The 141,803-nt window shown below is 45.5% G+C and overlaps 5 protein-coding genes across 11 annotated transcripts; 3 read left to right on the top strand and 2 right to left on the bottom strand.

Annotated features, from left to right (window-relative positions):
* The first annotated feature begins 20,448 nt into the window (after positions 1–20,448).
* On the top strand, positions 20,449–36,904 carry spint2 (serine peptidase inhibitor, Kunitz type 2). 2 transcript variants are annotated; one of them, XM_062962231.1, is made up of 7 exons: positions 20,451–20,714; positions 26,910–27,074; positions 28,975–29,043; positions 33,606–33,662; positions 33,958–34,128; positions 34,554–34,628; positions 35,568–36,904. In XM_062962231.1, the coding sequence occupies exons 1-7, from the start codon at positions 20,627–20,629 to the stop codon at positions 35,732–35,734; spliced, it is 792 nt and encodes a 263-aa protein (XP_062818301.1). In that variant the 5' UTR covers positions 20,451–20,626; the 3' UTR covers positions 35,735–36,904. The 2 variants fall into 2 exon arrangements, with proteins under 2 accessions (XP_062818302.1, XP_062818301.1); XM_062962232.1 differs by lacking the exon at positions 34,554–34,628 and having other exon boundaries at positions 20,449–20,714.
* A 1,134-nt stretch (positions 36,905–38,038) lies between these two features.
* Positions 38,039–41,696, top strand: LOC100555080 (uncharacterized). Of its 2 annotated transcripts, none has more exons than XM_003222832.4 (4): positions 38,039–38,450; positions 38,970–39,106; positions 39,274–39,351; positions 40,825–41,696. In XM_003222832.4, the coding sequence occupies exons 1-4, from the start codon at positions 38,054–38,056 to the stop codon at positions 40,906–40,908; spliced, it is 696 nt and encodes a 231-aa protein (XP_003222880.2). In that variant the 5' UTR covers positions 38,039–38,053; the 3' UTR covers positions 40,909–41,696. The 2 variants fall into 2 exon arrangements, with proteins under 2 accessions (XP_003222880.2, XP_062818303.1); XM_062962233.1 differs by having other exon boundaries at positions 39,228–39,351.
* A 537-nt stretch (positions 41,697–42,233) lies between these two features.
* yif1b (Yip1 interacting factor homolog B, membrane trafficking protein) lies at positions 42,234–48,962 on the bottom strand. Of its 2 annotated transcripts, none has more exons than XM_016994797.2 (8): positions 48,860–48,962; positions 47,083–47,309; positions 45,697–45,801; positions 44,450–44,528; positions 44,228–44,285; positions 43,420–43,575; positions 43,143–43,236; positions 42,234–43,001 (listed from the first exon to the last, which is right to left on the bottom strand). In XM_016994797.2, the coding sequence occupies exons 1-8, from the start codon at positions 48,945–48,947 to the stop codon at positions 42,846–42,848; spliced, it is 963 nt and encodes a 320-aa protein (XP_016850286.1). In that variant the 5' UTR covers positions 48,948–48,962; the 3' UTR covers positions 42,234–42,845. The 2 variants fall into 2 exon arrangements, with proteins under 2 accessions (XP_016850286.1, XP_008112011.1); XM_008113804.3 differs by lacking the exon at positions 48,860–48,962 and adding an exon at positions 47,425–47,574.
* Positions 48,963–52,891: 3,929 nt separating this feature from the next.
* Positions 52,892–71,682, top strand: kcnk6 (potassium two pore domain channel subfamily K member 6). Its single transcript, XM_008113803.3, has 3 exons — positions 52,892–53,275; positions 68,495–68,890; positions 70,158–71,682. Exons 1-3 carry the CDS (start codon positions 52,966–52,968, stop codon positions 70,388–70,390), a joined length of 939 nt encoding a protein of 312 aa, XP_008112010.3. The 5' UTR covers positions 52,892–52,965; the 3' UTR covers positions 70,391–71,682.
* Positions 71,683–73,351: 1,669 nt separating this feature from the next.
* Positions 73,352–138,282, bottom strand: ltbp4 (latent transforming growth factor beta binding protein 4). Of its 4 annotated transcripts, none has more exons than XM_062962229.1 (33): positions 137,400–138,282; positions 128,012–128,082; positions 126,540–126,714; positions 123,409–123,563; positions 106,416–106,643; positions 104,729–104,958; positions 103,158–103,263; positions 101,862–101,936; positions 101,059–101,181; positions 97,102–97,266; positions 96,666–96,839; positions 96,093–96,188; positions 95,808–95,939; positions 95,367–95,492; positions 95,112–95,237; positions 93,610–93,735; positions 93,258–93,383; positions 92,841–92,966; positions 92,622–92,747; positions 92,202–92,327; positions 91,663–91,785; positions 90,853–90,984; positions 89,667–89,798; positions 88,584–88,709; positions 88,241–88,384; positions 87,723–87,947; positions 87,044–87,112; positions 86,748–86,876; positions 86,057–86,206; positions 85,130–85,282; positions 84,058–84,438; positions 83,228–83,377; positions 73,352–75,708 (listed from the first exon to the last, which is right to left on the bottom strand). In XM_062962229.1, the coding sequence occupies exons 3-33, from the start codon at positions 126,602–126,604 to the stop codon at positions 75,560–75,562; spliced, it is 4,494 nt and encodes a 1,497-aa protein (XP_062818299.1). In that variant the 5' UTR covers positions 126,605–126,714; positions 128,012–128,082; positions 137,400–138,282; the 3' UTR covers positions 73,352–75,559. The 4 variants fall into 4 exon arrangements, with proteins under 4 accessions (XP_062818299.1, XP_062818297.1, XP_062818298.1 ...); XM_062962227.1 differs by lacking the exon at positions 137,400–138,282 and adding an exon at positions 134,915–135,303; XM_062962228.1 differs by lacking the exons at positions 123,409–123,563; positions 126,540–126,714; positions 128,012–128,082; positions 137,400–138,282 and adding an exon at positions 116,965–118,416.
* Positions 138,283–141,803: the final 3,521 nt, after the last annotated feature.

Here is a 141,803-nt window from a genome sequence, read left to right as displayed (position 1 = left end):
ATCCACAGGAAGGTGGTAGGTCAGTGATGAAATCCGCGGAAATTATTTCCCATGGGCGAGATGGGGTAGGAAGGGGGTGTAAAAGTCCTGAGGGCTTCTCCCTTCGTATCTTGGAGCGCTGGCATACTGGGCAGGTGTTGACATATTTTTCCACATCCTTGCGGATCTTGGGCCACCAAAAATCCCTTAGGATCAAATGCATAGTTTTAAATAGTCCGAAGTGTCCTGCTGGTTTGCAGTCATGACACAGACGAAGCGCCTTTTCCCTGCCCGGTCCGGGTGGGATATAAACATGATTTCTATAGCAGAGCAGCCCATCTTTAAGCGAAAAGGGAAAATGCAGACCTTGGCGAAGTTGGTCCTGCGCCCAGGCATCTGCTTGCTGACTAGCCCTGATTTCTTGAGCACAGATGGGTCCTGGAGTAGGGGAAGTTGAACCAATGGGAATGGATTTGGTGTTCCCCACCGTGAGCGTGGCAAAGTTCTCGGGTTGTAGCAGTTGGGATTCAAAGGTCTCCTTGCGTCCTGCAGCGTATTCCGGTTTACGTGACAGGGCGTCTGCTTGTTTGGTTTGGGCTGGGGTCACATAATGGATCTGGAAGTTGAAACGTTCAAAGAATAAAGCCCAACGTTGCTGCCTCTGATTTAGTTTGCGGGCAGTTCTAAGATGTTCTAGATTACGATGATCAGTGTGGACTTCAATGGGAAATTTGGCCCCTTCTAGCCAATGTCTCCAAGTTTCAAAAGCTGCCTTTATGGCCAGTAGTTCTTTTTCCCAAATGGTGTAATTCCTCTCTGGTGTGGTTAGTTGACGAGAGTAAAAGGCACAGGGATGGAGGTGATCTCCCACCGGTTGTAAGAGTACAGCCCCAATTGCCACATCGGAAGCGTCCGCTTGCACCACAAAAGGAGTTCCAGGATTTGGGTGCTGTAGAATTGGCTGGGAGGTGAATAGTTTCTTTAGTTGCTGGAACCCTTTCTCTGCTTGATCAGTCCAGCGGAAAGACTGCTTTCCACGGATGCAGCTAGTGATGGGGTCGGACCAGCGGGCAAAATCTGGAATGAACTTGCGGTAATAGTTCGCGAACCCCAAGAAACGCTGCACCTCTTTCTTGTTTGTTGGCGCCCGCCATTCCAATACTGCTGAAACCTTGGCTGGATCCATGGAAAGCCCTAGAGGCGAGATGCGGTAACCAAGGAAATCTACCTCTTGTAGATCAAAGGCGCATTTTTCCAGCTTGGCATAAAGTCCATGATCCCGCAATCGTTGTAACACCATTTTGACGTGGTTCTCATGTTCTGATTGTGATCTAGAAAACACCAAAAAATCGTCCAGGTAGATTATCAAGAACCTGTCTAGATAGTCCTGAAAAATGTCATTGACAAAATGCTGGAACGTTGCGGGGGCTCCGGATAAACCGAAATTCATAACTCGGGACTCGAATAATCCGAATTTGGTCTGGAATGCGGTCTTCCACTCGTCCCCTTCCCTGATGCGAACTAAGTTGTAAGCCCCCCGAAGATCCAGCTTGGTGTAAACCTTGGCTCCTCGAAGCCGATCCAGTAGATCCGAGATTAAGGGCAGGGGATAGCTGTTCCGCTTGGTGATATTGTTCAATGCTCTGTAGTCCACCACCAAGCGTAGTTCCCCTGACTTCTTCTTCACAAACATCACTGGGGAGGCGGCTGGGGATTGAGAGGGTCTGATGAATCCCTTGCGAAGGTTTGTCTCTAGGAATTCCCTGAGAGCTTCTTGCTCTGGTTCAGTCAGGGAGTAGAGATGCCCTCGCGGGATCGGGGCCCCCTCCACCAAGTCAATGGCACAGTCATAAGGTCTATGTGGGGGTAATTTTTCGGCCTCTTTCTCATTGAATACATCCCAATACTCGGAATACTTCTTTGGCAAGGTGATGATGGGCTCGGTGTCTGTGGCATGGCATACCTTGGCTACGAGGCAATGGTTTTGGCAGTACGGTGAAGCAAACTGCAGTTCTCTGTTGGACCAGGAGATGTTAGGGTCGTGGAGAGTCAGCCATGGAATTCCCAAAATCACAGGGAAATGGGGAACCTCGGTAACAAAGAAGGAAATCTCTTCCATATGTTCCCTTATCCACATCCTGGTGGGTTCCGACCACTGACTTACGGGACCCGTCTTGAGGGGGCGGCCGTCTATGGCTTGCACCACACGGGCATTCTTGAAATCATGATATTGTAATCCCAGAGAGTCGGCATACTCTCTATCAATGAAATTGTTGGTAGCTCCAGAGTCTATCATGGCGTGGATCATGACGGGTCCCCTTTTTGCTGACCATAATGTGACCACGAGAAGGAACAGGACCCCGGTTGGCGGCTCTTGGATGGATTTTTTGACCGGGTTGGCGAGCCTCTCTACACCCGGTCGTTGGCTTCCCCCGCCGGCTGTGTGCCAGTCGGCTCAGACGCCTTCGTCTCCGTGGAGGACGCCGCCGCAAGACGGGCGGCGGGCTTCCCTTTGGCTGGGCACTCTCTGGCGAAGTGGCCCCCGTTCCCGCAGTACCAGCAGAGGTTTAAGCGTTGACGACGGGCCTTCTCGGCGGCATCTAGTCTGGGACGCACATTGCCCAACTGCATCGGCACCTCCTCGCCTCCTCTGGGGTATGGGGTTGGCGGTGGGGGTCTCCACACCGGGCGTGGCTGAACGCTGGCGGGAGCGGGGGGTTTTGCCCCGGCTCTACTGCCCTGGCCTCGAACCCACTGTTTCCTGTTGGCAATCATGACTTCAGCCCGTAAACATTGATCAATGAGGGCCTCGAGGGTCTGGGGAGGATCCACCTTGGAGATTTCTTCCAGCATTTCAATGTTAAGACCCTCCCGGAATTGTCCCCTGAGGGCTACATCGTTCCAGCCGGTGTTGTGGGCCAGCACTCGGAACTTGGCTATATACTGAGACATAGGTCTGTCTCCTTGGAAAAGGCGACGGAGTTTGTGACCGGCTGCCTCCAAATTGTCCTCGATTCCCCAAGTCTCCTTGAGGTGGTCCAAGAAGTGTTGCGCTGATCTTAGGTGTGGAGAGGTTTGGTCGAACAGCGCCGTCGCCCAGCTGGCCGCTGGCCCGTCTAGAAGACTGTAAACCCATGCCACTTTGATGTCTTCTTGGGGAAACTCGGCAGCACGGGCCTCTAGATAAGCTTGGCATTGGCGACGGAAGACATGAACCTTAGAAGCTTCTCCAGTAAACTTGGTTGGCAACGCCATGGCCGGGAGACGAATTCCGCGTTCCTTCAAACCCCTTATTTCTCCATCCTGTGCATTGAGCTTATCACGGATTCGGTCCACCTCATCCTTGTCGATGGTGTAGGTAATCGGCTGGCCGCTCGGCCCAGGTACGACTCCGGTAGACATTCTGGCCGAGGTTAATTGGTGCTTAGTGTGGCGGAGTCAAACTGTCACGACCCAGGCTACAGAGCACCAATAACCATACGCAGAGGCCAGATTCTATCTAATATCTTTATTAAGGAAATATATAAAGTTAGTAAAAGCAAATGTAAAAGATAGTCCAGAAGCAGACCTTTCAGGAAAGGTCAAAATTAGTCCAAGGAAATAATGTCCAATATGAAATATTAAGGTCCAAAGTTGTAATCCAATAACCGAAACACTCACTTTGCCAAGCAAAGTGAGGGGAGATGACAAGGTCCTTTAGTCCATAAATTGAGCAAGGCTAGGAAATAACTTGATACTTGAAACAAGGCTTAAAACGTGGAACAAGGTAACTAGGAACAAGAACAAGGTCCGTGGAATAACTTGGTAAAATCCGTGGTACAAGGCAAGGATTGGTCCTGGGAAACAAGGCAAAGTCCGTAGGTAAACAAAGGCTGGGAAGCAAGGCGAAGGCTGGATAGCAAGGCAAGGCTTGAGCGGGAGCGAGGCTCGAATCGGAGCGCGCTGTCCAGACACGACCTGCTCCGTAGGCTGACGAATTGACTCCGCGAAGTTACTACGCGGGTAAAACACCTAAATAGAGACTAACTTTCCCGCCGAAGCAGTTCTCTGGGAATCAGAACCGAAAGCTAAACTCTGAGACCAGATGTGAGACTCCCCAAAGATTCTCACGAGAAGCAGACTTAATTGGCCACATTCTTAGCTGCTATCCTCGCACTCCTGCGCGAAGCTGATTCCAAACTTCTCTGTTGTTTACAAAACTCCCGGCGCAAGAACACGGGAGAAGTAGACTCTGGGGTTGTTTGACATACTTCTGGGAGACAACTTTCTTGCAGGTGCAAGGTTCCCAGATCGGCCTGGGAAAGATCTGGCTGAGAGGAATCCAGTTCAGACTGGGAAGGTAAAAAACCCAAGTTTTCATCTTCATCAGGAATTACAGTGTCCTGAGCAGGACTACAAGGCCCATGGGTCATCACAAACGTGGAGGAGGGCTCCCAGCCCCCTCCCCTCTCACCCCGAAACACACCTGATCCAAAACACTGTTCCTCTTCTCAAGTCACACTCTCTCAGCCATTCTTCTCGAAATCCTTCCACCCCCCCCAACCAAATCCCTCTAAGCCTTCTCCCATTCCACCCCAAAACTCCCCCCCCTTGCGGCCCCCCTCCCTTAATCTCTCTCTCTTCCTCTTGCTCGTCCTTTTGTCAAGAGGAACAGGGGGAAAGGAGGGGCCGTGGGGAGATGAGGACCATCAGGGGAAGGAGGGGGGAACGGTGGAAAAGGGGTAACTGGCTGTTCAGAGACCATAAAACATCCATTTCCATCCTCTGTTTTATCTGAAGCCTGCATATTGAGTCAATAGTTTTCCAAAGAATTATTTTCCCCTCTCTCCCTCCTTTTAAAAGCTATCTGTTTTTGAATTTTTGAGTCACAGTTCAATCCCCTTTTTCCCTCTTCTTTTCTGTTTGTTTTCAAAACATTACCCATAGCTCCAGAAACTCCCCAACCTTCTACTCTCTCTCAGCCTCATCCCCCCTCCACTCTCCAGCCTTCTATTCTCTCTCAGCCCCCATCCCAGCCGTTCCTTTGAAGCCTGATGCCCCCCCCCCCCCCAAAATTGTATCTGCCCCTGCCACTCAACTCCTGCCACATTTAGAGTTTTCCTCAGATGGGAAGAATCACCCCACCATCCCCCCTCCTTCTCTTGCCCCCACCAGGCTCTCTCTCTCTCTGCGCTCATTCCTCTCTTGGAGAGAGAGGAGAAGGAGGGGCCGCGGGGAGATTGTGCAAAGAGGACACTTTTTTTCTCTTCCTGTTTTTGGAGGGGCAAAGGGGGGAGAAGATTCAGTCCTGAAGCCTGCCACCAAGATCTATAGTTCTCCAAGGATCCCTTCCTTCTTTCAAATCAAACCTTCTCCAACTTGATATTCTGCCTTGCCTACCCTCAAATTGTACCCTTTTTTTCCCCCCCTCTCTCTCTCTCTTCCCCGGCCTGAGTGAAAATCTCTCTCTCTCAAATCTCAAATCCATTTCTCCTCTCCTTCCTCTCTTCTCACCTTTTAAAATCCCTTATTTCCCTTTGTTCCCATTTTCTAGACACTATCCCTAAGATTTTACTTCAGTGTTGTCTTATATTTCCTTTGGTCCTTACAAATGGGGGGGGGGGCATTCCTTTAGCCTGGTACCCTAGTAGTATGGTACCCTAGTAGACCGAATGATCGCTACTAGAGTCCTCTTCAGCTGAATTGCTCAATAAAGACTCCTTGGCGGATTTTCCTTCAACTTTGGCGGACCTTCTTCATTTCGGCTTCAGGTTGTATTGCGGCTCATATTTTCCTATTGGCTCCGCCAAGGTCCGTTCTCTCAGGACCGGATCGGGTCTCTCCTCAAGGGCCCCGATCCCCTAAAACGCAGTCGACAACACCAGTGGTTTTATTCTTATCTTTTTCTCACCCCAAGTTTTAACTGAGTCTTCATGCGGCCCGCCCTGTTATATTGCTTTTTTGCTTTTGTGTTGTACTGTACATGATTATTTATTGTATTGTTTAATTGTATTATGATATGTTGTTTTTATATTTTGCTATATTGTATTGTCCTGGGCATGGCCCCATGTAAGCCGCCCCGAGTCCCCGTTGGGGAGATGGTGGCGGGGTATAAATAAAGTTTTGTTATTATTATTATTATTATTATTATTATTATTATTATTATTTGGGAGATGGTGATCAGGCATTCGGACAACGTGGCCAGTCTAGTAGAGTTGATGGCGTAGGAGCATGGCTTCAGTCTTTTCTTCTTCCAGCACGCTCCATCATCATTTCCAACTGGTTTGCCCCATTTCATCCTCTCTTTGCTCTGATTGCATCTACACTGTAGAGGTAATGCAATTTGATACCACTTTAACTGCCATGACTCAATGCTATGGAATCAATAGGAGTTGTAGCTTTACAAGGAACTTAGCCTTCTCTGATAGATAAACAGGCAAGTAGATAGACAGCATCTTTTATCTGGAATTATACGGGAGGAGGAGGAGACAAAAACAGATGATGATGTTAGAATCAAAGGTCTACATATTGTCCAGATGTTATTGTTTTTGTTGTTGCCAGTAAAGAAGTGAGAAAGAAGATTGGAACAGGGATGGAAAAAAACGCTGTTGTTTTGAGCTTACGAGAAACAGATTCCCCTTCCTTCCTTTCTGTGCACAGAAACGGGTGCCACAAGATTCTTTGGGCCTTTTCCTGGAAGAGATAAGCCTGGTCCTTGCTCTCAAAAAGGGTTAAAGGTTGCTACTGAGAGAGAGGCAAAGCCAGGCTCCTCCCATCAGCTTCCACCATTCTTTCTGGAGGAAAGAAACAGAGGTCATTTCTTGACCCAATGCCCTGCCCTTGATGTAAAGGGGGGGGGGGCTCAGCATTTTTCCTTATCTTCTATGAGAAAGGATGTTGCAGATCTTAAGACATCCTGCTCTGATACATAGTCAATATGGAGAGATTTTAATATAATGACACTACTTTAGCAGTCCCTGATGGCTCAGTGTGTTAAACCGCTGAGCTGCTGAACTTGCGGACCAAAAAGTCACAGGTTCGAATCTGGGGAGCAGGGTGAGCGCCCACTGTTAGCCCCAGCGTCTTCCAACCTAGCAGTTCCAAAACATGCAAATGTAAGTAGATCAATAGGTACTGCTCTGGCGGGAAGGTAATGGCACTCCATGCAGTCATGCTGGCCACATGACCTTGGAGGTGTCTATGGACAATGCTAGCTCTTCGTCTTAGAAATGCACCAATCCCCAGAGTCAGATACGACTGGATTTAATGTCACGGGAAACCTTTACCTTTATCTTTTACCTAATTTAGTTGCCATGGCTCAATGCTAAGGGATGCTGTTGAAATAGAGTAATTTAAAGCAGCTGCAGATATAAGATCAGGGCCACAGATAGCGAATCCTGAAGCACGGATACTGAGTCCTGTTAAGCCGATACCGATACCAGCAGCAGGCCCCCTGTGGATCCATGCACCTGGCGAGACGAAGAAGCTAACCCAATGTTCCCAAATAAAGAAATCTCGCCAAGTTGAAGAAGCCACCAAGGTATTTTATTCAAGTCAGCTGAAGTGATGCCAAAGGAAGCTGAGATCCCATACAGTACAAAACATGCAATTTAACAGAGATCCTTTGAATTTCCCGCTTCCACTCCATAGAATCATAGAGTTGGAAGAGACCTCATGGGCCATCCAGTCCAACCCCCTGCCAAGAAGCAGGAAATCGCATTCAAAGCACCCCCAGCTGGGCCTGGCATCACCATGATTGGCTAAGCTCTGTTGGTCAGAGAGGATTCCTTACAGAGACAGGACAGTGATACCTGAAAGCAAATAGGAAAACATTCCCCACTTCCAAAGCAGATTCCTGCTAACGGGTGGAGGGGGTAGGCTGGTCTGGGAGACAAAAGATTGCAAACTACAATTGGATGAATAACTTTTGTCCTGTCGAGGGCCATCAGGTCCCGTGCATTTTATGATTGTCTTTTTTATATGTGAGTGGGTCCAGCACCTGTGGTGCACATGTCTGTTGTGTTTTCTGCAGAGTATTGCCCAGAATGGCAGGATTAAGAAAAGGAGAAATGTCAATGTGGGAAACAGGACATGGCCTTCTCATTGTTAGGAACTGTCATGCCAGATGATGAGTGTCTTTATGTGTTCAAGTAGCTGCACAAAGGACAGGTGGCCCGAGCCCCATATTCATGTTGTCCTCTGCACAACTGGAGTTATGGGACCAGTAGAGATGGACTGGCCCAGAGATGATGGGTGGTTGAATCCTTTATGATTTAGATGATGCCCAGAAAAACAGATGGAAGGAATTTCCTGCATCATGAGGTGCTGGTAAAATGTGGTTAGTGAGGGGGAGAGGGAGAGAGGGAGAGAATAAGTTCCATTCTGAAGGCCGTGGAGGGCTGTGAGGCCGTGAGGGCCATGTAGTCTCCTGTTTTTAACACTGTATCCTGCTTGTTGATTTTAATAATTGTTTTTATTGATGTTGATGTTTTTTACTGGGATAATTGTTTTATTGCTTTGTTACTGTTTTGTTTGTTTTATCGGGCCTGGCCCCATGTAAGCTGCCCCGAGTCTCTTTGGGGAGATGGGGCGGGGTATAAAAATAAAGTTGTTGTTATTATTATTATTATTATTATTATTATTATTATTATTATTATTATGTGGCTCAGTGGCCACTGGGGCCAGCTGCAGGAGGCGAGTGCGGGAGGAAAAGTCTCAAGAGACAGAAAGAGATGCAAAGAAGAAGAAATAGAAGATAATAACACACCAAGATGCACGTTTATTTAGGATTAGGAAACAAAATAATTATAAAAATGGAAAGATTGTCTCAAAAAGGTATCCTGAGCGCTGTCTTTTGGTGAGGCACCAGCACTCTTTGGCATAGAAGGCTAAAAAAAAACCCTTGTAAAACTGTTGTCGACCGCGTTTTAGGGGATCGGGCCCTTAAGGAGGGACCCGATCCGGTCCTGAGAGAACGGACCTTGGCGGAGCCAATAGGAAAATATGAGCCGCAATACAACCTGAAGCCGAAATGAAGAAGGTCCGCCAAAGTTGAAGGAAAATCCGCCAAGGAGTCTTTATTGAGCAATTCAGCTGAAGAGGACTCTAGTAGCGATCATTCAGTCTACTAGGGTACCACATAATCAAAATAAAGCCATATTTATACAAAATTTCAGTCTGACAGCCCTTTGAATTTCCCGCCCTGCTCCCCCGCCCATCTGATCGTTGATAGGCTAGAAGGTTGAACGAGGCGGGCTTTCGTTTCCCGCCTTGCTCCGTTGGCCCAATAGGAAGCTGCCTTTTGTCTCTACTCGGGCCAATCAGGAAAGAGAAGGCGGGAGTTATTGAAACAATGAAGTGACAGGGCAGGAAATATCGGATTAATTCCTGCTAGACCGATTTCTAAAGGGATTAATGGCAGCAATCAAGGGTGTCCGGGTTTCTGTCACGTATACAGATTTTAGATATGCCTTGGGGTGTCAGAGGTGGAAGCAAAGATGGTGATGAGCCATATTGACAGGCTCTGCAGGGCGCCTTCCTGAGGTGTCCTGGTTTTTCCTTTGGGTGAGATATGACAATGTTTGCCTTGGGGCGAATCACCTTTAGGTCAACACTCCGAATTCGGCGACTCAAGCCCTATATTGTCCATGCAATCTGAATTTGATTGGGTTTAGCGGGGGCAGATTATCCTTTTGTTTTTGGGAAGGGAAGCCTGGGTCATAGGAAATGGGATAGGTTCTGGGGTTCAGGTTGAGTTCAAAATATTTCCTATTTGATTTCATGACTTGACAATTATATGAAATAAAATGAAAAATAAAATAAAGTTGGAATATAAACCATGCTGGGAAAAATACATATTTTCCGGGGATCCCAAAGAGTACAAATACATATAGGCAGATAGATAGATTTCATGGAAATAAGGGAGAATCCATAAAAGTGAGTTACATTGCCTAAAGGGGAATCATGAATGATATAAACAATTGAAAATATTTGATAAGAACGAAGTTCATAACATCTGGAGAACCCAGCATGGAAATTCATAAAAGTGGAGTTTTAGCAGCATGATTTTACAATTCATGAAGTTGTTATCTCTTGCCTCAGAGTGCAGGGATAATCCACAGTAAACTCCAGTAAAAAGTCTCAATCACCTTCTACTATAAATATATGGAATATAGAACATAAAGTCTTGATTTTTGAACTATCTTTTACAAAGTCCTGGGGGGGAGGGTGGTCACCTCGATCACATTTTCCCCCCTTCGGGGCTTGGAAATGGCTATGAACATTTCCCAAAGCCCCGACATTTTACTGCATGCAGGGCCTCTGCCTTGGTAGATCAGATTGTGACTTTTGTTGGAGGGCAGGAGCTTGAAGAGGTGAAAGCTGAGGCTCAGTCAGTGGTGGGTGATCCCATGGTGTTGAAGCAGATGTCCCTTGGTCTGGAGTCATGGGAAATGGAGCATGAAGGTGGAGGTGGTGAGGGCTGGGGATGATGGAGGCTGTGATGCAGTACTCCCATTTGGCTGCCTTTTCTTGGCTGCAGCTTGGGCCCCCCTTTGTAGTTGGCAGCTGGGGGCAACTGGGCACAGCTTCTGCGCCTCACAGCACGGCGCCTCCTGGTGACTGCAGGCAGGTCCAGCACTCCAACAGAGGAGACGGAAAGGAGAGAGTGCCTAGGGAAACTAAGGACAGATTATAAGCCCCCCTCCCTCCCGTGGTGGGGTTAGTCAGGGAAGTCACTCATACCTTGTGAGGGCTCCAGCAGTCCTGGGGTCCTTCTTTGGCACAGCTCTGGTGAGGGCGGAACATCCTTCCCTCATGGTGGTCACTGGTAGAATCCTGTTCACTTCTTCTGGGACATCTCCTGCCATGGCGGCCAATTCTGTCCCCTGGTGATGTCATGAGGGCCTCCTTGGCAGCGTCAAAGGCAGACCTGCACTCAGTAGCCCTTTGCCAGGGCAGAACCAGGCCAGCTGGAGGGCACCATACGGTGGTCTGGCCATAAAAGCCTGCCATGTGCAAGAATCCTTTCAGCAGTGTCTTAGTCTCTAGCCCCTGAGCCAGGCAGATGGGGCTGCTTCCCCCGTGGGGGTCTCAGATCAGCCACAGGTGGGGCTGTCTCTTCTGGGTGACTAGGGGTCCAGGCTTACCCTCACAGGACCATCTCCAATGGCCTCCGGGTTCTAGCTGCTGCATGAAATCCACAGCGCACTCCGAGAGCCCCTACCCAGGTCTTAGAACTGTTCATGGTGGCAGGTATGGATTATGGGTCTTGCAGTCTGGTCTGATGTCCTCAGTCAGGTGGTTGGGTCCGGTCCTCTGGATCTCTTCAGCTGTGCCTGGAAGGTCCCCTGGACTATGTAGTTCCCTCCTCATATTTAAAGGCAGTTAGAGGGATTTTTAAAACATTCACACGCATGCACTCAGGGAAAGGGAGGGAGAAGGACCCGAAAGGAAGAAAGGAGATTGTTGGGGAACTGTGGAGAGTGAAAGAGTGCCTTTACTATAAAAGTAAACCAGGATTTTGACTGTATGTTTATAAGGAAAAATGGGGATGCTGGGAGTCCCCTTCACAGGGGAAGGAAGGGGAGGGGGGAGAAAGCTTTGAAAAAGGAGAATGTTGAAGTGCATTTTGGCCTAGGAAAACATGAAGTGGAAGAGAGAGAGAGAAAAAAAAACTCACATATAGAAAAATACATCCATTCTTCCACCCCCCACCCCTTTCTCCCTAAGATAAGGGAGGTTTGAGGAGAGAGAGAGAAGAAAAAGTTAAAACCACAGAAGCAGCAGGATTTCTCTGGGGGGGGGGGCACAAAATATTAGGGCTTGAACCTTTGAAAATAGGGAGGTGAGATGGCACAGAAGAAAAGGGAGAGAGAGAGAGAGCATAGCACTAAGCTAGTCCATTCCAGCCCTCCTTCCCAGAAAACTATATATCACTGGTGGCTTTTAAGGCAAAGGGATGAGTAGAGAAGAGTTTACAGCCCACACATTACATAAACACACAAAATTTAATCAACACTTTTCTGGGAGTCCCCCTCCCCCACCCAAATCCTTTGCCATGCTTCCCAGATGGGAGAGAAAGAAAAGGGGAAATTAAGAAACAGAAGCGGCTAAAGGAATGGCCCCCCTCCCCATTTGTAAGGACCAAAGGAAATATAAGACAACACTGAGGTAAAATCTTAGGGATAGTGTCTAGAAAATGGGAACAAAGGGAAATAAGGGATTTTAAAAGGTGAGAAGAGAGGAAGGAGAGGAGAAATGGATTTGAGATTTGAGAGAGAGAGATTTTCACTCAGGCCGGGGAAGAGAGAGAGAGAGAGAAAAGAACAAAAGGGTACAATTTGAGGGTAGGCAAGGCAGAATATCAAGTTGGAGAAGGTTTGATTTGAAAGAAGGAAGGGATCCTTGGAGAACTATAGATCTTGGTGGGAGGCTTCAGGACTGAATCTTCTCCCCCCTTTGCCCCTCCAAAAACATGAAGAGAAAAAAAGTGTCCTCTTTGCACAGTCTCCCCGTGGCCCCTCCTTCTCCTCTCTCTCCAAGAGAGGAATGAGCGCAGAGAGAGAGAGAGCCTGGTGGGGGCAAGAGAAGGAGGGGGGATGGTGGGGTGATTCTTCCACGCTGATCTGGTTTATTGACAAAGGGAGAGCTGTTTCCTGAATAATTGTGTGGATGAAGGGTGAGCTATTCTTCCTTCTGATGGCCTGCTCCGAACTCAGAAGGAGGAACAGCCTGAATAATTGTCCATGCAAGAGTAGGTGATAATCTCCTCTGGGTAGGGTACTCCAGCCCATCGGAGGGGGGGGGGCTGTCTGCACGTAGCTGAGTCAAACCTCAGTCACTCTATTTTTCATATATGAGGCATTTTGGGAAGGGAGACATATAGGAATACATTCATAGAATCAGAAATCATATTGCCCACTCCCAGCCGCCCAAAGTTCGAGAGTTCATAAAGTTTCATAAGAAAATCCAGGATCCAAGGGAAAAGATTGTAAAGCATGTGGTTTAAAACTGGCTTTTTCCCTTTGCTAACTCCTTTGTCTGGGTAAACAAAAGGAAGTGCTTCTGTCACTGGTTAAAGAAAAGATTAAGGAGGAATGGGAAAAGTCTTAGAGGGATTCGGTTGGGGGGGGTGGAGAGGTGAAGAATGGCTGAGAGAGTGTGTCTTGAGAAGAGGAACTGTGTTTTGGATCGAGTGTGTTTTTGGGATGAGAGGGGAGGGGGCTGGGAGCCCTCCTCCACGTTAGACTGGGCTGAACTCTCTGGAGGGAGGGGAATTTCTTGGGGGGGGGGAATCCCTGAAGTAAGGGTTCCCTTGGAAGGCCAATTTGGGAGTCCAGGATCAGTGTAGGACTCAGGGTGAGGAGAAAAAGTAGGGATAGGGATGGGGCAGAGGGCCTGGGCTGATGGGGTGGGGGAGAAGGCAAGCAAATGTGTCCAGAAAATCCTCTGGAGGAGGGGGTAAGGGGAAAGGGTCTAGAGAGGAATCTTTGGGGGGGGGGGTTGTTTTTGGAGCCCAAATCTCTGCATGGGAAGACGTGGACCCCCTCCCCCCTCCAATTCTCTCCCTGGCTTAGGGCCATGAACATCGCGGCATAAGCAAGCTGGAACCACCTGCCCTCCCCATGGCAATGGCTCTGGAGTCTCAAGATGAGACTCTCATCCACACTGCCATGTGGGGGGGGGGGCAAGCTGTTCCCCCTTCAAGGGCCACAAGGGGCCACTTATGCGCGCTGAGTTAGCCCAACCTGGCCTGCACCATGTTTTTCGATGCAAGCCCACCCCAATTGGCCAGGATCTTACCCAATGGAGAATCCCTGGGGATGTCTGCTGGGGTGGGACACCCTAGACATGCTGAACAAACACCCATCCTTAGCTCAGCCCCTGCCTACACCGACAGTTAATGGAGTAACGACTCACCCAACCGGTAGGATGCAGCTCGTCCTTTCAATAGTCCCCTCCACTAAGGCTGGATGGCTAGCGTCCGTAGAATCCGTAGGTGACCCGGGAGCACAACCGTTCCCCTACCCTACGATCCTTGAACCTGCAATCTGCAAGCTAGACTGCTCTCACATGCCAGATGTTCCCGCATTTCACCAGGATTTGTTACCGAGCCCTGATCCGAAGTGCAATACCTCCAGAGCTCCTCCCACCTGGGTCTTAACAACGGAACCGGTTCCTTTTCAGGGCGTCCCCTGTTTCACCTTGGCGCCTTTCCTTCGAGGAGCTAAAAATCTGCTTCCTCCTATCTGGCTCCTTTGTTCAGTACCCTGAATCAGATCTAGAGAGAGAAAGGGACTGCCAGAGAAATTTGGATGTGAAATGAGGTCAAATTGTTGGTCGGAGGGCCCTCCTTGCAGCCGTTTCTCTCCCCAACCTGTTCCAGAATATCTGGACCAAGGTCGCCGCTTGGAATTTTAGCCTAAAAATTAATTTTTTGGAACTTCCAAGCAAGTCCCTTCGTGGTAAAGCCAAATTATGTTGTCGACCGCGTTTTAGGGGATCGGGCCCTTAAGGAGGGACCCGATCCGGTCCTGAGAGAACGGACCTTGGCGGAGCCAATAGGAAAATATGAGCCGCAATACAACCTGAAGCCGAAATGAAGAAGGTCCGCCAAAGTTGAAGGAAAATCCGCTGGGAAAAATACATATTTTCCTATTGGCTCCGCCAAGGTCCGTTCTCTCAGGACCGGATCGGGTCCCTCCTTAAGGGCCCGATCCCCTAAAACGCGGTCGACAACAAAACTACAACTCTTATGATTCCATGGCATTGTGCATGGCAATTAAAGTGGTGTGAAACCGTATTAGTTCCAATTGGAAGAGACCCCCAGAGGGCATCTAGCCCAACCCACAAGAAGCATAGATTATTTGATATATATCATATAATCTACTGCACAGAGAAGCCATTGAAATCCACAAGAAGCGTGTGGACAATTTCAACAGAAAGGAGGAAACCATGAAAATGAAAAAAATCTGGCTATGAGTATTAAAAAAAACACTCTAAAATCAGGACAGTAAATAAAGAACAACAATCAGAAAACAGAGGAATTCCAGACATGAAACAATCAGAGCCAGCTAACACCTCCCAACAAAGGAGTCCCCCAGGAAGAAAGCAGCCAGGCTTTGAAGCTGCAAGGCCATTTAATGCTAATCAAGATGACCAATTGCAACATTCACACTTGCCTCAAACAGACAAGTTTTTTCTCTCACCCTGGACATTCCACAGATATATAAACCCCACTTGCCTAGTTTTCAACAGACGTTGCAACCTCTGAGGATGCCTGCCATAGATGTGGGTGAAAAGTCAGGAGATGATGCTTTTGCAACATGGCCATACAGCCCAGAAAACTCACAGCAACCCATATTCTATCAGCTTCAAATACAAGCCACCTTATAGCAATCCTTGCAAGAAAACTCTATCATAGTTTCACCTTGGAATCACCATAAGTCAGAAATGATTTGAATGCACACAATAACATGTTAGGTGTAGTTCACAACGGAAGGAAGGCCTATCTGAAAGGAGGCTCCGTCAGACCATGACACCCAAGGCTTGAAATTATCAAGTTGAACCAGCACAGCAAAAACTACTGTGAAGGATATGAAGGATCATTCTGCATTTCCTGCTGATTTGGGCATCTGTCCCAATTCCCACCTCTTTTAGAATAAGAATAAAAGGAAAGCAAAAGGGAGGGAATTTCCTTTATTACAAGCCCGCAGGTGTGGAATAGAGTGTCATCTTTTTAATTAGTCACATCCTTGTCCCACTGAACTATTAATTTGCTTGAAATTTCCTTTGTTACAGAGTGAGAAATGAATCCTTCTGCCCAGAAGTTCCCAGATTGCCCTCTCCATCTGCTAAAGTTGTCCATCTCTCCTTTAGATCCACCTGCCTTCTTGGGAGTGTATAGGAATTTCCGCAAAGAGTTCTTGCAATATACATTTTTAAAATTGATCTTGTTAAACTATTCTTCTTCTTCTTCAATTAAACAGTCGTTTCCAACTCTTCGTGACCTCACGGACCAGTCTACGTCAGAGCTCTCTGTCGGCCATCGCCGCCCCCAGTTCCTTCAAGGTCAAGCCAGTCACTTCAAGGATGTCGTCCATCAGGGCCGTAGCCAGAAAAAAAATTGGGAGGGGTTTTGAAAATTTCGGGGGGGGGGGGGGTTGAACCCCTGACCTACCCGCCCTCCCGGGTTCAGACCTGTCAATATCTGCTTGAGATAGTCCCTGGAGGAACTCTTAATGTTTTACGTCTCAAAGACTTAGCATGGGGATTTGGTTAACCAGTTAAAATTCATGAGTAAACCAGTTTTTTTTAACCTGAAAATTTTCAGGGGGGGGGGGGGGTTGAACCGCTAAAACGCCCCCCTCGCTACATACAGGCCTGTCATCCATCCATCTTGCCCTTGGTTGGCCTCTCTTCCTTTTTCCTTCCATTTTCCCCAGCATCATGATCTTTTCCAAGCTTTCCTGTCTCCTCATGATGTGGCCAAAATACTTCATCTTTGCCTCTAATATCCTTCTCTCCAGTAGGCAGCCAGTCATTATTTCCTGGAGGATGGACTGGTTGGATCTTCTTGCGGTCCAAGGCACTCTCGGGATTTTCTCCAGCACTAAAGTTCAAGAGTATCTATCTTCCTTCGCTCAGCCTTCCTTATGGTCCAGCTCTCACATCCATAGGTTACTATGGAGAATACCATTGCTGTTAAACTATAAAAACTTTCATATTGCCCTCTGTCCAATGATCACAGGACAGTGACCAAAATAGACACATACAACTGAGATAAGACTTTTCAAGACTTTGCAATGTCAAAGTAATGCAGCGTGATATCTTTTTCATAGCCTCACTTCATTTTAAAGAAACCCCTTTTTTCATGACCTTGGATACAAGAAAAAGAAAGGATAAATGTAATAAAGTAAATAGAATAAGGAGATTTCCAGCCGTTTTCATTTTTATTCATTTGGCTTAACAATCTGTGGTTTCTCTAAGATTCCTAGGGGCAGAAACCAGTTGCATGACTCTAGGGCTAGCCATATCCACAGACAAAGGTAGCGGCAACCCCTCTCTAAAAAATAATGTTTATTTCACCACCCATCCAGGGCCAGCTAACACCTCCCAACAAAGTATTCCCCCATGCAGGAAGCATTGAAGCTGCAAGGCTAATTCAATATTAATTAAGGTAGTCAATTGCAACATTCACATTTGCCTCAGGCAGACAAAAATTCTTTCTCCCACCCTGGACCGTTCACAGCCTGGCTAGTATCCAACACACCTCACAAGCTCTGAAGATACCTGCCATAGATGTGAGCAAAAAATCAGGAGAAAATGCTCTGGAACATGGCTATGCAATCAGAAAAACTCACAGCAACCCATTTTATTTATATTTGAAAAGTCTTTTTTTTCTAATGTCCCCACCTCAAGCTGTTAGTAAAGGCCAGTAAAAAATTGTTGTTGTTGTTGCTGTTGCTATTCTGGAAGCCCCTTTTGTGACGCAATAACGATCAAATAATAATAATAATGGTTTATTATTATTATTATTAAACTAATAATATAGAATTTATTTTAATCACCATTACTATACTATTGTGGATTATTATTATTATTATTATTGTGAAAACCCCTTTTGTGATGCAAGGAGAATAAAATAATAATAATAAAAGTGGTTCATTATTTATTATTATTATTAAAATAATAATATACTATTCATCTTCATCACCATTATTATATTATTATTCCTTATTATTGTGAAAGCCCCTTTTGTGATGCAAGGAGAGGCAAGTAATAACAAAAGAATAGTAAGTCCAAAACACCTGGAGGGCCGAAGTTAGCCCAGGCTTGTATTGGAATAGTAATGCTGATCTATAATAATAATCGTTCAGCATTACCATAATATACTGAACTATTGATACAGATCACATGAGAGATAACACCAAGAGAGATCCTTTTGTTGAGGCTGAAAAGGATTTTATTTTATTCAGCTGAAGACTCTGGAAGTGGAATCTCTTCCGAAAGAAAAACCAGAGCCCTGATCAAGGCGTTGACATTGCCTTTTATACATTTTCAGACAAAGAACATGCTTCTACATACATCTCGTCATTAGTACATCACTTCACATGCTTACATACATGGGCATAAATATGCACGATCAGCATTTTCCTATCTTAAGCACTCTAAAAGCCTGTAGCAAGTCACAGACAGCACAGCTCAGCTATAGTACATTAATCAGGGGCCTACTTTTGTCTTGTCAAAAGGGAGGGGGAGAAGTCAACTCTTCCTCCATTCACATACCTGGCACCATCTCGTACTGGAATTTATAGATAACAGGCCTCCCAGCTTGTACATTTACACAGAATCTAACACAGAGAGAGTCTGATTTTCTACATTTCAGTGCTTCTAATGTGCATACAATATACTGTATGTCTAAAAATCCATATTTTTAAGTGCCTCATCACTATAATAATAATAATAATAATAATAATAATAATAATAATAATTGTGCGGTTTTCTGGCATTGTATATTTTTGCCGCTTCTGTGACTGTTCATTTGTATTTTGATTCCGTAGCTCACTTGTCAATGGATGTCCAGAATCAGCAGCATCCACCGTGGTCCTTTTTATCCTGGGCGACGACCGAGCCAGTATAGACTTCGTTTTGGTTTGATTCTCCATAATGCTAATGGGTTAGGTGCTCTTGGTTCCACTCCTCAGCATGGAGTTTGGTTTGGACAAATGTTCGACAGTGGCAATGAAGGGAAAAATCATTGAAAGTGAGGACATAAATATGCCTAATGGCTAAACAATAAAGTGTCACCAGCCAGAGGCCTATAAGTATCTGGGCATACTACAGCTGGACAACATCAAGCATGAACATGTGAAAACTGTGGTCAGCAAAGAATACACACAAAGGGTCAGAAAAATTCTCAAAAGCAAGCTCAATGGAGGCAACACCATCAAGGCCATAAACACCTGGGCCATACCTGTCATAAGATATATTGCTGGCATTATAAATTGGACACAGGTGGAACTGGACAATTTGGACAGAAAAACAAGAAAACTCATGACCATTCATCATTCACTGCACCCCCGCAGTGATGCTGACCGGCTATATCTGCCTAGAAGATCAGGGGGCAGAGGACTCTTACAAGTAAAACAAGCAGTCAAAGAAGCCCTGGCAGAATATGTAAAGCAAAGTGAAGAACCTGCTTTGATTGAAGTCAAAAATCAGAAACTCCTCAAAGCACAGCAGACAAAAAATCAGTACAAGAAAACCGCACTACAAACTAGAGCTGACAGCTGGCACAACAAAACATTGCATGGAAAGTTCCTTGACAAAATTGAAGGAAAAGCTGATAAGGAGAAGACCTGGCTATGGCTCACGAATGGGACCCTGAAGAAGGAGACAGAAGGCCTGATCCTTGCAGCCCAGGAGCAAGCCATCAGAACAAATGCAATTAAGGCCAAGATCGAAAAATCAGCTGATGACCCAAAATGCAGACTGTGCAAGGAAACTGACGAAACCATTGATCACATCCTCAGCTGCTGTAAGAAAATCGCACAGATAGACTACAAACAGAGGCACAACTATGTGGCCCAAATGAGCCATTGGAACTTATGCCTCAAGTACCACCTCCCAGCAGCAAAGAACTGGTGGGATCACAAACCTGGAAAAGTATTGGAAAATGAGCACACAAAGATACTGTGGGACTTCCGAATCCAGACTGACAAAGTTCTGGAACACAACACACCAGACATCACAGTTGTGGAAAAGAAAAAGGTTTGGATCATTGATGTTGCCATCCCAGGTGACAGTCGCATTGACGAAAAACAACAGGAAAAACTCAGCCGCTATCAGGACCTCAAGATTGAACTTCAAAGACTCTGGCAGAAACCAGTGCAGGTGATGGGCACATTGGGTGCCGTGCCAAAAGATCTCAGCCGGCATTTGGAAACAATAGGCTTTGACAAAATCACGATCTGCCAGCTGCAAAAGGCCACCCTACTGGGATCTGCGCGCATCATCCGAAAATACATCACACAGTCCTAGACACTTGGGAAGTGTTCGACTTGTGATTTTGTGAAACAAAATCCAGCATATCTATCTTGTTTGCTGTGTCATAAAATAATAATAATAATAATAATAATAATAATAATAATTATAGTTCAGTATATTATGTTAATGCTGAACTATTATTATGATGGTTTCATCATCATCACCATCATCATTATAATCATCATTATTCTAATACAAGCCTGGGCAAACTTCGGCCCTCCAGGTACTTTGGTTCAGCAGGCCCATTGACACGGGAAATTTTGTATTCCAGGGGTTTTGGACTCCATCTCCCAGAATCCCTGATCACTGTCTAAGTTAGTCGATGCTTCTGAGAGTTGAAATTCAAAACACCTGGAAGAAAAGTCCCACGCGCGGGAATCTGCGCATGTTCCTCCTTCTTAGCCCCTCCCTCTCTAGAGCGCTATGCAAATGAGGTGGGCGTGGTCTTTCCACTCGCATCACAACAGGTGCTGCGCGGGCGAGGCTCTGTCTGTGACGTCGCGTCCCCCGATTGGGCGCCGGGGACCCGGGGGGCGTGGCTCACCTGCAGGGTTCGGCAGCCACTGCCCTTCTCCGCCCAGTTGCCATCCTGGAAGCAGCGCTGTCGGGAGATCAGAGGATGCGGGCGGCGAGGGAAAGCGGGGGAGTCCTGTCGTGGGCCTTGGTGGCCCTGTTGATTCTGTTGGCCGGGGCGGAGTCCGTGCCAGGTGAGAGGGGACCCCTTTGCTTCCAATATGGCGAAGGGAGGCCGTTGGGCGTTGGATCTTCGTTGGCAATTTGTCATTCCTTCTGAGGGGACCTTTGAAACACACTAGTGATGTCAAGCTGAGCCTCTGAATCTCCCATTCAGCTGTTTCCTTTTTGGAAACACCCCCCTTTATTGAAATGGACCGGTCCTTGGGCGCTTGGGAAACGGGTTGGAAGCACCCATTTAGAGGCCTTTGGAGGGGGGAAGTTGACTTTCTTTGGAAACACCCCTCTTTATTGAAATGGGCCAGTCCACAGGCGCTTTGAAAAGGGAGTGGAAGCACCCATTTGGAGGCCTTGTTTGGGGGGGGGGGGGGATTTGGATTTGTTCAGATTTGGAAGAAAAATGGCCCCTAAAGATAGGATTGTGGGCTTAGTGCAAGCATGGGCAAACTTGGGCCCTCCAGGTGTTTTGGACTTCAACTCCCACCATTCCGCACAGCCTCCTGAAAAGGAAAAGGCCTGAGGGCTGTGAGGAATGGTGGGAGTTGAAGTCCAAAACACCTGGAGGGCCCAAGTTTGCCCATGCCTGGCTTAGTGGGTATGCTGGTTGTTGTTTGCCCTGAACCCATTTGTGTTTAGAAACCTGACTGAACCAGTTTGGGGCTGGAAGAGGAGAAAGAGACACCCCCCCCCCCAAAAAAAAAGGAGTGGAGGAGAGTTCAAACTAGCCATAGTGTGATGTCATTGCATTGTGCTTTGGGCAACAATATGTGGAGCGGCTGATCAGAGAAATTGGGAGGGGGGACACTCTTCATTGAGTTGGGAGGAACCACCAAGGCCATCCAATCCAACCACTATTTCATCACAATCTAAGGACTGTTGTCGAAGGCTTTCATGGCCAGAATGATTCACTGGATTGCTGTGAGTTTTCCGGGCTGTATGGCCATGTTCCAGAAGCATTCTGTCCCGACATTCGCCTACATCTATGGCAGGCATTCTCAGAGGTTGTGAGGTCTGATGGAACCTAGACAAGGGAGGTTTATATATCTGTGAGATAATGTCCAGGGTGGGAGAAAGAACTCTTGTATGTTTGAGGGAAGTGTGCATGACCACCTTAAATAGCATTGGAATAGCTGTGCAGCTTCAAAGCCTGGCTGCTTCCTGCCTGGGGGGAATCATAGAGTTGGAAGAGACCTTATGGGCCATCCAATCCAACCCCCTGCCAAGAAGCAGAAAATCACATTCCAAGCACCCCCGACACAATTCTTTGTTGGGAGGTGTTAGCTGGCCCTGATTGTTTCTTGTCTGGCATTCCCGTCTTCTGAGTGTTGTTCTTTATTTACTTTCATGATTATGTGCAGAGTGCAGTCTACTAAGACTCCTAAATCTTAGTATTTAGGGAGTTTTTGGTGTGTTGCTCCCAAGAGCAGAAGGGTGGGCAGGCCCACATTTGGACTCCTGCGTTGCCCAGAAAGCCTCTGTAGAAGGGGAGGTATTGCTGTCGAGTACATGTTGTCCTTCCTGGTTTCTCAAAACTGCGTGCCAACCCTTGTGTCAGCTTGTCCCAATTTTAGTGCCAGTATTACTGGAAGGGGAAGGGCAAGCTGCTCCTCTTAGCACCCCCCATTGCAGTGTTTTGGCCCATTATGCCACAGGTTAGAAAAGGCTTATTCTAAGAGGGAGTGCCACTCAATCAGCCTCAGGCAGTGGCTTGAGTTGAGAAGCTGAAATTGCCTTTAACAATGGAAGCAGAGGAGGAAATAGTGCATGTTTACTCATGGCTAAAGGTGTGTGGGTGGGGAGAGCTGCAAATCAAGGCCCAGAGTGTAGGAGTGAAATCGGAGTTACTAAAGGAATTCTTCCTGTCCAGAATGGAGCGGGGAGATCCCTCTCAGGCCTGAAGGTCTCACTGAAGTACCAAGTTGGCAATTTCAGGTGGCAAACCAAGCTGTTTTCATTTAATTCCCTCTACCAAGTTGCTAGTTAAGGTAAAGGTTTTCCCCTGACGTTAAGTCCAGTCGTGACCGACTCTGGGGGTTGGTGCTCATCTCCATTTCCAAGCTGAAGAGCCGGCGTTGTCCATAGACACCTCCAAGGTCATGTGGCCGGCATGACTGCATGGAGCGCCATTACCTTCCTGCCAGAGCAGTACCTATTGATATACTCACATTTGCATGTTTTCGAACTGCTAGGTTGGCAGGAGCTGGGGCTAACAGCGGGCACTCATTCCACTCCAGGGATTTGAACCTGGGGCCTTTAGGTCTGCAAGTTCAGCAGCTCAGCGCTTTAACACACTGCGCCACCACCATGTTCCAGCATGTATCTGACCTGAAGGGAGGTAATCTGCATTGCCTATGGATGGTGAATGGTGGACGATTATGCCAGGTTTAGTGAGTCATAAAGTCATAGAGTTGGAAGAGACCCCAAGGGCCATCTAGACCAACTCCCAGCCATGTGGGAAAAGCACAATTAAAGTATCCCCGACAATTGGCCAGCCAGCCTTTGTTTAAAAGCCTCCAAGGAAGGAGCTTCCACCACACCCTTCCACTGTTTAAACAGCTCTTACAGTTAGAAAGTTACTCTTAATGATCAGCGGAATCTCCTTTCCTATCATTTGAACCCATTTCTCCATTGAGTCCTAGTTTCCAGGGCAGCAGAAAACAAGTCTGCTCCCTCTTCCTTATGGCAGCCTTTTCAGATATTTAAACATGGCAATCATGTCTCCTCTCAACCTTTTCTTCTGCAAGCTGAACAGACCAGCTCTTTAAGCCACTCCTCAGAGAGATTCACAGTCTCCAGACCTTTGTCATGTATCCCTTGTTTTGGTGGACTTTCATAGAGGTTGAGATGGCATGGCTTTTTCTGGGATGAGGAGGATGCTGCTCTCCCACTGAACCAACACAGTGCTTTAGATGCGGAGTGAAACCTGCTTGAACTGGGTTGGGCCACCTTCCCCAAACTGGTTCTACCTGTTTGCCCTGATGGCTGCCTCCGGCTGAGTCAACAACAAGCACAACAAGCGACAGCAGTGCTAGAAAGGGATTAGGCACATAGGGATGGCCAAGACCCAGACATCCTTGTGGGGAGTCGGTTTGTCTGACACTAGCATGACCTCTTTTGCTTTCTTTCACATCCCTTTATCCTTCCCAAATGTGCAAAGAGACATAACTGGGACCCAATAATAGGGCTTCCCTGGTAAGATTTGTTCAGAAAGCCTCTGGGTTGAGAGAGTATGACTTGCTCAAAGTCATCCAGTTAGCTTCCATGGCTGAGCAGGGATTTGAACCCTGAGCTCCAAAGTCGTAGCCCAATGCTCAAGCCACTGCAAAATTCTTTCTCATTTGTTTCATTACGTTAGATTTGATTAGTGTTATTTTAAGCCATACCACTCTGGATGAACATATATGTTACATTTTAGTCCTTGCTCAATTTTTATGTGTTTCTGTTATTTTATTACAATTGCAAACTTTTTTGGGAGATACATTTGTTACTTTATGCTACTTAGTATATTTGAAAGTTGCTTATTAAATGTTCACTATCATTTCCTAACATATGGAAGGTAGATTTTGCCTAAGGGAGGGAATAGGATGAGGTGGAATTTACCTGTTACCAAAAATGATGACAAAATGGTTGATGACCAATAGACAGGAAATGGGTCTTCTTTGGGCAGCTTTACCATGTATGAGTCTGGCTTTATGACGCATGTAAAAACGTTGGGAGTGAGAAGGTATTTTTGCTGTGTTAATCAAACAGTCCTCAGGCACCTTAAAAGGTTAAATGTTTCCATTCACCTACAGTTTAGATGTACTGTATATCTAATGAAATGGGATGTACGTAGTCCTCAAAGACTTGTGCTAAATGAAACCTGCTAGCCTTTAAGGTGCCACAAGGCTCCTTTTTCCTTTTTGTTATATATGTAAAAAACAAAACAAAAACCCTTAAGCCGCAGTGACTATACTATGTTTCCCAAGGATGGGCACCTACTCTCTTTAAGTGAGTCAAAATCCAGTTCGGTAGGTCACAATTGCTTCAGGAAACAACCTGGAGGCAGTGAGAGTTTTGTGACCTTTCCACAAATCCTTTAGTTAAGCAGCTGCCTCCACAAAGCAATAACAGCCCAGCCACACCTAAAAGACAGACACTGGGTAATATATGATAGCACGGCTTTTCTGGGCTAGAGTCCAATTCATCACAAAAGAGCCTGGGAGAGCACTCTGCCACAATGAATCCCTTATTTCAGCTTTCCAAACGTTGCATGTTGGTGACATGCTTTTTAGACCTGCATCCTTTTGCGACACAGTCATTCTGTTTAGCAAGCTGGCGGTTAAACCAACTTTTAATAAGCTTTTTATACAATATATAATATAAATTTCATATAGTGTTTAAATGAGATTTGGAATTTTCTCCTTTATACTTCTTATGTACTACAATTGATTCTTGCATAGTTCCCTCTATAGCCCCTCCATGGGGTTCCTCACAAACATCATTGTCAACAGATGATATGATTGATTGATTGAGAGATAGAGAGAGTAGATAGATAGATGTGGTTGAGAGAGAGAAAGAGAGTAGATAGATGTGGTTGAGAGAGAGAGATGACTGATATATTGTAGAGTAAAAACAGAGTGAAGTGCATCAAAATACATATTTTTCCTTGATTCAACATCTCCCATTATCCCAGATCAAATATACTCTCTCAAGACCTGGTTTATCTACCTTCTCATTTTTCTCCTCACTCATCCTCCTTTTTTCCTCTTCTCCCTCAAACAAATTATCTGTTTTTCAAATTGAGCCTTATATGCCCCAAACCTAAATACCTTGAAGATAGCAGATCCCATCTAATTTTGAAAGCAGAACCAGGCAGGGTTGGTACTTGGATGAGAGACCTTTAAGGAACGGCAGGTATTGTAGAATATATTTCAAAGGACGATGAGCTACTTCTGAGTATTTCTGAATAAATAAAAGCCTTTGAAATTAATGGGGTTACCATAAATCAGTAAATGCCTTGGCAGCACATAGGCCTTGGCCATATCCTAGTAGGTCAGATTGGTAAAGCGCAGCCCTAGGGCCACAAGGATTGAGGAGGAGGGGGTCAAAATAAGGACATTGCCCCTTCAAATAAGAGTTCTGTCTGCCAATGAAATTTTATTTCAGTCCCCAAGTATCTAGCATTGCAAAATGTGAGACGGTGAGAGTTGACATCTACAACTCTTACATGTGCTGTGTTTGCTTTCCCTCTGTGACTTTGCAAGATCCTTTATAGTTATTTTGGTTGCCTAAATTTATATTTCTCAGTGGAAGGAATTTTTTCCCTGGGTGGCATTTTGGAGAGATACAATAGACTCAGTTTGGCCCTATCCTTAGTTATACTTTTAAAGAAATCAGAAGTCTCCCTATCACCTTAGGCCTGGAAGATGTATTTCCCTTTTACAAAGGGCATGGGAATTGTCCTACATTTCTTTTGTCCTTCTCTGCTACATGAAGCAAGGTACTTCTTCACAAAAGTAGGCAAAGGGGGTGGTTGTGATGTGGAGGGAACATGTTTTTCTGTTGGAATAGTCCTAAGCATTTCCAGAGGAAGTTTGTTTGTGTCCCAACTCCTGGCCCAGCCTCCAGCTTCCCTTTGACCTAGGTGAAGAGGCTTCGCCCCACATTGCTATGCAGTCTGAAATGTTGTCACTTGCTGCAAGACATCCCACTTGGCTGTTGCGCTCAGGGAAAACCTCCCCTGTCCTCTTTAAGGGAATCTTTCTGTCCGGCTGAACAAACAGAGTTAACTGGCTTGATGGTTAGGATTACAGTGTAGATCAGGCATGGACAAATTTTGGCTTTCCAGGAGTTTTGGACTTCCAACTCCCACAATTCCTAAACCTAGTAAGATATCTGGGACTTCTGAGAGTTAAAGTCCAAAACACCTGGAGGGCCAAAGTTTGCCCATGCCTGGTGGATCGGTCCCTCATTTTCCTAAGTGACCCTTGGGTGGGTTGGTCATCTAGGAGCTAAATAGTCATATTAGGATTCATTAGTTTTATGCAGGCAAAAGCATGTGAAGGGAATTCCCCAATTATTACTTTTATTATCTTTTAAAAGATGAACATCTAAAACTATGTGCTCTGACCTGAATTACCAGTTGCTTCTCCCCAGTGTCTACATGTGGTTCTATTTGTGGCTCAACTACTCAGCCTCCTTCTCATAGGCTCCCTCCTTGCTTTCAGAGAATTGCCACTTGCCTAAAGTTGTGGGCCGATGCCGGGCTTCCTTCCCAAGGTGGTGGTACAATGCCACCAGCCAGACGTGCCAGAGATTCATCTTTGGAGGTTGTAGAGGCAATTCCAACAACTTTCTGTCTGAAGAAGAGTGCAAGAAGGGTTGTGCCACAGGTGAGTAGGTTGATTGGGGAGACAGGACCAAAATATACTAATAGTGATCATGTGTATCTAGTACACCTGAAATTCTGCCTTTGTCAAGAACCTATTCCTTGTAACCAAACAATAATTGCTGCCACCTTTGAAACCTCTCATATTTACACATTCTTGTGGTGGTTTTACAATGATGGAGTATTTCAGAGAGGTTTCAATAGTAGAATTGTCATATCATGGAGTTGAAAGAGACCCCCAAGGGCCATCTAATCCAACCCTCTGCCATGTAGGAATACACAAAACATTCCTGAAGGATGCCCATCCAGGCACTGTTTAAAAACCTCAAAATGACATTCTGCCACACTTCAATGTTAAAGGAAGCACATTTCAATGTCAAACAGCTCTCTTATCATCAGGAAGTTGTTCATAAAGTTTCCTTGAAATTCCCACTCCCCCTGCTATTTGAATCCATTGCTCCATCTTCCTGGTCTCTAGAACAACAGAAAACAAGCTTGCCTCCACCTCATTTCTATACATAACTATCATATCCCCTCTCAACTGTCTCTTCTCCAAATTAAACTTCCCCAGCTCCCTAAGCCGCTCCTTGTAGGGATTGACTTCCAGACCTTTGACCATTTTAGTTGCCTTTCTTTGGATACATTTCAGCTTGTCAATATCCAATTAGAGAGGGGAGGGACAGCTTTGGCTTCCCCATGCTGAGGTTCTGCTTACTGCTATGTACTCATATATGAGTCAAGGGAAGGTTTGGGGGCCAAAATTATGGATTTTGATAGGACCCATGAGTAAGTTAAGAGATGCAGGGTGTCAGCACTACCTCAAGGGGTCAGTTTTAACTAAAATTGCTAGATTTATGAATGAATATATATATCTAGTAACTTCTGGGATCTGATCCTACATGCAGCGTCTCCTCCCTCCGTTCAAGAAATTAAACATGCAAAAGTCATGCAGCCGAAATGAGGCATTTATTTCCTCCAACCCACTTTCTCTTTTATATTCAGTGTCCAAAAGCCTGCTGTTTGTAGCATTGGATGCTTAAAGTATTTGGAACAGTGGGAAGCAAAATGAGGAAACTGTTTCTTTTTTGTTTGCGGAATCTTGGGTTTATGTTCAACTACAAACCCACTTTCACTTCCATGGCTGACTCTTTTGCCTCTGCAGAGAAACAAAGTTGAGCTGGTTTTTATTGCTTGGGGTCCTTTTGTAATGTGCAAGTGGCAGTCTTACGTTTCCCCATGCAGTTCTGGGATTTGCAGTGCCAGGAGTGGTATTTAGAAATCTCAGGCAGGGAATTCTAGTGCCTCACCAAGCTGCAACTCTCAGGATTCCACAGGATGCAACCATGGAATGATAACACTATAACTCTGCAGTGTGAAAGGCTCCCCTGATGATCACAGGTCTGTTTTGCAGAGCAATTTTCTGACTCGGGTTTGGGCACTTTTCTCTTTTTGTATGCATGCCTTTGATGCATTCTTTTTAGTTTATTAACTTTTAAAAAAGGAATGTCAGTGCTGATGAAATGTACTGGTGTCTTTGACATTAATAACAGCCCTATCAACCAAAAATATATTCTTAGTGCCTTGGTTTTTAAATCTGTCCCTGGGGTTATTTTGGCCACTGATTCAGAAAATTGCATTGGATGCCTTAGATACAGTTATCATGGTTTTCTATGGGTGAACAGGTGGCAACTGGTAGACTGCATATACTTTGTATCTCAAAAACTACTGATAGGGAAGAATTGGTGCCATTTTTGGAATCCGCTGATCAAACACACCCAGAAATAAGTCTGATACTTGAGGCACCAAAATGTGTGTTGGCCAATATAATCTAATCAGGCTAAGGGACATCTGACCTTGGACGTCTTCATCTGTGCTTGTCTCATATAGAATTTTTTGGCTTTCAGATGGAGATATCGAGGCACCTGTCACCCATGACGGACCAGCAGAAGAGATCATGACGTCCACCACTAAAGGTAGGCCCTCTCCATTGAGATGTTTGGAGGATGAAGGATGGAGAATCTAGAGAGGTTATGGGCTGATCATCCTGGAAGCTGAAAATTGCCTTCCTTTATGGGAATCCTGTTTACAGCCAACAGTGCCACTGGTTAACAAGAACAGCTGTCTGCTGTTATGGCTGTGATTCAGGGAAGGCAAAACCAAGTTTGGTAACTTGGAAGGATTTCCATTTAAGCCCCCCCGCCCCGCCCTGCCCCAAAAGTCGTGGGCTTGTTCACTGCAGTGATCAGGTTTTCCAGGGATGCTTAGTAGATTTTATCTCAGGCTTTGGGTGAGCTTAGAATATTACTTTTTAAAAGTTAAGGTGTTAGTTGTTTTTAAAGTTAAAAGTTACTTGCTCTTATTTTATTTAAGAAACTCCAAGAAACAGCCTTGGAAGTGTAGCCAACATCCTTTATGATGGTCTGTGTTATGTAACTATATACATATTATTTTGCTGAACAGCAGAGTGGCTGGGAAACACTGTTAGTGCATTGTAACAAGACTTTAGCAGGCATGTCACAAAGTGCCGAAGTCACTTTCAACACAAAGGATGAATATCTCTCCAGTTAGGGCCACTACTAATACAAACAGGGAAGATAGGGCCACAGAAAAGGGTCATTCCAAAAACCCAGCGGTTGGGGGCTCATTCCCTCGGTGCAATGGAACACCTGCACGTCCTAAACGATGTTTAGGAGACTTCGCATTTACTCCAACTCCGCTGTGCCCACAGGTTGGTGCTCAAAATCATACTCCCTCGGGCCTTGCGTCATTCCCTTTTCTGGAGGTGGTTCGAACATCGGGTACCTAACTGACACTACAGACGAACCCAGAACTGGGAGGACGATCCCAGTAATCATCGGGAGAGGGATATATGAGAATGATAACATGCTGGTCTCTAAAAAGAGACAAAGTCAGTGACAGATTCGGCCTTCATCTGTCCTACGTGATATTTCCAAGTGTGATAACAGTGGTCCTAAGTCAAGTGCCAGAGTGAGGTCGAGTCGATTGGAAACTCGTTCTTTTTCCAACTTGCGTTCCATCCCTAGGCATACGGCCGAGAAGGTGCTACCAACGCCCCTCCTGTCCCTGCTACTATTCAATGCTAGGTCTATTGTCAACAAAACTGCTACCCTCTCTGACTTTATTCTCGATCAAGCAGCGGACCTGGTTTGTATTACAGAGACCTGGATCCGTGAGGGTGATAACATTCCCTCACATGAACTGACACTTCCAGATATTTCAACAGCCACGGAGTGGGGGTCGGGGTGGAGGGGTAGCAATACTCTCCTGTGATTATTTTAACATCAAAGCTATTCCAACTCCAAAGATAGCTGGTATTGAGTGTGTTGGTGTGGTCCTGGCTAGCAGGGAATCCCTAGCCATTCTTGTAGTTTACCACACGCCTGGGTCTCCGGGAGAGAGTCTGCTGAATTTATTAGATCTTGTGGCGGACTGGGTCCTCAAGACTTATTGTTCTGGGTGACTTTAATGTACATGTCGAGGCACTGCCATCTTCATCTGTGACTAAGGACCTAGTACCAACCTTTGAAGCTCTGGGGCTCTCACTACTCAAGACTCGCCCTACTCATCGGGCCGGCCACACTCTGGACCTGATTTTTAATATCGGAGTACGAACATCTCTATCTGCGGTAATTGATGTTCCCTGGTCTGATCACGCTGTCCTGAAGGCCCGGATTGAGATTCCATCTCCTCCTCCCCATCCTGCCACACCAATCTTTGCTCGGTCTAGGAGACTCATGGAACCTGCTAGGTTCTTGAATGCCCTTGAGGGCCTGGGAACTGTGTGCATCACTCTCAATGAGCTAGTCAACACCTGGAATGTCAGTTTGTTGGCTGCCTTGGATGAGATTGCCCCCAGACGCCTCCTTCGCCCTCACCTGAATCGCTCCCCCTGGTACACTAATGAGCTACGGACGATGAAGCAAGCACGAAAGCGGCTGGAACATCGGTGGCGACGGAAACCCGACGAGGTGTCACTGTCAGCTTTCAAGGCTTTTCACAGGTCCTACGAATCAGCCGTCAAGGATGCTAAAAAATCTTACAATTCCTCCTTAATAGCCTCTGCTAGATCGCGCCCAGCTCAAGTATTCAAAATTGTTCGTGCTTTGACCAGTCCGGCTTCCTTAGTCCAAAACTCAGCAACCACGGCTCTTACAGCAGAGGCATTCCAGAAGTTTTTCACTGATAAAATCACTGTGCTTCGGCAGGAACTGCCCCCTACAGTTGATACCTTGAGTGAGCTTGAGACTTTGTGGCCGCTTAGTGGGCCTATCTTTGACCGATTTACTCCGCTTGACAGGGAAGATGTCACCTGTTCCCTTGATCCGTGTCCCTCTTGGTTGGTGAAGAGCTGCCTGGAAGGTCTACTCGATCCGTTGAGTAATATAGTCAATGGCTCTCTTGAACAGGGGGTCTTCCCAGACAACCTAAAAGAGGCAAGGGTTCGTCCCTTGCTAAAGAAGCCTAGCTTGGATCCCATGACCCTTGCTAACTATCGTCCTGTCTCCAACCTACCTTTCTTGGGTAAGATGATAGAGCGAGCTGTACTAGGACAATTGCAACAATTTCTGGATGATACAGCCGGCCTGGACCCTTTCCATTCAGGCTTCCGCCCTGGCCATGGGACGGAGACAGTCCTGGTTGCCATTACAGATGAACTTTGTCGCCAGTCTGATAGCGGCGGATCAGCACTACTGGTACTTCTCGACCTTACTGCAGTGTTTGAAACCGTTGATTACGATCTAATGATTCACCGTCTCGCCATGTCTGGTGTTCGCGGTCAGGCCCTCAATTGGTTCAACTCATTTCTGCGAAACCGGAGCCAATGCGTGGAGTATATGGATAAAGTCTCTGACAGATCTCCCCTCCTATGTGGGGTACCCCAAGGTGCAATTCTCTCCCCTCTTCTCTTCAACATCTACGTTAGACCCCTTGCTAGTTTGGTTCGGAGTTTCAGCCTAGACTGCTATCAATATGCGGACGACACCCAACTCCTTCTGCGCTTGGAGCCTGGGGCAACGTCAATACCAGACAATTTCACCTTATGTCTGGAGGCTCTGTCGAACTGGCTACGTGCTAGTAGACTGAAGGTGAACTCGGCGAAGACCGAGATTCTCTGGCATGGCCGTTCGACTGGTCTGACCCACTTGCTACCCACCTTCGATGGTGCTGCCCTAGCTCCTTCGCCTACCATTAAGAGCCTGGGTGTCGTTTTAGATTCACAGCTGACAATGGAAGCTCAGGTCGCTGCTGCCAGCAAACAGGCCTTTTTCCACCTATGACAAGCGAGGCAACTGGCACCCTATCTATCTGATGAGGCGCTGGCAACAGTCATCCATGCTACGGTCACGTCTAGGCTGGACTATTGCAACGCCCTATATGTTGGCCTTCTGATGTCCATGACCCGAAAGCTCCATATTGTTCAGAATGCGGCAGCCAGGCTACTCACAAGAACACCCATGAAATGCCACATAACACCAGTGCTGCAGCATCTGCATTGGCTCCCAACTGATTACCATGGTCTATATAAGATGCTAGTTCTGACCTTTAAAACTCTTTACAGCCAGGGCCCATCGTACCTTAGGGATCGTCTCTCCTTCTCCCATCATTGGAGGTCGCAACGACCATCCCAACGCGACTTACTTTATATACTGGGTCCTAGAGAAGTGTACTTGGAAAGGACCAGACACAGAGCTTTTTCTGTTTCTGCCCCTGCCTTATGGAATGCCTTGCCGCCCTATATGAGAGCCATGCGTGAGTTAGGGCCTTTTACCCTAGCACTCAAGACCTGGCTCTTTACTAGAGCTTTTAATCTATGTTAATTTTATTAATATTTTTATGTATGTATTTTTATCCTTTACAATTTTATCTTGTAAATCGCCTAGAGCATCGTGGATGGAGGGCGATTAATAAGTAATTAAATGATGATGATGATGATCTCACCGTGCCTTTTTCATTTCTCTGGCTTCTCTATGGAGTAACATAACATTCTTTATGGAACGGCGGAGTTGTGATTGAGTCACAGATTCAATCAACCACAGCTTGAGAATATTTTTTAAAAACAAAATACAAATTTTAAAAAACAAAACTTAATTTTGCCATTTTATATAAGGGATGTCATTTTGCTACACCATTGTACGCAATGGGGCTTCAGCATCCATGGATTTTGGTATCCACAGAGTGTCCTGGAACCAAACCCCATCTGATACTAAGGGTCTATTATACTTGTTGCAGCAATGAATAGCCACATTGCCAGTGAGTGTGTTATAAACAGCATGCAATTATATCCCTATTTTCCCCAACATCAGAACTCTCTGAAGGGTAACAGTTATTTGTAGAACATTATTTTCAAGCCCTAGTCTTTTTTTAAAGGTCATTTTGAATTTTACCTATTTGCAAGTGTGCTCTTACAAAACAGCAAACACACAGAATACAATGCAGTCTTTTCGATGGTGGTTGTTCACCCATATCTTTGCCAAAATGGGTTCCAGACAGTTCTGCCTTCTCTCCCTAACAGCTATATCCAGATCTGGTCGCCGTCACGAACCGGGAGACGACAGAGTTGGCTTTGAAGGTAATTTGCCCTGTTTCTCTCTAAGATTAGTGGACAATGGACCATTGATGGGATAGTGGGAATATCTGTGTGAGGAAAAGGGGATTCGCATACTGCTCAGACACCCAAATCCATGGAGAATACATTCCTGAACTTACTGTAGAAACATGGGTAATATCTAACCTTATTGAGGACCTAGCAAATCCCTACATATGAAGACTCAGGTTTTACAGGGCCACTGAATGGTAACCTCTGGCCCCATTGATATAGCTAGTGAAGGCGATAGCTAATGTCTGATGGCTTCCTGCTCTTTCAGAGTTTTGTGCTGCACCCAAGGAGGTTGGTCACTGCCGTGCTTCCTTCCCACGATGGTACTTTGACACTGAGACACGGACATGCAAGATGTTCATCTATGGTGGCTGCGGAGGCAACAAGAACAACTACATTTTTGAGGAGCATTGCCTGAACCAGTGCTCTGGGAATGGAGGTAAGAGGAGGGAGATGCTAAGACCCAAGGAGAATATTGGCAAATTGGAAGGCAGCTAGATGTGTAAGCGGGAATGCTTTTCTTCAGGAAAGCTCTGCCCCTATTCCATGAAACAAAGGAAGATTGGTGTAGTTACTGGCTTTTCTCCTTCAAAGAGTGGGCCAACTTCGGGCCTCCAGGCATGGAGGCCAACTTCGGGCCTCCAGGTGTTTTGGACTTCAACTCCTCCCCTCCCCCTATTCCTAACAACCTCAGGCCCTTTTCTTTCCCCCCTCAGCCTCTTAAACCCACGCCTGGTCTATGCACACCATTCGTCTTTGTCAGTATTTGTTTGGGGCTCTAGTTTCTTCTTTTGAGCTCTTGAGAAAAGCAGTCTGGTAAACTCTACATTTGCACCCCTCAAAAATTCTTCCTTGCATTTTTAGATATCATTAATGAACCCCTGGGTCCAGACTCATCGTCCCACTACTTCCCAGGTCCCTTGATTCACTCCACCAGAGGTAGGTGGCATTTCCAAAGGAAAAAAAGAGCTGCAGGGTGGAATGGGGAGCAGAAAGGTTGGAATATGGAGGGAAGGCATAAATATTCCAGCATAATTTCAATGGAAAATAAGACTTAGGCTTATGGTCCCTTTTCCCTCTTTATGAAGGCAGAGTTGGCCCTCCGCATTCATGGGCTTAATTTTAGGGATTTGATTATTCACAAATTTGATTAATATGTTTTCATCTGGGGATTTCTATGTTCTCCAGCATGGCTCCCTGGACAACATCTGTTGGGCATTGACCATGTAGTCCAGGCATGGGCAAACTTCAGCCATAGAGAATATTGTCCAACACACTTGCAGGTGTTTTGGACTTTCCTACTGGCTATTAGGAATTGTGGGAGTTGAAATCCAAAACACCTGGAGGGCCGAAGTTTGCCCATGCCTGATATAGTAACATAGTCATGCCTGATATAGTCCTAGACATACTCAGGACTCAAGATTAGGAGAGAAATGTTCTCTTGGGTTAAAAAACATGAAACAAACATATTTTTGGGGTTTTTGTTTTTGTTTTTTGACTTTCATGAGGGTCCAATGCCCGTAACCCCCAGTAAAAATTGAGAGCCAACTGTGTGACACATCTTAACTGTCAGAGTTCTGTGTTGTTGAATCTTGCAACTCTCTGTTTAAAGGAGGCAATTAGAATTCCCAGCCAAAGAGCCCCACTGCCTCAGCAGATTAAAAATCCCTGCATTTCACAGGATGGAACCATGATAGATGAAGTGAAATAATACTGCTATAACCCTGTTGTGTGAATAAGGCTGTAGCTATCTGTGAGGAAGTTGGGAAATTTTCCAAACATAAACTAAAATAGTTCACCGAGAATGATTGGCCATGAAATGGACCTCACCATTAGGGCCATCCTTGTTCTGATGCCTGGATTCTCTCCCCTCTGCAGCAGTGGTTCTCGCAATTCTTCTGGCTGTCATGGCCGCCATTCTTCTGGGCTCCATGGTGTTCTTCTTCATCAAGCTCTGCCGGAGGAACCAGGACGGCACGCTGGAGAGGGTATGGAGCACCATGGATGACAAGGAGTCCTTGATGAACAACGCCTACACACTCTGAGCTCACACTCCTTGAGGACGCAGCTGGGGCTCCGGCTGCCTGTAAATAATACACAAGTGGGGGGAGGGACCCTCCTCACCACCTTGACTCATTCCTCTGTAGATCCATCTTTGTAGGAACACACTTAGATCATAAATCTATCCTAGGAGGGGCTCCTTCTTTCATAGCAATGACGACACTGCTCTTGTCTATCTAAGGGCTTGTTTGGTTTTCAGTAGAGTTTATGGTACATCCATCCCCAGAAGGATGCAGAGGTGGGGGGGGGGGCAGTCTTGTCTTCAGAGATTATTCACTTTAATCCCCTGTGGTTGTTTGGCTCCTTGTGGGAGGAAAGGACACACAATGGCTACAGCTGTAAAGCAGGTGGGATTTAATAGATGGCTGTGCCACTTTTCAACCCTTTTGTGATTTTGCTGCAGCCAGTCTTTGTAGCACACTCTTATTGAGACTGTATTTTCCCCACCCTGATAAGCAGAAAGAGTCTCCAGTTTTCCTCAACACTCCTTCCTTCCCTGTCTCCTTGGCTAGTATTTTGGTTGAACCTCTTGTGAACTTCCAGCTTCTCAGTCCACAGGACAGGGATTTGGATGCACAGGGAAATACAAATAGTACTTGGTGGATGTTTCTCCTTGTTTGCAACCATCTCTTCTGTCTTCCTCCACCCCTTGGCTTATACCTCTTGGGTGTTTTTTTGGGATCTGAAGCAGGCCTTCTCCTCAGGCTGAGTCTTGCTTGGAAAATCAAATGCATTTCAGTTTTGGAGCTCTTCTGCTGCTCTCTGATGACTATTTCAGTTGTTGGGGCAGCGGGGAGCTTTTTACTTCTGCCTTTAAGTCAAATCTCCATTGGCACAGTAGGCCTCTCCTGTCATGCCTCCGTCTCTGTCTGCACCGTTGTGCCTGCCTTGAGCGATACCCCTTTGCCTTCAAGGGAGAGAGAAGTTTTGATCTCCACCAAACATCCCTTCCTTGGGGCAGGGCCAGCAGAGGAGTTTCTGTGTGAGCAAGATAGAACTTGTGTAGCATTTAGTGGGTTTTTATACTTTTTAACAAAAATTGAAACTTGATTACGTTCAGTCTCTTTGGGAATTGTTCTCTTAATAATTGTAATTTTTTTTTTAAAAAAAGAAAAGATTGGAAGGACTGTCAATAAAACAGAATAAAAATGAAAGTTTTGTTGTGGTTTGAATTATTGAGTCAAGTGGTATGTTCAGCTGCAGCAGCCAAACACTTAAAGAAGACCACTTAAAAGAAATGATTGTGGCATAATGGATTGAGCATTGCAATTCGAAATGAGGGATCAACTCCCCACTCAGCCATGAAGACGGGAAACAGGTCACACTCTCTGTCCCCAACAACCCTGGGGCAGGGTCACCATTAGTCAGAAACAATGTGAAGGCACCTAACTTTCCACCTTGATACTTTCAAAGTTCATCCTCTAACTTTATCAAAGAGAGTAAGAGCCGCTGTAGCCGAATGAGTTAAACCCTTGTGCAGGCTGAACTGCTGACCTGAAGGTTGAGTTGCCAGCTAATCACCTCCCAACAAAGGATTCCCCCAGGCTTTGAAGCTGAAAGGCCATTCAATGCTAATCAAGGTGGCCTATTACAACCTTCAGACTTGCCTCAATCAGACAAGAGTTCTTTCTCCCACCCTGGATATATCAACCTCACTTACCTAGTTTACAACAGATGTCACAACCTCTGAGGATGCCTGCCATAGATGTGAGTGAAAAGTCAGAAGAGAATGCTTCTGGAACATGGCCATACAGCCCAGAAAACTCACAGCAGCCCAATTTATTCACATAGTCGCTCTGCCTCTTCAAGGTAGGAAAGAGCTTGGCAGGGGCAGTTGGTAAAACAAACAGCTTTTCAAGAGACGGGCAGAGCTACAGTTCCTGGATTAGTGTTTTTTTGTTTGTTTTTTTTTACATTGGGGAGAGAGGGCTGAGCTCTATCTGGCTCTTTCATATCCCCAGTAAAGAACAACAACAGCCCCTCAGCCTGATAGGATAGGTTTTGGAAAGCCAAAGGAATAAAGTTCAGCCATGCCCCTGGCTGTTGTGGAAAGCGTTAAGAGCTAGCTGTCCTTGTCCTCTCCTTGTTTGGCAAAGGCTTTGGGGTCCAGGGTACAAGCAGCACTGTGCATTCCTTGAGATCCCAAGGCTATTCAATGCTTATCAAGGTGGCCAATTGAAACACTCATTCCTGCCTCAAACAGACAAGAGTTCTTTCTCCCACCCTGAAAATGCCACAGATAAATAAACCTCACTTGCCTAGTCGCCAACCCACCTCATTACCTCTGAGGATGCCTGCCACAGATGCTGGTGAAACGTCAGGAGAGAATGCTTCTGGAACATGGCCATACAGCCCAGAAAACTCACAGCAACCCAGCTGCTGAAAGGGTTGTGCCCTTTCAGGGACTGCGACTGCGGTTGGCCACAGAATCCGAGGGACAAGACTCCCTCAAGAGCCACACAGTCCAACCCCAGGAAGACACAATCCAAGCCCTCCCGACAGATGGCAATCCAGTCTCGGCTTTAAAGAGGAGATTCCATATAGCAGCAGGTGCCACTGTCGACCAGCTCTTCCCAGACTCTGAGGAGCTCCGCCCCGGAGGGAGGACTAACTTCCTCCGGATAAAAGGCCGTCTCCGCCCAGTTTGCCGCAGCAGGAGACATTCAGGCGTCGCCATGGGGGACTTCGATCTGGCTGCAGGTGAGTGCGGCTGTTGGCAAACACGGGCAGAGGGAAACTTACCTGGAAGGGCACCTGGGTCTCTTTTCTGGCGGAAGAGTTAAAGCTCCCCCATTCATCTTGGGCTTTAACCCGCCTAGGGTGGTGGCTTCCAGCTGTGACTCTGTAGACTAGAGTTCGAATCCTGCAGCCTCAGAGAAGGGACAAGGCAGACCACCTCTGAACAAACCTGGCCAAGAAAACCCCTTGATAGGATGATCTAAAGTCGGAAATTGCATGAAGAGATATAGCAACAACCGATCTTGGCAGGAGACAACTTCTGACTTCCTAAGGAGTCTAGTGCAGTTATCTGCTCCCCACTCTTTTCAAGATGGCAGGATTTGGAAGTTTCCAACCTATCTGCAAACTCCAGAAATGAGGGGTGCGGTCAGGCCTCTCTTTATCAGTTGGATCCTTGCTGGTCTTGCATTTTTCATGGTTGCGGAAACTCTTTCCTCCTTCTCCCTCTACTTGTGTGTCTATGGGGGTATAATCTTACAGCGCTGGGGCCAGAGCCTGTGGCACCGCATCCTGCTCCTGCCCACCAGGAAGTGAAGATTGGGGAGCACAAGGCTGACACCCCAGTCCCGCTGCCACACCATCCTACAGAACCCAGAGGCCCAGGACAGAGCCATAAGGTAAGAGCCATCGGGATGAGAAAGGGAAGAATTGGTGGCTTTGAGCTAACCTCTCCAATAGGTCTAAGAGCCCAGTAGCTTTGGCAAAGTGACACAGCCCCAGCACTCTCCCCTCTCCCAGGAGCAGACCAGTGGGAAATGCACAAATCCCCTCTCTCCGTTTGCAGGATGGGACCAGTGCACACTCCTCTTCTTCCTCTTCGAGCAGCAGCTCCTCCTCCAGTGACAGTGAACAGGGGGATAAGGTAAGAGGCCTCAGTGCCTGGCTGAGCCCTGGGGATGGACTGGCAGCACTTAGCCCCCATCTTAGAATCACAGAGTTAGAAAATACCTCATGTGCCATCCAGTCCACCCCCCTGCCAAGAAGTAGGAAGTTTGCATTCAAAGCACCCCTGACAGATGACCATCCAGTCTCTGCTTAAAAACATCCCAAGGAGGAGCCTCCACCGCACTCCAAGGCAGAGAGTTCCACTGCTCTCACAGTGAGGAAGTTCTTCCTAATGTTAAAGTGGAATCTCCTTTCCCATAGTTTAAAGCCATTGAAGTCCCTTCGAGTGAGAAGGGCAAGAAATAAATTCTGCTTCCTAGTCTACAGGGAGGCAGAAAACAAGCTTGTTCCCTCCTCCCTATGGCTTCCCCTTACATATTTATACATGGCTATCATGTCTCCTCTCAGCCCTCTCTTTTGTAGGCTAAACATGCCCATTTCTTTAAGCCACTCCTCATAGGGCTTGTTCTCCAAACTCTTGATCTTTTTAGTCATCCTCTCTGGACACATTCCAGCTTGTCAACATCTTTTAACTGCAGCGCCCAGAATTGGACATAGTATTCTAAGCTTGGTCTGACCAAGGCAGAACAACTGACTCCTGGTAAAGGATTTCTTTCAAGCTTTCAGCCCATGGAAGGAAAATAAAGCTGTTTCCAGGGGGACCCTCAAGCTGTAGAGTTTAGGGAGTAGATAATCTGACTACAGGCAGTCCCCAGGTTACATAAAAGATTTGATCATACATTGAATTTGTATGTAAATCAGAACAGGTAACTTTAAAGTGTAACTCCAGTCAAATGTAGATGTTTTGGACAAGCATGAACTATGCTGTCTGTTTAGCCATCTGTGCCCCTACTCAGATTACACCTCACTTTCTGTCCCTATGGTAATCAGATTTTGAAAAAAAAAATGGCTTGTGCAAACAAGGATTGCTGATAGACATCCTTTTCTCATGATAACTTTCAGGAGTGAATTTTCCTTCTGAGGAGTAATATCCTCTCACTTCCTATTGCCTCACCCACATTCCTTATTATGAATCATATGTAGGTTGGATGTCTGTAACTCAGGGACTGTCTGTATTGCTGTTGCTTGAATTTAGCTCACATTATCCCCAGGTATCTAGAGAAAGGACAATAGTTGTCCATAGTTGTTTTTAAGAGCCTCTTGCTTGACATATGAATGGAATGGGGGGGAATAAATGGTTAATACCCCAGCACCAGAGAGATCGTCTTGGCAAGCCTTTTCAAGGAAGGAACCACACCCCTCTTAATGTCTCATTTATAATGCTCTGTTGGGGCCCATCCCTCCTCACTGAAGAATGGGCACAGAGCAACTGTTCTACTGTAGTAATGGCTTCTCAAAAAAATTTCTCAAAGCTGGAATAGAGGAAGGGAACATCAACTCTTTGGGAGTTGATGGGTAACATAGCTGTGTGTGCTCCTTGCCTCCACAGGACCTTGGTACTGACCAGAAGAAAAAACAGAAGAAGCTCAAAAAGGAGAAGAAACAGAAAGTAGCCAAGAAGAAAAAACACTGACTTGCACATCTCTCACTTCACCCCCACCCCATTCCACTCCTCTCGTGGCAGCAAGGGAAGAGAGGCTGAGCTGTCCGATGGTGGCCAAGTGCACCCTTCTGCTTTACTGGACTTTGCCATGCTGTAACTAGTAATAAAAGGCCTGCATCAAAGCTGTGGTGAAATGCTCAGCAATTTGTGAAGCTGGGCCTCAAAAAGGGAGCCAGAGAGGTGCTGCTTTCAGGCTGGTAAAGTGTAAATGTGTGTGTCTGAGCATGCTTCTTCCCACAAATTCTGCTCTATTTAGCAACTTCAGAGAGGAAATATGGATCAGGGCTCCAGAGCAAACATCATCACAGAGACACCAAGGAGACATGTCTCAGGGCTAATCTCCTTTCCAGCCTGCTCTTGCAACAAGTACAGTAGAGTCTCACTTATCCAACATAAACGGGCCGGCAGAATGTTGGATAAGCGAATATGTTGGATAATGAGGGATTAAGGAAAAGCCTATTAAACATCAATTAGGTTATGATTTTACAAATTAAGCATCAAAACATCATGTTATGCAACAAATTTGACAGAAAAAGTAGTTCAATACGCAGTAATGCTATGTCGTAATTACTGTATTTACGAATTTAGCACCAAAATATCATGATGTATTGAAAACATTGACTACAAAAATGCATTGGAAAATCCAGAACATTGGATAAGCGAGTCTTGGATAAGTGAGTCTCTACTGTAGTGAGTTTTAGAGAGGATAATGTTGGTCTGGTTTGTGACTGAAATAAACTGATTTGATACTTTTTAAAGGCATCTCCTTGGCTTTACTTCAGTGGTTCCCAAACTGTGACCGGTGGACCACCAATGGTCCACAATAACTAAAATATGGTCTGCGGCCTCACTGTTACCATTGCAACAAGAGTGACTGGTCTCACGAAACCCTCTTATAGTGCCAAGGCTTATTAAATATGGTTTTCTATGGGCAAGCAGATGGCTATTACTGGATGGCATATGTTCAGTAGAGCTGATGTAATCTATCCAATGCAATTTTCTGAATAAGCACCCCAAATAACCAAATTGAATCTAAAGTTGACCAAAAAGGGATTCATAACCCTTTTTTTACTAATGTTGGAGTGGTACCTGGTCAAAATAAGGTTGGGAACCACTGCTTTACATGGGCAATCAATAACTGTAGAGAGCTGAAAAATGAGTGGCAAGCAGCTCTGAAGATGAGCTAATTCGAGCAGCGGTCTTACTCCAGCAAGCAAGTCCCAAGTGAGTGTGGAGAAAGGGTTTTTACCTCCTACATGTAGTTCATTTCAGCCTGGCAAGAGAACACCCCAGAGCAGAGTTTTTGCTTTTTATTTTGCTTGTTGTGGGTACAGCACAGGCCTTAACCGTAAACAGAGAAGCAAGCACCTTTTTCAGATTGGGAGAGGCTCCCTTCTATCTGCTTCCAAAGTCTTCCCAGTAATAATAATTATAATAATACTGACTTACTCACAGACAGATTGAAGAGCTGTCCAAACAGCTGCCAGGCAGACACTTTTGACCTAAACCAGAGGTGTACCCAAAGAGCAAGCACGGGATCATGGCATGCATGCAGAGGCAAGTGGGGCAACTGGGAAGGGTGGCAATTCAGCCAGAGCCAAAAAGGGCTGTGCAGGTGCCTAACTCCCCTTCCAAAATAGGCAGTTGGGAGACCACATGTGGGGTGTTGTATGCTTTCCTATACACACACACGCACACACTCACTCATCTCCACAGACTCACACTCCTGCTATCCCTCAGCCCCCATCACATATAAACACACACACAGATCACTTGCAGTTTTCTCAGGAGCAGCAGTTGCTCACAACTGTCTCTATTCCCAGTGTGTTTGGTACAGTGACCAGTGAGTGGGCCACTCAGCTGGCTACTTGTAGAGGAAGACTTGGCCAGCTGTAGCCTGGGAGCCATCAGTGAACAAGGTGGAAGGTCAGCCAGTACATGAGAAGAGGCTGCAGGCCAGCCACCGCCATGGTCAGGTACATGCGCAGCTGGTTTTTGGCGCCCCGCACTAAGACCCCTTCTGCAGCTGCTTCAGACAATATCTTCAGCCGCAGGGTCCGGATCTGGAGGGCAGGAGGAGAAAGAAAGGAAGTGCCAGGAAAAGAAAAAGAATGAATGCACTAAGCAAGAGACAATAATGGAATAGGCAATCCCCTCATGATAGGTATTCAGTAGATAAAAGGCAAGCATTCCCTCTCTCTTACCATAAAGACAACAATCGTGATGCAGCACCAGCTCAGCAGCAGGTAGTAACCCATCTTCCCAAAAAGCAGTCCGGCTAAAAGGCCCACAATCATCCTGGGATATGAAGAGGAGGAAACAGGGTCAAAGGAAGAGATGGGCCCACCTCCCCTACTCCGTTGTAACCTAGCATGCTGCAGATAACCTCTATAGCTCTCTGCTTTTTACAAGTGGCATTTGCTGTCTTTTCTTCTGGCCACAATCAAGTGATAGAAACAGTGACTTAACTAAGGTACTTACCCAACATACTTGTAACCCGAGAAGGCGACCAAGTCGACTGTAGACAAATCTGTGTTGACCGTCACGAGGTAGAGGCTGAGGAGGATGGCCAGCACCTCAACAATGAGCCAAGCCAGGGCTGAGCTTGCCTGCAAGCCCAGCAAGTCAGGGGAGAATCTGTAAGGTTATACGATAGTAGTGGTGAGAAGGAGTATGAAGGAGAGGTCCTCCAGGGAAGCAACACAAGCCACCTCAACAGCCACCCAGTGTTGCAAAGTATCTCCTATCTTATAGAAGTAAAATTTTTGTGACCATGACTCTGCAGATCCAGGTCCTTTTCACACAGCTGAATAAAATCCCACATTATCTGCTTTGAACTGGAATATATGGCAGTGTGGACTCAGATAACCCAGTACAAAGCAGATATTATGGGATTTTCTGCCTTGATATTCTGGGTTATATGGCTGCATGGCCTCCCAGTTCCCAAAAGGCCTGGGAACGAGCTCCAAACTTTTGATCATTAGTAGAAGTTTGAGGAGCTGCATCTTCTCTACTCCACACTTAGGGCATTTGTATTTTACATAAAAATAACAGAGGAAAATAAGCTAATCTTTCCACTTTTTGGCCTGCGGCAAAATAAACCAAAGATCTTGCAGTGGTTGCTAATATTATAAACCTGCCAAGTCAACTTTTATCACTGAAGATGGGTAAAAAGGAGTATTTATATATATATATATCCTACCTGCGATAATCTGTGGTCCCTGCAGAAAAGTAACAGCATTTCAGAAGCAATGAAACAACAAAGACAGATACTCAAGCGAGTTCTCACCTATTCTGTGTTCCCAATGCCAGGCCTGCCACCAGAATGTAGGTGATGAACGCCATGACTGTAGAGAAGAAAGAGCATTAGCTGCATCAGAGTCTACAAGTTAAATTTCCAAAATTTAATCGTAATGATCAAGTCAAGCTTCTTTTGAAATGGGGTAGAACATAGGCAAAAAACTGATAATCCAGGTACCCTTGCCTTTTACCCCAAAGGAATGTGTCATACCTGGAATGTAGAGGTCCGGGGCATTGATGTCAAAGCGTGGGGCCACAGGGGTGTCCTGCTGGTACTGAACCTGCCAGTCCTGCCAAAAAGAGCCAGATACATCTGCACTGTCCTACCCTGTTTCCCCGAAAATAAGACAGCCCCAGAAAATAAGACCTAGTAGAGGTTTTGCTGAATTGCTAAATATAAGACCTCCCTTGAAAGTAAAACCTAGCAAAGTTTTTGTTTGGAAGCATGCCCGCCAAACAGAACACCAGAGCATGCAGGAGTGGTAAATGTACGTAACATAGATTGTTGTACATGTAAATAATGGTAGTAACAAGAAATTCTTGGTAAGATTCACAGTTTGTTTGGTTATGCTGGTTTGTGATGACAACTACTGTACAGTATATAATAAATGTTCTTTTTTTGTTCAACAATAAATGTGAATTCTTCTTCATGGAAAAATAAGACATCCCCTGAAAATAAGACCTAGTGCATCTTTGGGAGCAAAAATTAATATAAGACACTGTCTTATTTTCAGGGAAACACGGTATGTGCCAACCTCTAAAGAGCATGAGGACATCTGGCAGCCAGGTCCCCAACACGTAGGCCATGGGCAGCAGTGTTGTTACCACTATTGTTTTATTATGCATATCGTAATGGTATTGTATTTTATCTGGGTGTTTTAACTGTGTTGTGCCCTGCCTTGCATGGGGTAAATAACAGCAACAATAACAACAAAGACACCTGGAATTGATGCAATGGCTTAAATATTTTATGTTGTGTTTGCTATCACAATTTTATAGTTTTAATGGTTTTTATTCTATTGTTATATGTTGTTTTGATATTTGATGTTTACATATGTGAGGCATTGAATTTTGCCATTTATTATTCTGTGAAAAAGCTTTGAGTCCCCCCAGCAGGGGTGAGGAAAGAGGTATATAAATACAATAAATAAACGAACAAACAACAAGAACATGTTCCACACTACAAGTATCGTCCTATCTCCTAGAGAGAGAATGGATGAGACTTTGGAAACAAAAAAGAGATTGGCACAGAGAGGTGTATGCAGCCAAGCATTAAGCAGTGGAGATAGTTTTTTCCCCCTCCCTCACAAGATATGCAATGTTATGACAACATTATATAGCCCTCCAGCCAGGTTCACCCCCAAAAGGATTTGCAACTATAGAACAGGGCAGCCCCAGTCATGCTCCAGTCTCTTGCACTGTGAAGGGCCCCTTCCTGCTGTTCATGGCTCAGCTTACCTGGTGCAGGAACGGAAAGAGAAGCAGTCCCAGTTTCTTGCCCACATAGACAGTGTCCACAGCAAAGTAATACTTCAGTTTGGTCACAGGGATGAAGCGATCGATCTGGGGGGGAAACAGAGACAGGGAGAGGAGATATAAGCAGCTTTGTCACAGAGAAAGACCACTCCTTAGCATTTTTAATCTTCCTGCCCAGTGATGCACTTTGTACATGCTCTGGGGCTATGATACTCAAAGGACCAGTGAAGGTCTCTGAACCATTGCAGCTGCCAGTCACTGGCAATTTTTGGAAGGAGAAGAAAGATGAAACAATCATACCCAACGGGAACAAATGTATTGCCATGTCCTGAGAAAACTAGAATATTCACAAAATTACATTTTAATTATGAATTTAAAAATTGCACCTTGTGTTTAATCTTTGTTTTGTGTATTTTAATATGTATTTTGTGGAAATATGTTTTAATATGCGTATTTTAAAGAATGTTTTTAGTTGAATGTGTGTTTTACAATGCTGTAACCTGCGCCGAGCGGGGAGGAGATGTGGGGAGGAAATAAAAATAATTATTATATTAAGCGGCTGGAGGGGGAAAGGAAGGGCCCTGAGGCTGTTAGGAATTGTGGGAGTTGAAGTCCAAAACACCCAGAGGGTCAAAATTAGCCCATGCCTGGGCTAGTTATATTTTTAAAATATACCTATTTATTTATTTCCATTATTTCTATCCCACCCTTCTCATCCGAAGGGACTCAGGGCGGCTTACAAAACTGGCAGAATTCAATGCCAATACACACATTCTGACTTACATAAAAATCCAACTTAAGAACAACCAAAGGTAAAGGTTTTCCCTTGACACAAAGTCCAGTCGTATTCAACTCTGGGGGTTGGTGCTCATCTCCATTTCTAAGCCGAAGAGCCGGCGTTGTCCGTAGACACCTCCAAGGTCATGTGGCCGGCATGACTGCATGGAGCACCGTTACTTTCCCGCCGAAGCGGTACCTATTGACCTACTCACATTTGCATGTTTTTGAACTGCTAGGTTGGCAGAAGCTAGGGCGAACAGTGGTCGCTCATTCTGCTCCCCAAATTCAAACCTTTCAGTCCGCAAGTTCAGCAGCTCAGCGCTTTAACACACTGCGCCACCGGGGCTCCAAGAGCAATCTATAGAAGCTGTATTGTTTGTAACTTGGGGACTGCCTGTATTGGTCTCCATGGCAACACCCAGCTCAGTGACCCCCTAACCTTTGCTCCTCAAGGACTTCAGCTCCCAGAAGCCTTTGCTAGCTTGTCCAATGGTGAGGAATTCTGGGATTGGAAGTCCAAAAAGAATGGCAGCACTGACTGATCCCCATGATCCCTAGAGAGCATGACTGAGACTAGCGGGGACTCACGTTCCGGTCCACCAGCTCCTTGCCCTGCGAGGCGAGGCTGCTCCCGTAGGCCGCGGCGAAACTGGAGACCGGGTCAGGCAAGAAGGGCCCCTGAGGAGCCAGAGAAGAGGAGGGAGCGCCGCCGGTGCTGTTGCTTCCAGGAGGGAGGGTCCCGGAGGAGGAGGCGGCGCTGGTGTCCTCGAAAAGCCGGTGCGGGTCTGAGGCGGCGGGGAGGCGGCGTTTGGTGGCTGTGGAAAGAAGGGACGGTTCAGTCAGGGTGGAGAAAGGGACACACTTCAGCCCTCCAGTTGTTTTGGACTTCAACTCCCACAATTCCTAACAGCCCCTTTTCCCCAGACTCACGCATTCGGCCCATCCCTCCCCCGGCCAGGCCTGGGCCGCCCGCCACATTCATGGCGCCGGAAATGGAGCTCCGCTAAGACACAAGGCCCCGGCTTTCCTCCGCGACCAATCAGCGCCTTCCTTCACTTAGCTGGCCAATCACGAGCCACGTCGCCGACGTCCTCGAGGCGTCGCCCAGGAGACAATGGATCATGTGACCTCGATTGTCCATTTCGGCCTAGTTAACCACAGGGCGACATTAAGATTTTGAAAATGGCGTCATGGGGGAGAGCGCTGATTGGTCCCCTGTTGTTTTGGACTCCAGCTCCCAGAAGACCATGCCACCACTGCCAATGGCCAGGAATCCTGGGAGTTGGAGTTGGAAACAGCTGGAAGACCAAAGTTTGAGAAATGCTGGTCTAGAGAAAACGTCGTTTACTATTCTCATAGTCTTTGTGTGTTTGCATAGTGAAAACACTGCGCTAACTAAATCATTGACAGAAATGATTTATCCATGCCTCACACATCTGAGGATGCCTGCCATAGATGTGGGCGAAACGTCAGGAGATAATACTTCTGGAACATGGCCACACAGCCCGAAAGACATACAGCAACCCAGAAATGCTTAAATATTGCTTAGCAGAGGCCCCTTCTACATTGCCATATAATCCAGATTATCAAAGCAGATAATCCATATGATCTGCTTTGAACTTTATTATTTGAGTCTACACTGCAATATAATCCAGATCAATGCAGATAATGTGGACTTTATAAGTAGAAGGGGTCTATAGGCCCTTCCAGACAGACCCTATATTCCAGGATCTGATCCCAGTTTTTTTTAATCCCAGATTATCTGGCAGTGGGGACTCATATAATCTGGTTTAATGCAGAAAACCTTGGATCAGATCCTGGGATATAGGACCTGTCTGGAAGGGCCCTACGTCTTCAATCTGACCCAGAAGGGGTTATGCTGTGATCAGCACTGAACAGCACTTTTTGGCAAGTACTGTAAAGTCAGCTCTACAAATGCTGATCTGCCACAGATCCCGATCAAATTCTGGAAGAAGTATATAACCAGCTTGAGTTTCCATTGCAGGGCATAAAAGGAACCATGCTGCTTGAGGCAAATGAGTATATCTGTGTAAATATACTCAAATCACTAACTTTTGCTGGGTCCGTGCAGCTGATGACTCAATGCTTACAATGATGTTTTTGATCCTTCCCACTCCTCCCTCATTCCTGTCTGCCTGCTATTTCTGGATGATTTCTTCCTTGGCTGATGATACAAGGACAGTTGCAACCCAAACACCCTTGTCCAACTTCTCTTCCAGAGCAGCCCAGTTTTGCAGCCTTTACCCTGCCTCAGCCTCACTAGCCTTTCCAAAGAGCAGCTTCGATGAACAAGTGAGTCACCTCTTCCCCAGATCCCGTTGTTTACCCAGAAACTGTTTCTTACCAGGAAAGGAACTCTCTTGCGCCTTGAACCACCAAAGGGGACAAGCACATGGCAATTCTCGGTGCCAAGGGCATTTGTGACATCCCATCCTTCTACTTGATGTGCAGTTCAAGGAAAAGATGATAAAAAAGGTAGGAAAGACTTTAGGGCACAGATCCTGGTGGTATTTGCATGACACCCCAGCCCCGAAAATGCCCTAGACTACTGCATTATCTCAGATCAGCCATGTGTGCACCCCTTTCACAATTGCCCAAGATTGTTCCCAAGTCAGAAGATTTAAAAATATAGTACTCCAGGTGAGAAGTTGTGCTTGGCTACATCAATCACATCTTACTAACCTCATTTTGGCTGCCTTTGAAAAGGTGACAGATTCAGTAATACAAAATACTGCCACCAGTTTGTCATCTGGAGAAATCTAATCAGTGCATATTTTTCCTCTTGCCTTGGTCAAATGCCGTACTGGTTGCCTTCAATTCAGATTTTTATTTCTCAAACTTTAGACCTGTGCACCTTAAGAAATGCCAGCTTCTGTACTTCCCCTCCTTCTCATATGCTCTAGAGAACTAGCACCATTTCACCAGTAAATTAAAAATCCAACTGTTAGCTATTTAGAACAGGGCCTTCCCAGGTGTGGCACCATCCCTGTGTAAAGACCTCCTAAAGCAGTGGTTCTCAAACTGGGGTCCCCAGATGTTTTTGGCCTTCAACACCCAGAAATCCTAACAGCTGGTAAACTGGCTGTGATTTCTGGGAGTTGTAGGCCAAAACATCTGGGGACCCCAGGTTGAGAACCACTGTCCTCATCTAAGGGCATCTAAGGCCCCTTCTACACTGCCATATAAAATCTAGATTATCTGCTTTGAACTGGGCTATATGGCAGTGTAGACTCATGTAATCCAGTTCAAAGCAGGTAATGTGGATTTTATATGGCAGTTTAGAAAGGGTCATAGTACACCCCTTCAGAGAGGGGTACAGAACTGACTGGTATTTTACCTCTTTTATTTCCTGCATAGCTTTGTTTCTATTTGCTCACTTTGTTTGTGTGCTTTTTCTGCAACAGTATTTCATGTATTTGTTTTTCAGACACGTTAACCTTTTCTCATCTTTCTATTTTGCTTGGATACATTATACCGTAGTTTTCATTATTTAGATAACATGTCTTAAAATGTGGCATGTACATTTTCAAAAGCAAAGCAAACAAATACTAGACTGAAGTTTTCCTGGATTGCGCCACAGTGTTATAACCCTTCTTCCTCAGTACTGCAACAGAATTACATTGAGAATGTTATGCCAGCAGCAACAATATAAACAAGAGGCATTTGAAGCTCATTTTATTTAAAATGGCCTTTCTCAGGTCCCTTCTACACTGTTATATAATCCAGATTATAATCCAGATTATTATGAACTGGATTATATGAGTCTATACTATCAGGTAATCCAGTTCAGAGCAGATAATCTGGATTGTATATGGCAGTGTAGAAGTGGCCAGGGCAGACAAGTAACTGGAAATTGGGCAGATGTTCATCTGCACATGCATATCCCTGATATGAGGTGAGGACATGAGAGGATGTGTATTATTATTATTATTATTATTATTATTATTATTCCACTTTCCTCTTCTAAAGGACACCCAAAGCTTGGTAATGGCTGTATTTTTTATCCCCATAATCTTTGAAGGAATTGTATGTAGGTCTTTGTCTCCCACCTGATTCTTCACAACATTCTTGTGAGATGGTATTAAGAGACAGTTACTTCGAACATTAAATTATATAAAGAAGTTCAATAACAGCTTTGAGACTAAGCAGTCAGAGAAATCTGTAGCCTGGCTTTCATAGATTCAATCCACACAAAAAATTTACATGCTTTCAAGTTGTTTCCAACATATGGTGCCTCTAAGCAAGATTTGTTTAGAGGGGGTTTGTCCTTGACTTCCTATGAAGATGAGAAAGCGTGACTTGTCCAAAGTCACCCAGTGGGTTTCCATGGCTGAGTGGGGATTCAAATGATTTTGGGGTTTCCTTGGCAATATTAGTTTAGATGCTGTTGCCATTGCCTTCCTCTAAGGTTGAGAAAAGGTGACTTGCCTAAGGTCAGCCAGATGTTTTGCAGGGCTAAGCAAGGATTCAAACTCTGGCCCCACGGACTCCTAGCCCTACATGCAAACTACTACACCATTCCATCTCTCTCCCTACCCTCAACCCACACATTCTATAATTAGTACAAGTTTCCACTAAGAATTAGATGTCATCTTTCTTTTCCTTGAACTTAATCCAGACTCCGAGAAGGGGCTGGATGGAGGGTAAACTGGTCCCTATCTGTGCTGTCCTCTGACGTGGCCGGTGCAGCCTTGTGCCATAGTCCAAATGGGACCCAGTTTGGGGAGCTGTGGGCCACTGCAGGAACATTTTGTGCTCCTATGTACTCTGTTTCCCTGCTTTCCATGCCCCCTCCTTTTAGCCCCCAGTCTCCTCCGTTAATGCCCTTCTGTCAATAGAGCGTGGACTGTCGGACCCATCCGGCCTGGCCGGGACTGGCTTTGGGGGCCTGGAAATCCTCCTTGCTCTGCTGTTCCAGCAAAAGAGGACCCTGGCCATGTCTGGCGGCCCCTTAGCAGAATTATCTGTTCCCTCTCAACTCCCTGGTCTGGCCATGGGGCCAGTCACCCTGCTGGGGAAGCTTATCTCATGCCTCTTCCCTCCTGAGCTTTGTTGCTCAGATAGTTTATTGACTCCCTTTGAAGAAAGATAGGCCCGCTCCAAAGTGTGCACGTGAACTCAGGTATGTACTGTTGCTGAGCCCAGCATTATGAGAGTCCGCATCCTTTACAGCCTCAAAGAGCATCCATAGAAGCTCCTTAGCAGGACACCTTAGCTCAAGCATCTCATACCGGCCTTAGCTCAAATCTGCCTTGTTATTGAAAATGACACATAATTAGTCCTTGGTATCAGTAAGAGTTTAGTTCCAGGACCCCCCATGGATTCCAAAATCCGTGGATGCTCATGCCTTATTATATACAGTGGCCTAGTAGCTGAGGTGGACAATGGTCACCGAGGCTTGTAAGGCAGGCAAGTAAGGAGAAATGGTTTGCCAGGAGGCAAGCCACCCTAATCCTGCAAGAACCTGTTTCCATATTTCATGTGGCCTGATGGCCATCACTCAAACTAAGATCATATGCAAAGATTTCCCCTTTCTGAAGCCATAACTCCACTGGCTGTTCAAATGCTTTTTGGTGATGATAGCTGAGAATGTACCTCTGGCATCAATAGGACTATGTGATACCACCTTTAAATATCCGGTGGAATCCTAGTTCCATTATGAACTTAGACTTCCCTGCTAGCTCAGTCCACTCCTATGAATTCTCAGTAGCTCTCCAACTACAAATAAATCTGGGTTGCTGTGAGTATGGCCATGTTTTAGTAGCATTATCTCCTGACATTTCATCTGCATCTCTGGCTGGCATCTTCAGAAGATCTGTTGGACAATGAAGCAAGTGGAGTGTATATACATCTGTGGAATGTCCAGGGTGGAAGAAAGAACCCTTGTCTGTTCGAATCTGGGGAGTGGAGTGAACGCCCGCTGTCAGCTCCAGCTTCTGCCAACCTACGTAGCAGTTCAAAAACATGCAAATGTGAGTAGATTAATAGGTACCGCTCTGGCGGGAAGGTAAGGGCGCTCCATGCAGTGATGCCAGCCACATGACCTTGGAGGTGTCTTAGAAATGGAGATGCGCACCAACCCCCAGAGTGGACACGACTGGACCTAATGTCAGAGGAAAACCAACCAACCAACAGAGTTTGAAAGAACCTACCCCAATGGCCATCCAGTCCAACCCCCTGCTGCTGGTCAGAAGGATAAGACGACAACGCTCCCGGCAGATGGCCATGCAGCTATACTGCTTAAGAACCTTGGAACAAGGACTCGGAGACAACAGGTTTCCCCGATGGGAAGTTCTTCCCAGTGTTTGTAGGCGGCGCCTTCTTTGGGCCGCCAGGTGCCGGGGGAGGAAGGCGGAGAGTCGGGTCCCGGCTCCGCCCGACGGGAGGGGCTTGGCGGCGGCTGCCTAAGAGGGACGGACGGGAGGGCTGCGAGGCTCTGCTCGAGGGGCGATGCGGGGCTGCGCGGTGCTGGCCTGCCTGGGCCTGGGCTACGCGGGCTACCTGCTCCTGGGCGCGCTAGTCATCTCGGCCGTCGAGCGGCCCGTGGAGAGCCGGCTGCGGGCCGAGCTGCGGGCGCAGAAGGCCGCCTTCCTGGCGCAGAGCCCCTGCCTGGGCGAGGAGGCTCTGGAGCGCTTCCTCGCCGCCGTCCTCACCGCCAATCGGCACGGGGTGGCCCTGCCCCGCAACGGCTCGGCCGCCGCCTCCAACTGGGACTTCGCCTCCGCCTTTTTCTTCTCCAGCACCTTGATCACTACCGTCGGTGAGTCCCGGGGAACTCCTGGCCACTGCCTTCTGCCGCAGCAGGAAACCCCACGCCTGGGCTGGTTTGGCACCCTGTCGATTACCCTCTCGCCCCTCCCAAAGTATCAATCTTAGTTGATCCTAGAATTATAAAAGTTTAAAGAGAGTCTCGAGGGTTATCCAGGCCAACTCCAATCTGCCAGGCAGGAAGAACACAACCAAAGGAGATTCCACCTGAAAAGTAGGAAGAACTTCCTAACTGTGAGAGCTGTTCAGCAGTGGAACTCTCTGCCTCTGTTCAGCAGTGGAACTCTCTGCCCTCCTTCTTTGGAGGCCTTTAAGCAGAGGCTGGATGGCCATCTGTTGGGGGTGCTTTGAATGCAAAAATCGCATTCTAGACTATTATATTCAACTAGAGTTGGAAGCGATTCCCCATGTACACATGTAGGATAGCCAGTCCAAACCCAGTCTGTCGGAGGGGGGGACACAATCAAAGCTCTCCCAACAGATGGCCATCAGGCTTCTGCATGAAAACCAAGAGAAAGAGATTTCATGACATTTCTAAACTATTATATTCTATAAGAGTTGGAAGAGACCCCACACATAGGACATCCAGTTCAACCGCCTTCTGCTGGGCAGGAAGACACAACCAAAGCATTCCCAACAGATGACCATCCAGATTGCCTTAAAACCCTAAGAGAAAGAGACTTCCACTAGAGTTAAAAGAGACCATCCCCTCCCAGATGACCTGGCCCAAACTCAGTCTGCTAGGCGGGAAGACACGATCAAAGCACTCCCGACAGATGGCTATTAGGCCTCTGCATGAAAACCCAAAGAGAAAGAGACTTCAAGACACTCCTAAACTATTATACTCCACCAGAGTTAGAAGCCCTCTTTCCCAAAGGCCATCCAGTCTTTCCTGCTCAGCAGGTTTGCATCCTATTACAACACCCCCCTCCCCGTCTCTTTTGGTTGATCTTAGAATGATAAAAGTTGGAAGAACCCCCAAGGGTAATCTAGTCCAATCCCCCTTCTGTCAGGCAGGAAGACACAATCAAAGCCCCTCCCAACAGTTGGCCATCAAGCTTTTGCCTCAAAACCTCCAGAGAAGGAAACTCCACAGACTATGAGACAGCTTATAGTCAGGAAGTTCTTCCTCAGGTGGAATCTTTTTTCCTGCAATTTCCTGACTAATCTGCAGAATAGCAGAAAACAAGCTTGCCCTGTCCTCAATGTGACATCCTTTCAGATCTTGAAACATGGATATCAGTTCCCCTCACAACTTTCTCTTCCCAAAGGTTTTTTTTTTTTTTTTTTGCGTGTCAGGAGCAACTGGAATTGCTTCTGGAGTGAGAGAATTGTCTGTCTGCAAGGACGGTGCCCAGGGGACGCTCGGATGTTTTTGATGTTTTACCATCCTTGTGGGAGGCTTCTCTCATGTCCCCGCATGGAGCTGGAGCTGATAGAGGGAGCTCATCCACGCTTTCCCCGGGTGGGATTCGAACCTGGCAGCCTTCAGGTCAGCAACCCAACCTTCAAGTCACAAGGCTTTAATCCCCTAGGCCACCGGAGGCTCCTTCTTCCCAAAGTGAAACATGTTTAGCTCCCCAGAACTTTGATCATTTTGGTTGCCCTTCTCCTGATCTAATCCTGGTTTGTTAACCCTGAACCGTTTTCCTCCTGCTCTCAGTGAGGCCATCCTCACTTATCTGGACCCCTATATCAACTGAGCATCCCTGAGCATACACAAAGGGCTGGCCATTTCCTGCCTCTTCCTTCTTGGATTGTTGGAAGGGTGTTGACTCCAAAAGCCACCTTGCAGCGTGCGTCAGACTAACAGAAAAAAACACAGCCCCACGTCAGCTCTTAGGGTGGATTCTGAGTCTTCCATCTTTCCTGCCTCTCCTTGCCCCGTAACTGGGATCATGGAAAGCAAAAGACTGTAGCTTGGGCACCTCTGAAGATGCCAGCCACACATAAAGATGAAACGTCAGAAGAAAAGGCTGCTAGAACACGGCCATACAGCTCAGAAATCACACAACACTCCAGTGATTCCAGCTGTGAAAGCCTTCGACAATACATTATATACAGTATTTAATTGTCACTCACCCTTCCTTGTGTGACTGCTGGAGCAATGGGTGTGAGTGTGTGACTTGCGGAAGCCCTGGTTGCGATGGCATGTTGGCCTTGGGGTGTGACATAAGCTGTTAAACTCAGTCCCAGGAACCTGCTCATAAAAGGGTGGTTGAGACACGGATATGAGGTGTCAGCTCATGAGCCCTGTGAGATTTGCATGGCCAGTTTCCTTTCCACTAAACAAACTTTGTTCCTGACTTGGTTCTTTTTTCCCCCTTATCACTTTTTCCATGTGTTTCACTAAGGTTGAATTGTAATTAGGCTTGATTGCCTCCATTGTGCATGTTGTTATCATCCTCTTTTGGAAGCCTTTCATGCAGAGCTGGGAGAAAGTACAGAAGTGATGACATGAATCTGAAAGTGACTTTTTGCCTTTATCTAGCCCAGATTAGGCAATGTATAGCCTTCCAAGTGATGTGAGCCTCCACCTTCCCTCAATAGAGCTGAACGTGATGGGGGATGATGGAAGTAGCAACCCAGTGACATTGGGAGGGCCGCAGGTGACCCACTCTGAATTCCTGCATCATCAGGGATCTGCTCCAGCTCATGGCTGGTGAATATGATCAGCAGCCAATGTTACCAGATAAGGTGCCACCTCATAGGTATGGGTTTGAGCATGAGGACTAAGTCAGCTTTGCTCATGTGTATAGTTATGGGTCTCTCCAAATAGAGAATTCTGGTCCATCAGTGAATTTTTCCTCCAGTTCCCAAATTTCTAGCACTGTAGTAATTTCAATTTTGGTTGACTATTTAGAAATATAGTGTAGGTGCCCAAAGAATAAAGACAAGTAAAGCTACCAGGAAGATTTCTGAGTGGATGATTTTCAGTGTCTAATTTTCTGCACTGCTAGACATCTGGAGAGTGAAGGAAAATTTCATGGATGAGCGGTTTTCTTATTTTGGGGCAATTTTCCCCAGGCACACATATAGTGACAGCCCTATGGCTGTGTTCATTCCACTCAGAATTTTAATGGATGGCTTCACTTAAAAGACTGGTTAGTGGCCAGTGGCTTCCTACCCTCATGGTCCTGGGTGGGAAGCCAGGCACTGGTGATATATTGGGAGACCTGTATCTCCTTGTTCTCCCCATACCCTCCCCCCATCTTTCCTCCATCCACTTTCCAGTGGCAAGTTGCACACAGTGTATATGAGGTGTGGTTGTCCAGCTGCATGTGTTTGTATAAAGGGCAGGGGAGCCAAGCCCTTCAGCTTTCGGCCCGAGATTCATCGGCCTCATTGAATGTCCATTTGTGGCTGAGCCAGGTCCCAAGTTCTCTGCATCCTGTTTTGTTTTTTCTAAATGGGTGAGGGCAGAATGTGGATAAAGGTATGGCTCTCTGGTTGTTCTCAGACTTTGAGTTTGCGAGCTGAGCCCATTTCCCCAGTGGTTGTGGGGGATGAAATGTAGGAACAGCATCATGCGACTAAAGAGACATTTCTTGCAACCCAGTGACTGAGAGACCTCCACTACACCTTTTTATCCATTTTGCTATTGCTGTGACTTGTACAAAGTCACCCAGTGGCTTTTCATGGCAGGGTTTTGAACTCCAGTCTCTAAAGTTGTAGTCCAACACTCAACCATTGTGCCACACCTACTTTGTTCAGATCTTGCCAACTCAGGGCCGTGGCTTCCTTAGCTGATTCTATCCACCTGTAATGCATTCTTCCTCTTTTCCTGATGACTTCCGTTTTCCTGAGCATTATTGCATTTCCTATGGAGGATAGTTCCTTAATGAAGAGACATCTCCTCCAAACCACAAGATGCAAAATTCATCCTGTAGTAATCCTTGGGGCCTAAATATCCTGAAGGCATCATATTTTGTCTAATCTTGGAAAATAAACAGAATAATGCCTGGTTTGTAGGTGGATGACATATAAGCGTTCACTTGAGAAGGAAAGCAATGGCAAAACCTCCTCTGAGTTTTCCTTGACTAAGAAAACCCTTATTGACAGTAAATGTAGTTCAGTGATAAAACCAATTGCTTAGAGAGGTGGTTCCAGACGTCTTCAGAAAGTCTACCTGCTGGGATGCTGTAGCTGGAGATCAAGTAGGAGGCTGGATTCAATGGTCCATGAAGCCCTCCTCACAATATGATTCTGTGACCCCATGATGGCTGAATAGGAATATCTTCATAATGAAAAGCCAACAAGAAAAGGGTCAGCCTCACCTCTTGAGGAAGAGAATTCCAGAGTTTGAAAGCAGTCACTTCTCATAGCAATGAAGATTGGCTTCATTCTGAAGGAGGTGCATTTGTCCCAAGCCTCAAGGAAGCAGGCCCAGTTCCCTGCACACAGTGGGAACTACTTCTTCTGGTTCTTCAGTCTGCCTTGGAGCATTTTTGCGATTACCTCTCGGGCCAATGAAACTGGCCCCAGCCTTTCCTGCTTTGCTCCACCTTTTGCAATAAAAAAATTGCAAAGGAAGGGAGCTTTTTGCGTAAATGCAAAAGGTGCTGTTGTGGCCTGAAGGCTGGGGAGGGACCTGCACTTGTCACTCGTTCTTCAGAGCAATACAGTTTGTTCCTAGACAGTTTTCTGTGTTGCTTGGGCAAGCGGAAGTTGTGGTCTGCTGTGGGAGGAAAGGAGGAGGCAGGCAGAAGAAGGGGCCTCTTCCAACAGATCTCTGCCTTGACCCTCCTGCTGCCTTGTGGCACGCAATGCTTTGATTTGCTGTAGCCAACCAACTCCAAGGAGGGTAAGGCAAAGATGTCTGAGATAGCACTGCTTCTCTTGGTTGCATTTGATTGTGTTAAGCTCCACTTGGGCCAGGAATGCTCACCTTCCTGTCATGGCAAGGAATGAAAGATTACATGTCTTCTTGTTCTTGAAACAGCAATAACCTTGCAAACTTTCTTGGATGTGATCTTTAGATGCCATTCCATTTCACTGTATACTATTTTACTCTTTCAGTACATATCTTGCAGTACGTATTTTAAAATGTTTACTCCAAAGCCAACATAAATTACCAACAAACTGTATAAGTTAGTACAATCATTTCTCTATATCTACTGTATGGCTGTTCATCCACAGATTCAACCAAACATGTCTTGAAAATATTTGAAAAAAAAATCCAAAAACCCAAACGCTGATGTCTAGGCATATCCTGCTGTAGCCTCCTGCCATTTCACAGATTCTCCAGCACTTGTTTGACTTCTTTGCCATTTTTATATCCAAGACACCATTTTACTACACCATTGTATAAAATGCGACTTGAGTAGCCCTAGATTTTGGTGTCAAATTCCAGCAGGTACTCAAGGGCTCCTCATATAACCAAACAGTATTCTATTGTTTTCATTTTTGCTTCTCTACAAGTCTGTTATAGTTTTACAGATTTTCTAGATATAGAAAAATATGTCAATGAGAATACTTTCGTTATAGTTCAAAATAGGGTTTTCCAGAACTTCTGCTTTTCTTGCTCCATGGAGTTGTGTTCCAGCATATACACCAAGTATTAACAAAAGTGTTGTATTTTTGTCTATCTTGTCAGATTTTTGTTTAGTGACTTAGTTTTTCTGGGTAGTTTCCATAGTCTCACCAGTGGAAATTTCAAGGATAGTTAATTACTTGATTTCTAATTTTTTTTGCTGTCTCCAGTATTACGAAGTACTGGAAAAGAACGGATAGTAAACAAAATTAATATATTGTTGAATTTACTATCCAGTTAAAACACCACTTACTAACAAACAGCATGAATTTTTTAAATAAAAAAAACCAGGAAGAATCAGAATAAAACTATAAGACAGACCTTTCATTAAAACACCTTTTGACACACTTGTGGGATATAATGCAACCCCGCCCACACAAAAAAAATCAGGACTTAAGGGAGTGAGTAGAGAACCTCCGCTTTTCTCTTCTTTGATGGAGGCAGAATGCTAGAGGTCTGGATGCTCCCGGTGGGCAGTTTCCTCCTTGTTTCCCAATGCCTTTGCCCAGGGAGGGCTTTCCTTGGCCCACAATCAAATAGGCAGCCTCCCCTGCTTGGCAACCTGCCCAGATTCAGCTACCTTGTTGGCACTGAGTAGCTGCTTGTGGAGAGCATGTGCCACGTCTTATTTGGAAGGCGGGTCTATGTATGGAGAGGCTGTCTTCTCCAGATGTGGTCCAGCCCCAGCACTCTAATGCTCAGACTCAGGGCAGAGGGTGATTTGGATGTCATTCCAGTGGGTCAGAATTCCTGGTGGAGTGATTGACATGGTGTGAACTCTACCCAGTAGCTGGCAGCAGATACCAAAGGGGATTAAGCAAAAGTTTACTAGCAGGCAGCCAGAAGGAAGTGTGACACATGTGCCGACATGCACATAAAACCCTTTTGTCCTTCCCCCTCCTTGACCACACATTCGCTCACTTCCCAAAAGGGGAACCTCAGACCTGGCTGCAAGAAAGGGGCTGCTAGACTACTAGACCACATTTTCCAGCAGCTTTTAAAATGCCCTGGTTTATTTCTCATCCCTCACTTTCCCCTTTTGTTTTCGCCTTACTTCAGTTGCTACAAACTGAATGCAAAGGACAAAGATAGTTTCTACTCAGTTAACTTAGGAGAAGAAAGGAGGGGAAACAATTTCGCCCTGCCCAGTAGACTCAGACGAAAGCAAACTGCTGTAGCTTCTCTTAGCTTGTGTGTACTTCATCATTAGTCACTATTGGCATCTTGTCAATCTTCTGATGTGGCTTTATCACATGTGGCCTGATTTTTCACTTGTGAAATTAGAAAGGATGTGCAACTTTGGGGGGAAAGAAAATGAAAAAAAAAGAGACAGAGAGACCCGCCTCATATCCCAGGGTTCCATCAGATGGCGGTCGAAATGGAATCCTAGTGCTTTAACTACAGACCCATTGGCATCTTTCTGCTTCTGTTCTCCACCAACTGGTATTGGAAGACATTCTATCTTTGACCTGGGTGACAATATTAATTCAATCTGACTCCTAGCCTTGTTCTCCATCAATTTTTTCCCACCTGCATACGCTTTCTTTCTCATTATCATGGGATTATGGGGGTGCAGGTTGTGCTTTTCACAAGGTTTCTCTTCACTCTTCTCTTTCATGGCTCCACACCAGAGCCGGTTACTCAGTTCTGGGGATTGGAATCCTGCCCAGACCTAGAAGTAGGCAAGATGATGGGAGTATATGTGCATGTGTGTTTAATCCTATAATCCAGAGCTGCACACCCAAAAGATAGATTTTTTTTAACATTTTCTGCTAGCAGTTCCAGGCAAGATTCCTGCCCAGAGAGCTGCTTTGGACAACCAGTATTTACTCTGCTGGTTTAATTGGAAAAGGCTCTGACTCCATACAAGGCATCTTTCTATTTTTTTATGAGATTGAAAGACCCTTGGATAACCATTGTGTAACTCACCGTCTTCTTGTGTGCTTCTTACCCAATCACCACCATCTGCTTTCTTGAGTTGAGTTATAAATAAAGTTAAATCACCCCAACCTGGAGTATTCTGTAGGTTCTGGATCCCCAAGAGATACTTTGCCAACAATTTAGGAACACAGCAGAAAGAGTCTGCCATCTTGCAGCTGGGCCTTATAGCCCATGACTTTCTCTGGAATTTTAGCTGGAGGCGAGAGATATTTTCACCCTATTGCTGGTATCACTACTCTTCACGTAGGATAAGTGGGCTACAGATGGCTCTTGAACCTCCTGACTCCTTTTTGTAATCTCCAAAACCTTCCAGGAAACTACCAAAAGGCCTTCCCAATTAGAAAAAGAGCCCCAAATGCCTTTAAATGACCCCAAAACACCACAAAATAGGCCTGTTTGAGCCTCCTGGACCCTTCTGGTACCCAAATCAGCAGTAGTCTCAAAACAAGATAGATATTGTCAAGGGCTCTGCTTTTCAACTGCATTTCTTTCCCTTTCTCTCCTCTGATGCGTCTCCACTGAAACAAGTAAGTCCCACCCCTTCCTTTAAAGTTCTGCTAACTTTTAGCCTAATTCCGAGAGCCTTCAAGGTATCAGGGAAATATTGTCACATTCTTCCTGCTAGCCTTGGCTCTTGCATTCCTAGGCTAAAAATATCCTGCTTCTTCAGCCTTTTCTCATATGATCTGGCCTTCCACGTGTCAGCATCCTTGTTGTGTTGTGATGCCCAGAACCAGACCCCACTCCTTCCCCTTTCCCAGGGCTTGTCATGCTGAATAGCATTCCTTATGTTGTTTCAGGGGTGCTTTTGGGGTGCAGCTATATCATATGGCTGACCCGGCTTTGTGTACATGTTTTGGCTGTTTGCCTAAAGTCTTTGTAGGAAAGCTGGCTCTTGCCTATTCTTTTTCCCCCAACACAGCCTCTACTGTGTAAGTGCCAAAAAGAAACATTGGTTTGAACCACAGTGATGCAAGTCAAGTTTGATTACTTAGTATTTCCATCAAAATTTATATTTAGTACCTGTTGGCTCATGCATACTCTCAAATTTTACCAATTTGCAAAAGAAGGTCCGAGTTAATCCTTTGATGTCCTTCTTTTTCAGATGCTTTAAAAATGCCTCAGTTTCTCTTTCTTCTTCTCACTTTCTCCCCTTGACATCTGCTCATTTCTGTAGTCGTCGTCATCATCATCATCATCATCATCAACGGCCATCACTCATGGCTGAGTATGATTGCCTTCCAAGTGTAGGGTCTTGGCAGTGGGTCCATAGGTGATTGTGGAGACATATTCTTGATCCGCATGTTCTTTCGCAGTGAGAACATTGGTTTCCAGATGTAAGGCAGTCCCAACAAGGGTTAGTTTGATGTGCTTTCTTCCTCTTTTGTTTTTATTATAAATAGTGCTACGTAAAATTATACAAACATTCAGAACATTTTCCATTGGTAACACATGTTTACATTCTTCCTCCTTTTTCTCCCTCCCTTCCCCTCCCCTCCCCAGGAACAGTTTACAAATTTTCTATATTTATTACAATTGTTCGATCATGAGGATAATCTTGTTTAATTCCTTATACTTGTCTTCCCCCTTTATTCTGTAAATTAAGTCTTTCCATTTTGCCTCCCATGTCTTTCTGATTTGGCCTTTTCTATAGTAACTTTTCCTTTCGTTAATGTAGTCTTGGATGAGTTAGTCTGCTAAATATTTATACCATGTTTTAATGTCCCATTTCTTTTGATTCTTGCAGCCTAAAGCGACTGAGGCTTTAATTGCATCTAACATATAATTTATTAATCGTTCCCATTTTTTAGGTCCCCCTTCACCTTCAATTTTCTGGAGGAAAAATGGTCTCTTGTTCCAATCTATTTTTATTCCTAATAGCTCCTCCATTTCTTTTATGGAACTTTTGCATTTTTTCGCAATCCCACCACATGTGGGTGTATGTTCCGGTTTTCCCGCAGTTGTGCCAACATTGTTTTGGGGAGGTTCTGGTTATATGGGCTAGTTGCACAGGCGTTCTATACCATTTTGTCTGGATTTTGCGTTTCATTTCCTTTATCTTTAAATGTTTTATTTTATTAATTGAATTTATCCAATTGTCTATTCCTCTCTCATTACAATTTAGTTCTTCCTTCCAGATTTCTGTCAAGGTAATTTTTTATATTGTATAGTTTTCCTGTGATTATTTTGTAAATGTATCTCATGGTTCCTTTATCTTTATCTACTTTCCATTTTATTATTTTATCAAGATCTGTCTCTGGGATTTTCTTACTCATCCATTCTGTTAACTTTTTAGATAACCCTCTCCATAATAACCAATTTCCATGACCTCACTTATCTTTTAGCTCCTCCCATTGCATTACTGTTCCGTCGGGTTTCAGTATGTCCTGGATCTTTGTTATGTTCCAATTTCTTTAACATGTTCCGGTATAACTGGGGATTTCTATTCTCTATGGATCCTATTGGGAACATATCTATTTTATTTATTTAAAGTTTATCTCATCATTTTTCCCAGCATGTCATTGTTGAGGTCAAAAGACGTTTTTAAGTTTTTAAATTCTTTTAACTTTTAAGTTTTTAAATTCTCTTTTTCCCATTTTCCCCATTAAACATGATCCATATTCCCATCCATTCATTAATTTCTCTAATCTGACCCACCTTTTGGGCTCGCCAGTGTCCAGTTCGAATATCCTGGCCAACTGGCAAGCTTCGAAATAGTTTTGGAGGCAAGGTGCTCCCCAGCTTCCATTATCCTGTGGACTGAAGAATATTGAATTTGAAATTCTATTTTTGCTAGAGCCAATTATCCATGTTTTTATTGAATTATCCTATTTTTTAATTTTTTTTTAGGGGGGATACTAAATGGGAGAGTTTGGAATAGATGCAAGAATTAGGTAGTATCATAATTTTGCATGCTTTTAACCTAGTTGTAATGTCCCAGTTCCATTTTTTCCATTTGTTAATTTGTTTATTTACCTTTTTCCATAATTGGTTATAATTTGTCTGAATTATATTATTAGGTTTTTAGGGATGTAAATGCCTAGATATTTTAACTTCTTTCCCCCCAATTTCATCCCTAGGATAGATTGAACTTCTTTCAGCTCCTTCCAATTTAGGTTTTTATGTAAAATTTCTGATTTTTCAATATTGATGGCGAGGCCTGAAATCTTTTCAAAATTTTTAATTATTTTTGTTACTGCCTTTACAGAGTCCTTTATTCTGCCTATAAGGACTACTGCGTCATCCACATATAAATTAATTTTTATTTCTTCTCTATCCATCTTATACCCTATTATATTTTTGTCTGACCTAATTAGATTGGCTAAAGGTTCTATTGCTAAGGTGAAGAGAGAGAGGGCAACCTTGTTTGGTTTCGCTTTTGGTTTTAATGGTTCTTGGATTAGATCCATTTATTATAACCTCCACTTGGTTTTCTTTATATAATTCTGTAATTATTCCACACATCTTTCCCCCCATATTACACTCCTCACATAATTTGACTAAATAATTATGATTTATTGTATCAAATGCTTTGTAAACATCTAGTTTTATTAGGAGAAATTTTGCTTTCTCTCTTGTTGCGTGGTCAATTACATTAAGAATATTTCTGATTGGGTCAGCAATCATTCTTTTTTTAATAAATCCATACTGGTCTTCCTCAATTAATGTGGGCATTATCTCTTTCAATCTATTTGCTATATTTTCATGAATATTTTATAGTCCACGTTGCATAAAGTAATTGGTCTGTAGGAGTTAGGATCATGTTCCTCCTTATTTGGTTTTGGAATTGTTATAATTTCTGATTTTTTCCATGTCTCTGGGATTGTTTTAGTTTCAATAATTTTGTCATATAATATTAGTAGATTAGGGGTATCTTCCTCTTGGGAGATTTTATAAAAATTTGTAGTAAGCCATCTGGTCCTGGTGAGGAGTTAATTTTTAAGTTTTTTATTACCATCTCTACTTCCTTATTAGTTATATCTGCTTGGGAATCAGGGTCTAATTTTTTATTGAGTAATCCTTCTGATCTCTTTGTACATATAGAGCTTTTTGTAATAATTTGCCATTATTTCCTTTAGGTCTTCCTCCCTTGTTTTTATTTGACCTTTCTCATCTTTCAGTTTAATTATCTTTGTTTTCCCTTGGTTTTTTTTTTTTTAGAAGACTAGCTAGCTTATTTGTGTTATTGATAGAGTTCACCTGAAAGTCGTTTTTGACCCAGATGTATTTCTTTGTGGCTTCGATATCCTCAATCTGTTGCTCGTAACTTTAAGATTTATCTGCGTCCAGGACACTTCTCATTATTTTTAATGAGCCTTTTGTTTCTCCAGTCCCTAGCAGATAATCTCTTTGCTTTTAAATTCTTGAGAAGTTTTTAGGGAATGTTTTGTAAATCCATTAAGTACGGAGGAAAAGAGACGTGTCTAGCTACCTTGACAGCATGGCTCCATGCTTTCTTCCTCTTGACATATTTTTCCCTCTCGCCCTCCATTTGTGCTTCTTCACACCACTGTTGGTAACAGCTGACCTCCAGACAGAATGCTCGAGGGCCAGGGCTTCCCAGTTTTCATGCCACAGTTTTTAAGGTTGGCTTCAAGCCAGTCTTTAAATCTCTTTTCCTGTCCACCACTTAATTTTCAGTTCTTAAGTTGAGAGTATAGTAACTGCTTTGGGAGACGGTAATCAGGCATTCAGATAACATGGCTACTTCAACAAAATTGATGGTGTAGGAGCATTGCTCGAATGCTGGTGGTCTTTGCTTCTTCCAGAATGCTAACGTTTGTCCACCTGTCTTCCCAAGAGATTTGCATTATTTTTCAGAGGCAACGCTGATGGAATCATTCCTGAAGTTGTGTGTGACATTTCGCAGGCCTATGACAGGGTTGGGAGGACAATGGCTTTATAAACAAGCATCTTGGTATCTCTACGAATGTCCTGGTCCTCAAACACTTTCTGCTTCATTTGAAAAAATGCTTCACTCGCAGAGCTCAGTTGGTGTTGTATTTCAGTGTCGATGTTGACTTTTTTGGAGAGGTGGCTGCCAAGGTAGCGGAAATGATCAACGTTTTCTAATATTACACCATTAAGCTGTATTTCTGGTATTGTAGAATTATTGGCTGGTGCCTGCTGAAAGAGCACTTGGTTTTCTCAATGAGAGGTCAAGCTTTTTGTATGCTTCTGCAAAGGTGTTTAGAGTGACTTGTAGATCTTCTTCTGAATGAGTACAGACTACATTAGAATCATAGAATCATAGAATAGTAGAGTTGGAAGAGACCTCATGGGCCATCCAGTCCAACCCCCCGCCAAGAGGCAGGAAATCGCATTCAAAGCACCCCCGACAGATGGCCATCCAGCCTCTGTTTAAAAGCCTACAAAGAAGGAGCCTCCACCACAGTCTGGGGGAGAGAGTTCCACTGCCAAACAGCCCTCACAGTGAGGAAGTTCTTCCTGATGTTCAGGTGGAATCTCCTTTCCTGTAGTTTGAAGCCATTGTTCCGCGTCCTAGTCTGGAGGGCAGCAGAAAACAAGCTTGCTCCCTCGTCCCTATGACTTCCCCTCACATATTTGTACATGGCTATCATGTCTCCTCTTAGCCTTCTCTTCCGCAGGCTAAACATGCCCAGTTCTTTAAGCCTCTCCTCATAGGGCTTGTTCTCCAGACCTTTGATTATTTTAGTTGCCTTCCTCTGGACGCTTTCCAGCTTGTCAACATCTCCCTTCAACTGCGGTGCCCAGAATTGGACGCAGTATTCCAGGTGTGGCCTGACCAAGGCAGAATAGAGGGGGAGCATGACTTCCCTGGATCTAGATGCTATTCCCCTATTGATGCAGGCCAGAATCCCATTGGCTTTCTTAGCAGTCGCATCACATTGCTGGCTCATGTTTAACTTGTTGTTCACAAGGACTCCAAGATCTTTTTCACATGTACTGCTGTCTAGCCAGGCGTCCCCCATTCTATATCTTTGCATTCCATTTTTTCTGCCGAAGTGAAGTATCTTGCATTTGTCCCTGTTGAACTTCATTTTGTTAGTTTCAGCCCATCTCTCTAGTATGTCAAGATCGTTTTGAATTCTGCTCCTTTCTTCTGGAGTGTTGGCTATCCCTCCCAGTTTGGCGTCATCTGCAAACTTGATGATTCTAACCCTTCGTCTAAATCATTAATAAAGATGTTAAACAGAACCGGGCCCAGGACGGAACCCTGCGGCACTCCACTCGTGACTTCTTTCCAAGATGAAGACGACGCATTGGTGAGCACCCTTTGGGTTCGTTTGCTTAGCCAATTACAGATCCACCTAACCGTAGTTTTGTCTAGCCCACATTTTACTAGTTTGTTTGCCAGAAGGTTGTGAGGAGTTCTATAACAGATGTTGTTGTGACCCTAGTTTTGGCTTTCAGTCTTCTGAGGTTAAATAACTTGCCATCTGTCTGAGATATGATTTCCATACTGGTGTGAAGCTTCCCATCAACAAGGTGCAGTATTATAGTGATGAAGATGGAAAATAAGGTTGGGGGAATAATACACCCCTGTTTGACACCTGATTCTACTTTAAATGGGTCACTTTGGGAGCCATTCTTGTCCAAGACTGTTGACATCATGTCATCATGGAGGGTCTGCAGGATGTTCACAAATTTATCAGGGCATCCGATTTGTAGGAGGATGGTCCAGAGAACATTGCAATTAACTGTGTCAAATATCTTTGCAAGGTCGATGAATGCCATGTACAGAGGTTGATTTTGTTCTCTGCAATTTTCTTGGAGCTATTGTGCAGTAAAGATCATGTCCACTGTTCCTCTGGAAGAGCGGAAGCTGTTCTGGGATTCTGGGAGGATGTATTTGAAAATAGGTAAAAGGCAGTTCGCCAGGATTCTTGCAAGGATTTTCTCAGTGGAGGTTAGAATGAAGAAACCTCTATAGTTTCCACAGTCTGTTCTTTCCCCCTTTTTGAAGAGAGTGATAATAGTAGCATCCTTACAGTCTGCTGGGATATTCTCAGTCGCCCATACTTTTTCAGTGAGCTGGTGGAGTTGTTGTGTCAGCTCAGGTCCACCCTCTTGAAAGATTTCAACAGGGTTCCCATCAGGTCCATTGGCTTTGGGTTTTTTTTTAGTTGACTGATGGTTTTGCTGACTTCCTCCAAATTAGGCAGTGCTCCAAGCTCATCCCTCATTTGTTGTTGTGGGATTTGCAAAATAACTTCTTTGGTCACGTTGGAGCTGTGGTTAAAGAGGTTACCGTACTGCTCTTTCCAACGTAGCAAGCTTCAAAAAAGCATCCAATTCAGACTTCAGCAGGAGAGGAGAAGGCTGAATTTTACCCATCCCAAGAGTTTCAGACCAAAACCTCTCTGAACTTGTATATTCTTCCATGTTTATTACTTTTGCCATCTTCACCACACTGTGTCCCAATTTTCATCTATGAAATGTTGGAGGGTCTGGTCATATGGAGCAATACAGCAACTGACCTCTCTAGTCCTGCCCCTTAACTTCTAAAACTCACCCAGAGTTTCAAACTGGGTTTTAAAGCATTTTGCCCACAAGCTTGTTTGATTTCAACAACTTAAAACTATATAATTGAAGGAATGATATCTATGTCAGAAGTCAATTTCTACTGTTATTGGATGTAGCTGTGAGCATGCAGGTGGTATATTGAGGTTTGTCAAGTACGTACTTAGAATTTACTCTGCTATTTATGCCAGCCCCTGTGGCCCCTTCCCTTCTCTCTCCCTGTTCTGTCAGGCTATGGCTACACCACCCCACTCTCCGATGCTGGCAAAGCCTTCTGCATCTTCTATGCGCTGCTGGGTGTTCCCTTCACTATGCTTTTGTTGACGGCCACTGTGCAGCGCTTGGTTGCCACCTTCACTTCTGGACCCCTGGAGTATCTGACAAGGCACTGGGGGTGTGATCGGCGGGCCCTGTCTTGTGGACACCTATTCTTGTTGGCAGTGGGAGTCCTAGTGGCCTTCTTCCTGGTGCCTGCTGCCATCTTCAGCACATTGGAGGACACTTGGAGCTTCCTGGATGCCTTCTACTTCTGCTTCATCTCCCTTTGCACCATTGGCCTTGGAGACTATGTGCCTGGGGAGCAGCCAGGACAGCCACTGCGTTCCCTGTATAAGGTCTCAATTACAGGTAAGCATCACCATGTCAGTAAGTGGGTTGGGAGGGTATAAAGTTGGATGGCTCTGCTATGTTACCCATTGAACTGGGACAAGGTGGAGGCTGATATTTCACCAGATATGGGCCTTCAAGATCCAATCCCAGCTTCTCAGTTCTGTCCACGGGATTAGAGATGGCTTCCAAAGCTGTTTTGTATTCTCTTTCACTGTTTTGAATCCTAGTGCTCATTCCAAATAATGTAGGTCCATTAAATTCATTGGATTTTCTTACTTGTTGATAGACCATTCAGCAATTGCCCTATGTAACAAATTTTGATTTTTTTCCCCCTGGTCTTGGTTTGAAAGTGTTATTTCCTGTTTAATTGTGAGGTACTTATGTACATTGAAAGTAGTTGTTATACTCCAGAAACTTTATTTGTGTGCCTGCCACAAACTATGTTGAATCGATTGAGATTCGAGAAGATATTCATTGAAAAACTGTAGCAAAATGTGTTGCAGGATGTCCTGAAAAACAATGTTTTTGCAGTTTAATAATTTTTTCCATGTTTTTATAATAGAACCGATTAGGAAATGACATTTATAACCCAGGAACAAAAATATCTTACATCGGGTTATTGAATGGTTCTATTCTAATTGAGACAATACAGCCGTGATCTCTTTGGGAAGTCTCAGGAGACCTTTGTATATTGTACTATTCTAGTGTTACGATTCCACTTTAAGTGCTAGGGCAATATCCAGTAGAATCCTGAGATCCACAGTTGATGGAAGGATGTTTGGAATGTTTAAGGTGAAAGCTCAGAGAGCTCACTAGACCACAAGATTTTCTAGGATGTTGCCATGGCTAGTGAAATCAAATCATAAGTATTTTGGATTTCAGAATGCCTGTATTTGCACAGAATGAGAGATCTTGGAGATGGGACTCATGTTTGGACATGAAATCTCTATATATTTCATAAACATCCTTATAGAGATATGCAGAAGGTCATTTTATGCAATATATTTAATAATGTTGTGTCTGCGTGTGTGCACACTGACCATGATAAGACAAAGGAGTCACTATCTCAATCACCCAATTTTGGACAATTTTGGAGTGTTTTGCAATTCCAGATAAGGGATGCCCATCAATGTAATCCAGAAGTCCACTTGGGGAGACGTAAGACCCCAGCAGGATTCTGGCCACATTAAATAATTCATGATGTTTTTGGTGGAAGGACCTCTTCTCTCTGTTGCACCCTTTTGCTTCTACTCCAGGCTCAAATCTTTTCCTTGCCTTCTTCCAGTGTACCTTCTTCTGGGCTTGATGGCTATGCTCCTCCTGCTCCAGACCTTCCACAAGATGGCAGACTTGCATGGCCTCTCGGACCTGGTCTTGCTGCCTCGAGATTCTCCCGCCGAAGACCATCAGCGCATCCTTGAGGAACAGGAGGCTCCCTCAGAGACAGGGCAGACAGAGAAGGCGCCAGTGCATTCCGGTGCCTGCACTCATGCCGATTACTCCTCCATCAACAGATAACCCAAGCTTGAGTTGGAAGACAATCAGAACAAGCCTACAGCACAGAAGCCTGAAATTCCCCAGCGGCAGGTGATTGCTTCTTGGTCCACAGTTGGCTACCTGCTACAGTATATTGCTCTGGGTCACTTTTCTCCTTTGGCAGCTTCCGTCCTACCGGTTCTTCTGTATGCTACCAGAGGCAGTCTGAGCACTCAGGAACAAGAAAACTCATACAGGTCTCCAAAATGAAGAAAATCAAGCTGTTTCATTGGGGGAAAGCAGGAGGGGGAGGCTTTGTTCGTTTTCAGATTTATCTTTTTTTAGAATGTTATTTGTTAAAATGAATCATAGAAAAAACCCCGTAAATGTCCAGACATTTTAAGTCTGCAGGGAGAGGACAAATGATTCTGTGAGTAGGGAAATATAAAGTTTTTCTTACCCAGTTCTGAAATCTGACTCTATGCTGGCCAGATTTGTCCCAGGCATTGTGCGTTATGCTCACCCCAGGTCATATTTTCTCCTGCCAAGCCCTTGATGGAAGTTTGTATGGAGCTTTGTTGTCTTGATAGAGAGGGTGAAGGCCTTCCATCTCCACCCTTCCTCCATTCCAGATTGTGTCTTTTTCCTTGTTTATCCTACTGACAGAAATGGGTTGTGTTCCTCAGGAAAGTGTTTGGGGAAGATTCCCTGGAGATTTGGGGGGGGGGGGGGTTAATTCATAATTCAAAATCTGGAGTTTTGGTATTTTTTTGGGAAGGTTTGGTTCATTGGTGCCAATGCGGAAACTTACAAGGCAAGTTTTCCTATCACTTTTTATTGCTATCAAGATGAAACATGCCATACTTATAGACCACATTGACGACTGTAAGCCTGCCAAGTTTCAGAACATTTCAGCCGTCCACTGATTTTAAGGAAATGTTTAAACTTTTTACAAGTAAAATAAGCTTTTTAAAAAACCAAAAGGGGTATCCCCTTGAATTTCTCTACGGTGATAGGACATGAGCAGGGCATCATTTCTGCAAAGTTTCAGAAAGGCAGATGACACAATTTTTCCTGACCCCCCAAAATAAAGTTAAAAGGACCCCAAATGGGGCTGCGGCTCAGATTTAAAAAGCTTTCTTTTACATCTGCTGCTTGTCCCCACCTTTGCCCCACACTGCTATGGCAGATAAAAGAGGAGAAGGAGGAAGTGGAAGAAGAGGATTGATCTGCTGCTGTAGTCTTCTTTGTTTCTCTATGGACTTTATCACACAAGGCTGATAATGCTCAATTAGAGCAGAATAAAAGTATAACAATAATAATGGTTGGAAAAATGAGATTGGACTAGATATCCCTTGGGGTTACCCTTCTATGATGGAAAAGTGGACTGTCAATCTTCTGTGGTCTTCAAACAGAGGTTGGATGGGAATCTTCTGGGAGGGCTTTCATTGTGTATCCCTGCTTGGCGAGTGGTTGGGTTACATGGTCTTTGGATTATCCTCCATATTTAATCAACAGACTGCTTTGGGTTACCCTCCATATTTTAGGGAACATGCTGATTTGGAAGGTGGTGGACTTCCCTCCTTTGGAGGTCTTCAAATGGAAGTGTAGTGGGCATCTTTAAGGAGTTATTGTAGTGTACACCTGCCTAACAGTAAGAGGTTAGCCTAGATGGCCCTTGGGATCTCCTTCTGACTTAAGTCGGTTATGAACTTCAACATAGGATGGATGGGCATCTTTTGCGAATGCTTTAATGGTGTTGAATTAGATTACCTTTGGGTTACCCTCCGTATTTAATGCAACATACTGCTTCAAAAAGTGGACTCTTCTTCTTTGGGGGTCTTCAAGCAGAAATTGGGTTGGCTTCTTTTAGATGGACCTTGTATAGTGTATTGAAGAGATGAAAGCGGGATGACAACAACAGTTTGCTTAAATGCCTCTAGAAGTCCCATTCATCATGAAGGTTCTAGGATTCAGTCTTAGCTGTTATCATGAAGAAGGCTCATTGTATCTTAGGATGGGAAACAATGAAATACTGAAAGCGTTTTGTATCAAATGACCCTCAGCTATGGGTATCATATGGAGCCTGTGAAACCTCTTATTGCATTTTGTATGGAAACCCAAGTCCGTTCTTGGGTAGAAGGAGGGGCCTTTCTCTAAAGGCGGTGACTTCAGGAGCCACAAGATCCCCTTGAACTCTCCTCCCTTATGATTGGACTACCCAGCCCCCTCCAGTCCCTGACAATGGCAGTCACAAAGGCCCCCCCATGCATCACAATGCCCCCTTCATACCCGTAAGCCTTGGCCAGCCCTGGCTTCATTGTAGAGAGAGAGGAGTGGGGAGGTGTGGGAGTGAGCGAGTAATGAGAAGGAGTTGCAGTTATTATTATTATTATATTATTATTATTATTTAGTAGTTGCAGTTAGTTTTTCTTATTATTATCACTTAGTAGTTGCAGTTAGTTTTTCTTATTATTATCACTTAGTAGTTGCAGTTAGTTATTAATATCATTGTTATTTAGAGAGGATTTGCAGTTCGTTTTTTTATTATTATTAGTGAAGATTTGGGATTTGTTTTCATCATCATCATTTGTTAGTATAGAGCAGTTGGATTTAGTCAGTGAAGACAGGCTGGAATTAATGAAGGGAGGAATGAGGAGACACATCAAAAAGGAAAAAAAAAGGCTGGATCTGAGCTGAGGACCGGTTGAAGTTGCCCTCGATCCTGAAACTTATGGGCAAAGACCTGGCTATGCACACAAAGCTGAGCAGGAAGCCTACATTGGAAGAACTGCTCCAAATACTAAGGAAGGGAAAATGATGTCCTCTGTGGGAGGCTGGGGCCCCCAAAAGCTGAAGAGGCCCGAACAATTGAGGGACAATATTCAAGCCTGCCATGTAGAACAGCAAGCACAGACCAGCTGGTTGGGGGGCAGGAGTGTCTGCTTGGGACCAGCACATTGAATGCTCCCTTCCATGATTTTGCAAGAGAAAACTTCATCCTTATTTGTAAAAAATGTTTATTATACAGTAAACAGTGGTGATGGATCCGAGTCCCCTCCTGCAAGAGTGTTGTCACAGCACTTCCAGTTGCTGCTCTCTCCCCAAAATCATTGAGAAGATTTGGGGGACAGGAAAGGCAAACTGCCTTATTTGAATGCAGACTTTCTCATAATACAACATGGTAGTTTGTTGAGAGGAAACAATTGCTGGTGCTGTGGATGTGAAGCAATGGAAACAAAACTCTCTAAGTGCCTGCATTTGGTTAAAATGCCCCAGGGTATTTTTGGAAAAGGCCCTCATTCCTTCAGCAGGGAGAGAGGGATACAGACTTTGCGTACTCTGGAAACTATTTCCAAAGTGTACAAACTCCTTATCATTCCTTCCTGTGGCTCCAGTGAAGGAAATGTTGGCAGGAATTCTTCATCATGCTCATAGAGCAGTTTTTTTAAAAAAGAAAATTAATACAAAGAAAGGGGAGGGGGACAAGGAAGAAAAGGGCAGGGGAAATACATAGGCTAGGAACATGTGCTGGGTGTCTACATTAGTACAAACTGACCATAGTTCCAAAATATATTTGCTAGGTCTGTATGAAAAGGAATGTTTTGTGCATTCATAGAGCATTCCTCATTCCTGTATACCTCTGTAAGGTTTCTCTTCTAAGAGCTGGCATTCATGTTCCTGGCTAAATAATAGTTTAAAGGAGTGCAGGCCGCAATTTTGCCTGTAGCAAGCTCCGTTTATATTACAGAATTATAGTACTATTATTCCACTCAACTGTTAGGAGTTCGCCCTATAGAATCCTTGGATTTGCATTTCAGAGAAGGGCATTCAGAATTCTGTTGGAGTAGGCATGGACAAACTTTGGCCCTCCAGGTGTTCTGAACTCCAACTCCCACAATTCCTAACAGTCTCAGGCCTGAGGCTGTTAGGAATTGTGGGAGTTAGAGTCCAAAACACCTGGAGGGCCAAAGTTACCCATGCCTGTGTTAGAGTGATCCCATACCCCACTAAACTACAAGCCCTAGGATGCATCAATGGCAATTGAAGTGGAATAATAACACTATAATTTGGTAGTGTGAATGGGTCCTATATGTTGCCCTCCAGGTCCCTTCATTGTCATACTACAGAGTTACAGCTCTATGATTCCACTTTTAACTGCTATGGCTGCATGCTGGTGTATCCTGGGATTTGCAAAATGCACCAGTCATAATTCCATAGGATTCAGTCGTGACACTAAATGTGAAATCATAGCACTATAATTGCGTAGAGCACAACCCCCCCCCCCCCCCCCCAAAATATATATGCAGCATGGGTATCCATGGATTCACTTATCCACGTCTGAAAAAATATGTTCTCTCTGGATATAATTCTATGATATAATTCTGGCCAGAAGTAGATCATTCCAATAGTTTGCTATTATTGGTGGTTTTGCATCCCCATGGTGAGTTTTGGAATATGTCTCCCTCAGATATAGGAGGATGTACTATAGCATGAAAGGAGTCCACAGTGGCACATTCTCTTTTCTTCTGGTTGACGTTAGAACTACAGCTGGGAAACTACCAACCAAATGCTGGCAGTAAGCAGCTGGCTTGCATAGGTAAGTATGGAGGGGGGCAGAGAAGAAGTTGCAGAAAAAGGTACTGAATACCTCCTAAAACTTGCCAAAAGTTACTCATGTTGGCTGAACGCCTAAGTGCAGAATGCCAAGGCAGCTTTGGTTTGATATGGTAAATACAAAAAGGAGGGAGGGATGTTGGGGAGGGAAGCAGCTCAGTTGGACGAAAGCCCTACATTAAGGCATAAGCCTGAAATGGAACTCTCCTTGTGTTGGCAAACTTCTACTGGGGACAAAGGACTTTATCAAATTTTCCCATTGCTCCCCTACCTCTTCTGTTTTCTCCCCACACAACCAAATGATTTAAGATAAAATCAAGCTCAATGTGCCTCTCTTTCCCTGCCTTTTGGCCACCGCCCTGCAGAAGAGATGTGTTCATCTCATTCAGTTTAAGTGCTTTTCTGATCTGCCTCAGAGGCCAGCTAGTTTTTTCCTTCATGTGGCAGTTCTGGGTTCCTCCCCCGCTCACCGGAAGGAGACATCCAAGGAATTGCCAACATGCCCCTCTTTTCTAAGAAACCCTCCCTTTCCCTCCCCCTTCTCCCACTCTATACAAGTAATAAATATTTAGCCGGCCATTGCAGCAGCACAGCTCAGGCACGACTGCGAGAGGCAGGGACGCAGCGGGGAGGTTGGCCGGTGGGCACCGTGCCGACGGGGCACAAACAGCGGTAGGAGCCATCCATGTTGAGGCAGCGGCCCCCGGGGCAGGGCCCTTCCATCTCACTGCATTCGTCAACATCTGCAGGAAAAGGAGGGGAGAAGAGTAAAAAACATCAGGACCCATTTTTAATTATTATTTTTAGATAATTTTTATTAGTGTATATAGAGTTATAGAACAATAGATATAAGAAAAGCGAGGAGAGAAAGAAGGACATGAAAGGGGGAGGAAGGGAGGAGAGAAAAAAAGGAATAATAATAAAAATTTGAAGATAAAAAAAACCAACACCTGCCCCCCCAAAAAAATATTGTGTCGACTTCCTTCTAGTCCTTTGCGGCCTGTTTTTTTTTTCTAGTTCTCTAAGTTGCCCCCTCCCATGGGGGTATTGTTTGTTGCTGTTCCTCTTCCAATAATCATTTATTTCTTCTTCTTTAAGGTACTTCTCTACCTGTTCCCAATCTGTTTGTTTTATAGGGTTGCCCGAGCTCTTTTTAATTAAAAAAGTCAGTTTGTCCATGTTCTTAATGTCCATCGGTTTTATTGTCCATTCATAGAATCATAGAATCATAGAATAGTAGAGTTGGAAGAGACCTCATGGGCCATCCAGTCCAACCCCCTGCCAAGAAGCAGGAAATCGCATTCAAAGCACCCCCGACAGATGGCCATCCAGCCTCTGCTTAAAAGCCTCCAAGGAAGGAGCCTCCACCACAGCCCGGGGGAGAGAGTTCCACTGTCGAACAGCCCTCACAGTGAGGAAGTTCTTCCTGATGTTCAGGTGGAATCTCCTTTCCTGTAGTTTGAAGCCATTGTTCCGTGTCCTAGTCTGCAGGGCAGCAGAAAACAAGCTTGCTCCCTCCTCCCTATTACTTCCCTTCACGTATTTGTACATGGCTATCATGTCTCCTCTCAGCCTTCTCTTCTGCAGGCTAAACATGCCAAGCTCTTTAAGCTGCTCCTCATAGGGCTTGTTCTCCAGACCCTTAATCATTTTAGTCGCCCTCCTCTGGACGCTTTCCAGCTTGTCAACATCTCCCTTCAACTGTGGTGCCCAGAAATGGACACAGTATTCCAGGTGTGGCCTGACCAAGGCAGAATAGAGGGGGAGCATAACTTCCCTGGATCTAGACGCTATTCCCCTATTGATGCAGGCCAGAATCTCGTTGGCTTTTTTAGCTGCTGCATCACATTGTTGGCTCATGTTTAACTTGTTGTCCACAAGGACTCCAAGGTCTTTTTCGGACACACTGCTGTCAAGCCAGGCGTCCCCCATTCTGTATCTTTGATTTCCATTTTTTCTGCCGAAATGAAGTATCTTGCATTTGTCCCTGTTGAACTTCATTTTGTTAGTTTCGTCTGTTAGTTTTGCTAGTCTGTCAAGATCGTTTTGAATTCTGCTCCTGTCTTCTGGAGTGTTAGCTATCCCTCCCAGTTTGGTGTCGTCTGCAAACTTGATGATCGTGCCTTCTAACCCTTCGTCTAAGTCATTAATAAAGATGTTGCACAGAACTGGGCCCAGGACGGAGCCCTGCGGCACTCCACTTGTCACTTCTTTCCATGATGAAGACGACGCATTGGTGAGCACCCTTTGGGTTCGTTCGCTTAGCCAATTGCAGATCCACCTAACCGTAATTTTGTCTAGCCCACATTTTACTAGTTTATTTGCCAGAAGGTCGTGTGGGACTTTGTCAAAGGCCTTACTGAAATCCAGGTAGGCTACATCCACAGCATTCCCTGTATCGACCCAACTCGTAACTCTATCGAAAAAAGAGATCAGATTAGTCTGGCATGACTTGTTTATGGTAAATCCGTGTTGACTATTAACAATGACCGCATTTGTTTCTAAGTGTTCGCAGACCACTTCCTTGATGATCTTTTCCAGAATCTTGCCTGGTATCGATGTGAGGCTGACCGGACGGTAATTGTTTGGGTCGTTCTTTTTTCCCTTCTTCAAGATAGGGACCACATTTGCCCTCCTCCAATCTGCTGGGACTTCTCCCGTTCTCCAAGAACTCTCGAAGATAATTGCTAGTGGTTCTGAAATTGATCAAGGTCTGGCGTTTCTTCCAGTTTCCAATACTTTGCATAGGTGATCCTGGCTGCCGTAATCATATATATAAATAAAATATCCTCATTTTGCGACAGGTTGAAATCCTTGTCTGTTAAACCTAGTAGATAATATTCTGGTTTTTTTTTTTGGGAACCTCCTTTGAAAAATATTCCACATATGGAAAAAACTTCCATCTTGGTCATGACATTTCAAGCAATTCTTAGTTACGTTTTTATACATTCTAGATAATTTTGTGGGTGTCAGGTACCACCTATGGAACATCTTTAGCCAATTTTCCTTGAGGTTGGTCGAATATGTGTATTTTAACTTTTTATTCCAAATTAACTCCCATTCACTTAAATTTATTGGTCTTCGTATGTTTTTGGCCCATTTAATCATACATGCTTTTATACTTTCCTTCTCCGTTGCCCAGTCCAGCAGTTTATTGTAAATTTTTGTTATCAGTTTCTTTTACGTTTGGAGTATTTTATCTCAAAATTCTTCACTCACATTGAATCCTAACTTCTTATTTTGGGTATAGTGCTCTCTAATTTGTAAATAATGGAGCCATGAAATATTGCTAAAAATTTGTTTTAGTTCTTGATGTGTTTTCAGATTTGATGTATTTTTAATTAGAGTGTCCTTGTAGGATGGCCATTAAAAAAAAACACCATGACCCAAGGGTGGTAGAGCATTCTGGGGTTAATACCATTCTGGGGTTAATAGACTACTGCAATGCACTCTACATGGGGTTGCCCTTTAAGACTGTTCAGAAGCTCCAAATAGTCCAACAGGCGGCAGCCAGGTTGCTCACCAGAGCGTAGTACAGGGACCATACAACCCCCTTGTTACACCAGCTCCAGTGCTGCCAGTTTGCTTCCAAGCATAATTCAAAGTGCTGGCTTTAGCCTATAAAGCCCTAAACAGCTTTGGCCCAACCTATCTGTTTGAACGTATCTCTCACTATGAACCAGCTAGAGCATTAAGATCTGCCAGGGAGGCCTATCTTTCAGTCCCACCCCCTTTGCAAGCATGACTGGTGGGGACAAGAGACAAGGCCTTCTCAGTGGTGGCCCCTCGGCTATGGAACTCCTTCCTCAATGATATCAGATATGCCCCCTTTCTCCTGGTCTTCAGGAAAAAAAAGTAAGTCCTGGCTCTCGAACCAGGCATTTGGGGAATAGAGCAATAGTGCAATATGAAACAGACACTTTATGCAGCGGCATAAAGGATGACCACGGGTTTAGGTTTACGTTTTTAACAGTTTTATTGTATTTATATATTTATTTGTATATTGTTTTAATATTTTTATACAATGTGTTGTTATGTGGCACTGAAGTGGCCAAATTGTAAGCTGCTCTGAGTCCCCTTCGGGGTGAGAAGAGGGGGTGTAAGTACAGTAAATACTAAATAAATAAATAAATAATATTTGAGTCAGGCAAAGAAAGATCAGCCCAACTTTAGTGTGGTTTCACCTGAAATGAGGCAAGTAAACGCCACAGACATTTGATCTGAGATTCTCTTGAATCTTACATGGTTCAATCTGAGACAGTATTTCTGGATAAGGTACAGTAGAGTCTCACTTATCCAAGCTAAATGGGCCGGCAGAAGCTTGGATAAGCGAATATCTTGGATAATAAGGAGGGATTAAACATCAAATTAGGTTATGATTTTACAAATTAAGCACCAAAACATCATGTTATACCACAAATTTGACAGAAAAAGTAGTTCAATATGCAGTAATGCTATGTAGTAATTACTGTATTTACGAATTTTGCACCAAAATATCATGATATATTGAAAACATTGACTACAAAAATGGCTTGGATAATCCAGAATGTTGGATAAGTGAGGCTTGGATAAGTGAGACTCTACAGTACTATTTATTTATTTATTTATTTATTTATTATTCAAACTTATATGCCGCCACTCCCCTAGGGCTTGGGGCAGCTTACAAGAACAGGCTAAAATTTAACAATTTAAAAACAACTTTAAATCATCTTTAAAAACATCTTTAAAACACTCCCCCAGGGCTCGGAGTGGCTTACAAAAACAAGCTAAAATCTAAGCAATTTAAAAATAGCAATAACGGAGATCAAAAGCCTGCCGAAACAGGTGTGTCTTACATGCCCTGCGGAAGACTGATAAGTCCCACAGGGCACGAACTTCAGGCGGCAGAGTGTTCCAGAGTGATGGCGCCACTGCTGTAAAAGCTCTATGTCTAGTTGCTGTTAGACGCAAGGTCTTAAAACTGGGGACTTCCAACAGATCTTGGTCCTCCGAATGGAGGGATCTCTCAGGTTGGTGGGTGAGGCGGTCCCTCAGGTACATTGGCCCTAGACCATGTAAGGCCTTAAAGGTGAGTACCATCACTTTGAAAGTGGTAGTCAGTGCAGCTGCAGTAAGATTGATGTTATATGACATCTCATCGGGACTCCCGCAAGAAATCGAGCAGCTGCATTTTGTACCAACTTGAGCTTCCAGATCACCGACAAAGGAAGGCCAATGTATAGGACGTTACAGTAATCCAGTCTTGAGATGACCGTGACCTGGATCACTGTAGCTAGGTCGTCCCTTGATAGATATGGGGCCAGCCATCTAGCCTGCCGCAGGTGAAAGAAGGCAGTTCTACTGATGGCGGAGACCTGGGCTTCCATCGTCAGCAGAGGGTCCAAAAGGACTCCCAGGCTCTTTACCAATGATGACAGGCATAGCGCCTCGCCATCCAGGGTAGGCAACTGGATATCCCCACTGTCCGGTCGACCCAGCCATAAGATCTCCGTCTTTGCTGGATTCACCCTCAACCTGCTGGCACGCAGCCATCCAGTAACAGCCTCGAGTCATTGATGAAAGTTATTGGGTACAGAGTCCGGTCGGCCTTCCATCTTCAACATAAGCTGAGTGTCATCAGTGTACTGGTGGTAGCACTCGAGCCCGAAACCTCGAACAGCGGAGCAAGTGGTCGCATATAGATGTTAAACAACAGAGGGGAGAGAATGGCCCCTTGAGGCACCCCACAAAGTGGAGGGGACCTTTCAGAGAACAGGCCTCCCCTCTCCACTCGCTGTCCACGGTTGAGAAGAAAGGAGGCCAGCCAATTTAAAGCTGTCCCCCTGACTCCAACAACGGCAAGGCGGTGGGTCAAAAGATTATAATCAACTGTGTCAAATGCTGCAGTGAGGTCCAATAACAAGAGCAGCACCAACCCCCCTGATCAAGCTGGCACTGAAGATGATCCGTGATGGAGACCAGCACAGTCTCTGTCCCATGCCCCGCATGAAAGCCGGACTGGAAGGGATCTAATCCGGCTGTGTCGTCTAGGAACTGCTGCAACTGCTCTGCTACTGCCCTCTCAATCACCTTGCCCAGGAACGAGAGGTTCGAAACTGGGCGATAGCTGGAGGGAACCGAATGATCTAAATCTGGTTTCTTCAGCAGGGGAGAGACCACCGCCTCTTTTAAACCCTCTGGAAAGACTCCTTGCTCAAGGGAGCTGTTTATTATCTTCAACAGAAGGTCACGTAATCCCTCCAAGCGGGATTTAACCAACCAAGAGGGACACGGATCGAGGGAGCAAGTGGTCGGTCTAGCTGCAGCTATGAGCCTATCGAAAGCCTCTGCGTCCAGTAGGATGAACTGGTCGAGGGTGGGCCCAGCAAGTGGCCACAGAGTCTGAAGTTCTCTCACTGTATCAATTGTGGCGGGGAGGTACCGGCGTAGTAGTGAGATCTTGTCAGCAAAATGGCTTTGAAAAGCCTCGGCTGAAGGGGCCTGATCATCACTTTTTGGGTTGGTAGGAACCGTTGTTAAAGATCGAATTATTTTGAACAATTTTGCCGGGCGTGAGCTGGCAGATGCTATCAAAGAGGCATAATATAATCGCTTTGCTTTGATGATAGCATGCTCATAGGCCTCCATAAATGCCCTATAAGCTGATCTCGATGCTTTGTCACAAAGTTCTCGCCACACGCCCTCTAGCCGTCTTTTCCCCCACTTCATCGATCGAAGTTCCTCGATGAACCAAGGAGACTGATTTCAGCGGGGTTGGAGAGGGAGTCTAGGGGAGATCTTGTCAAGTGCATTGGATAGCCTGATGTTCCATGTGTCCACCTGCACACTGATCGAGTCGCTGACAGGCTCCATATCCTTCAGAGCATTCCTACTAGGTTCCATAAGTCTTCTTGGGCGAGCCCAAATTGGCTCGGCGCCCTTGCCAGGTGGGTAGGCATGCTCCAGCCTGACTCTCAGGGCATAGTGATCCGACCATGGAACCTCTGTAACAGAGGCTTGGGTCACTTGAATTCCTGCGCTGAAGATCAAGTCTAGCGTGTGTCCTGCCTGATGCGTGGGCCCAGTACTACAGAGCAATAGTCCCATTGTCTCCATGGTAGACACTAGGTCAGTAGCCGCTGCTGAGCAAGAGTCTGTATCAGCATGGACATTGAAGTCCCCCAGGACACTAAGTCTGGGGAACCTCAAGGACCACTCCACCACAGTCTCAAGCAGCTGGGATAGGCTGTCTGCGGGTGCACTAGGCACATGGTACACCAGCAGAAAGGCTATGCTCTCAGGGGAATCCCACATCAGACCAACACTTTCAGTGCCAGAGATGTCCAGAACAGGAACTGCCCTAAGAGAAAAGCTTTCTCAGGAGAGCATAGCCACCCCCCCACCCCCCACCTCCCAGTCTGCACCTGGTGGGTGATGATTACATAGCCTGGAGATGTTATTTCCTGGAGTAGGATCTCATCCTCCTCTTGGATCCAAGTTTCTGTGATACACACTAGGTCAGCTCCCTGGTCAGTAAGAAAATCTCTGATAGTAGCAGTTTTATTCCTTATGGACCTAGCATTCACCAACACCAGGGTAGGAGGGGAGGAAGCTGGTCGCCTGTCACAGGTGCACTTGGAGATAGGCCGCATGTCAGAGCGGGGCCAAGTCTCCCGTCGACTCAGCCTCCCTCTAGTATTTGGCCTGTGCCTACCATCATACCTCCCCCTCCCAGAAATCGTAGGAATTCCCATACACAGACCTACTTCTCTTGGGGGCTCTACAGCAGAAACTAAGTGCCCAATGTTCGACTGGCCCCCTGAAAAGGAGATGGGGCATGGCCAATTAACAAGTGGTCATAAATGGGGCCCTCAGAGTAATGAGGGGCAGGTGTAAAGGCCAGAGCACCCGGCCAGCATTGTGGGTGGGGGGGTGATCTAGGGGACGTCAAGTCTAGGTTCCCTTCAGAGTGTTGGGATAAGTTCTTAACTCCAGCACACTGGGAGGTCACTCTCTCTTTTATACCCACAGTTCTGATATGCTACTGCTGGCCATTCACTACCACCTGGGCTTAGCATAGAACTACCTTATGGGTGAGAAGAGCAGGGTAGAAATATAGTTAATAAGTAAATACATCTCCCTAGCCAGCAAAATGATGGCATCAGCACTGAGATCTGCTAGGGGTTCTCCAGGGGTCTCTGTGCTGCAGTGACCACTCTGCATCTGGTTATGGGCAGGCAGCCAGATGCTGGTTTAGTCCTACCTGTTTGCTGTGGTTCTCACCTGTGCAGATCATACGAGTCGGGTCCAAGCGGTAGCCCTCGTAACAATCACAGGTGAAGCCATCTGCTACGCGAACACAGTGGCCATTTTCGCAACCACTCAGGATCCCACACTCCTCAGACTGGAGACCTCCAAAGCTTTCAAAGGGACCTGGTGGAGACAGGTGAGGAACTGATGAACAGGAGGAAGCAGCTTCTGCCCCTAACCCAGCTGGTCACACCAAGATCAGTCTCACCACTAGTCCCTCCAATTTACCCAATCCACACACTCTTGGCTTATGCTTCCCCTTCTTGGCTTCCACCAGGACTGGACACCTTCTCTCTAATATTACTTGGAATTATCTCTAGCACAGAGTTGGGCAACCTCCAGGTTTCGGGAGACCATTTTCTTCACCAAGACTCCTCATCACACCCGATTATTACGATTCTTATGGTTTAAAAATACTCCACTTTGACTCATCACACCACAGAAGGCTGGCTCCTCCCGATCCATTCAAAACATCCCCTACATCAATCTATGGCCTTTGAAAAAAGTATCATTGCTGATGGGATGCATACAGATTTTCCTATCACACACAGAAACAGTGTTTCAGCAATGGAGGAATCTGTTTGATTATAATTCTTTCTGCAGATAATCTGTTTCTGTGACTCTTGCAGATGGATTCCAACAGAATACTGACGGGATGGGGCAAACGTGATGAGATTCGTTCAAAAGCATTCTCAAACAGTCTCAGAAAATGGAGTATTTCCCAATGCGATAAGGTCCTTAGAATTACATGATCCAAACACTAATGCACTGTTTACTTCATTTAGAATCTCATCCAGACTCACCATAGTCTTCACTGGCCCGGCCTGGCCGTTCAGGATAGGAACCTCCACCGCTACGCGGTGGGTAGTGCCATTCTGCCTCGGGGGGGCTGCGGGGCCGGTATCCCCCTCGAGTGTGTTCTGGTGGCTCCTCTCGACGTGGACTGCCATAAGGAAGGTCCTCAAAGTCTGTGGCCTCGTAGGGTGAGGCGCCATAGAGAGAGTCCCGAGGGAAAGGGTCATAATCAGGAAGTCGGGGAGCAGGGCGAGGTGGGGGGGCGAAGATCTCAGGGCCGTAGGGCAAGAAGCCGCCACCGCCATACTCAAAGGGAAGCCCCAGGCCTCCTGGAGGCACAGGCCCATAGCTGGAGGGCTGGGGGATATTGCACAGGGCTTCAAAGTCATCTGAGGATGGAAAAAACAGAATGTGTATCAAGTCAAAGGGTAATCGGCGGATGTAACAGATGATACACAACATAGAAACTTTCCAGCCGTCCCACAGAATGGATTCAGAATCCCCATGTAGCCAATGGTAGTACTAGCCTCCAAATAAATTCTACCCAGACTATCTCATTGCCGTCAATCAAATTCAGGCCAGCACTGCTGGATATCTGGGGGCACCTGGGTTGGGATGCATCCCTCTTAGCCTGAGACCAATAAAAGGTGGGCTGCCAAAAATGATATATTGCAGAAGCACACAAAGCAAATAAAAATGCACAGCTGGGCACAACTTCATTCTCCATAGCTATAAGACAGGTCCAAGCACGTTAGCACTGGAGAAAAATCTGCTCATCAGTCAGTTCTCAGTCTTCATATGTTTTTCCCAGACTTACACTGCAAAGCTAATGCAAAAGAAGTATTTAAAGTCACAAATACAAATTAATTCTTTCAAATTTGCTCATGATGCTAGCAAGCTCTCCCAAACCTATCTGCCTTTTGGCAGTGACTGAGTTCACTTACTAAAAGCACACAATTGTCACCTGAGTTCAGTATTCTGAAAGGAACTTAGATATGGGCACTTTCTCCACCTTCTCCACTTTTGCAGCCCAAATCCCAAATGGTACTAATTGCTACCAAACAGGTCTCCTCTCCATACCTGAGTCACGAGCAGGACACAGCGCACAATCCATGCTCCAGGCTTCCCCATATAGGCAGCAGCACTCTGTGTAGGTGACCTGGCGGTCCAGGTGGGGTCGGCTGCACACCAGGTCAGGCCCCACTTCCTGCCAGCACACAGCCAGGTTGTCATCTGGGAAGAAGCAGAAAGCAGCAGGATGAGAAAAAAACAAGAAGGAACCCAAGAGAAAACCACTCAGTGTGATCTTTCCCTCCTCCATCCTAGTCAGAGAGGCTGGATTTCTCTTAGGGATGTATTTCTATTTGAGTATTCCAGGGACTAGTATTGTTTTTTTTTCTTCCACAGCACCCTAAGTTCTCTCCACAACTCTCCACAATTGTAAAGTCCATAAATTTATCTCATAGGATCATTGTGTAATTCAGTGAGTGGACAGAAAAAATTGTTATATTTTGCTGCATGCCCATGTTGTTGTGTGCTGTCAAGCTATTTCTGTATTCTGGAGACTTTGTCACAAGCTTTTCCTGGGCAAGATTTGCCTTTGCCTTCTCCGAGACTTGCCTAAGATCATCCAGTGGGTTTCCATGGCCAATCAGGGAACCAAATGTTTGTCTACAGAGTCATAGTTGCTGTTGTGTGTCTTCAAGTTGCTTCTGATTTATGACAACCCTAAGGTCAGCCGATCACAGGGTTTTCTGAGGCTGAGTGAGTGACTTGCCTAAGATCACACAGGGAGGTTTCCATACCTGAGTAGGACATTGAACCCATATCTCCAGAGTTATAATCCAAATTGCTATGCCAGGCTGACTCTTCATCCAGATGCAAAATGATGACACTGGCATTGAGATTTTCCAAGATCCTTCAGAGACCTTAGCACCACTATAAACATTGCAGAATGGAATAAGAGGAGGAAGAGGAAAGGGCAGGTATGGGTTTCTGGTCACTCACCCAAGTTTTGGCTCTCGTTGGTGACACAACGGTGCTGGGAGGCATCAAGAATGAGTGGAGCAGCACAGGAGCAGTAGTAGGACCCAATGGTGTTGATGCAACGCCCTCCTATGCAAGGCTCGGTCTCCTCATCCAGGCATTCATCATTATCTGGGAATAACAAGGAGATTGTCAGGCTCTGGGGACAAAAAAAGGGCCTGTCCTTTTTTATCAGGATTCCAAGCAAAAGGGAGCTAGGTGGGATCAGCAAAACTAACAGAAGGGGATGTTTACAAAGTCAGGGTCTAATACCCCCATGCTAATACTCCCTTTCTCATTCTGGATCAGCTTGGTTAGCTGAGCTCCTGTCACCAAGCAGCTGGCTTGAAGAGTCCTTGTTAGCATCTTGGTCAAACATTAACAGCTGTCCAGTGACACGGTAATTTGCATTACTGACCCTGCCAGATATTTCTTACATTTGCTTGGCAGTCAAAGGCTGGGAACGGACTGGGGGAGTGAATTTTCCACTGTTAACTAACCTGCTTGCATCATTCTCATGGCTAGTGGGAAGATGATGAATCACACTCGGGGGCACTTCGATTATTTGTTTCCACACTATCTAAGCCTTGACACTCTTCCAGAGGCCTTGGACTGGGAAAGAGTGCTCAACAATGTGCCCAAGGGAAAAAAGAAGAGCATCCAAATGTCTTACCAATGCACTCTAGGTGTTGCATTTCATAGTAATAGCCATTGGGGCAGTAGCAGGAGTAGCCGGGACTCTTGTTCACGCAGACACCACCTTTGCAAACCTGAGTGTTAAAGAGCGTGCACTCATCTACATCTATGTTGGGAGAGAAAAGGGATGGATCAAAAAAGGGAATCTCACGCTTTAAAAACCCAACCCACTGCTGCAAGAAAGTCATCCCCGATTCCCTCCCAAGAACAAACCCAAGCTTCATGTTGTGAGACTGTGTGCACAACACATACTCACACCATGGCAATTCCTACCTGCAACAGCACTTCCAGCAATGGGGGAAGCATAGCCTTTACCATGAGGGCACAAGGCCTGGAATTCCACTGAGGAGAAAGAAGGTGTTTTTCAGCAGCTAAGATTTACCAGGCATCACACACCTCATCCAGAACTGTCTATATGGCAAACCCAAGTGAGAATATCCTCCCTCAAAATTATTTGGCAAAAGCTGCTGATAACACCCTTGATAACTAAATGTGACAATTTTGGAAGACCATGTGTGCTGCAGTTTCTCAGTATGTAAGCAAACCTAGGGCCGTGCCCCCCCCCGAAATTACGCCCCCCCCCCCGCCCCAAACTTACAGCCGGCGGCGACCATTGGATTGCCCGCCACAGAACAAGGAAGTATTTTGTATTCTTGCGGGATCTCGCAAAATCTTGTGAGAATACAAAATACTTCCTTGTTCCGCAGCAAGCGACCCAATGGTCGCCGCCACCGCTGCTGCCGCCACTGCTGCCGCTTTGCACCCAGGAAGGGCTGCGCCCGAAGCGGCGCAGCCCATGGGCTTCAATGAAGAACCAGGCCTGGCTGCAGTTTCATGCACCATTACTCGGAAACTTGAGAGGCAATCTGGCCAGTGAGAGATCTGAATCATTCTGAAGGATGAAGATAGCCACTCAGAAATTCCTTTTTCATCCATGGGTTTCCAGCCTTACCTGTCCCTGGGGAAGGGCACACCTGGATGAGGCAGTCAATACCCCAGCCATGGCCAAGGCTGCAGCAACACTCTTGGCGTGTGGCATTCCACGACAAGACATTTTCGCAGGCTTGTGCTGCATCAGGGTCATAGTAGCACTCGCGGCGAAGGCTGTCACCAGGTGCGGAGGGACGAAACTCAGGCCGCGAAGCTTCAGGACGCCTGGGCATGGCTGGGGGACGTGCTGGAAAACAACATTCTTGCTGGGCACTGATACCTTTCAACTGAATTTCCTGACTGTCAGAAAACCCAACATTAGTGTCTTCTTTCATTGTGGAAAGATGGATCTTCATGATCTTTGAAGACCTTTGCCAATTTTAGTGGATTCAAGAAGTCCCACTCTACCATTTGCACCACCAACCCATCTTCTCCCACCCCTAGGTCCATTCCATGGTTCTTCACTAAACCCTTCACTCCAGCTGTGCCCAGCTGTGTCTTTTGAAGGCTGCCCAGCCTGCCCTCCAACCTCCCTCTCACCAGCACCCGACAAAGCAACACAACGTCCAGTCATGGGGTCAAATTCTTCTCCAGCCCGTGGACAAATGCAAAGGAAGGAGCCTTCCACGTTCTCGCATGGTGCAGCTCCACACACCCCTTGCATTGTCTCACATTCATTGGTGTCTGTGAGGCAGAGAAGGAGAAAAAGATGGGAGTAATACAAAGGGAGAGACAAATAATTGAGCATCTGGCACTATCTCCTTTCCTCCCAACCTGTTCAGCACCAGCACCATGCAATGATGACCCACTCGGACCCTTGTGTCCCATAAAAGTGCATCCTGCATGCCTTTCTATCCCTTCCTTGCCAACCACCTTCACATACCTAGGCAGTTCCGCCCGTCCCTGGTGCTGTCGTAACCTTGGTCACAGATGCATTGGAAGGAACCTGGCAAATTCTGACAGACAGCGTGGGCCCCACATGCAGAAGTATTCCTGCATTCATCCACATCTGCAACACACCAGAGCTGGAATTCACTTAGGGCACTTATATGCCTAAGCCCCATGATGCATGTGGGGCAAAATGTCACCATCAGGCATTGGATGGACTCTGAGAACAAGGGAAGTAGCTACACAGACAGATGACAATGCCTTGTATCTGCATTATGGTTGTGCTCGATACTGCTCCTCTACCTGGGAATTCCATGGCACATGTCTGCATGTAGGTGTTTGCACTGTGTTAAGGGGATATGGGTCTGAGTCCCATGTCTTAGCTGCTCAGAGGGATGGACCCTCCTTTAAGTCTCAAACATTGCCCAAGGAGCACTATGAGGGGACTAATAATAATAATAATAATAATAATAATAATAATAATAATAAACTTTATTTATATCCCGCCACCATCTCCCAAAGGGACATGGAGCAGCTCACAAAACACACAGGGTGCGACATACAAAATGTAACAAGTGTAAAACAAAACATAGACAATAAACAGTCAAACACATCATAAATTCACAGTACCCAGGCAAAAATAATAGAATACAGCAATTGCTGTAGATAAAACAGCAGTATTTGATCTCAGAATTGGAAAGTGCAAATAAATAATCTAAAGGTCCTCATATGTATTATTAGAGATTCTAAATATGATCAGAAAAACCAAGTCTTTAATTTTATGCTGAAAGTTTAGGGGGCTAGCCTGATCTCCCACGGGAGGGCATTCCAAAGCCGGGGGGCACCACCAAGAAGGCCCTCTCTCTCGTCCCTACCAACTGCACTTGAGACGGAGGTGGGACTGAGAGGAGGGTCTCCCCGGTAGATCTTAAAGCCTGTGCTCATAGAAAGAGATGCGGTCTCCAAGATAGGTTGGACCCAAAGCGTAAGTCATCTTGAATGCAAAGCCCAAGCATAGGTATCACCTTCCTTGATGTTCTATCTCCCTCCTTCCTTTGTGCCCAACCCTTTTACTTACCTATGCAGTCCCTGGCAGCTGTGGCTTGGTACCCAGTCTGGCAGCTAGCCACACAGTGGTAAGAGCCCAGAGTGTTCTCACAACGTTTCTCCCCACATAGGGCAGCCCCATATTCCTGGCATTCGTTGATGTCTGTAGGGAAGAAGCCACAAGTGTGGGTGGTGGGAATGGAGGAAGCTCAAAGAAAGGGCAACACCTCCTGAGTAGAAGTTGTTCTGAAGTGGTTTATACGATACATGGTTTGTGTGTGGAAGCATGGGGACATACTCATGCATGTTAACATGTGCAGTAGCAGGAAGCAGATCCCTTTGCAACCCCAACCAGGCAGCAGGAGCCTTACTTCCAATGACGAGGTGCTGCATTGGCAGCCTTGGACTCAGAGAAAAAGATCATTTCTGGATTAGATGCTAAGGAGTGATTTGTTAGCTCTCACATTCACACTACAAATTGTTGGGAATCATCCTGGACTACTCAAGTCTAAATGTAGTCAGATAGATGATAGAGTTAGATTGAGGGAATCCTTTCCCCATTTCCAAAGCATGCCTAGATAGGATTCACCATTGTTTCCTGCTTCCCGTCCTATTTAGGTCAGCCCAGCCTTTGATGTTTCTAGAAATGTGATCTCTCCTAGGGCTTTGACATAACTTCCCCCAATTTGGCCTTTTGGAATGTTTATGGCCCTAGAGAAGAACTGCCCCACGAGGCCTGGTCGCCATTCCAGCTTCTTGTTTTGTTCCAGTCCTCTAATAGCCAAGATGTAGCTATCTAGAGCTTTGTTATTTTAATCCCTCTATGTGTATTAGGATAGATTCGATAGTTAGGTCCAAACCTTTTCTATCCATCAATGGATTTCTTTTTACCTCAATAAATGCTTTTAAACTTTAAAGCTAACTTTGCATCCCTTTGCCTTCCTGATAACACAGAGGCCTTCCAAATCTCACACCGCGTAAGTCTCACTGCTGCTGCAATTTTTACTCTGCTATTTTAATGGGAATTTACCTCATAAAGAGGGTGATTAGAGCTTAACGGCTCCTCCATTCCCAACACAAATGATGAAGGCATGAGGGGCAAATTCTCCTTACCCAGAGTTTGAAATTCATAGAAGCATGACATTCTCTCTCCTGTCACTCTCTTCCTCCTTCTCACACACCATCCTCTTTCAAGCTATATCCACATTGAGACTCACCAATGCAATCTCCTGTAGCGCTGGTTCGATAGCCCGTTGGGCACTGGGCCACACAACGATAAGAGCCGACAGAGTTTTCACAACGCTGCGCCCCACAGAGGGCTGCCCCATATTCTTGGCATTCATCAATATCTACAGGGATGAGATTCAAGACAACCCAGGTATTTTCTTAGCACAGGAAAGATTGCAGGAGGAGGCCTGTAAAAGGGAGCTCCCAAACATGCACACAGGTCTCAAAGCAACATGTTAGCTTCCAAGACCAGCCTACAGTGTCTTTTAAATCTTGTGCCATTGGGTGAAGCTGGAAGAATGCCAATGCCTAGGATCCTGATGTCCGGATTGCAATAGATTGGGCAGAAGCTCCCATTCAATTTTTAGTAAGGGAAAAGTTCAAAGTGGAGTTCCAGTGAAGGAACCACACAAGAAGAGCCCTAAAAGCAGAGCAGTTCTAGGCTCCTCAACCTACTCCTCAACCTAATTCTCATTCTGTCTGGCAATAACATGAAAACTTCCTCCAAAAGAGAAAGAAGCTCATGCATGGCATACAGAAGGTCTCTAGTTTCATAGGATCATGGAGCTGAAAGAGATACCAAATGTCATCTAGTCCAACAATCAAAGCACTTCTGACAGATGGGCATCTAGAGCAGCTTCTCCAGGAAAGGAAAGGAAACAAAGACTCAACCTGCCTGCTTGAGTGCATGGAAGGTCACTACTGTTGCTTAGTGCAGACAGTATTTGACTAGGTAGAGCAGTGTTTTGACTGGACAAAAAGCAGCATTTTCAAGATTCTGGAGTGCCTCTGCTCCTCACCTTCACAAGAAGCCTTGTTGGAGCTGCTGCGGGTGCCAGGCGGACAGTAGCAATCAAAAGAGCCCTCTGTGTTGGCACAGTGCCCACCGGCACATGAGGTGCCACTCTGGCATTCATCAATGTCTGTTTGGGAAGGGAGAGAAAAAGAGCATAGGAACACAGCATGACAGAAGGCTGAATCCCAAATAGCCCTGCACTTGAGAACATGCCCCCCCCCCCATCTAAATAACCCAGAACCACCTACCACCAGGCCTGTAGCGAGGGGAAGGGGTTTAGGGGTTCAACCCCCCCCCCCCGAAATTTTTCAAGTTATAAAAAAAATCTCATTTACTCATGAATTTTAACTGGTTAACCAAATCCCCATGCTAAGTCTATGAGATGCAAAACATTAAGAGTCCCTCCAGGCACTATCTCAAGCAGATATTGACAGGTTTGTAGCGGGGAGGGATTTCAAAACCCCTCCTGAAATTTTTTTCTGGCTATGGCCCTGCCTACCACCCATTGCTCACACCCTTCCCCTTGCCCCACAAGGTCCTTACCCACACAGGAGGCCCCATTGGAAGAGATAGTGAATCCCTGGGCACACAGGCAGGTGTAAGAACCCTCCGTGTTGAGGCATTCTCCCCGCGGGAAGCAAAAGTCTCCCTCTAGGCATTCATTAATATCTGGCAGAGCAGACAGGCAAGTGGGAAGATGGAAAAGGAGTGAGACGTAAAGGGGTTGGAAGCGGGGAGGGGAAGAAAATTAAAGAAATGGCAGGGTGCCTTCCGCACCTGTGAAGGCAAACATCTACAAGGGTCACACTTCGCACTCACCTCAAGCTTGCTCAACAATAGGAATTATATGGAAGGAGAGGAACCCAAATCCTCATATTTAGGGTGCCAATTCCCCCCCCCCCCCAATTGGAATGTGCTTCCCATCCTCATCCAGCCACAGCTCCCTCAGGCTTCAGCACTCACCCACACAGGAGGACCCCGTCCCCTCTGTCCGATAGCCCCGGTTGCACTGGCAGCGGAAGGAGCCCTCCGTGTTGAAGCAGCGTCCCTGGGGGCCGCAGGGCGTTCCCGGCGAACACTCGTCAATGTCTGTAGAAGACAGTTGGGGTTATCAGAGAGAGTAGAGCTCTGAGGGTATCATCTCCAAAGCCCTCTTTGTAAATCCTCCATCCAGTTTCTCACCCAAGCACTGGTTCTCAGTAAGGCTGGCCCGGAATCCAGCAGGGCAGAGGCAGCGATAGCCACCAGGCACATTCTCGCAGCGCCCAGTGCCACACGGCAGAGGGGTCTGTTGGCATTCATCCACATCTGCGGGTATGCAGAGGGCAAAGATGGAGAGGTATACAGCAGGCGGTCAAAGATTGAGAGGTACAGCACAGAAGATCCAGTTAGATTCTAACACCGCCCTCCAACCCTGAAAGATCCATCCCTGAACTGGGTGGAGAAGAAAACATGTTTTACATGTGGCCACAATCTTTGCAAATCAGGCCCCACTTCCAGACTGAATCAAGGAGATGGAGTGGCATTTGGTAGCAGAAAAACAGGGCACTCACAGCTGCTGTCTCCTGCAATGCCTGCCACCATGGTAAGCATTCTTACCGACACACTGTGTCCCCTGTGGACTGGGCTGATAGCCAATTGGGCAAGTGCAGCGGTATCCGCCTGGCGCATTCTCACAGCGGCCTGGTTGGCAGATAGGAGAACTCTCCCGGCATTCGTCCACATCTGCAGAAGCACAACATAAATGGCAACTTCTTCCCCCTCCACTACACTTCCCCCAAGCTCCCAATCCCCTTGTTGGGAGAGGCATATCAGTGGTCTGTAAGCTGGAGAACGATCCCAAGTGGGGGACAGGCTTACATTCCAGGGAAGAAAAGGGCTACAGGATCAGAAGTCTCCCACCCTAGAGACATCCATCCAACCTTCATGACAGAGGAAAAGATGCTCTCACCCAAACATTCTGTGCCAGTGGGGCCAGGTTGGTAGCCCGTGGGGCAGGCACAACGGTAAGAGCCTGGTGAATTATGGCAGCGCCCACGGGCACATGGCGGGGGGCTCTGAGAGCACTCATCAATATCTGTAATGAGGAAGAGAGAAGAGGATCAGGAATGCAAAAGAGCTACAGCAAGGATGGGAGGGGGGGACCTGGCCTAGGCATTCCACTTCCACAGCTCCCAAAGTTCTAGTGAACCCCCAAGCTTATTGGGAAAACTAACAATCTGCATGCATATTGAAATGGTTCGGTTGTCTCCATGCTTCTGTCTTTACCTCACTTCTTTCCTGTTAATTTTATGGTACCCTCAATTAACATTTGCATGGGGTTTTGAGGATCTTCTAGAACAGTGGTTGTGCTGTAAGTCATGTACACAACCCTTTGAAGTCAAAGGTTATAAAAGAGAGGTGCTCCCTTTGTTCCCCAGTCTTCTCAGAAGAAGTTTCTTAGAAGAGTGACCGTCATCTTAGAAGAGTGAAGATGACCGTCATCCATTCCAGAGATGTAGCTTGCATGCCACATGGCTTGATCTTCCTTAGGTCTATGCTCAAGCTAGATAAATCTATCCTTTACCATTTATCTTTGGATTATATCTTTTGATGATCTACAATGAAGTTCAGCTGTGCCTGTGTGATCCCTTTTACACAAGTTTTGTGAATAAACTATTTTAATTACATCAACCAGTTTGATGTGGAGTCTTTTGTTTTCTGGCATACTGAATATATATGGAGCCCCCAGATGGCGTAGTGGACTAAGTGACTTGAAGGTTGGGTTGCTGACCTGAAAGCTGCCAGGTTCGAATCCCACCTGGGGAGAGTGTGGATGAGCTCCCTCTATCAGCTCCAGCTCCATGCGGGGACATGAGAGAAGCCTCCCACAAGGATGGTAAAAACATCAAAACATCCGGGCATCCCCTGGGCAACGTCCTTGCAGACGGCCAATTCTCTCACTCCAGAAGCAACTCCGGTTGCTCCTGACACGGAAAAAAAAATACTGAATATATATTCCTTTGCATGCTAAGAACCCCTCAAAGCAAAAACCCAGCTGAAAAATCAGTGAAAATAGTGAAGAGAAGTAACGTGACATCCCTTCTACTGTTCACAGATGCACTAGTAAGGACCAGCATGCGTTCATGGGGTGAAAATCAGCTTCCCAGTTCTCTAATGCCCAACCCACATGTTGTTGTTGTTGTTATTGTTATCACTGTAATAATAAGAATAATAAGAGTCATGGTCGTAGTCATAACCGTAAAGTGATTGCTACATTTTCTTCAAGTCAAGTCCACCTTGAAGCTCTTCACTCAGTTTCCATCTTCCTTTCCTTTCCAAGGCACTGTGGTCCAATTGTATTGGATATAGATTGCCATTTACCTCTCCACAGAACACTAACCAAAAATGCAAAGCAGGGGAAGGAAAGGCTATTCCATTCCTCTGTGTCTCTCAAAACTTAGCACCCCTTACCTCGGCATTCAAAGCCAACTGGATCAAGTTGGTAGCCACTTGGGCAGGAACAGCTGAAAGAGCCAGGTGTGTTGTAACAGCGTCCATTGGCACAGGGTGGAGGTGTTTTGGCACACTCGTCAATGTCTGGAGGGGAATGAAGAAAAACAAACAGGCAAGCAATGTGCCACCATGAGCCAAAAGCAGAGAAAGAGGCAGGTTAAGCCCTTTTAGAAAGGGGATTCCAAGGGGGTGAGGGTTTCATGCGGAACATACCATGGCATTCTGCTCCAGATGGGTCAGCCTGGTAGCCAGCCCGGCACCTGCAGCTGAAGCTGCCCACCGAATTCTCACAGCGGCCACCAGCACAAGGGCGAGGGCTGCGTCGGCATTCGTCCACATCTGGAGAAGAGGTGAGGGGTAGATTGAAGGAGAAACTTTCATGGCCATTTTGTGTTCAGTGGAATACTCACTCAGGATGACCAAACTGACTAGGGTTTTTGGAGTGTTCCCAATCTCCACCCTCCCAAATGTAGCCCCCTAAATCTTCCCCATTAACTCCAGCTCTGAGTATGTGCAGAGTGTCCTTCCAATTCAGTCAGTAACTGTGGATATTAATATAGTGATGGCAACTCTGGGAAGCCCTCCGCAAAGGCATTGTGCCAAGAGCAGCACCTTCAAAGTTTCCCCTTTTACTTGCCCTCTTGCCCAACTCACCGACACAGTGGGTGCCTTGAGGGCTCAGCCAATAGCCACGCTCACAGACACAAGTGTAGCCTCCCTGGCGAGGGATGCAACGCCCTGGACCGCACACCTGGGGACGTTGCTCGCACACACCTTGGCCAGCCACTGGAGGAAGAAAGGATGTCACCACTTGGTCGTCTTCTGGGGATCCTACATCTTACTCCTTGCCCCAACCTACCATGCCCCCCTTCTGTTTGCCCTGCCAATGGAACCAACCCAGATAGAGATGATAGCCAGGAGCAGCCTCATTTCATTTACCTGGCACAGAAGGCTCGGGGGGTCCAGGTGGTACAGTCGGCACAGGCCAGGGAGGCTGGCGGCCCTGCAGGGAAGTGGGCAGGGGGGTCCAGCGGACTGTGAAGGAAAGGAGACATCTGGCATGAAGATGAGCAGGATGCATTTATACCTCATCAGTCACTGCTGCAGGAAAGGAAATGCCCCCAGACACACACAATACCCCTCTTTGCAGAGGGGTGTTGTGTGGGGCAAGGTAGTACTGTCCCTGCTACAGAAGGCAAGCTAACCAGCATCTCCGTTTGTCATTGCATGCTCTGCACACATGGCAGCATCCCCACAATAAGGGAAGAAGCCCCTTATATGCCTTCAAGTCAACCCTGTATGAATATCCAACCACAAGGTTTTCCAGGCAAGAAGGATTCAGAGCAGGTTTGCCATTGTCTTCCTCAGAATATGAGAATGGGTTCCCATAGCTGAGTGGGAAAGAGAATTTGGACCCTGGACTCATCAAACCACTATCCCACTGTCCTGGATTCCCAGAAAGCTGGGTTGCCTCTGAACATCCACTGAGATCAGAGCAAGATGTTAACCTACTGATGGCTGGTGCCGTTGTTGTCCGAGGTGGCCTGGCAGCAGGTTCCCGTCCTGGTTGCTGGCGGCTGATTGGCACGCGAGGAAGATCTTGGCCGAGGAAACGAGTGTCGTAACGGAGGTCAGAGGCTGAATAGTGATAGCCGGGCCCAGCTGGACAGATCTCCTTGAATCCATCTGCCAAATGCAGGAGGAGAATGAAGATCTCAAACAATAGCCTGTCTAGAACTAACACTCAGCCCTTCCCCTTAATTGTGTGTGTGTATCTGATACACGTGCACACAGGGAAGGAGGGAGAAAGCATTTGGTACACCCTTCTTTTGTTCTTAGAAGATAGACAGTCATATTCCCCCTCTAACATCTCTTCAAGGCTTTGATACAGCAGAGAAACTTGCTGGGAAGACTCTCCCACTACTACCACCACTAGCCTTCTTTTCACCTGAGCCAAAAATCGGGCAGCGTTCACAGCCGTGCCCCCAGGCCTTGCCCACTCGGCTGCAGCAGCAGATCTGCTTGGTGATGTTACGCAGGATGGGTAGGGAGCACCCGCCATCTCGCAGCACCCGGAAGCAGGGACCCTTGGCCTCGGAGATCACATGATGGGCTGTGGGGAAAGAGAGAAGAATGCCATGAGCAAGAGGAAGGGAGTATTAGCGACCAGCATTGCTTTGGTTTGGGGGGGGGGGGTTCTCTCCTGGGGTCCCTAATAGCTCAAATGTTGTTTCAAAGTGGAGAGAAAAGCAAGACAGGGCCTGCACATACAACCTGCAGCCTGCTTGCCATGCTCGCAAAGCCTTGACTGTCTTTCCTCCATGTTCACACTCCCATTGCTCTGGATTGTGATGGAGAAGAAGAGAAGCCAGGCATGACTCCATCATGCCCAGACTTCATCGGCTAGTGAGAATCCCTCCCTCCCTTCTAGCTGCCATTGCTCTGCCATCCCTTCTCTTCCTGTGAGCCTTGTCTTACTCAGCTTGAGGGCAGGGAATAAGCTCAACTGCTTTGTAAGTCACTTACAAAGTGACTTCTTGACAGAAGGCCAGGTTATAAATACAACCACGCCATCAAGATGCTATGCTACACCAGAAGATACACTGCATTCCATCAATAGCAGAACTTAGCTTTTGGAGCTGGCCCAAGAAATCTCTCTCTCACTGATCAAAGGAAGGGGGAAACACATTTGAAGAGGGTCAGCCATTGAAGGCTGTCCACCACATGTTGGAAATAACAACCTCCCAAGCCTCTCACTATTTGTTTGTTATATATATGCTAATCAGTATTCTAAGTGTATGTTGATTTGCCAGTTTGACTGTACCTCTTTGGTGTGAGAGGGGTTATAGACATGTGATTGTACTGAACATGTTCAGACTCAGGACTCCATTTTGTATTCTATATGTATCCAGATCTCAGTGAAGGTGGAAGCATGTTGCTGTTTGGACTTCAATGAATGCATGTATGTTTATGGACTGCAGTGAGTACAACTATACTAAAGACTATAGACTATGGATTAAGAATGACACCCTGTGCACTCAACACAGAGAGAAACTATATTCTATCTATAACTGAACTTTAATAAGAAATGTGCCTGTATGGTGAATTAATACAAGATATTTATGAGTAAATAAGATATGTTATTTTTCAAAGAAGACTTTGTTTTTATCTCTGAGTGAACATTTTAAACTAAGAGGTTTCAAGAGAGTATATATGTTTTGGCAACTGCAATTTCAACTTCAAAGAAACAACCATCCTCTGCTAACCAAATATATTTTTGTAGTGGCATGTCTTTGTCCTTGGCAGTTCAAAAACATGGTTCTTCAGTCTAACAACTGAGTTACCTGTGTGCCATTACATGAATGCTTATAAATATCACTTGTTCAAAGGGTTGACTTCTAACAAGGTCATGCTTTTCTTGACTTGTGGTTTTCAAAATGTGGTCTCCACATGTTCATGGAGATTTGCCAAACAGATATGACATCATTTTTCCAATTATTTTCCAAAACCACACACCAGTCATAATTGAGCTTGTGGTAGGATATAGCTAGACTACTCCAGCAAAAACAGTTTACCATTGGATTACAAATGTCATCCAGGGAGACTGAATTCAGATAACTAGGCATAGGGTCTAGCACTCTGTGTTGTTAATCTTGCATGTTTTGAAGTCCTTTCTGACTTATGGTGACCCTATAACGGTACTTTTCTTGGCAGAATTTGTTCAGAAGGGGTTTTCCCTTTCTCTTTCTCAAAGGTGAGAGGTAGTGTAAGTCATGCTTTTTCACCAAATCCATTATCAAGCAGGGATTTGAACCCTGGTCTCCCAGTGCCCTAGTCCAACATTCAAAGCACTGTATTACTCTGACGCTCAAAGAGAATGACAACAAAAAACGCCCAAAACTGAATCAGGCCAACCTCCTGTTTCTTAGCACAGTGGTCAGTAGATACATACTCCGTGTACCTCCTTACTTGGAAGCTGAAAAGCAGGATAGAAGCACAACCCTCCTTTTGCCCCATTCATGTTTCCCAGCAACTGGCATGCAGAGGTCATTCTATGACAACCCTCCCCTTTCCCCTCCATAATTGGTATCTAGTACTGCTCTTATTTTATTAAGCCCAGCTGTTCATCTCAGAACTTTTAGGATTAAAATTAATCAATCCTTCTCCCCCCTTTCAAATGCAAATCTCATTGTATATCTCCAAAGAATTTATCTTAAATAAATGGCTGCATAACCCAACCTTCGCCAACCCATTGTCTTGTGGATGTTTTGGACTTCAGATCCCATGATCTTTCTACATGGCCATGATAGATAGGGGCTGATGGGATTTGCAATCCAAAACATTTAGAGGGAATCAGGTTGGGGGAAAATCCCTATTTGTTTGAGCACAGATACAAAAACCCTGGCTATGAAAATTACATCACATTCCTTGCAAAGGGATCATTTTGTTCTATGTGAAGCTGAGATTCGTGCTAGATTTGCTGTTATTTTGGAACAAGATTTGTTTACTTCCATCTGGCTTGTTTCTTCTTTAGACTGGCCAGATTATACGAATTGGAGGAGATTGTATTTCAGAGGTGCTCTCTTGACGGACAGCTCTAAGCCCCATGGGTCAAAAGGTATGGTGGAGCTGTTTTTCCCCCTAACAGATTTGTGAGAAGAAATAAAATAAAAAGCAACAGTGGAAAAAAACCCCACATGGGACAATTACAAATAAAATATGACATGATCCAGACTTGGTGAATATTTCCAAGAATCAGGCGGGTAGTTGTGTAATAAAAACCTTGGCTGTGTGCAACTGTTCCCAGTTGAAGTACTTTCCGTGTAACAGAGAGGAGGGGGCAGCACCAGTTAGGCTGACCTGAGTGAATTCAGGGTTCTTATTCCTCTTTATTGCATTATTCCGTTTGCAATGGACTCTAGCCAGTCCCATAACTAATAGCTGTTGTTGCATTTGTGCTTTAAGAGTCTCTTTTGCACATTTCTCTGTCCGTAGTCTCTGTCATGACTTACTCTTGCACCCCACTCCTGACTTTATGATTGGTTCATCTATTTGGTTAGTCACAATAATGCTGCGAAGGTCTGACAGCACAATGGATAAGACATGCCACAATATTATGATGATGTAACATTGCGGTGATGCAATGAGTTAAATCCTTGTGCCGGCTGAACTGCTGATCTGGATTGCTGACCTGAATGAAGGTTGCCGGTTCAAATCTGTGAGATGGGGAGAGCTCCTGTCTATAAGCTCTAGCTTGCAGGAACAGAAGAGAAGCCTCCCAGCTAACACATTTGGGCATCCCCTGGGCAATGTCTCTGTAGACGGCCAATTCTCTCACACCAGAAGTGACTTGTGGTATGTTTAGGAGAAAAGTCCACTTAAACATGTGGAAGAGCTGTTTGACGGACTCACCATCTTTGGAGAGGCTGGATGGGCATCTTTTGGGAGGGCTTTAGTTATGTATCCTTGCATGGCAAAGGGTTGCACTAGATGGCCTTCCAGTTTTAAGATTCTATAACACTATGTAATAAAATGTTTTTTAAAATTCTGTTCCTAGTTTGAAAGTGTTATTTCCTGTTTAATTGTGCGGTACTTGCTTTGAAAGTAGTTGTTCTACTCCAGAAACTTCGTTTTGTGGCTGCCACAAACTATGTTGAATCAGTTGACACTCGATGAGATTCATTGAAAAACTATAACAAAATGTGCTGAAGGATGTCCCACCAAAAGAAAGTTTCTGTAGTTTAATAAACCTTTTCCATGTTTTTATGATAGAACCAGTTAGGAAATGACATCTATAACCCAGAAAAAAGTCATGTTACATAATATAACTGTACTCTATGGAGACACAGTGTTGTTTACCAGCTTTCCCCATCCCTACTCCCCTCTCGCATTCTGCCGAACTTACAGATACAGCTGCTGCGAGATGAATCAAGGATGTAGCCCTCATGACAAACACAGGTGAAGCTGCCACGTGTGTTGGTGCAGTCTCCATTTTGGCAAAAGCTGCCCTCTTGGCACTCATCTACATCTATGGGGTAGAAGAGGGAGAGGAAAGAGAGGATATCAGAAAAGATGGAAGGATTGAGCAGAGATACTGGTTTCATATATTAATACACAAGATTATCACAACTGCACCTATAAACAAAAGGAATCCTCTTGAGACAAGGTTGTGATTGCAATGGAACGGACTTCTGATAAGCAGGTTTATTGTTTCACACATCCATGCTAATAGCTTCAAACATGCTACCATCAGTCACTTGAAAGACTTGTATAATTTCATGTGTATCATGTGCGAAGGCAAGGACACCATTTAAATATTTCTTTCAAATGTTCTGGGACATTTAAATGTTGAAAAATGATCAAACAGGGCACTCCTTCCCCACCAAACTCTGCCACAGCGTTTTGGCAATGATGCGCAGCTGCTGAAGGGGTGACTGGCTGGTTGTGGGGAAGGAGTTGCCAAGCTCATTCATCACTATGATAAGTGCCTAGATTTCAATGGGGACTATGTTGAGAAGTGGTATTTGGGTGTGGCTTTCAACTGCATATGATAAATGTTTTCTCCTATACTTTGTTCATTTTTAATTCCAAAACATAATCTACTTTCTGGATAACCCTTGTAGTTATCCCATACACCTGATGGTGTGCCAGAGTCCCAGGGAACATGTGGGAGAAGGCCTGTCTACATCTCATCCCTTCCCTACTCACCAATGCAGGAACCATTCAGACGCCGGAAGCCTTTGGGGCAGGCCACTTCGTTCCTCTCTACTGGACTAGAGGCTCCTGTTGTGGAGGGAAAGGACAGAACACAAGATAGAAAGGGGCCAAGAAAAGCCTTTGCTACCATAGGTCCACATGTCTCACCCTGTGCCCTCCAGCAAGCAAATGCTTCTCCACTGAGGTATGCTCCAGAATCTACGGCTGGGCTAGAAATGAAACAATATAATGTTTTCAAAATAATTGGAAACCTTTTGCAGACTATATAGGGAGAACATTTCAAGACTGGTCCATAATAGCGTTGAGTGATCAACAATATTTTGTCAGAAGAAGACCAAGATTGTGATAAATGTGTATAATTAGGTCATCTTTGAATAGTAAAGGTAAAGGTTTTCCCCTGACATTAAGTCTAGTCAAGTCCGACTCTGAGGGTTGGTGCTCATCTCAATTTATAAGCTGAAGAGCCGGCGTTGTCCGTAGACACCTCCAAGGCCATGTGACCGGCATGACTGCATGGAGCGCCGTTACCTTCCCACCGAAGCGGTAACTATTGATCTACTCACATTTGCATATTTTTGAACTGCTAGGTTGGCAGAAGCTGGAGCTAACAGCGGGAGCTCACCCTGCTCCCCACATTCGAACCACCTACCTTTCGGACAGTAAGTTCAGCAGCTCAGCGATTTAACCTGGGGGCTCCGCTGTGCCACTGGGAGCACCTTTGAATATTTTATGTAAATTGTATATACCATATATATGTGTGTGTCTGTGTGTGTAATATTACTACTATTAATTGGTGGCTTTATATACTGATAGCTATGTTATAATATGTACACTTTGGAAATTATTATTATTATTATTATTATTATTAATATTATTATTATTATTATTAATATTATTATTATTATTATTATTATTAATAATAATAATAATAATTTTTAAAGGGCAAACCCTTCCAAGGAACGAACCCTTCCAAGGAACGAGGGCCTTTTCACACTACATAGTTATAGCACTACGATTCCACTTTAAATGCCATGGCAACACCCTTTGGGATCATGGATTTGGAATTCTTTGCCAAAGATCTCCACTGACTCATCGAGGTTCAAACCTCAGGATTACGTAGGATAGCATCAGAGCATTGGAGTGCTATCACTGCACAATGTGGATGCTGAGGGGAAAGAGTCCCAAGCCACCCAGTTCCAATGCACTGGCAGTTTCCCCCCACATGTTTCCACCCTACTACAATTCCCACAAAGGTGCCAAATTCCCTCTGTGGCAGAAGAGCCCTACCTTGGCCATTGCTGTTGCAGGGCAGGCAGTCATGGACGCCCCAGGCAAGGCCAGCCCCACGGCAACAGATTTCACGGGTGCGCAAGCCGGGCAATGGGGAGCTGCACTGAAAAGGAGAGGGAGAGGCAAGAGTAAGGCCATGGAGCAAACTTGTGAGAACCACAAACATTAATTGCATTGCGATAATCCAGAGCTTGCGGGGTTGAAGGCGTGCAAGGATCAGCAGGGTTATGACCACATCTTTAGATTCACTCCTAAGGGTAGCAGTAAAATCCAGAGTACCTGGAAAAGAAACAGATTTTCCCAGGTGCAAAGTATTACTATTGGTTGTCCATATTACAATCCAGAGTATTCTGACGTGGTTGAGGTTTGAATAGCCAAGAATCATTCATTTTACAAACAAACAACTCTTGGTGAAGATGGAAATAGATGGATTCCTGGACTTGAAAGCATGACCCAGGGATTGAAAAGGGGAGGCTCACCAAGAGAGGGGAGGTGATAATCAGAGAGGACCTGATATCTTTCTTTAATTTTTCACCGATAAAGGCAAAGGTGAACCCTTCTACCTTGGTGCCTTATCACACTAGAGGTTAAAGAGTAGGCAAAGAGTATGCATCCAATCTGAAATCTTCTGGCTTCCTCCTTCAGAATTCTGCTGCTTGCAGTTTAGTGAGATCCAGAACTTCCCTGTCTGTGCATTTTAAAGGCTCCTTCCCAAAACGACAAGCCCCAGAATTCTTTAAGTTGCACTCACAGGATTTCAGATTGGATGCATACTTTTTGCCTACTCTTTAGATTCTAGTGCGATAATGGTCAAGGCTCAAAGGCAATGCTCAGTTCTATCACCTCACCTCCTCATCTATACTTTCTTCCTGCTTCCCAACCCACTTGTACTCCAGGAAAGCCTCAGAAAGACCCTTCCTAGAAACCCCTGAATTGCTCATAGGAACGTTTAGCCAAAGAATGAGGAGGAGCTCTCAGATACTTGTCCATTCCTGGGTGGATCTCTCGGGTTTGTTGCCTCCATCCAGCCATCCATTGCTCTTGGACTCTTAAAAGGGCACAATAAATGCCTGGCGCCACTCCTTCATGCTTGTTTTAAGAGTGCTGGCAAAGGAACAGCCCTGTCGATTTTCAGCCAGATCTCTCCCATCGCCAAAAGGAAAGTCTCACAGCTGCTCTTCCCTTGACCACATAGCTGTGCTTCAGGGGTGTTCATTGGGAATGAAGATGGGATGTCATGTACAGGTGTGACTATTCTAGCATAATAGTCAGGTAGGTAAGAGTATGTTTTGCCATACTGAAAACTGCAAATGGCTCCTGTGCCTTTAATGTTGGAGTTGAAGAGGAAGTTGCTACTACAGTCAGTTGTAGAAATTCCCTCTTCTACACACAGGTTAAAGGTGCAGGAGCTCTCCCCAGTTTCCATTCTGACAACCCTGGAGTGAAGCCATGACACTGGAGAAATTCCATATCCTCAAATGTTTTATCATAGATGAAAACTGGAGCTATAGCTGCGTACAAAAAAGATGCAAACACAGGGAGAGAGGAAGATCATGCCCTGCAGGTACCTCTCCGCCACTGAGCTGCCTGAAGCAGTAGCCAAAGCCAGAGTTCTCTCTGTATCCCTCGCCGGGCTCCCGAGGGCTGCTCTGAGCCAGGATGCTGTAAAGGGCTGGGCGGGAAAGCAGGAGGGCATTCGTGTCACCTGGCCGGCCCTCACTGACCCTTTCCACCTGGTGGACGACGACTGAGGCCTCAGGAGGATGCTCTACATGGACTTTCGCCATTGATGCCACACCTGGATATGGGAAAGAAGGTGGAGCAGAGAGAACGTGACTTTCTTCTGACCGTACAGCTCTGTTTTCCTTTACACAGCACATTGTCGCAGAACTGCTGGATTTGAAACTCAGTGAGGCCCAAAAGTGCTCTGTGGGAGAATTCTCAGTAGTTAACCTTGCAAAACTACAAAAACCATGATTCCATGGGAGAAATCCACAGAAATATTAGTGTTATCGAAGTGAAGTGAAAGAAAGACCACAGACTCCAACCTCAGACCCCACTCCACAACATAACAAAAAAAAATCATAATTGCCTAGACAAAGCTCCAAGCTCAATTCCTCAGCACCTTCAGGTCCTCACACCAACATAATGGATATTTCCCCATAAAGTAACATTGGGCATTTTCCTTTGATAACTGAAGACTACTGTTGAGGAGAGATAGGTGCTATTGAGCGCCTGCTCAGACCCAAATCCTCAGCAAAGGTCAATCCCTGAAACTCTTAAGCTCCACCGCTTTCTTCTGCACTGTTGCTGCTGCTCTGACCGAGAAAAGAGATGGAGCAGCTTGGCCCAAGCTTCTCCCTAAGGAACCTGAATGGATTGTGCCCAAAGGGAAAAGCAACAACAAGAACTTCAAGGAGGGAATTGGACCTGGCTTGGCCCAATGTGGATCGCTTCCCACAGCTGGACGTTAACCTGAGAACACGGCTTTAAAATGGCTTTTGTGGATTTGGCCAAGATCCCATGTTCTGTTTCTTGCTCTGGACAGCCAGATCCCCCCTCCCTCCTCCTGGAAACACAGAGGAAGGGAACAAAGACTACCCTGTGGTCTGTCCCAAGTATCTTGAGCAGTTCAACTGAACTAAAGGCCATGGAGGGGGCATGGCTAATCCACAAAGCACCTTCTTATGCTTAGCCAATGTGTCTTTCCACTCCCCGCTGTCCGCCAATGGCTTGTTTTATTATACTGTAAACAGGGGGGAGGAAACAGGGATGTTCCCTTATTCACTTCTTCCTAAATATCTGCATGCAACTGACATGTCTGCTATTTATCTCCTTTTCTCCTGGCTAGATACTTCAGATTTTCCAATAACTACCATTTACTTCCTCAACAACTTGCTATCTTTATCACAATGCCTTCTTTAACTATCAGTATCACCTTTCATCAGTGGGGTATCATAAACAAGCTCCTTCTTGGTCTCAGAAAATGGGGCTGCCAGACCAGAATTATCTTTGCCTTCTGTGCTGTAGCATCACATATTTAGTACTTAGACAATAGGAATATTAAAGATTGCCATGTACCAAATTAAAAACTGGTTGATCCAGCCTAGTATTATTTACTATTGGTTGGAATTAGTTTTCCAGGGTTTCTAGAATTGAGGTGTTTTACCTCAACTGGAGATCCTCTATCATCACATTCTTCTTCTCTCACTTCCTACTCATATTCGGGGTCCCTCTCCCAACCCTACGTCTTACCATCACGCTCTTCATGGTGATTGGCAATGGGGAGGGTGTACACAGACTTGGTGACGGACTGCGTTCTCCCGTCTGACTGTGCATCAGTTTCTCGGCGCATGTGGGGCTGTCCGTGGGAGTGCGGAAGGGCCGGGATGTGACAGAACTTGCCGGTCCAGTTGGGGGGACAAAGGCACTTGTCCTTCTTGAGACAGACTCCTCCATTTTGGCAGATGAGGGGACACAGGACTGTGGGAGAGAAAGAGTTGTTGTGAGACACAGTCGTTATCCTTTCACATTCATTTGCCATAATTCCCTTTGAGCGACATCTTCAGACACCGGAACTTCTGCAGATTTTCCTTCTGACTTGGAGACAGGTTGTTCCCAACTAGGCTGCATAAACAATGCAGAATTTAACAGAATTTCTGCTCAGAGACAACAATCTGTTGAAAATGTTCTAATCTTCCTTGAAAGGCTACAGATGGAAAAAATAGGGGGGAATTATCATATAGCTTGACTTGCTTGCATGGATCGTTTCAAGGCATTTGTGAATCAGTGAATCACCAACTCAGGGGAGAGAGCCAATGTGATGTTGTAGTTCATGTGTTGGACTAGACCAGTGTTCAAATCCCCACTCAGCCATGGAAACCCACTGAGTAACATTGGGCAAACCACACTCTCTTTGCCTCCAAAAGAAGACCATGGTAAAACCATCTCAACAAATCTTGACAAGATCATACAATAGAGTCACCTTATTATCATTTCACCACCTTAAAACAGTGGATGTGGCCCTTAATGAGACATGCCGCATTATCACAGGATGTCTACACCCTAGAGAAATTATACTGTTTAGCCAATATTACACCACTTGACATCTGTCGGGAAGTAACAGCCTGTAATGAAAGGACCAAGACATTAACATCTCTGGCCCATCTTCTGTTTGGATATCCGCCAGCATGCCAACACTTAAATCAAGAAACAGCTTCCTTAGATCCACAGAGAAACTCACAGGAACACCTCAGAAAGCGAGAGTCCAAAAGTGGCAGGCTAAAACACAGAACCTCAATCCATGGCTGATACCAGATGAGAAACTCCCCCCAGGGCAGAAAGAAGACTGAGCGACTTGGAAGGCACTGACCAGACTGTGCTCTGGGACCACGAGATGCAGAGCCAACCTTAAGAAATGGGGCTTCATAGTGGAGTCCACGACATGCGAGTTTGGAGAAGAGCAAACCACAGACCATTTACTACAATGTAACCTGAGCCTTGCCACATACACAATGGAGGACCTTCTCACAGCGACACCAGAGGCACTCCAAGTGGCCAGCTTCTGGTCAAATGAAATCTACGAGCACTATCCAGAAAGTAGATTACGTTTCGGAATTAAAAATGAACAAAGTATAGGAGAAAACATTTACCATATGCAGTTGAAAGCCACACCCAAATACCACATCTCACGTAGTCACCATTCAAATCTAGGCACTTAACATAGCAATGAATGAGCTTTGCAACTCCTTCCCCACTAAATTCTGCCGCTTGTGTCTTCAATCACTTGTTTCCAACAATGGGGGCGTGGCTGGCAACGCAGCGTTTTGGCGACGCTGCGCAGCTGCGTGAGGGGTGAGGATGCAAGCGGCAGAATTTAGTGGGGAAGGAGTTGCAAAGCTCATTCATCGCTATGGTAAGTGGCTAGATTTGAATGGTGACTGTGTGAGATATGGTATTTGAGAGTGGCTTTCAACTGCATATGGTAAATGTTTTCTCCTATACTTTGTTCATTTTTAATTCCAAAATGTAATCTACTTTCTGGATAACCCTTGTAATATAATGTTAAATTTTTAACTTTGTTTCTGTTTTTTAAATACATTAAAACTGTATCCTCAATTTGACACAATAAATAAATATGATCATCCTAAGTTGGAAATAAACTTAACACACCAAAACCTAGGAGTGTAGAGGGTCACAGTCAGTCCTCTAATTTACAAGAGAGAGAGGTTAAGCTGAGTGTCCGTCAACACACGCACACAGACAAGGGCCTGTTCTATCCTGCCAACTGTTGCCTAGACCACAGAATGCACCTGCATCAAGTCCCTGCATGATCCAGTCCCAATAAGGATTACTACCCTCTCCATCCTCAACACTTGGGTTGCTGCTCCCTCCCTATGCCCTTCCTGTGCCAGGCGTGTGGAGCTGGGACAGCGCCAGGCCTCCCAGAGGAAGGCTCCCTTGCCACACATTCCCAGGCGTAACTGCGGTTGGCCAGACAGTCTCAGTTGTTCTTGGCTGTCCTAAGTAAGTCCGCCTGGGCAAGGGATCAGGAAAAGGGCATGTATCGCTCAGCAGGGCTGATGTCAAGAGGCAGGTCAAGCTAGGCAGAGGTTATGTCAGCAGGATGGGGCCAGACGGCAGCAGCATTGCAACACATATGGACCCCAGACATCATCACAACAAATCAACGAGAAAAATATTCTTCCCTCACACAATAGTCCCTGCTCTCAGGAGACAGCAAACCAGAGCCAAAGTTGTTCAAAAGCAGGCACAATCTCTCCACTGCCCTGAGAGTTGAGCACTTATGCCTCTGTGGTTCCATGAAATGTGAATAGATTGGACCCAGAGGTGATGTTGGGCACCACTGTCTTCTCTTGGCCAGTGATCATTGCGGTTTCCCCTCTCCACATTGCTGTGTGCACAAAAATACCAGAGGATCTGGATTGCAAACATTTTTAAGGCTACGTCTGGCTTTGGACACCCAGTGGAGACAAAAGGACACATGCAATTGAACCAGTGATGACATTCCCAGCTCTGTTTCAGTGCCGTTTGCGAATTGTTGAAGAACAAATGCAAAAATAATACCCAAATATGGTGAATAGTTTGTATTGCAATGACGGGTTCATAACCAATTCGCTGTATTCAGTCAATTCAAAAAAGGTCTGTTTAGCTCCCAATCAGGGCACATGGGAGGACATATTTCCAGTTCCTTGCACTAGCCAGAGAGTCAGAAGCAGAACATATATTGTAATTCCTTGCTGCATCCTGTCATGGTTTGCAAAGGCACTGTGTTGTGTGTGTTAACTGGAAAATTAAGTGCATGAAGCCGATTGACTGAGCCTGCAAAGATCTGGGGATTGATTTGATACTGTTTCTGTTCTGCTGCTGCAGAACCTGTTTTCAGTGCTGACTGAGTACTGCTGAGCAGTGTACTCAGAGAGGCCTTGCTATTTTGAGGCCTGTTTGCTGCTGAGAAAAGAGGGAGAAGAACCAGGACTGTGTTCTTCTCTGAAGCAGATTTGTGGGCTGAGAAAGGACTATTTATCACTGTAGACTTCTGTAAGTGATCAGAGGGATCATTGTAAATACTACTGTTTTTGATCTCTTGGAATCAGTAAAGTTCCTGTATTTTCATTCTGCAAACCTGAGTGGAATGCTATTGTTCTGCGGGTGACTCTGGATCGTGGGCACATGTAAGAGCTTCCATTTATCATAAACAATCCGCTACACATCCTTGCTTGCTGTCAGGCTGGAAACACCATTCCTTTTCTCCCAATCGGCAGCTGAATAGATTTATTTCACCCAGTCTAGCTACTGGGCATTAATGTAGGCTTGTTTGGGGGGGGGGGGGGCACAGTTCGTGTCAATATGTGTCTGCACTGGGCAAGTTAGCCCAGTGTACACCTGCCCTCAAAGAAGTCCCGCATTCAGCACTGATGTGCCAAATCCCGCAAAAACTGCAGTTCTACGGGGAAGCATTTCATTAAAATATATGGCCCTTTTGTTTGTTTTTTTAAAATAATTTTATTGAATTTACCATTTTTCATACAATAATTACTTTTATCACATAGCAGATATATGTTTCATACATAGCAGATATATAATGTTTCATTATATATACAGATATATAATGTTTCATCATTCTTTTATATCTACTGTTGATTTATATCTACTACAATGTTAACATTTGTCCATCTATATTTCTTCACCACTGTGTATCCCCCCCTCCCACCCCAAGCCACTTCTTATGTATTGTAGCGGTATACAAGTCCAATAAATAAATAAATAAATAAATAAATAAATTGTCTAACCAAAATCTCATTTCTTCCTGAGGCGGTAGCCCTCCATCCCTTTTTTGAAATCCTTTCTCAATAAATTTCCCCCATACATCCTCAAAATTATTCTTTTCCATATCCCTCTTTTAACTTTTAATTTGCATGTTAGCTTATCATTTATTGCCAATTTCCATACTTCCTTATACCATTATTCAATCTGAACATTTATTATTTTTCTCCTGGCCCTTTTGTTTGTGTTAGTCTTCACATAGATCAGAATGTAATGAGTCCCTGCATTCATAATAAGGACCTTGTGTGCCACTTCTATCATCTTGCACCAAATGTGGACTTTGCTCACCAGACAAAAAACAGCCAGCTGTTTCCATGGAATAACTTTGGCATACATAAAACAACAACAGCATTCCAGATATTGTCTTCATGAGCATCACATCATCAGCAGGAACTAGAGATGCTGTTGGGTTTCAGTCAGCTCACTAGTTCTCAGAAAGGCCCACGCTCCAATCTTGTTTTGCTGTCACCCTCTCCTTCCTGTCCCATGTCCCAAGTTTGCCTTGACAGAAATGATGTCACCAGGAAGGACAGTTGCCTGGCACTCAAAAATGCCACGCTCCCTCAAAAGCACCATGCACATCTCTTTCCAGCAGCCTCTCCAGCTGGTGCCCTGCCATTGACTCCTATCCCTCCTTGCCAACCAGAGGGACAGAGCAGCACGGAGGCAGCTATATCTTCACAGGTCAAAAGAGGAGGAATCACTTTCTGCTTCCCCACCCAGCACAGGCTCAAGTGTAGGTGCTGACTCCCCAGGGCAGCTGGAACTCTCGTGCAACTGAATACCGGTAGGACAGTGCAGATGTATCTGGCTCTTTTTGGCAGGACTGGCAGGTTCAGTACCAGCAGGACACCCCTGTGGCCCCACGCTTTGACATCAATGCCCCGGACCTCTACATTCCAGGTATGACACATTCCTTTGGGGTAAAAGGCAAAGGTACTTGGATTATCAGTTTTTTGCCTATGTTCTACCCCATTTCAAAAGAGGCTTGACTTGATCATTATGCTGCCCAACTCAATCGCAGGAGAGATTATCAAGTGTGCCACAAACAAAGAATATTTCCTATCCCTGTATGTAATCCCGTATGGATCCAAGGAAACAGCTCTGTTACACCTAGCTGGAACTCTAGGACAGTGGTTCTCAACCTGGAGTCCGCAGATATTTTTGGCCTACAACTCCAAAAAATCCCAGCCAGTTTACCAGCTGTAAGGATTTCTTGGAGTTGAAGGCCAAAAACACCTGGGGATCCCAGGTTGAGAACCACTGATCTGGGGACTGGCAAAAAATAGAGCAGAAAATATATTGTAGGCAAGTATTAGATGTCTACCAGCCCACCACTCATTTCTCAGTAGGCGTCAACCTGTGAAGGTGTGGCAAAGGAATGACGGGAGGAACGTGCCTCCCTGTCACCATAGGAGCTCTTAAAACATTGCGATCTGGCTCAATGAATGCAAAAGCTTTTGTCTCAAAATCCCCTGAAATGCCTGCTGTTTTCCTGGTTCCCTATTGGGTATTTCAGGGAATGTTGAGGATTAGAATGTCCTTATGTCCCCATCTCTGAGAAGACATCTGGAGACAAAAAAAATGTGGGTTTTTTTTTGTGGGAGTTGATAGGATGATGGGTGTAGCCATCCAAGGTTTCTCAAAGTGAGCAAATGTGCCCCTCCTAGCCTTTTAATGTTGCCTAGATAGATTTTTTTATCAGGAGTGACTTGAGAACATACTGCAAGCCGCTTCTGGTGTGAGAGAATTGGCCATTTGCAAAGACATTGCTCAAGGGACACCCAGATGCTTTACCATCCTGTGGGAGGCTTCTCTCATGTCCCCACATGGGAAGCTGGAGATGACAGACGTGAGCTCACCCCACTCCCCAGATTTGATCTACTGTCCTTTCAGTCAGCAGTCCTGCCAGCACAAGTGTTTAACCCATTGTGCCACCGGGGGCTCCTGCCTAGACAGATGAGACTATCCTCCTTTTGATATTGACTATTGGTGGGAAGGAAAATAAGACTTGCCCAGGATCATCCCACAGGTCTTTTGTGTTCCCACACTCACACCAACCCCTCTTTGAAAAGTCCTAAACTTGTAAATCCATCTGTGATAATGCATAGTTCTGCTCAACCATGGAAAGCCTTAGTTTACTGTACTGGCATTGAGGGGAGGACTGGGGACATCTGGAGCCGCCGTGGAAGCAAGTGGAGTGCCAGCAAAAGAAGCCTCCTCCATGCAGAGAGCAGGAACTGGCAAGAAAAGACAGTGACCAATCTGCCAGGGAGCCATGGTCTCTCTCCCCCCCCCCCCCCCCCAATGGGTCACTTCTCCATGCAGCAGCTTTCTCAAAACGAGTGGCACAGTTCTGCTCCTTTCTGCAAGGCATGTGGAAGAAAACTCCCTGGAGGACTAGGGCTGATATCAATTCGCGTGTGGGAAGCCAAAGGCATGTTCCACTTCAGCCCTTCTCCATAAATGTCGCAGTCCCAATAAAAGGAGAATCTGCGGCAAAAGCCAGAAAGACAGAACGTGCCAGAACAGAACTGCATGGTCCATCTTTACTTCCCATTTTGAACACCTATGCCATCAAGTTGAGGAAAACAGCACAACGGAGAAGGCAGGTGAATGAAAGGTCTAACACAGTGGTTCTCAACCTTCCTGATGCCGCAGCCCCTTAATACAGTTCCTCATGTCGTGGTGACCCCCAGCCATAAAATTATTTCTGTTGCTACGTCATAACTGTCACTTTGCTACTGTTATGAATCGTAATGTAAATATTTGATATGTAGGATATCTTTCCATTCACTGGACCAAATCTGGCACAAATACCTGATACACCCAAATTTGAATACTGGTGGGGTTGGGGGGGAATTGATGTTGTCATTTGGGAGTTATAGTTGCTGGGATTTATAGTTAGCCTACAATCAAAAAGCATTCTGAACTCCACCAATGATTGAATTGAACCAAACCTGGCACACAGAACTCACATGACCAACAAAAATACTGGAAGGATTTGGTGGGTATTGACCTTGACTTTTGGAGTTGTAGTTCACCTACATCCAGAGAGCACTGTGAACTCAAACAATGATGGATCTGGACCAAACTTGGCATGAATACTCAATATGCCCAAAAGTGAACACTGGTGGAATTTGGGAAAAATAGACATTGACATTTGGGACTTGTAGTTGCTGTGATTTATAGTTCGCCTACAATCAAAGAGCCCTTTGAACCCCACCCAAGGCTGTAGCCAGAAAAAATTTTCGGGAGGGGTTTTGAAAATTGGGGGGGGGGGGTTGAACCCCTAGCACCCCATCCCCCGGCTATAGACCTGTCAATATCTGCTTGAGATAGTGCCTGGAGGGACTTTTAATGTTTTGCGTCTCATAGACTTAGCATGGGGATTTGGTTAACCAGTTAAAATTCATGAGTAAACCAGGATTTTTTTAACCTGAAAAATTTCAGAGGGGGTTGAACCCCTAACCCCCCCCCCCCCTCTACAGGCCTGACCCCACCAATGATAGAATTGGGCAAACTGGGCTTTTGGCGGGAAGATTCGCCGTCTATTTCCAAAAAGGAAGAGAAGGGCAGGAGGAGAGATCTTCAACCTTCTCTGCCAAAGGGGTTCCTAAGACCACCCGAAATATGTGTTTCTTATGGTCTTTGCTGACCCCTCTGACACCCCCCCCTTGTAACCCCCTCAGGGGTTCTGACACCCAGGTTAAGAAATGCTGGTCTGACACATTCATTCCAAACCATCCATGTTGCACACTCCAAAGGAAAATTTGGAGCTCTGCATTTTGCCAACTTCCTTGCCGCACACACAGTGACACACACATCTCCTGCCCTCAGGCATGAGCCTCTCTATGAGGCTGGACCCAGGGATGGAGCCCAGGCAGCCTGGCTTCCTGCCTGCCTAAAACAGCTGGTTCCATCTGGCTGTGGCACAATGCCAGTCTCCTGTTTACTCTCCACGTTCTCGGCTCCAGCACTGAAAGAGGCTCCGGGTAGTTCTGGGGTCTTCGGAATGAAGCTCTGGCAATAAGATGCAAAGACGAGAAGGAGGAAGAAGCAGGGAAGAAGCAGCAGCAACTGGAACCATATGTCCAGGAGAAAGGAGAAAGAGGGAATCGGATTATATATGGGAGCAAGCACGCATCCCTCGTGCCAGACAGCTTCTAGAAATGGCCACTATATAATAGTGCAGCATTTGGAGCAGCATTAATGGGGAGATGAAGGCAACATTTCAACCTCACCCCAGTTTTAGCAGCTCTCCCCTGCTCTCATTCATTTACCCCATCTAAAATAAATTGCCTAGAATTCATTACAAATACTATGTTCAGCAAAGGACAAATAGGGACTCTCTCACCTCTGCAGGAGTCTACCGTAGCATTGTCCAAACACAAATGAAGGAACATGAAAGGCACTGCAGACTAATCCAACCAGAGAAGTCAGCCATAGCAGAGCACTTGATGAACCAACCTGGACACAGCATATTATTTGAGGACACAGAAATGCTGGACCTCTCTAACAACCACCATGTCAGACTACACAGAGAAGCCAGTGAAATCCACAAGCAGGTGGACAATTTCAACATGAAAATGAACAAAATCAGTATTAAAACAAACTCTAAAATAAAGAACAACGCCCAAAAACAGGGGAATTCCAGACATGAAACAATCGGGGCCAGCTAATCACCTCCCAACAAAGGATTTCCCCAGGCTGGTAGCAGCCAAGCTTTGAAGCTGCAAGGCCATTCAATGCTAATCAAGGCGAACAATTGCAACATTCACACCTGCCTCAAACAGACATGAATTCTTTCCCCACCCTGGACATTTCACAGATATATAAACCTCACTTGCTTAGTTTCCAACAGATCTCACAACCTCTGAGGATGCCTGCCACAGATGTGAGTGAAGCGGTAGGAGAGAATCCTTCTGGAACATGGCCATACAGACTGGAAAACTCACAGCAACCTAGTGATTCCCGCCATGAAAGCCTTCAACAACACATTCCAGAATTATTGTGAGAAAGCCTACAGTTCCGTTTAGGTTCCTTTCACCTTGTGGCCTCCTGCTTCTCTCCTACTGCTGTTTTCCCCACATGACCTAATATGCCTCCAACTTTTCACACCACTAGGCCTGTGTGGATCATGCCCCAGTGACATATATGGCATCTGCCCAGCCTATTGCAGGACAGGAACATTTGAGGCACTGCTTCAGGTAAAGGAGAGTGGATGGCCCTTGTGGCCGAAGACCGGGAGGGGTCCGGGCATGTGCAAGCGGGCAAGTAAGTGAACATGAGGCAGGCAGGATAGATGAAGAAGATGAGGAGGAAAGAAGGCAGGCTAGCTGAGGACAGCTGGTCCAGTGGGTAGAAAGGGGGAGAGAGAATACTGCCCTGCTCTACTCTTGAGAAATTGCCAGAAACCTGGCAGCTGTGTGCCTACATTGATGCCAAGGACTAGAAAATGGTGCAAAGCAAGAGCAAGAAGTCAGCAGTTGGACCCAAATATCTCTCCCAAGATCTCTATGCCCCTAAAGTGCCATCTGGAAGGGCGTATGTCTAGGCTGCCCCCAAAAAGCAAGGTACATGGAGTGAATGTGCTGATAGTTGAGTATCAGAATACATGGGAACTTGCCCAGAACAGAGAGAGGGAGGGAGGGAAAGGGAATTTTAAAAATTGTGTCAGAAGCAACTTGAGAACATACTGCAAGTCGCTTCTGGCATGAGAGAATTGGCTGTCTACAGAGACGTTTCCCAGGGGATGCCCAGATGTGTTACCATACTGCTGGGAGGCTTCTTTCATGTCCCCACAAGCTAGAGCTGACAGACAGGAGCTCACCTTGTCTTGTGGATTCAAACTGCCAACCTAATTCAGGTCAGCAACCCAACCTTCAAGTCAGCAGTTCAGCTGGAGAGCATGCAACAGAGTGACACTATATTTGCCATATACTTACTGATCCCACTCTGCTCACCCATAGCCTCCGATGGCCTAGAGGATAAAAGCCTTGTGACTTAAAGGTTGGGTTGCTGACCTGAAGGCTGCCAGGTTCGAATCTCACCCGGGGAGAGCGCAGATGAGCTCCCTCTATCAGCTCTAGCTCCATGTGGGGACATGAGAGAAGACTCCCACAAGGATGGTAAAACATCAAAACATCCGGGCGTCCCCTGGGCAACGTCCTTGCAGACGGCCAATTCTCTCACTCCAGAAGCAACTCCAGTTGCTCCTGACACGAAAAAAAAAAACCCATAGGAAGAAAGGAGCTGCCCAGTTAGCCTACCTAGAATCTGGTCCAGCAGGTCACATATAAAACTACCACGACAAGGTGAGGCAAGAAGTCACAAAATCATAAAATCAAAGAATTGGAAAAGATCACAAAGACTATTGAGTCTGACCATCTGCTTCCTACCCTGAAGAGTCAGTTCCTGACCAAGTGGTCTCCGAAGTCCCTGAAAAAATACTCACAGACGCGGAATCCAGGGCCTCCCTCAGCTGGACGTCCATTCTCCCCACTGTACAAGGTGGTGGCATTGCCCTGCTCACAGCGGTTGGTACAACGCCCTCCGTTGCAATGCACACGGCAGACCATAGGAGTAAAGAAGACCTTGAGTCGCTGGGAATCTCCCGGCAGGTGATACCAGCTGAGCAGGAACACCCCAGCAATCAGGAGGTGCCAAAGGTGGCAATCCAGGACCATGTCTCCCAGTGAATGAGCGAGCGAACGAACGGGTGAGCAAGCAAACGAATAGAGCAAGGAGTCCCAGCCAACAGAAGAGACCAGAAGGGGATAGAGCACGGCACCCACCGTGAACACAAGAACCCACGGCTAATTGAAAGCAGTCCGCTGGGCAGCGGGGTGGGTGTGGGGGGGAGGTAGGCACCGAGCCAACAACAATGTTTACGAGGGACCACAGTCGGAGATGTTAACTCTTCGGCTCCTTTTCACCAGCTCAGAGGAAACCCAGTCGCCTTCCTCCCTTGGCACTCAATCGGAAAGACCTTCCTTGGAAAGGCAGCTCCACCCCTCTGCAACCCCACACCCCAAAACCGGGTGCCAGCAAGAAAGTAGGCTCTGCTGAAGTCCCCCAAGCGGCCACCCCAACCCAACCCTGCCCCCCCCCCCTTGAGCGAGCATTTGTTAAGACGTCAGGCAGCACTGTCATTTGGCAACGCATCCGCCCTGTGGCCTGAAACCCTCCTACTTCTCTCTCCTCTTCTACAAGTCGCCAAACTTTTTTCAGCTTTGCTCACTAGTGCCCTCCCGCTGCACTTGTCCCATGCAACTCAAGACAGGCTGCACCATCCCATACAGCTCCTTCTGATGCCCACCTCATCAGGTCCTGACCTTTTAGGCTACCTAGTGGCACTGAAATACCTCTTCTCCACACCCTAAGGAGGAGACTTCCTGTTTCTTCTCAAGTTTGGGCTCGACTCTGCTCTCCTCCCCACGGCCAGACGCTGAGACTGAGCCTCAAAGTAGACCACAACATATTACGGCCTTCTCCCCGCTTCCTGCTCACTCAGACATTGAGGGCTGCCAAGAGACCCCCTTCTCTTTCACTCCCCTATACTCAGCTTTTAAGCGTACAGTTATGGTTGAAAAGGGGTCCAAGCAAGCCCCCCTCCCCATCTCCCTCCCTGCAGCTATGGCTGGATCCACTCAGAATAGCTATGGTTGGATTCCTTCCAGAGAAACCCTCTTCCTCCCCCGAAACCCGGCACAGCAGCAGCTGTTCCCAGCTGTGGAACAACCAACCCTCCATCCAAAAGAATTCCTCACAAGCACAGGTGGGTGGAAACTGGGCAAACATCTGTGCCAACAGGGCTCAGGAAAAGCTGCCCAGCCAAACCAAGCTGTTACCTGGCACTGAAGATCGGGCCTCCATTCCCTCTTCCAAAGCCAGATTCCCCACTCCCATGCCTGGCGTCCTATCATCCTTTACAACAGGGGTCCCCAAACTTTTTAAACAGGGGGCCAGTTCACGATCCTTCGGACCGTTGGAGGGCCGGACTATAGTTGGCCACCGAGCAATAATAATAATAATAACAACAACAACAACAACAACAACAACAATAAAAAAGGGTTGGAAGAGACCCTTTGAGCCACTGAGTCCAATCCCCTTCTGCCTTTGTGCACCAAAAGCACAAGCAAAGCACCCAACAGATGGCCACCCAGCCTCAATGATAATAATAATAATAATAATAATAATAATAATAATAATAATAATAATAATAAAGAGGGTTAGAAGAGACCCTTTGGGCCATTTAGTCCAATCCCCTTCTGCCTTGTGCACCAAAGCACAAGCAAAGCAACCCTGACAGATTACCACCCAGCCTCAATGTTAATAATAATAATAGTAATAGTAATAATAACAACGATCTGCCAACTGCAAAAGGCCACCCTACTGGGATCTGCGTGCATCATCCGAAAATACATCACACAATCCTAGACACTTGGGAAGTGTTCGACTTGTGATTTTGTGATACGAAATCCAGCATATCTATCTTGTTTGCTGTGACATAAAATAATAATAATAATAATAATAATAATAATAATAATAAAGGTTGGAAGAGGAGACCCCTTGGGTCATTTAGCCCAACCCCCTTTTGCCCTTCTGCCGTGGGGGCCGGATAAATGGCTTCGATGGGCCGCATCCGGCCCCCGGGCCTTAGTTTGGGGACCCCTGCTTTACAACAATTTAAAATGTTTAAAAGCAATGCATTTGGGTTGGAAAGATTAACCATTTACAAGAAATGTTGCCCAGGGGATGCCCGACTGTATTTACTCAGTCTTCGAGGAGGCTCTTTCTGTAGTAAAGCACCTGGCCTAGATGACTTAATGATGGAGCAAATCAAACACTTGGGCCTCAAAGCCAAAAACTGGCTTTTGAAATTCTACAATCAATGCTTGACACACAAACAGATTCCCAGAGTATGGAGAAAAAGGAAGATCATTGCCATTTTAAAACCTGGTAAAGATGCCTCCAATGCCAGGAACTACCGACCAATCTCTCTCTTATGTCATCTATATAAAGTATATGAGAGGATGCTATTAAATTGATTAGGACCTGTTATTGAATCCCATCTTATTGCACAACAAGCAGCTTCCAAACCAGGGAAAAACTGTATAGCTCAAATTTTTAATCTGACTGATCATATCAAGGAAGGCTATGAGAAAAACTGCATGATGGGAACAGTTTTTGTGGACCTTATAGCAGCCTATAATATGGTGCAACATAGGAAAATGCTGCATTAAGTCTACCATATCACCCGGGATTATGATTTTACAAAAACTGTCCAGACCCTCCTAGAAAACCGCAGCTTCTATGTGGAGTTCCAGGGCAGGCAGGAGGCAAAAGAATGGTCTACCCCAAGGCAGTGTTCTTGCACCGACCTTATTTAATATCTTTACTAACCATCAGCTACAACCACCACTCACAAAGAGCTTTATATACGCTGATGACCTTGGCCTAACAACACAAGTAAAAAACTTTGAAATAGTGGAAAACCAACTTACTAATGCCCTGAAAGATCTCTCCAGCTACTACAAAGATAACCACCTAAAGTCTAACCCTGCCAAGATACAAGTGTGTCATTTCCACCTACATAAACCATGAAGCTAACAGGAAATTGAAAGTTACCTGGGAAGGCCAAGAGCTCAAACACTGTTTCCATCCTAAATATCTTAGTGTCACCTTAGAATGAACACTAAACTTTAGTGTGGGAACACCAAGCACAAAGTAGCTGCACACAATAATATCCTATGGAAACTTACTGACAGTGCATGGGGTGCAGACCCAAAATTAATAAGAACATCAGCCCTGGCCTTGTCTTACTCAACTGCTGAGTATGCCTGCCCTGTTTGGCACAAGTCTGTCCACGCGAAGCAGGTGAATATAGGACTGAATGAAACATGTAGAATAATTACAGGATGTCTTAAACCTCCACCTGTTGATAGACTCTATAAGCTGGCTGACATTGCTCCCCTTGATGTGCGATGGGAAGTTGCTGCTAACTGTGAGAGAAATAAGGTTAACATTGTGAAACCATCCACTGTATAGCTATCAGCCGCTTCCCAGTAGACTCAAATCAAGGAAAATCCTCATGAGAACCACCACTCCTCTAAATGTTCCTCCAGCAACAGCAAGAGTATCCCTCTGGGCAGCAAAATCGGGCAATTCCAACTGGATGGGCCTCCACAAGGGCCTTCCTCCAGGGGCAAACCATGCATGAACAATTTGGAATTCCCTAAACAGACTCAGAAGTGGAGTGGGCAGATCAAAAGACAACCTGGCAAAATGGCACTACCTCGAAGAATCCTTTACCTTGTGTGACTCTGGATGAGAACAAACAACTCTGCACCTGTATGCTTGTCCACAATGCCCTGCCTCATGTACAGAGGAAGAATTGTTGAAAGCTACAGACAATGCAGCCACTGTTGCCCATTTTTGGTTAAAATTATTTACCCACTTGTGTTCCCTCTATTTTTATCGGTTTTATCCTTATTTGTGCAATGCTTTTGACACAAAATAAATAAATCCTTTATAGAAGCAGGAGACATATCCTATCTTTTACTACAGGGAGAAAAAACAAGAAGAAAGAAACATGATCCTGAGTTCCAAATAGTTGAGAGTCACTTCAATTGCAAAACGGCAGAGTAGGCATGTATGCAAAACATATCACCCACCTTCCTCCACCCAGACGCCCCAGGAAAGTGCTCCAAGGCTGGAACAGGAGGTGGGGTTTCCTGATGGGCTCTCCAGGGAGGAAGCAGGCTTTGGGGTTGTGTGTGAGTGTGCTGTATGTGTGCGGGGGGGAGACACACACAAAGCAGGGCTGCCTCCCCTTTCCTCCCCAGCCTCAACCTCCCATCGGAGCCCAGCCTGACATCATCTGGATAAACCCGGCCAAGAGTGGGGGTGGGGGGTGGGGCATGGAACAATCGCCGGATCCAGGATTGCGCCGCTGGACATGGGAAAGTCTTCTAAAAATTGCAATTTGGGGGAGAGAAGAGGAGGAGGAAGTATCTAAGTTGCCCTGGCTCTGGTGCTTCTTCACCTCCCACTTCTCCGCCCTGTTCTCCCCAATCCTGCTTTGGTCCTCCAAGCAAAGAATGGGGTCTGTCTCTCCCACTTCCCCTATAGACCCTCCACAAGAGGAAGGCAAGCAGAGCAAGATCTTGCTGCACCATAAAGCCGTCCCCTCCCCATTAAGATTTCAAACAATACGCAGGGTAGAGTTTCACTTCTTCCCATATTGGAATGATCGAGCTCAGAGGAGCCGGGGCTTTGGGCTAATGTGCAGGTGGGTAAAGTGTGGCCTGTGGGCTTGAGATAAAAACTTAAAGTGCGTGAGTGGGAATTTTTGCCAAGGCTGAATAAAAATAATTGTTGTTGAAGCTTTCATGGCCAGAATCACTGGGTTGCTATGAGTTTTTGGGCTGTATGGCCATGTTCCAGAAGCATTTCCTCCTGTCGTTTCATCTGCATCTATGGCAGGCATCCTCAGAGGTTGTGACATCTGTTGAAAACCATGCAAGAGGGGGGTTTATATATTTGTGGAAAGTCCACAGTGGAAGAAAGAACTCTTGTCTATTTGAGGCAAGTGTGAATGTTGCAATTGGCCACCTTGATTAGCATTGAATGGCCTTGCAGATTCAGAGCTTGGCTGCTTCCTGCCTGGGGTATCCTTTGTTAGGAGGTGTTAGCTGGCCCTGATTGTTTTCTGTCTGGAATTCTCCTATTTTTTAGTGTTGTTCTTTATTTACTGTCCTGATTTTAGAGTTGTTTTAATACTGGTAGCCAGATTTTGTTCATTTTCATGGTTTCCTCCTTTCTGTTGAAATTGTCCATATGGTTGTGGATTTCAATGGCTTCTCTGTGTAGTCTGACATGGTGGTTGTTAGAGTGGTTCAGCGTTTCTGTGTTCTCAAATAATTCCAGACAGAAAACAATTAGGGCCAGCTAACACCTCTTATCAAAGGATTCTCCCAGGCAGTAAGCAGCCAATCCTTGAATCTGCAAGGCTATTCAATGCTAATCAAGGTGGACAATTGCAACATTAACACATGCTTCAAACAGACAAGAGTTCTTTCTCCCACCCTGGACTTTCCACAGATATATAAACCCCTCTTGCCTAGTTTTCAACAGCCCTCACAACCTCTGAGGATGCCTGCCATAGATGTTGGCGAAATGTCAGGAGAGAATGCTTCTGGAACATAGCCATACAACATGGAAAACTCATAGCAACCCCCCAAAAATGTTGTTTTTTTTTAAGGAGAGGCCCTTATCTAAAACAGAAAGTAAACAAGAAGGTTGTCCACTCTTGTTTTAACAGATTGATCCAGAGCAGGATTACTATCTTCCCAGATGCAGGAATTGAAGAGAATGCATACGGCTCTCCTTTTCCCACTGTTAACAGAGAAGTCCCTGTTCTCATTTGCAGTGTGTCTGTATGTCCCTTTGTAGGCTGAAATACCAGCCCTATTGTATCTTAGTATCTGGGCAGGAAGACAAACAGACGACAAGCAATAGCTTTGGCCAAAGGAACTATTTGACCACCATTTCTTTCGGTCCAACCCACTGACAGCACTGATTGATACCATACACCTTCAAGTCACCTGTTGACTTATGGCAACCCCATACATTTGGTAGTGTTTTCTTTTGAAAGGAATAGTCAAAGATAGTTTTCCCCTGAAATATACCCTAGAGAGCCTTGTATTCATTGGTGGTCTCTCTTCCAATTACAAACCAGAACTAACCCTGCTTAGCTTCCATGATCAGACAGCATCTGCTGTCTTTTGGCCCTTTAGGCCCTTTATGATCATTAGATACCACGCCAAACCCAACCTCCCTCTCTGTTTCACGTGGCTTCCCACGTGCCTCACCCACTCCTCCTGTACCCTATTACCATGGGGCCTTCGTGTTGGTCGGGCGGCGTGTCCAGGGAGGCCATTCCTGGCAGCGTCAGGACGGGAGGCGAGATGTTGGGCCAGGATCATGGCCATCTTCTCAGAGGGATCCAAAGCCTTTCGTCTCTGCAGCACCATTTGGAGCTCAGATACTCTGAAAAAGAAGGCAAAGAGGGATCTAGGATGTCACTGCCTCCATGATTTCCCATCTTTAAATAATGAGAGGAGCAGCCCAGATCTTCACTTCCTCTGGTTACACCTACAGTATGGTAAGAATGGGGAAGGAATATCCAGCATCTAGGTTGCACAGGCCCATCCCTGACTTTCACATTTATTAATCACACTGGAATATAACTATAGCCCCTTCTACACTGCCACACTACAAAGCAGATAATCCACATTATCCATATTATCTGCTTTGGATTATATGAGTCTACACTGCCATATGGGCCCCTGGTGGTGCATCGTGTTAAAGTGCCGAGCTGCTGAACTTATGGACTAAAAGGTCGCAGGTTCAAATCCAGGGAGCGGAGTCAGCATCCACTGTTAAGACCCAGCTTCTGCCAACCTAGCAGTTCAAAAACATGCAAATGTGAGTAGATCAATAGGTACCGCTCTGGCAGGAAGGTAACGGTGCTCCATGCAGTCATGCTGGCCACATGACCTTGGAGGTGCCTATGGACAACGCCGGTTCTTCAGCTTAGAAATGGAGATGAGCACCAACCCTCAGAGTCAGACACGACCGAACTTAATGTCAGGGGAAAACCTTTACCTTGAAGGGGGCTCAGCCTACACTGCCATATAATCCAGTTTAAAGCAGATAATCTGGATTTTTTATGACAGTGTAGAAAGATCCTAAGACACTTGACTGCTCAGTCACCTCTCTGCGAATATGTCCATGCATGATGTTTAGAGCCAGGATGGTATACTAGTTCAAGCATTGGATCAGAGCTCTGGAGACCAAGGTTCATTCCTCACTAAGTCATAGAAACTCATTTTGGTTTGCGTGCTTTTGTTTTGCCATTGTATATACATAATGTGATTGGGGAATGGCATTAAATTTCATTGTACAATGTGCAATGACAATAAAGTTATTCTATTCTATTGAAGTCTATTCTATTCTGTGATCCTGGCTAAGTCCCAACAAACATCATGATAAGGTTGGCATCAGCCGGAAATGACTGGAATGCACGCAACAACAAATGATGTTGATTTTGCAAAAAAGAGTATATCATATATATCAAATGACTTTATGACATGCCATGCTCATTGGTAAGCTTAAAACTCTCAAAGTCTGGTGAGGTCAGACTTCCTCTTTAGTGAAGCCAAGCTGCTTCCTCCTCAACAAGGCTATTATTATTATCTTCTCACATATCTAGCAGTAATGTTTGCCTGAAAAAAATGGCTGATGTTATGTGCCTCAGCATTGACTCAAACCTATGGCAACACTATCACAGGGTTGTCTTGGAAAGTTGATTCAGAAGAGGCTTGCCATTGAGAGAGTGTCACTTGCCTAGCATCAACTGTAGACTTCCATGACGTAACATGGATTTGAACCCTGGTCTTCTAAATTCAAACCATGGCACTATGCTGGATAGGCACAGCTTAAAGTCCCTGGATGCCTTCTCGCCATAGATCCCGGTTTCCTTAGGAACTTTCCTAGCCTTCCAAAGAAAAATACAGCCTGTTTACTGAAACAATCAGTAATTAATCACTGACTTATTTAAGAGCTCTTGTGCGAATGCTATCCAGATGCGGCAACTAGTTACTTCATTTACTAATTATTTCATTTCATTCAACTCCCCAAATCATCCTGTTCTTCATCAACATTTTGAACCTGGGGCGGGGAATCATGCAGCTCTTCAGAATTTGTTGGATTGTAACTTCCAGCATTTCTGACCCTTGGCTAGTTTGGCTAAGCCCGCTGAATGCTGCAGTCCAACATCTGGAGAGCCACATGGTCCCCGTCCTGGCTTTAGATAAACATCCTCAAAGCAAAAGCTCAAGCACTCCCAAGATAATGAGGCAGACAAATTCCTTAGTCTTTTTGATGCAAAGATTGTGTTCATTTTCTTGGCCATCACATGCTGTTTGCCTTCAAATGTCCCAATCCTCATGTTTCATGGCCTCACTAATCCCTGAAATGCTATTTTAAACACAGTTATTTACTTCTTTTCACTTACGTTTCTGCACAGTTAGTATTCTCCACTCACCTTAACTCAAATGGGAATCTAAATCCAATTGTTTGATCAAATGAGAGAACAGAGCCATTGAATTAAGTGATGAATTCAAGCCTTTGTGAATCCCATAGCCTCAATGGGCTTACTTTAATCAGGATAAACAATTGGATTAGGTCTTTCAGGCCCCTTCTATACTGCCATTTTTATGGTCATGTTCCAGAAGCATTCTCTCCCAATATTTCGCCCACATCTATGACATGCATCCTCTGAGATTGTGAGGTCTTTTAGAAACTAGACAAGTGGGGTTTATATATCTGTGGAATGTCTAGGGTGAGAGAAAGGACTCTTGTCTGTTTGAGACAAGTGTGAATGTTGCAATTGGCCACCTTGATTAGTATTTAATAGCCTTGCTGCTTCAACACCTAGCTGCTTCCTGCCTGGGAGAATCCTTTGTTGGGAGATGTTAGCTGGCCTTGATCATTTCAACAGAAATTCTGTGGACTATTTCAACAGAAAGGAGGGATTCATGAAGATGAACAAAATCTGGCTACCAATATTTTAAAAACTCTAAAATCAGGATAGTAAATAAAGAGCAACACTCAGAAAATAGAGGAATTCCAGACAGGAAACAATCAGGGCCAGCTAACACCTCCCTAGGATTTGCTGTTTGGTGATTCACCAGGATTCTTGGACAGAGATGGTTAAAACTTAATAAAATGACAACTTCCAGGATTCTACAGCACTGAACTACTACAGATACAGTTGCGTCAAACTGCATCAAGTCTATAGTGTAGAGGCACGCACAGTATTGGGGTCTCTTGTGAACCGTGCAATCCCCACCTCTGAATTAAATGATTCTCCCAGCTGGCCCTGGGTTGAGAGGTTTGCAGGTGGGGACAGCAAGAGAGAAAAGGTCTGATCCATGTCCACTCCCATTCATCCCAACTCACGTCAGCGGTTTCCAGCGCACGACCATGGAGTTCAGAGGAGGCTTGGAGGAGTGCGGGGTCAACATTGTGGTGGGAACGGTGAATTCGCAGTGGGATCCTGTAAAGCCTGGGCGGCAGGTGCACTGCTGGGGGGCTTTACATTGCCCCCCATTCCGACATCGCGGGGTACAGATAGCTATGGAAGAGGAAACGGATGAAGCAGATGAATGTCGCCCCAAACCTTCTTGACTAGAGCCAGCTAGCCCTCAACTGCTCCCCATAGGTTTGAAATTGGGATGAGTCTGAAAGTAAACCTCTAGTTTTGAATAATCGATATACACTGCAACACACACACCGCCTGCAACCTTTTTACAAGACAAAGCACTATTCCTAGAGGTTTTTAGGTGGAGGCGATTCAACCATCATAGTGTTTAGACAGGAAAAGTGCAGTCTGGGGGCGGGGGGGTGTCTGGAGGATTCAGTGCCAGGGGAAAGAACAGCCTTGTGATTCCTGTTCTCCACTTTGCCCACCTCCTATAAAGGCAACCTTGACGATGTTCTGCTTGTTTGGGAACAGTCCGTTGCTGCCACCTATGCACAGAAAGTGGGTCTGCAACTGCTCACAACTCAGTTTATAGCAGTTATGAGTAAACTTTGGCCCTCCAGGTGTTTTGGACTCCAACTCCCACAATTCCTAACAGCCGGTAGGCTGTTAGCAATTGTGGGAGTTGAAGTCCAAAGCACCTGGAGGGCCGAAGCATGCTCCTGCCTGGTTTATAGGGGAATACTATTTCTGTACATGAAGGATGAATTTAGCCTCCATGATTTATTTGTCTTGTTGTGGGCCTTCAAGTAATTTCTACACTGTCATTTAATCCAGATTATCAAAACAGATAATCCAGATTATCTGATTTTAATTAGATTATATGAGTCTACACTGTCATATAATCCGGTTCAAAGCAGATAATCTGGATTTATATGGCAGTGTAGAAGGGGCCTCAGGGCCCTTCCATTCAGGCGCTATATCCCAGGATCTAATCCCAGGTTTTCCACTTTAAACTGGATTATATGAGTCTGCACTGCCAGATAATCTGAACAAACAGAAAACCTGGGATCAGATCCTGGGATACAGGGCCTGTTTGGAGGGGTCCTCAGTCTTAAAAGTATTACCATTTTATGATAGTTTCTATCACTGCAATATAAGTATTTACTACTAGTGTTTTCACTTTTATTTTTAGCATTCCTTCTTTTAAATATTGCATTTGAATGCCTCCACTTTGTTTTATTTGCCCTATATTGTTTGTTTTATTGCTGATCAGTGACCAAAATGCATTTATTTGTAAATTTGAATAGTCTCCTCCTTTAAAAAAACGCAACTTTCGACAAATTTCAATTGTCTAGATTGTATGATACAGATAAAATCCCACGTTGGAACGAGACAGCGGACCCAGACCCTGGAAATATATGTTGCCTCCTTTCTTATCTCTTCCTACCTTTGGTGCACTTATTCGTCTTGGGACCCAGGGACCAGCCAGGGCAGCAGGTCTCGCCACAGGTGTTGGGTCTGGGAAAAAGAAGTTGGAAAGAAGAGGAGAGGTGGTGAAGTGGGCAACACATACATTATGGAGGGAACGTGTGTGTACAAGCATGAGATTATGGAAGGAGATGGAAAAGCTTCAACTGGCTAGATCCTTCTAAGTGAGCCTCCTGGGCTTTGGTCCCATTTATTGACGGGATGACGAAGGTAGACAACATTGGGGTAAACCAGATGTGTCAGAGGAGCCAACAGGGAGTGGGCTGGGAGCACAGGGCTGGCTTCCTCCTACGCAAGCGGCATGCCTGATGTCATCAACAATTCCATCTGGGACCCATGCCCCTTCCCTCAAAATGACTTTAGCAGACAGTGCAGAGCGATCAAGAGAAAGAGGACAAACCGTTTGGCCTTTCCGTTTGCCAACAGCACTGGCCTGCCTCCCCTGATCCTTGGAGGTGAGCAGCTGCACGTGAGGAGCGTGCAAGCTATGCATCTTGAGCATCTGCCATGAACCTAGAAAGACCACATTCTCCCAAAAATGTAGGTTTAGAGAATGGAGGCAAGCTGCCTTGTCCTTGCTCAGGGAGACAAATGGCTCAGCATGATCCTCTCCCCTGTTCCTGTTCATAAACAGCCCTTTCCCATCCATCTCTCTGGGATTCCTCCTTGACTTTCTTTCTCACCTCTTTGCTCCCAGTGTCACCTGCAAGCAAGGTCTAGAGAGGACTCAGACTGGCTTAAATTAACCTTTTTTCCCAGCCAGTGGAGAGGAATTATGCTTTGTCTACACAATATGTATGATGGGCTATGGCCACTCAATGGGGGATGGAAGAAACACACTGAACATCTCTGAAACTGGATCTGACCAAAGGCCTTTGCAACTTCCCTAAGGGGCCAACCAGATGCACTGACAACAAGGGTACAAGTAGATACAGCATCATTTGCCTACATGTCTATTCTAGGAATTTCTAGGTTTTTCCCTGGGAAATGATCATAGAATCACACTTGAGGACTTTGAGATCCCCAGGTTTTCTTTAGAGGTCTCTAGGTCTTCCAGCATGACGGGAGGAAGTTGACTATGGTGTGACACCAGAGGAGCTAGCAATTCCTATGGGGAACATTTGCATCAAACCTGATTAATCAAAAGTGAGACCTGCAAATGTGGAGGGACAACTGTATATGACACATAACCACAACACACTATCTACAATGCACAACTGCGGTGCCCAATAGACAATGCACAAGTGCAATGTGCTAACATATACATGCTTTCTTTGTACCTCTACTTCTGCTATCACGTCAAACCTCTCAGCTCAAGATAGCCCTCTATTACAGTAAGCCTCTAATTATTACTTCCATCTAGTGATTGATGTGGAAGAATCTCTCTGCCCATGCTAAAGGGAATGTGCTGTTTTACTAATCAGATGTTTTACTAATCTGGCCCCATCAGGAATCAAGCCAGCCAATGCAATGGTGATTTTTTGGCCTCTCATGTATAGCATGATTTACATATACATATTTCCCTAACTGAATGTCAGCCCATCTTTGGTGCTGGATAACTGACCACCCTGACCCGTAAGAGCTTTGACATCCATGAATTTGCCTTGTTTCCCTTTTAAAAGCCATTCTAGCTGATGGCCATTTTACTTACTTGAGTGATCCCTCATTGTCTATGATGGCCCTCCAAGTGTAGCATCTTGGCAGTGGATATGTAGGTTACTGTGGAGCCGTATTCTTGATCCACATATTCTTCCACCGAGAGGGCATCAGTTTCCAGGTGGAAAACAGTCCCGGTCAGGGTTGGCTTGGCACGCCTTCCCCTTGGCACGTTTCTCCCTTTCACCTTCCATGCATGCCTGTTCAAATTCCACTGTACTGCTGGTCACAGCTGACCTCCAGGCACTCAAGAGCCAGGGTTCCCTACTTCTCAGTGTCTATGCCACAGTTTTTAAGGTTAGTTTTAAGCCCATCTTTAAACCTCTTTTCCTGTCCAACAACATTCCATTTTCCATTCTAGAGTTGGAAGTATAGTAACTGCTTTGGGAGATGGTGATCGGGCATTCGGACAACGTGGCCAGTCCAGCGGAGTTGATGGTGTAGGAGCATCCCTTCAATGCTGGCGGTCTTTGCTACTTCCAGCACACTGACATTTGTCCACCTGTCTTCCCAAGAGATTTGCAGGATTTTTCAGAGGCAACACTGATGGAACTGTTCCAGGAGTTGAGTGTGACGTCTGTAGATAGTCCATGTTTCTCAGGCATATAACAGGGTTGGGAGGACGATGGCTTTCTAAACAAGCACCCTGGTATTCCTACAGATGTCCCGATTCTCAAACACTCTGCTTCATTTGGAAAAATTCTGCACTCGCAGAGCTCAGGCAATGTTGTATATCAGTGTCAATGTTGATTTTTGTGGAGAGGAGGCTGCCAAGGTAGCGGAAATGGTCAACATTTTCTAATGTTACACCATTAAGTTGTATTGCTGGCATTGCAGAGGGATTGGCTGGTGACTGCTGGAGGAGAACTTTGGTTTCCTCAATGTTCAATTAGAGCCAGCACTTTTTGTATGCTTCTGCAAAGATGTTTAGAGTGGTTTGTAGGTCTTCTTCTTAATGCGCACAGACTACGTTATCATTGGCATATTACATATGTTGTTGTGACCTTGGTTTTGGCTTTCAGTCTGCTGAGGTCAAATAGCTTGCCATCTGTCCAATAGATGATTTCCACTCCGGTGGGAAGCTTTCCATCAACAAAATGAAGTATCATAGCGATGAAGATGGAAAATAAGGTTGGAGCAATAACACATTCCTATTTGACACCTGATTCCAATTCAAATGGGTCACTGTTGCCATCAAGTCATTGCGGATTGAGCCGCAGGATGTTCACAAATTTGTCAGGGCATCTGATTTTTTGGAGGATGGTCCAGAGAGCACTGCAATTCACTGTATCAAATTCCTTTGCAAGGTCAATGAATGCCATGTACAGAGGTTGATTCTGTTCCCTGCATTTTTCTTGGAGCCGTCGTGCAGTGAAGATCATATCCACTGTTCCTCTGGAGCCTTTCTGGGAGGATGTCTTCTGAGACAGGTGGAAGGCAGTTTTCAAGGATTCTACATCTTAGACTCATAAAGCCGGGCCAGCCTATCCAACCCTTTGCATGCAAGGAAATGCAATCCAAGCATTCCTGACAGATGGCTATCTAGCCTCTGCTTGAAAGCTTCCAGAGAAAGAGGCTCTGAGACAGCATATTCCACTGCCAAACAGCTCTGGCAGTTCCACTATTTAATTCTATATGGTGGATAAAGAGGATTTTTTCTCATCCTTCCTGAGTCTTCCACCAGACAACTAAAAGGAACAACACTCCCATGGGATTGTAATATCATGATGAAATAAACAGAAAATCCCCCCACCCCCATTTTGGTGGTAATAGCTTTTCTTTGTGGTGGGGGAGGACTCCGTGTTGAGGCCAGGAGGTACCATGGGTGCCACCTGGGCTCCCCTCCGGCCCATCCGCCCCCTGCCGTCCTGGCCCCCCTTTCCTCTTCCACCCCCTATCCTCTCGCCAAACATCTAATTCCTGACATTCTTGCCCTGACCGGGACTTGAGTTACTAAGTAGATTTGCAGCAGCCCCACAGCAGACGGAGGGGCGGAAGGAAAGAGGGCCTTTGGGGGAGAGAATGCGGGGGAGAAAGAAGAAGAGAGTGATGAGGGAGGGGGGACTCAATGAGGGAGGAGAGCACTGCAACTATCCAGCCCACCTTGAATGCTCCTGGGTCTTCCACAGAAGAAAGGAGAATGCTATCGCTGGATCTGAAAAGGAACATCCTCTATCAGACCCCCATTAGATCCTGCACATTTACATCACCCCCAACCCTAGCAGCACCTGGTCTCCATCCTCCATCCTCCTCCGGCTGGCTTGATTCCTGATGGGGCCAGATGAGCAAAACATCCGAGCACACTCCCCTGAGCATGTGCAGAGAGATACTTCTCCACCTCAATTACTAGACGGAAATAATAATGAGATGCTTACTGTACTCGAGGCTGTCCTGAGCTGAGAGGTTTGACGTGACTTTATTGGATTTCTCTTTTTGCCTCAACTCCGAAACCTGGCAAGATGCCGAGTGACATCTGCCTCAGACAGAAGTCAATGGGGGGAGGCAATCCTCGGCCAAAGCAAACCTGCATCCTGATTCAGTCCTTTGCCAACCTAGAAGGCCAAGAGGTGACATGATAGCCATGTCTAGAGATGTGAAAGGATGCCATAAGGAAGAGGGAGCAGGCTTGTTTTCTGCTACCCTGGAAACTAGGACTTGGAGCAATGGGTTCAAATAAACATACGGAAGAACTTCCTGGCTATAAGAGCCCTATTGCTGTGGAACGCCATATCAAGAGATAATATAAATGACTATGCTTTTTATATGGTTTATTTTATGATTTTATGCTTAATGTGTTGTGTATTTTGTATATTTGTATGTTGCAATGTGGCAGTGAATTACAGTATTGCCAAACTGGAAGCCACTCTGAGTCCCCTTTGGGGTAGAGATAGGTAAAGGTAAAGGTTTTTCCCTTGACATTAAGTCTAGTTGTGTCCGACTCTGAAGGTTGGTGTTCATCTCCATTTCTAAGCAGAAGAGCCGGCGTTGTCCATAGACACCTCCAAGGTCATGTGGCCGGCATGACTGCACGGAGCGCCGTTATTTTCCAACCGGAGCGGTACCTATTGATCTACTCACATTTGCATATTTTCGAACTGCTAGGTTAGCAGAAGCTGGGGCTAACAGAGGGAGCTCACGCCTCTGCCCGGATTCGAACCACCGACCCTTCAGTGAGCAAGTCAGCAGCTGAGCAGTTTAACCCACTGCACCACCGGGGGATTGGAGGTGGAGATATGTCTCCTTTAAAATAGCGATGAGAGTGGGAAATGCCTCTAAATCAGGCATGGGCAAATGTTGGCCCTCCAGTTATTTTGGACTTTAACTCCCACAATTACTAACAGCATAGCGGCTTTTAGGAATTGTGGGAGTTGAAGTCCAAAACACCTGTAGGGCTAAAGTTTGCCCATGCTGGGTGTATGGATCTAGGCCTCAGTATTTCACATCTAAGAAATGAGAGCAAGAGGAATGGAGCTGGTGGTGCTCAGTATTCAAGGAGAGGATGTGAGTGCAGCTCTTCTGATGTCCACCACAGACATCAGAAGAACTGCAAGGCCAAGAATAAGCTACAAGAGGAAAGACAAAGATCCACCCAGAGAAAAGGTGTTCTTACCATACATCAAGGGAACCACTGACCGCATAGGGAAGCTGAGGAAGAAACACAACCTACAAACTATCTACAGACCCACTAAGAAAATCCAACAAATGCTACATTTAGCAAAGGATAAGGGGGATCCTCTCACCTCTGCAGGAGTCTACCATATCCCATGCAGCTTTGGACAAGTCTACAGCGGGACCACCATGGCAGCAATGTCCAAACACGAATCAAGGAACACGAAAGGCACTGCAGACTAACTCAACCAGAGAAGTCCGCCATAACAGAGCACCTGATGAACCAACTTGGACACAGCATATTGAGAACACAGAAATGCTGGACCACTCAAACATCCACCATGTCAGACTCCACAGAAAAGCCATTGAAATCCACAAGCATGTGGACAATTTCAACAGAAAGGAGGAAACCATGAAAATGAACAAAATTTGGCTACTAGTATTTTTTTTTAAAAAAAACCCTCTAAAATCAGGACAGTAAATAAAGAACAACTCTCAGAAAACAGGAATTCCAGGCATGAAACAATCAGGGCCAGCTAACACTTCCCAACAAAGGATTCCCACAGGCAGGAACAGCCAGGCTTTGAAGCTGCAAGGCCATTCAATGCTAATCAAGGTGATCAATTGCTACATTATACGCTAGATATTGGAAAACCTCAGAGATACCTCCCTTAGCAGAACTGGAACAATATATTATAGAGTTGATGATGATGGACAAAATAACGATACACTTAAGATGAGAAACTTTAGAGAACTTTGTTAATGAATGGCAACCAATGATCCAACATTTCAATGTAAAATTAATCTAAAAATGTACATAGAGGAAGCTAATAGACTGAAGGCAGGGAGGAAACGGATATAAATTTGGAACTTATAATATTTTATATGTACTATTCAAATAGAAGACTGTGACCCCTTATTGAAAATATATTGTCTGAGAAATGATTATGAAAGACTAATAGATGAAAGTATTGCACTGTATGCAACAAACACTTGCAATGTATGTATATTTGAATGAATGAAAATAAATAAACATTATATTATATATATATAAAAGAAACAATCAGGGCCAGGTAATCAATTCCCAACAAAGGATTCCCCCAGAAAGAAAGCAGCCAGGCTTTGAAGCTGCAAGGCTTTTCAATGCTCGTGCAACATTCACACTTGCCTCCAACAGAGAAGAGTTCTCTCACCCACCCTGGACTTTTCACAGATATTGCCTAATTTCCAACAGACCTCACAACCTCTGAGGATGCCTGCCATATGGGCGAAACCTCAGGAGAGAATCCTTCTGGAACATGGCCATACAGCCCGGAAAACTCACAGAATCCCAAACACTGTTTGCAGGGAGAGCTCAGTGAGAGGGTTGGCGAAAGAAGCGCCGTCGCTGCAGCAACCCTTGCGTTGACATTTCCATTCCCTCCGACCCTGATGAGAAGAGCAGGCTTGTTGGCTGGGGAAGGAGCTGAAGTGTGCGTCCTCCCTGCCCTCGGACAATGCTGTGGCGAGGGCACTGCCCTCTGTGCACCAGCAGCATCCCTTGCCCAGGCTGCGCTGCCTCGCCCCCCCCCCCCACCCCACCCCCTCTCCCTCTTACCTGGCCGCCTTGGGGACCCTCCCCGTGGGCTCCTTCTTGCGCCTCTCCGGAGCACCCCCTTTCTCCTCCATTGCTGCCATTGCCAGGAAGCCCAGCAAGCAGAGCGCGCCCAGAGCCGGTGTTCGCATCTTGCCGGTCTTTTGGACGGGGCGCTCCGGGCGAGGCGAAAAGGGGGCGAACGGGGCCGGGCCGGGCTCTCTGGCCGCCAATGGGAGCCCAAGCCGGACTCGCCGGCCCCTCCAGCCCGCAGCCAATGGCCAGGCAACCGGCCTCCGGACGGGGAGGGCCTGGAGAGAGCCGCAGGTGCTGCCTCGTCGGGGGAGGGAGAGAGGGAGGGAGCGGGAAAGAGGCAGCCATCGCATCCTTGCCTTGGAAGGGACCCCCAAAGGCCATCTAGTCCGACCCCCCTTCTGCCAGGCATCTGGACCACTCTATTTTATTTATTTATCGAATTGAGAATACAGTTATAATGTACAGAAAACCACAAACAAAGTTAAAAACTTGGCACTGATACTCAGGCCTGTAGCGAGGGAGGGGGGGTTAGGGGTTCAACCCCCCCCTCCGAAATTTTTCAGTTAAAAAAACCCTGGTTTACTCATGAATTTTAACTGGTTAACCAAATCCCCATGCTAAGTCTATGCGACGCAAAAAATTAAGAGTCCCTCCAAGCACTATCTCAAGCAGATATTGACAAGTCTGTAGGGGGAGGGGGAGGCCAGGGGTTCAACCCCCCCCCCCCGAAATTTTCAAAACCCTCCCCAAATTTTTTTTCTGGCTACGGCCCTGGTCAGAGATGTCACCGCCTTGGTCCTTTCATTATTGGCTGCTACTTCCCAATGGATATCAGGTGGTGCAATACCAGCTAAACAGTATAATTTCTCCAGTGGTGTGAGGCGTAGACATCCTGTGATAATGCGGCATGTCTCATTAAGAGACATCTACTTTTAACGTAGTGAGATGAATCCATACTGGGCATGTGTATTAAGTAGCAGACTAGCAAAGCGTAAGGGCAGATATTGAGGGACATCCTCCCTGTAGGATAGTAACATATCCGGGCGTACCCTGGGCAATGTCTTTGTAGACGGCTGATTCTCTCGCACCAGAAGCGACTTGCAGCATGCAACCAAATAAACATATGTACCACTCTGACAACCACTATGTCAGACTATACAGAGAAGACACTGAAACACAAAAGCTCATGGACCATTTCAAAAGAAAGAAAGATACCATGAAAATGAACTACCAGTACTGAAAAATACTACGAATCAAGACTAAGGAACTCCACCCAGGCACAGGAAGTCTCCAGACATTAAGCAATCAAGGGCTTTACGCAGACTAACCTCATCACACTAGAGCAGGCATGGACAAACTTTGGCCCTACTGGCTGTTAGGAATTCTGGGAGTTGAAGTCCAAAACACCTGGAGAGCCGAAGTTTGCCCATGCCTGCTCCGGACGCTGTGATATATTTGTGTATGTATGTCATGTTGGATAAAGAGCTGTGAGCAAGGGCTGTGGGTCCTCAACGCACCACACTTAATGGCATCACCAAAGGCTGTCCCCAGCTGTCAGGTTGTGACCTAGAAACCCCAGGGTCTGGGACACTCCTGAACTGGTAACCCTAGGTCTGTGTGCCGGCAAATCCTGTTATTATTCCAGCAGCAGGACGCAGGGACGTCCCTCCTGCTGCTCCCCATGGGGGTCTCCTTTCCCCAAATTAATACAGTGCATTCCTGCCTTTAGAAGCCCGACTCTCCTGTTGGCTCCTCCTGACCTTGAACAGGAAATGCCAGAAAGAAGTCAAAGACGCCAGGGAATTTTGTCCAACAGAGAGTATGTCACAGGAGGAGGTGCACTTCCTTCTCTTTTTCAAAGAACCCCAAGCCCTCAAATTTCCGGTGCAAATTATTACACCTCCTTCCTTCATCTCTTCGCTCTGGGAGCCTTGAGAAGGACCTCTCCATTTGCACGTCTCCTTGTCTACTAAACAGGGAGGAAAGTTTGGAAAAAACATCCTTCAATATGATCTGCCAGTTCATTGTTTACGTTCATCATATCTCCCGGCTTCTTTTTATTCTCTGTACGGATGTTTTTAGCAGCATCCACATTAGGAGAATGGTAAAGGAAGGTTGGAGCAAAAGAGACATTTGACATCTGGTTGTAGCAGTGTCTCCTGCGTAAACAATGCAAAAAAGCTTGAAAGAATAGGATTCTGCTCCAGCCAATCCTTCTGTGGCTATCTGCACCTGCCTCCAACAGACAAAGTAAACAGCAGCTAACTCAAGAACCCTTCCTAAGCAAACAAGAACAGATATGCCTGTCTCACCATATACCACCCCATAGATTTGCATTTAGAAAGTTGGCCACCTCTATGGAAAATATAAGAGAAATGGAAGCTGGTGAAAGAAGATGTCATCCCTGCATGTACTTTGAAAGATGTCTTAAAGTGGCCTCTATAAGACATTGATAAAGCTTTTGTTTACTTACATGACTTGGTTGTTTCATTTCACATGTACGTATTGTTAGCTTTGGATTCAAACATTTGCTGAAGCATGTTGAAATGCTCTTCTTTTTGTAGGACCCGGTTTCTATTCTTTCCATGTAAATGGTGACACTGGTACCATGTTTTCTTTTAAAGCAATTCCCACCAAAACATCTACAGGTATACCTATAGATGAGAAATGCACACACATCAATACATACATACACGTTCTCACACACATATTTTAAGGTAGTGTTCTCACTCTGAGATTCCTCTTTTTTGCCCTGAAAAGCAGAGAGGCCGGGGCTTCAACCTACTTGTCATACTTATTTCAGTGTAATCTAAGAGTCCATCCCAATCCCTCACCTGTCTCTGGAACTTGGTTACGGATGTGCCCTTTCCCTTCTCCATGAGACGTAGAGTTGTTTTGGGCTTGTTTAAATTATCCTAATTATAAACAATTCCTGCTTATTTCTAGCAACACCAGATCAAGGGTTATCCCATCCTTGGCCACTAAATTTGATATTCTGTGGGCTAATCCAAACTCTTTTTGGCATTGTGATGTCACAATGGGTTAAACCCTTGTGCTGCTGAACTGCTGACCTGAAGGTTGGCAGTTCGAATCTGCGACCTCCCATTTGTCAGCTCTAGTTCCAGCTAATTTAGCAGTTTAAAAACATGCAAATGTGAATAGAGAAATAGATACTGCTTCGGCGGGAAAAGGCAAAGAGATGCTCAAAGCAATCTTGCCGGGCACATGACAAGGAGGCACCAACGAAGGCTCCTCGGCTTGAAAATGGAGAAAGCATCTTCCAGAGCCAGAGCACCACCTCCAAAAGCTGGAAATGAAAGAAACCTTGCCTTTGTTTGTGTTTGTATATCTCATGTGACTGTAAAGGCATTGAATGTTTGCCTATGTATATAAATGCTGTAATCTGCTCTGAGTCCTCTAGGAGAGAAGGAATATAAATAAATTATTATTATTATTATTATTATCAACACAACGACGTTGTACGGCACAGCAAACAAGATAGATATGCTGGATTTCGTTTCGCAAAACCACAAGTCGAACACTTCCCAAGTGTCTAGGACTGTGTGATGTATTTTCTGATGATGTGTGCAGATCCCAGTAGGGTGGCCTTTTGCAGTTGGCAGATGGTGATTTTGTCAATGTCTATTGTTTCCAAATGCCGGCTGAGATCTTTTGGCACAGCACCCAGTGTGCCCATCACCACCGGGACCACCTGTACTGGTTTCTGCCAGAGTCTTTGAAGTTCAATCTTGAGGTCCTGATAGCGGCTGAGTTTTTCCTGTTGGTTTTCATCTATGCGACTGTCACCTGGGATGGCAACATCAATGATCCAAACCTTGTTCTTTTCCACAACTGTGATGTCTGGTGTGTTGTGTTCCAGAACTTTGTCAGTCTGGATTCGGAAGTCCCACAGTATTTTTGCATGTTCATTTTCCAATACTTTTGCAGGTTTGTGATCCCACCAGTTCTTTGCTGCTGGCAGGTGGTACTTGAGGCATAAGTTCCAATGAATCATTTGGGCCACATAGTTGTGCCTCTGTTTGTAGTCTGTCTGTGCGATTTTCTTACAGCAGCTGAGGATATGATCAATGGTTTCGTCGGTTTCCTTGCACAGTCTGCATTTTGGGTCATCAGCTGATTTTTCAATCTTGGCCTTAATTGCATTTGTTCTGATGGCTTGCTCCTGGGCTGCAAGGATCAGGCCTTCTGTCTCCTTCTTCAGGGTCCCATTCGTGAGCCAGAGCCAGGTCTTCTCCTTATCAGCTTTTCCTTCAATTTTGTCAAGGAACTTTCCATGCAGTGTTTTGTTGTGCCAGCTGTCAGCTCTAGTTTGTAGTGCGGTTTTCTTGTACTGGTTTTTTGTCTGCTGTGTTTTGAGGAGTTTCTGATTTTTGACTTCAATCAAAGCAGGTTCTTCACTTTGCTTGACATATTCTGCCAGGGCATGTTCTTCTTCTTTGACTGCTTGCTTTACTTGTAAGAGTCCTCTTCTAGGCAGATATAGCCGGTCAACATCACTGCGAGGGTGCAGTGAATGATGAATGGTCATGAGTTTTCTTGTTTTTCTGTCCAAATTGTCCAGTTCCACCTGTGTCCAATTTATAATGCCAGCAGTATATCTTATGACAGGTATGGCCCAGGTGTTTATGGCCTTGATGGTGTTGCCTCCATTGAGCTTGCTTTTGAGAATTTTTCTGACCCTTTGTGTGTATTCTTTGCTGACCACAGTTTTCACATGTTCATGCTTGATGTTGTCCAGCTGTAGTATGCCCAGATATTTATAGGCCTCTGGCTGGTGACACTTTATTGTTTGGCCATTGGGCATATTTATGCCCTCACTTTCAATGATTTTTCCCTTCTTCAATGCCACTGTCGAACATTTGTCCAAACCAAACTCCATGTTGATATCAGTGCTAAAAATTCGGACAGTGTTGGTCAGAGACTGGATTTCAGTTTCCGTTTTCCCATATAGCTTCAGGTCATCCATGTACATCAAATGTGAAATTTTGTGAGAATTCTTAGATATTTGATAGCCGAGATTTGTTTTATGTAAGATTGTTGACAGAGGGATCATGGCAATAATGAAAAGCAGAGGGGACAATGAATCTCCCTGGAAAATTCCTCTCCTGATGTTGACAAGTCCATAGCTTTCATTTCCAACAAACAGTTCAGTTTTCCAGTGCTCCATCATGTTTTCAATGAAGGTGCCAACTGTTTCACAAATCCCGATGGCGTCCAGGCACTTGATGATCCAGCTGTGTGGGAGTGAGTCAAAGGCCTTTTTGTAGTCAATCCACGTCATGTGAAGATTAGCTTTTCGGCTCTTACAGTTCTCCAGAATCATTTTGTCAATCAATAACTGGTCTTTTGTGCCCCTGCTTTTCCGTTTGTTGCCTTTCTGTTCATCTGGCAAGATGTTTTTTTCTTCAAGATAGTCTTGAATTCTGTCAGCTATGATGCCAGTCAGTAGTTTAAACATAGTGGGCAGACACGTTATTGGCCTGTAGTTTCCTGGTGCTGCTCCTTTTGCTGGATCCTTTTGTATCAGGTATGTTCTTCCAGTTGTTAGCCATTCACTGATACTTCCTTTCTGCAGCATCTCATTGAATTGTTGGGCCATTTTTCCATGTAAACTAATCAGATGTTTGAGCCAAAATCCATGAAGTTGATCACTACCAGGCGATGTCCAGTTCTTGACTTTTTGCACTCGTTTGCTGATCATTTCAGTTGTTATTTCCATCAGTTCCATTTTGTTCTGTGAGAATTTTCCTTCAAACTCCTTTATCCACCCAGCGTTTTTGTTGTAGTTTTTATTATTTTCCCAAAGTTCTTTCCAGAACTTTGTTGTTGCAGTTTTCTCTGGCTTTATGGTTACTGTGTCTGTTGTTTGGTTCAGACTCTGGTAGAACCGTCTTTGGTCTGATTGAAACAGTTGATTTTGTCTGTACTGGATGATTCTGGCTTCATACCTTTCAATTTTTCTGGCTGTTGCTGTAATTTGTTCTTTCACGATTTCCAAAGCTTCTTCAATTTTTCTGGTGTTCAGCCAGTACTTTCGGATCAGGTATTGCTTGATTTTGTCATTCTTCAGTTTCCTCTCTTTCATATTTTTCAGGTTACTTGCATCTGATCTAAGTTTCTTGATTTTCAACTCTAGCCTGACCTTCCACTTTGGTTTTCCAGTCGATTTTCTTTGGGTCTGCCTTGGTTGTAGGAGCCCAAGTTCTTCTGTTACTATCACTGCTGCACTGTAGGCAAACTGGTTTGTTTGTTCAATTGATGTTATTTGGACAGTGGAGAGTACTGCATTCACATCTTTCATGAGAGGCGCCAGGTGTCTCTTGGGCACTGTTTTTAGAGTTGGGAGCCGCTGTCTTATTGCATTTGCTGCAGCATGAGCCATGATCTTATCCTTGAGCTCTTGTTGTCTTGCTGTCAAGGTTCCTGGTGGTTCAACAGATGTTTCAAGTGCTGGTTCCTCAAATTCTTGCAAAAGCGCCACACTTTCTTCTGGTTCAATCTGTTCCACCATTCCAAGTGTTGCTGGAGTCTCTGCTGCTGTCTGTGCTGTGGTCTGATGGTAATTTACTTTGCAAATTTTCTGGATTTCTTCGAGTTCAACTTCACTGAACACTTTGTTTCTGATTATGAATCTTCGTTGGTCAGCCAGTCGGGGTTCTGTTATCTGTGAGTCAGGGTACTCTTGTTTCCATAGCTGATGCATCCTTTTTTGGTAGCCACGCCTTTGAGGTTCAGATTTGTAGTAGCATTTCATAATTGTGCGGTTTTCTGGCATTGTATATTTTTGCTGCTTCTGTGACTGTTCATTTGGGTTTTGATGATTCCGTAGCCCACTTGTCGATGGATGTCCAGAATC

Source organism: Anolis carolinensis, unplaced genomic scaffold (assembly GCF_035594765.1).
Source record: "Anolis carolinensis isolate JA03-04 unplaced genomic scaffold, rAnoCar3.1.pri scaffold_10, whole genome shotgun sequence".
NCBI classification, from domain to species: domain Eukaryota; kingdom Metazoa; phylum Chordata; class Lepidosauria; order Squamata; family Dactyloidae; genus Anolis; species Anolis carolinensis.
Note: the sequence above shows the minus strand (reverse complement) of the source record. Positions and strands in the feature narration are given on the sequence as shown.

Excerpts from the sequence above, each read along its gene's own strand:
- yif1b (XM_016994797.2), bottom strand. The coding sequence starts at position 48,947 with ATGGGATGTCACAAATGCCCTTGGCACCGAGAATTGCCATGTGCTTGT. Across the intron at positions 44,286-44,449 it reads CCCGGACCTCTACATTCCAG|TCATGGCGTTCATCACCTAC; the intron begins GTATGACACATT and ends TCTTCTCTACAG. Across the intron at positions 43,237-43,419 it reads TCGGGTTACAAGTATGTTGG|GATGATTGTGGGCCTTTTAG; the intron begins GTAAGTACCTTA and ends TTCATATCCCAG.
- LOC100555080 (XM_003222832.4), top strand. The coding sequence starts at position 38,054 with ATGCTGGTGAAACGTCAGGAGAGAATGCTTCTGGAACATGGCCATACA. Across the intron at positions 38,451-38,969 it reads GGACTTCGATCTGGCTGCAG|CGCTGGGGCCAGAGCCTGTG; the intron begins GTGAGTGCGGCT and ends ATAATCTTACAG. Across the intron at positions 39,352-40,824 it reads ACAGTGAACAGGGGGATAAG|GACCTTGGTACTGACCAGAA; the intron begins GTAAGAGGCCTC and ends TTGCCTCCACAG.
- kcnk6 (XM_008113803.3), top strand. The coding sequence starts at position 52,966 with ATGCGGGGCTGCGCGGTGCTGGCCTGCCTGGGCCTGGGCTACGCGGGC. Across the intron at positions 53,276-68,494 it reads CACCTTGATCACTACCGTCG|GCTATGGCTACACCACCCCA; the intron begins GTGAGTCCCGGG and ends CTGTTCTGTCAG. Across the intron at positions 68,891-70,157 it reads GTATAAGGTCTCAATTACAG|TGTACCTTCTTCTGGGCTTG; the intron begins GTAAGCATCACC and ends GCCTTCTTCCAG.
- spint2 (XM_062962231.1), top strand. The coding sequence starts at position 20,627 with ATGCGGGCGGCGAGGGAAAGCGGGGGAGTCCTGTCGTGGGCCTTGGTG. Across the intron at positions 33,663-33,957 it reads CGACAGAGTTGGCTTTGAAG|AGTTTTGTGCTGCACCCAAG; the intron begins GTAATTTGCCCT and ends CTGCTCTTTCAG. Across the intron at positions 34,629-35,567 it reads CTTGATTCACTCCACCAGAG|CAGTGGTTCTCGCAATTCTT; the intron begins GTAGGTGGCATT and ends TCCCCTCTGCAG.
- ltbp4 (XM_062962227.1), bottom strand. The coding sequence starts at position 135,276 with ATGCGATGGCTGCCTCTTTCCCGCTCCCTCCCTCTCTCCCTCCCCCGA. Across the intron at positions 96,840-97,101 it reads CTGCCCGATTTTTGGCTCAG|ATGGATTCAAGGAGATCTGT; the intron begins GTGAAAAGAAGG and ends TGCATTTGGCAG. Across the intron at positions 93,384-93,609 it reads CACTGGCACAGAATGTTTGG|ATGTGGACGAATGCCGGGAG; the intron begins GTGAGAGCATCT and ends GTGCTTCTGCAG.